Source organism: Sciurus vulgaris, assembly GCF_902686455.1.
Source record: "Sciurus vulgaris genome assembly, chromosome: 5".
Taxonomy (NCBI): Eukaryota; Metazoa; Chordata; class Mammalia; order Rodentia; family Sciuridae; genus Sciurus; species Sciurus vulgaris.
The window spans coordinates 170,626,426-170,760,959 of record NC_136465.1 but is presented as its reverse complement, the minus strand read 5'-3'; the positions used below and the strand labels follow the sequence as shown (position 1 = coordinate 170,760,959).

General features: G+C 61.3%; 5 protein-coding genes and 1 long non-coding RNA gene across 12 annotated transcripts in view; 5 read left to right on the top strand and 1 right to left on the bottom strand.

Moving 5' to 3' along the window:
- CYTH4 (cytohesin 4) overlaps positions 1-14,536 on the bottom strand; it is an 18,492-nt gene extending 3,956 nt beyond the window's left edge. Inside the window, exons 1-10 of one of the 6 annotated variants that reach the window (XM_079141692.1) lie at positions 13,382-13,403; positions 11,758-11,799; positions 10,272-10,354; positions 8,700-8,764; positions 8,317-8,383; positions 7,050-7,168; positions 5,945-6,025; positions 4,827-4,939; positions 3,633-3,838; positions 205-316 (exon numbers count right to left, since the gene is read on the bottom strand). In XM_079141692.1, the coding sequence (XP_078997818.1) occupies positions 205-316; positions 3,633-3,838; positions 4,827-4,939; positions 5,945-6,025; positions 7,050-7,168; positions 8,317-8,383; positions 8,700-8,764; positions 10,272-10,354; positions 11,758-11,799; positions 13,382-13,388 (895 nt within the window). In that variant the 5' untranslated portion in view covers positions 13,389-13,403. Of the gene's footprint in view, positions 1-204; positions 317-3,632; positions 3,839-4,826; positions 4,940-5,944; positions 6,026-7,049; positions 7,169-8,316; positions 8,384-8,699; positions 8,765-10,271; positions 10,355-11,757; positions 11,843-12,284; positions 12,461-13,381; positions 13,404-13,854; positions 14,425-14,469 lie in introns of those variants that run through there. The other 5 variants (XM_079141690.1, XM_079141691.1, XM_079141689.1 and 2 more) reach the window with 5 other exon arrangements.
- A 31,670-nt stretch (positions 14,537-46,206) lies between these two features.
- RAC2 (Rac family small GTPase 2) lies at positions 46,207-112,541 on the top strand. Of its 2 annotated transcripts, none has more exons than XM_079141683.1 (7): positions 46,207-46,381; positions 48,239-48,310; positions 54,805-54,922; positions 55,286-55,348; positions 55,624-55,783; positions 57,991-58,146; positions 112,523-112,541. In XM_079141683.1, exons 1-6 carry the CDS (start codon positions 46,347-46,349, stop codon positions 58,119-58,121), a joined length of 579 nt encoding a protein of 192 aa, XP_078997809.1. In that variant the 5' UTR covers positions 46,207-46,346; the 3' UTR covers positions 58,122-58,146; positions 112,523-112,541. The 2 variants fall into 2 exon arrangements, with proteins under 2 accessions (XP_078997809.1, XP_078997808.1); XM_079141682.1 differs by lacking the exon at positions 112,523-112,541 and adding an exon at positions 58,324-58,998 and having other exon boundaries at positions 46,209-46,381; positions 57,991-58,122.
- SSTR3 (somatostatin receptor 3) lies at positions 68,359-73,819 on the top strand. Its single transcript, XM_079142900.1, is given in 5 exon segments — positions 68,359-68,855; positions 69,029-69,187; positions 69,851-69,996; positions 72,420-73,614; positions 73,617-73,819. Coding segments are annotated over 2 exon segments (1,251 nt in total). The 5' UTR covers positions 68,359-68,855; positions 69,029-69,187; positions 69,851-69,996; positions 72,420-72,452; the 3' UTR covers positions 73,706-73,819.
- LOC306662794 lies at positions 77,905-80,273 on the top strand. Its single transcript, XR_013764252.1, has 3 exons — positions 77,905-78,014; positions 78,273-78,388; positions 80,152-80,273. It is a non-coding gene; the product is annotated as an uncharacterized lncRNA (long non-coding RNA).
- Positions 82,112-87,725, top strand: C1QTNF6 (C1q and TNF related 6). The gene is made up of 3 exons (XM_079142899.1): positions 82,112-82,288; positions 84,496-84,748; positions 86,044-87,725. The coding sequence occupies exons 2-3, from the start codon at positions 84,502-84,504 to the stop codon at positions 86,589-86,591; spliced, it is 795 nt and encodes a 264-aa protein (XP_078999025.1). The 5' UTR covers positions 82,112-82,288; positions 84,496-84,501; the 3' UTR covers positions 86,592-87,725.
- On the top strand, positions 112,109-128,262 carry IL2RB (interleukin 2 receptor subunit beta). The gene is given in 13 exon segments (XM_079141620.1): positions 112,109-112,226; positions 112,257-112,277; positions 117,395-117,511; positions 117,852-117,966; positions 118,660-118,705; positions 118,707-118,739; positions 119,573-119,678; positions 120,421-120,434; positions 120,436-120,570; positions 121,331-121,496; positions 121,821-121,941; positions 123,522-123,606; positions 125,471-128,262. Coding segments are annotated over 11 exon segments (1,659 nt in total). The 5' UTR covers positions 112,109-112,226; positions 112,257-112,277; positions 117,395-117,426; the 3' UTR covers positions 126,224-128,262.
- The last annotated feature ends 6,272 nt before the right edge of the window (positions 128,263-134,534 follow it).

The window sequence follows — 134,534 nt, the reverse complement described above, 5'->3', positions numbered from 1 at the left end:
GTGGATGGGTAGATGGGTGGGTGGATGGATGGATGGATGGGTGGATGGAAGGATGGGTGGATGGGGCAGACAGACTGCCAGGCTGGGGGTCAGGAGACCCTGGGCCAAGCTGCCCCCGCCCCCGAGGCTGCATGTGAATGTGTGTGTGTGCACATCGTCAGCCCTGGGGCCACACGTCAGGGCATGGACCTCCTGGCCTCTCACCCAGCTTAAGCAGCCAGCCCTCGCGGTCGGGGTTGAAGAAGGTGTGGGTGAGGTCGCCTCCGTCATCCTCAGGAATGGAGAAGGGCTCCCTCTTGATGCTGTCAAAGAGGTTCTGCGGAGGCAAGGAAGACCTGGTTGAGTCCACCAAGTCCCGTGCCTGGGTCTGGTCCATGTGACCTCAGCAGGCCACTCCCCTCCCAGGTCCTCTCTTGGTGGCTCATCCCGCCCTTAGGCCCTTGTGGGCAAAACCCCTCCGGGGCCCCAGGCCCATTGTGCCACCCTTCTGCCCTGGGCCTGGCCTTGCCCATGTCCTGGTTGGGTCTGTTCAGTGCTACTGTGAGCAAGTGGGGGTCAGGGCCTCGTGGACGTGTGCACACACACACTCTGCACAGTGGCCGGAGCAGGGCCTCCTGGGGCCACGCCATGGTGCACAGGCCCCTCTTCTGCTCAGGTGCTGTGGTGGAACCTTCCAGATGCACTCTGGGCTGGCAGTAGGGGAGCGCCAGGTGGCAGGCCTGTCTCCTGGCAGCCCTGTCCGGCAGGCGCTGACCCGGGGGATCCAGAAGGCAGACATCGGTCCTCGGTGGAGGGCTTCCTGGCAGGAAGAGCTCTGGAATCTGAGCGGAGCCACCTTGTCCGCAGTGAGGCCCTGGTCACTGGAGGCGAGCAGGGCGGGACCCTGGGCGGGCGGTGCTGCTGCTCCTCCGTCCTGGGTTTTCGATCTCCAGCCCTGAGGCCTTGGGTTCCAGCTGCAGCCTGCCTCAGTCCCAAGTGCTTGGAAAGCACATTCCGAACGGTCAGTTTCTGCCTATCAAAGCCAGACAGGATGTTGGCTAAGATGGTTAAGCCACTTCCTTTGTTGCCTCCAGAGCGCTGTTGATGGTTTCCTCGAGATTATAAATGGAAAATTTCACAAGTCTTGTCCGATTCTCCCAAAGTTTTTAGAGATGGTGCTGGTTGGCTGTTTGCTCGGAGGTCCAGAGTGGGGCGCCAGCCGGAAACAGGCTTGCCTGGTCCTAATGGGGGCGGGCTTGGGCACGTCCTCCGGCACATGCGTGAGGTCCCTGGGTTCAGCCTGGCGGGGACGGTTTCTCTTGGGGGAGCCCCTGCCCCCAGCCCCAGCCTCCCCCAGGACTCCCAGGTGGCGCTGGCCGGGGGGCCAGGGGACTGCTGCAGAAGGCCCCCGGCAGAGCTGTCAGCACAGCAGGTACTCGAGAGACTGAGGTGGGGGCACAGAGGGCCTCAGGCTGCACAAAACCACAGGGCCGGCAGCCTCTGCAGCCGCGGCTGATCAGCTCGCACATCCACCCACAAGAAAGCAGCTTGCTTCGCCCACGGTTCCTGCGCCTTGTAAACAACAGCTCCCCTGTCAGAAAACACCCTCCTCCATTGTCCCTCAGCACAGGGCCCAGCCACCCGCCCAGCTGCATGGACCTGCAGAAACACAACGTCCCATCCGGGGGCTCTGTTGGGCCTTGTCTGCCAGCCCCCCTGCCTGGGGAATCACCTCTCCTCACCTGGTGGCTCGGAGGGTTGGCAACCCACCCCGGGCTCCAGGAGGGCGGATGACTCACGTCTGGCTGATGGGGGCCTGCTGGCCCTGCTACCAGCCGCAGTGACGGGTTCAGGGAGGGTCGTGCCACCCAGGCTGGTGGACAAGCCTTAGTTCTGGACTTGAGTTTCAACAGAGAAGAGACAGGGACGCCAAGCAAGTCGGAGGCTCAGCGCTGCCCGGGCCATCTCTGGCACAACTTGGGCACAGTTAAGAGGAGAGCCACGGAGGAGGAGTGGTAAGGAACGGAGCCCCCAGCGGGAGCACCAATGTCACTGAGCGCCAGGATCTAGCCACGTCTGAAGCCAACAGTCCGAAGGCAAATTGATCCCTGATCTTCTTAGTGACATGAATTGAGATGTCCCCCGCCAAGAGGTAACTAGCTGCTGGCAGCCCAGCCAACCCTCTGTCCCCAGATTTTGCTTTTGCTCCTGCAGAGGGAAGCACTCTAGAGTCTGACCTGGGCTTGAATTGGGACTCCTCAGTAGCCATAAGACCTTGGGCCAGCTGCCTCTCTGGTGCCCAGTGTCCTTGGCTGACCAGTGGGGATTTGAGAACTCAATGAGACCAGGATGTGCTGAACACTGTGCTGAGCTCATGGTCCGCTCTGTGCCGAGCCCTGGACAAGGACCCGGGGGTCAAGGGTTGCCTACAGCAGGGGACACACAGAACTGGGAGACCCTTTGCCCGCCCAGCCTCAGTTTCCCCACCTGTTCCTGGGCCTCTCACGGTCCCATTCCTGCATCCCATCTCCCTTCCCTGGCAACTCTCAGGAGCATGGTGACCCTCCAGGTACCTGCTGGGTGCCAGACTCAGTGCTCCTCAGACAAGGCCGTGAGCCAGTCCTCAGCCCTCGGAGGGAAGCTGAGGTGGCAGGGGCGGGGCAGAGGGGGTCGGTCCCGAGCCACCAGACCCTGCCCCTTCTCCCTGAGCATCCCCTTTTAGGTCACATGTGTGTGTAAACTTAACTTCACACACTGAGTCACTTGGAAGTATTCCACGTCCCTTGGAAGGCCATACAGGATGCACGTTGCGGGTGAAGCAAACCTGAAGTGGCTTAAAGCCGAGTCCTTGGTTTCAAGCAGGGGAAACCAGGCCCCGAGAGGCGAGAAGACCCCCATCCGCGAGGCCACCGCGAAGGCACAGCCAGGCCTGCGCGCTCTGACCAGGCCCAGGGAAGCTTCCGGGTCGGTCGGCCAACCCCGGCACCCAGGCGCTCGAACGCCTCCCGGGCCACCCTAACGCTGCAGGCTGGCGCTCAGAGGGTCCAGTGCTGCCTGGTGACCTGCCAGAAGGACTGTGTGGGGCCTCAGGCGGCCTGCCCGTGCGCTCGGATTCAGTGCTGTCCCCGTCCTGGGCTGGTCACTATGAGCATGCTGCCAGGTAGGCCGTAGTGCGTGCCTGGCACAGGCTCTGCCCTGGCATCTTAAAAAGGTTCCTACTTGCCGGGTTCTGGGACCCAGGCCTTAGGACCCCCTGCCTGGGGAGGAGGAGAGGCTTAGACCCGTGAGTCATCACCCAAGGCCACCCTGTGGGCAGACGGGGACCCTGGGCCCAGCAGAGCTCTTCCAGCCAGCGCTCAGGTCCTCGCTCTCTGTCATGGTCCTCCGTGACAAGCTTTCTCCTCTGGGGACAAAGGTGGCCGAGGGGCTCGTGCCAGCTGGGAGGGGAGCGGTGCTGGCTCCAGCCCGGGGCTGCCAGGCCTCTCCCTGGGCTGGCTCTGCGCCTCTCCCTCCCGAGTTCGTGAGCCTGGGCCCGTGTTTCTGAGGAGGCCGCGGTCCACCCTGGACGCTCGGGCCTGCCACCCGTCCTGCCTCAGCGGCCACCTGGCTGCCCTCCCATTCCAGAGCCCGCGCGGCAGCCCCGCCTCGCTCACCCGCAGCTGCTCCTCGGGCAGGTCGCTGCCGTCGTTGACGCCCCGGGTCATGGACACGAAGCGCTCGAAGGGAGGCCTGTCCCGGACGCTGGGGTTGTGCAGGCCCGTGTTGAGCATGATGATGGAGAAGGAGAGGACGTAGCAGGCGTCTGCGGGCGGTGGGCAGGCACCGGGCTGGCCTGGTCGCTCCGGCCTCCGCCCTGACCCTGCGAGGGCCGCTCTGAGCCCGCTGCCCCTGGCATGGCAGCTGAGGCCTGGCTGGCCTCCCCCGGCCTCCCGGCCTCCCGATGCACACCATCACCCGCCTCCTCCTTTCCTCCCACGGAAACCCTCCCCTCTGGTCTCCAGCCCCACCTCCTCCTGCTGCCCACACGTCCCCTGCCTGCTGGGACACTTATTGTTGGCAGGACGTTTGGGGCTCGTCACATGCTGCTCAGTGACCTTGCTGCCCTCCTGGGGCTCCTGGGTCATGTGCTTTATCCCTGTGCTGGAGGCGGGCGGCTGGGGCTTTGGGGCCGCGCTTGCTACTCTGGTTCTTTTGTAGACTGTTCGGGCCGCGGGTCCAGAGCCAGGGAAGCCCGGACAGTTGTCCTTGGGAAGATCCCAACCCCTGACCTTCGGCTTCTCCACTGACTCCAGGAGATCCATCTTAAGTAGCTCCGTGTTCTAGCCTGACTCTGACGGCACTGCCGGTCTAACCTTCCCACGCTGCCCTGCCACGCAGGGGCTGTGACCCCTCCATTTCACAGGTGAGGAAACTGAGGCACAAGGAGGTTAAGTTACAAGCCCAAGCTTACAAAATGACGAACCAACGGGACCGTGATTCACATCTGGCGCTTTGAAAGCTTCCTTCCCATAACCTCCTGGAGAACTCCTGTCCATCCTACAGAACCCCACTCAGACCTGACCATCCCTGCGAAGCCATCCTGGACAGGCCACTGACTCCCCGACTCCCGCCTGCAGACGGGTGATGTTGCTGCTTAGCACCTGTGCCTTCTCTCCCTGCCACCTGTCCCCTGGGCTGTGTCCTGAGGAGCACCCAGCAGGGGTCCTGGCCTGGGGCTGGGGCTCAGCAAGGCTCCTGAAGGGTCTGGGTGCTGGGGAAAGACTGGGGGAGGGCGGCTCAGTGCCGCCGGCAGATCTGGGCCCGGCAGCATTGGAGGGGCCCAGGGCCTCGGGTACTCCCCTTCGCACCTGTGGACTGGAAGACCCCGGGATTACAGAGGCAGTACCGGGCGGCGAAGGCCTCCATCATCCTGTCGATCTTCTGGGCCTCGCCGGGCAGCCGGAAGCTCCAGAGGAACTGCCTGGGCGAGCAAGAGGCCGTGGGCAGAGGGGGGGCTTTCCAGGGACCGGCGAGCCTGCGCCTCCTGCAGGCCTCGGCTACTCATGGGGTAGGTAGTGAGGGACTCTAGGCCCACCGGCAGGTGCAGGAGGGACTCTCGTGCGCACCAAGCAGGCGGGAGGAAGGCCTGTGCCCTCAGAATGCGGGACGGGCCAGACTTCGCTCAGCCCATGCGGCCTCAGCACCGGCCTGGCCCAGTCTGTGCCTCTAGGGCTCCCTGCTCCGGCCGCCGGGCCTGGGTGACTCTGGCACCCTGGGCAAATGCCTCCCCTGGCTGGGAACCTGTGCTTCTCCCAGCTCTGCAAGTTGGTGATTTCCAGTGTCCGCCTAGGTTCCCTGAGGGCCAGGGCCAGGCCTCCCACAGGCCCGGCACCCAGGGACTGCTCGGCAAAGCCTTGCCCAGGGCAGGCGCGAGTGAGCGAGTCTGGGCGCCTCCTAAGCCGCGGCTCTCCTCTTGGAGAGGCGTGGGAGTAGCCGCAGGCCATGCCATCTGGATGGTGAGGATTCTTCCTTGCAAACTCCTACGCGCCCCCTCTCAGGGGCCGATTTTCCAGGCCTTATGGCCGGTGGCAGCGCTTGCTAAGGACTCACTGCGGCCGCTGAGTAGCACTTTCTCCCTGGGTCCTCACAGCCCTATGAAGCTGCCTCTATTCTCCTGCTCATTTACAGATGAGGAAACGGGGCACACAGAGGTTGCTTTTCTGCGATTGGCCCCAGGTCACACAGGGCGTGAAAGGCAGAGCTGGGATCGCCACGGGCCCTCTGGCCCCAGAGTTCGCGCTCACCCCCAGGGGAGCAGAATGGCGGGTCCCCGGGCTGTGATTCCCGTGGCTGGTCAGAGTCGTGACCGCGGCAGACCTTGGTGGCAGTGGCGCTGGCCGCGAGCCGCCGTTCCAGCAGGCTGCTGGGTGGGCCTCCCTGCCCTCCCCTCCCCTCTCCTCCCCTCCCCTGCCCACCCCATGCTCACCTGAGGGCCTGGACCAGGTCGAGGTCTGCAAACTCGTGACAGTCCACAAAGGCCTGGAGGACCTGCAGGTTGACCGGGTCCCTGGGGGCGGAGGGAGCGGTGTGCACCCTGTGCTGCAGTGGCCAGGAGGGGACGGGCCCTCCTCTCCTCTGCTCAGCTGCTCTGCCTGCATCACCCTGTCCCCCTGGTCCCCTCCGGTGGGGCGCACGTCCTGGAGGCCAGCAGCACCGCCTCCCCGGAGGAAGCTCTGGCTGCGGGGCTGGCTTGGGCCGGTCAGGTCCTCCATCCCTTCCTGCCTGGATGACCTGCTCAAGGCCCCGCCGGGTTCCCTCGCCTATGCCGCGAGGACAGCCTGGCGTCCCCCAGGCCCCCCTCTTCCTGCTCCCAAGTCAGGGAGAGCCGCCCTCCTCCCCACCCGCACCCCACCTCACTCAAGGGGTGCATGTCCTCTGGGGTGCTTGGGAGAGGGGTTTGGCTGGATGGCCCGGTTCAACCCTGGTCCCCTGCCGTCCACTCCCATCCTCAGCCAGAGGGCAGTCACAGACTTCTCCTCTGCCCAGGACCCTCTACAGATCCCCATCTCCTTTCCTATTACTTCCTTCCTTCTTCTCTGGCTGCCTCTGTCTTATCAACCTGCTGCTTCTTGGGCCTGCTTCTGCCCCAGGACCTTTGCACTGGCTGATCTCTCTGCCTGGAATCTGCGCACAGCCCACGACCCCTCCTGTGAGTTTCACTCACCTTCCCTGAGAGCCTTCCTGTCCATACTACTTAAAGCTACTGCCCCAGCCAGGATCCTCAGCTCCCAGACCTCCCTTCCCTGTGTCCTCCACAGAACGCATCATTTTCTGGCGTATTTTACATGTGTTGGGGTCTGTCCCCCAGCAGACACTGAAGCCAGGGGTTTTGTCTGTGCTGTGAATCCAGGACTTCCTGGATCACTCAGGGCCTGGAACCCAGGAGGCACTGAGTGACGTTATGCTGAATGATGAAGGAAGACACCCAGCTGTAGGGGGCGCCCCCAGGCACGAGCGCGTGGGGCTTTCCTGGGGTCACTCACTGTCCCCGGCCTGCACACACCGGCACGCCCGAGGCCCTGCCCCCTTACCTCTCCCCCAGGTAGGTGCCCACGGCCGTCTTGCTGAGGCCCTCGCCCTTGTACAGGAACTGGGCGATGTCCTGGGGGTCGGAGGTCAGCAGCTTGTGCTCCGTGAGGTACTGGATGCCCTGGGGACAGGCGAGGCCCTGTGCAGCCTGGCGACAGGGCAGGCAGACGGCCGCACCGTGGTGCTGGCAGGGCCTGCTCTGGGGGCTTGTCCCCCTGACGGGACTTGCCTTGGGCAGCGGTGTGCGCCCCAGCCACTGAGGCGTACCAAGAGCCAGGGTCCCCGCAGCGAGCCAGGTTCCTGCCGCGGCTCCAGGGTCCCCTCTGTCCCATGTTCGCTGGTGACCTGCCTCAGCGCGACTCTGAATCCACACTAAGTTTCAGAGGCTCCGCCCTCCATCCCCCAAAACTCATGTTATTTAAAAAGTAACCTGTGGCCATTGTGAAAAAGTTAGGGATAAACAGCCATCACAGGGGAAGGACGCCGCCCAAGTACCCCACGGGAGGTGGACGCTGCCTATCTGTCCGTCCGTCTGCAGCCCTAAGTCCTGCTTTCCTCGTGCGACATCACAAGGCCTCTCCTTCCTCACGACCCAGCACTGGGAGCCTGTCACCCTGGTCCAGGCGTGCCAGGGGTTGTCTCTGGATTGCCGGGGGACCCCTGAGGCCTCCTCCTGGACAGGAGGCTGCTGGAGGTGGGCCGCAGGCAGGGTGCTGGGAACCCGGGGGGACAGGGGGTTGGAGTGTGTGTTCGCGGAGGATGGAGGCGGGGCCTGGGGTCCACGGGGAGACTCAGTCACAGCAGTGAGCTTCCCAGGCTCCAGGATGGCGCCCCCTGCTGGCCGTCCGTGCCCACCCCCAGGTGTCAGTGCCCGGCTTCCTTTGGTCTCCGTCTCCATCCTGTCCCCGCTGGAATGGGACCCAGCATCCACCCAGCAGGGCCAGGGTGGGCAGGGGCTGCTCTGAGGCCAGGTCGAGCCTCAGTGACCCGGGTGACAGAGGGTGAGACCGTGGGATGGGCTGTCCCCAAGCCCAGCCCTGAGAAGGCGTCGGGGCTGAGCCCGGGTCCGAGGGCCCCTCTGTCCAGGGGCTGCCGCAGAGGAGGATCAGCCCAGAGCAGGACAGGGCCTGCCCAGTGGCCCTGCCTGGCCCCCAAGGGCTGCCAGGGTGAATGGAGCCTCCAGCCACAGCTGGCCACGGGGCACTGGAAAAGGAGCGGGGACTCAGTTCCTCCTCTGAGAAGGGTCAGTGGGGTGGGGGACCCGCCTACCTTCGTGGGGTCCATGTTGAACTTCTTGCGCCCCAGGCAGAGCTGCTTCTCCTTCTGGGCCACCCGGCTGTGGAGCGAGGCTGTTAGTGTGGCTGTCCCGGACACCGCGGGACCCCCACTCCCCAGACCCCCCCTCCCAGGGCCCCTCCACCCCCCCAGGGCCTCCTCGCCCCTCTCAGGGCCCCCTCCACCCTCCCAGGGACCCCTCCACCCTCCCAGGCCCCCCCCCCAGGGCCTGCCTCGGGGGCCAGTGCTCCTCCAGGACCTTGGGCCCAGGTCCTCCTCCCCAGGGCTGCCAGGCCAGACTCCCCTGAGGGCAGCCTGGGTGGCTGGAGGGAGCCGGGTCCCTGCGGTTGAGCAGAGCGCGGCGGGCACCGCCTCACCTCTCCTCCGCGCTCTCGAAGCAGTCTATCTGGGCAAACACGTCTGCGATCTCCTCCTTGAGCTTCTGCGGGCAGGACAGTGGGCGTTGGCGCCTGAGGCCAGGCCTGTAGGGCTGGACCCCCCGCAGCAAGCTTCCTGGCCTTCACCTCGCCCCGTCTGCCATCCTCCCGACACACACCCTCTCTGCTTTCCTCCCACAAAGCCACACTTGCTCCCTCTGCCTGCACCCCCAACAGCTCTTGTCTGGGGTGGGAGGCCCCCAAGCCCACCCCTGCCCAGCCCGATTTCCAGCCTTGCCACGTCGCTGCTCTGCAGCTGTGGCCACCCCTGCCCTCCAGCCAGGGCAGCACCCAGCCCTCCCAGCTCAAGCCCCTCCATGGCTCCCTGCTGCCTCCTGAGCCCCTGCCTGGTGCCCAGGGCCCGGGCTCCCTGGCTGCCCTCCCTTTGCTCTGGCATTTGCCCTAGACTAAGTGCCCACCCTGTGCTAGCTGCTACGGGCACCTCTGGGGGCCCCGAGTGGCAGAGGAGAACCTCTAGCCTGCCCCACCGGCCACCTCAGCGGGGCAGATGGGGAGGTGGCCTCTGGTCCCGCTCCTCCTGCTGGGCAACAGCATGAGCACAGGCAAGTCCCCTGAGAAGCATGCACCCACCCCTCCAAGACCTGTGGGGTCCTGGGGGTGGGGACGTCCCCTGGGATTAGTCCTGGGACTTAGGGCCAGCGTAGGGTCTGGGGGCCTGAGTCCAGCAGCTCCTGTCCATGTGATCTCAGCTGGACCCGAGTGGCTTTCCCATAAACAAAGGGGGATTCACGCACTGCGTTAATTGAGCACTTATACACTCTGACTCTCGAGCTGGGCTACGGAGATGGGCAAGGCGGCCTGGGGTCACAGGATAGTGGGTTTGGGATCGTGGGTGGTCCCGAGACCCTGAAGTGCCTGGCAAGTGTTATCAGAGCAGTGGTGCAGAAAGCGCCTGGCATGTGGTGGGTGCCCACGAGATGCCAGCTGAGTGATGGTTTTGTGAACTTTGAGTACACGTGTGGGGTGGGCACTGTGGCCGTCTCCAGGGTGGTCAGGGCAGCTGGGGAGGAGGTAGAGGGAGATGGGAGGGGGAGAAGAAGCCGAGAGGGACGCAGGGAAGAGCCTGGGGCAGCTGGAAGTGCCGTACAAAGGCCCAAAGGCGGGTCTGGGCAGCAGAGCCCGGGTGCTGAAGGCTGCTGAGGACCCCATGAGCGACCGTCTGAGGAACAGCCTGGTGGCCTGACAAGCGCAGGGCCCATCGTGGGTGCTCCTCTGGGGAGGGGCGAGGTCTGAGGGCCCCTGGGCTGAGATTAGAGCCCCCCTGGGATGCAGGCGGGTGCTCCTGCGTGGCTCCCGCCCTACCCCCATCGCCTGGGCCTGGCCCCTGCCCCTGGGTGGTCCTGGGACTCTGCTGTCCCCCCACCCCCGGCTGGGCTCTCTGGTCAGCTGGGTCAGGATCCAGCAGGAGGGGTGGGAGGTGTGTGCTCGCGGGCGTGTGGCCGAGGGCTCAGGTGCAGGCGCGTGCTCCTGAGGCGCGTGCTCCCGGCACACCTGGATGTCCTCCATCAGCTGTTCCCGGTGCCATCTGATCCTCTGCAGCTCCTCCGCCTCCCCGCTGCTCAGCTCCGCTGCGTCTGCAGAGAGAGGACCAGATGTGCCCCCACCTCCCTGCAGGGCCTTCCCTGGGCGCTGTCCAGAGGGCCCTCCTGGCCGGCCCTGGGGCTCTTCCACCCTGGACAGAGGCTCCGGCGTCTCCTCGCTGTGACTCTCCTCCCCTTCCCTGTGGCTCAGCCCCTGGAAGTTCAAACACTTTGTTCTTTTGCAAAAGGAGCATCTAGAACCCGGAGGTCAGGACTCAAAAGCCTACGCCAGGGCAGGGCCACCTGGGCTGCCCCTGCTGGCCCAGACCCGGCCGCGTGTCTGCTTCTGCATCTGCACCGACAGAAAGCAGCTTTCCACTTTCCTGCCGTTGGCCAGAGTGCAGCCACATGGCCACACCAGCAGCAAGGGAGGCTGGGAAATGCGCCCTCGGTGGGGCGGCCCTGATGTCACTGTGATGCAAAGGGGAGGACTGGAGTTGGGGGACAGTTTACGGTCCCTGCTCTAGATCCTGAGGCTCAGAGAGCTGAGGTGGCCCGGCCCGGGTCCCCGAGGGACAGACTGCTGCCCCAGGCTGGGACTCGGGTTGGGCCGCCTGTGCTCGCTAGTCTTCACCCGGATGTGACCCAAATGAGCCCCAGTGCTGGCAGGTCCCTGAGGCGCCACGACCATCCCCACCACGCTCTCTGTCGGGATCTCCCCGGACTCCCTGTCACTTAGGGAGAAAAGTCCTCACCCTGGCCCGGGGGCTCCGTACGGTCCCCAGTTCCTCCAGTTGGGCTTCCTGTCTAGCCTGCTGGCCCTCTCCACCCGCAAGTGTCCACACTTGGTCCTGCCTCCCGCTCCTGCCCCGGTGGCTCCTCCTCTCTGGGATGCCTTCCTCCTAGTCCCATCCTTAGAAAGTGCCTGGTCACATTTCTCAAAGGCCCTCCAAGGACAGGCGTGAACTCAGAGAACACGTGAACTCTCCGCACCCACTGCCTTGACCGAGCAGCCATCTTGGACTCTCCACAGGGAGCCGAGCAAGAAGGAGACTGAAGCCACCGTGTGGAGCAGAGTGGCCACACGCACTGTGGCCAGAGGACACTACGTTTTGAGAAAGCTTCAGTTGCTGTTATTCGGGTCTTTGTCACAGCAGCTAAACCTGAGCCTGACTAACCAGCACCCTCCCCTGTGACACGTGAGCACAGTGCTCACCTGAGGGTGGCCCAACACCCACAGATATCCCACACATAGGACGGCCCAGCTCCGCTCAGTGGCCCCGCTGTCCTCCTGGAGCAAGCCATCCATCCCCCTGCTGTGAGCCTGCCGATGGCTCACAGCCAGGCCCCCGGGAACTAGCCAGCTCAGCCCAGGGATGTGCCCGCCGGGCGGCCCCCGCACTCGAAGCCCCGCCCCGCCCTCGTTTCTGGACTTGACCCCATTTTCAGGCCCTCACCTATTGCCTGACGGAGCACCTGGGTACCCGGGAAGACGCGTCCTGCAACATCGCGGCAAAGCCACGTGGTGACAACTTCCTGGTTCTTTGTAGAAAACACCTGTCACCATGTGCCCCATGCAGGGGGGAGACGGGATCTCCAGATATTGAGGATTGTTGGCCACGGGACCCAGGTTGACAGGGGAACTTGGGACGGAAGCGTCATCTGGGCCCCATCAGAGTGGGGCCCACAGAGGCCAGATCGTGAGCAGGGCTCTGGCTGGGTCCAGCCTGCCAGGGTCCCCTTGGTTCACGGCCACCTTCCTGGGCTACAGTCGTGGAATTGGAGTGGATGAACTTGGTGCTTGACCCCACAATGGACTGTGGGCCAGGTCATCGTGGGAGGTTCACGGAGCTGACCCCCCAGCTAAGAGTGAGTACAATGTGACATCGTGCCCTGCAGGGTAGGGCTGGGTGGGGATCCACGTCCCCAGGGTGACCCTGAGGATCACACCCCTAGTGGGCCGCAGCAGACCCCAGCAACTAACCGAGGAAGACGTCTGCACTGCCAGGCCAGACATGGGCTCTTGTCTGCAGCCCCTGGACAGGGCTTGGATTCCGCCTGGCAGGTACGTTCCTGTCCTCTCTGGGGACCGAGGATTGGGAACCGGGCGGCACAGACTCACCACCGGGATCAGACCGACTCCTGCCCTGCTCAGAGCTGAGTCTGAGGGATCTGGGAGTCCCAGGGCTTGGGAGTGCCGGTTGCGTCCCTGGAGCTCTGGGGGCCCCGCCCCTGTGACCGTGGGCCGTGAGCAGAGGCCGTGGGAGGCGTCCCAAGACGGCAGGCGGGAGGCCAGCAAAGCGCGTAGACAGCACCTGGCCACCCACTGCTGGGTGGACGGGGCTCGAGGGGAGGACAGGCAGCTTTCAGGGGCAGACGGTCACCAGGACAAAGGAAGCCTGGGCGTGGGGACTCAGGAGCCCAGGTGAGTGCTGGGGGTGCCGTGTGGGGTTTCCACGCAGGACATTCTCTGTCCCCAAACCTCCACGCGGGACAGGCACAAAAGCACCACCCGACACAGTGACTCAGCCGGGGCCTGGGCCAGCCTCCGCCAGGCCACCCCTGTGGGGACATGGGGTGTGTGAACCAAGGAACCCCGACGCCCCTGGAGGCTCCAGGACCCGCCCCCCAGAACCCCCAGCACTGTCACCCTGCAGGTCTAACCACTGAGCTGACCCTCAGCCACGTTCCTTAGAAGACCGAGCAGCAATGAGGTGGCCAGCGGTGCCACTGGACCCTCTGCAAAGGCCAGCCACCCCGACCGGATCCACCAGCGACCTGGTCCCATCCACGGGTGCCATTCTGCCTGCAGAGCCTTGGGCAGCACCACGTCCAAGCGCTGACAGAGGACACTGTGTGGCGTCCCCGTGGAGCGCAAGGGGCCCTCTGTAGTAAAGGCAGCATGGGGGGCCTGAGGCCCTGCGACCTGCGTCCTCACACGCATCGCCACCGGAAGGCGCGGTCCGGATAGACGGCTGTGGAGGTGCAGCAGGGTCCTGCTGGGTCGGGTACCGCCCACCCAGGCCAGGACGCCACACAGGGCGGTCTCCACTGCACCAGGGCAGGAGGGAACCCGCTCACCCGCCATACCTCCTGGTTACCTGCCGGGAGCTTTAGGTTGTCCCTGCATCTCTGGAGGCCTGGAGGTCCTGTTCCCAGGGGTCGGCAGGCACAAACACGGGTCTCCGCCATGCCAGCGGCCCCGTGCACAGTGCCCCTTGGTCCTCGCCAGCATCCCCGTACACAGTGCTCCTCGGGCCACACCAGCGGCCCCGTGCACAGTGCCACTCAGTCCTCGTGACTCTATAGTAGGGATTCTTCAGTTTAAGGCACGGAGGCTCAGAAAGGTGACGTGACCTGCTTGGGTCACACAGCCAGGGAGTGGCAGCCGGGATCTGAGTCCCAGGTCACTGACGCCCAGGGCTCTGCTCAGGGCAGTGGGTTCTCAGGGACACGCAGGCACGGAGGGTGTGAGGGCGTCCGCATGAGAGGGGCGTGGCGGATGGACGCTTCCCAGGCTGGGCGGCTCCGGCTGACCCCTCCCAGGCTCTCACCTCGGCTCCTGGGCCAGGATTCACGTCCTCGGTTCCAGCTGCTCCTGAGCTTCAAGCCCACCCCCCCTGCACACTGGCCGTTGCTCTTGTACCCAAAACTGAACTCCTGGCCTCCCCGCCTGGGCTCCTCCAGGTCCCGAGTGCTGTTCGGAGCCCCGCTTGCTCCCAGGAGCCCTGGACGCATCTCCCGCCTGTCCTGCCCGTCCTCCTTCCATGTCCACCTCCCCTGCTGCGTCTCCTCAGGCTGCCTGCCGGGCTCCCAGGCCTCCCTGTGTCCCTCTGCTGTGCACCCAGTGTCCATGACGTCCCTGAGGACGGAGGCCCTAGCCTTCCTGGCTCTGCTGGGTCCTCGCCAGGCCCTCTGCAGCGGGGCCTCCCCGGACAGCGCTCGGGCCTCCTCCCCGCTGCCTGTGCTCTCCTGTCCACACGCTGTTCCCTGTGCCGGACGCCTCCTCCTCTCTGCCACCAGCTCCTGCCCACTCTCTAGTCTCCTCCCAGGTGTCCTCCTGTGCCCTGCTGGGCACCGTCCCCTCTCCCCCTTCTCATTCCCCCCTGTACTTCTCATGAGCGAGTCATGCCCTTGGTTAAGGAAAGGTGCGCTCGCTGAGCACCTACTGTGTGCTGGGCCCTGCGTGCCGCCTGCCGTCCATCCGCTATCTTCCTGCATCAGCACTGCGACTCTGGGAGGAGGTTTCTGGTCTCACCATACAGGGGAGGCGCCCGGGGCTCAGAGAGGTAAAGTGAGCCGCCCAAGGCAACACAGCTGGAAGGGGCAGGACTGGGACTCACACCCAGGCTGTCTGGGGCTCCAGGGCCACAGCTCTGTGTTCGCTGTCCAGGCATCTCCATGCGAATCACCAGAAGCCCACGAGACGCCCACCCCTGTGTTCTGAGCCGAACACCGACCATGGCCCCATGTGTGACGAGGACGCTGAGGCTGAGTGACACCTACAGGGACATCTCCCTGCTGCCGCGTCAGCGTGGTGGAGCTGGGGACACCGAGTCCTGTCCCAGCAGGCGGCAACCAGCTGAGTGCCTGACCCCCGGGGCCCTGCCTGGTGGCCCCTGGCTCTGCCCGGGGCACCAGGGCCTGCGACCCGTCACCTGCCTGTTACAGGTGGAGCTTCCTCCCCACCCCAGCAAGGGAGACGAGGACACTGCCCAAGAGCGGCCACCTCCTGTGACCCTGAGGCTGGTGGCAGTCTCCCCACGGTGTGGCTGGAGGTAGATGCGTTAGTGATGTGCATATCACAGGGCCCCAGTCCCGCTGGGCTTCCCGCGCCCCCCCTGAGTGGCCGCTACGCCGCCTGCGCCCTGGGGCCAGCTGTGTGCCGCGCCTGCCCGCTCCCTCTCCCCCCTCCCCCTGGGCCTTCCTCTTTCCCTCTGTATTTTTAGAAATCTCCGTGCCTGCAGCCCTGCTTCCAGGACGGCTGGACCCACTTCCCCTTTCCCGGGAGGAGAGGCCGTCCTGGCCCAGGCAGGAGGCCTGGCGGGTGTCTCGCCCGTGCCCACACGGGTCCAGCGGGTGGGCTCTCTGCAGCACCGTGGGTCTCTGGTCAGCTCGGGTACAGCCCCGGGGACCTTGGCTACCATGCCGTCCATGACAACCCACAGGAGCCCAGAGGCCGGCCAGGGCGGGAAGTGGAATCCACCTGCCTGCCTGGGACGCCCCGTCCATCCCCCTCCGCAGGTCAGGCCACACCACGAGACGACGCCGGCCAACTGGGACCCAGGCAGGTGGCGAGGTGACTCCCTGGCCCCCCACCTCTCCAGGAAGCCTTCCCAGGGACACAGTCGCCTCCGGGCTCCAAGTCTGTGTCCACCTGGGCGTCTGGCTCAGAAACCCCCACATCTGCCTCCCCTGTTTCCACCACCCGAGACCCCACAGCAGCTCCCCAGAGGAGGCCCGGGGTGGGGACACTGCTGTCCCCAGCACCCCTGCACCCAGGACTGTTTATAGAACGGATGAAAGAAAAGCAGCCCACCCGCGAGAGCCCAGTCTCCTAACAGCCTGGACCCTCCCACCCTGTCCTCCCCAGGGCCCCCCAGGCAAGGCTCGGCCTGCCTCCCGCCACCCCATCCGCCCTCCGCAGCGCCCAGGCCAGCGGGTGCCTCTCGCCTCTGGTGCTTGCTCCGGTGCTCAGGGTGGACATGACCTTGAGCAAGCCAGGCCACCTCCACAAGGTGTCCTTATCTGCATCCTGGGGACAACCATCCCTGTGACCTCAGAGTGTTAGGACCCAAAAGTAATGACGCTGTGCAGCATGGGCAACGTGGGCTCACAGCTGACCCTCCAAGTCTGACAGTGACCTTGAGTCCAGCCCTGCTCCTCCCGGCTCTCCTCTCGCCCTCCAGTTGTCCCCTAAGCTGTGGTCACAGCCTGCACAGGATGGGAGCCGGTGGGCCCCCAAAGCCCACAGGAGCAGTGGAGGCAGGAGGAGGCAGGGAGCCCAGGGGGCAGAGGAGGTGCCGGCCTCCGCCAGGTCCGACCTCCGCCTCCTGGAGGCTGTCTCCTCCTGGCCTCTGTCGCTGAGAGGATGGGTCTGCGGACGCGCAGCCCAGAGCCCAGGCCTCACCTGGGTGCCGCCGTGGGGTCGGCCGCTCCCACCGGGTTTCATTTGCAGCACAGGCGCTGCAGCTGGAGGTCAGGTCGCCCGCACCCGGGTGCCGGACGCGCCTGCGGCAGTGCCGGGCTCCAGGCGGGCCTCGGAGACGCTGGGCGCAGCACTCGGCCCGTTCCTCAGTGCCAGCCCTGAACCTTGGCCGGGGCCCTTCTGCAGCCCGGAAGGTTCTTTCCCCTGGAGCCCGCAGGCCGCGCCCCTCCCCTGGTCTCTGCCCCAGCAGCGTCCCTCTTGGGGCCCGTCCCCTCTCCCCTCTTCCTCATCCTGCTGTGCCGCTCGCCCTCTGGGTGCCACCAAGGGCCACAGGCCACCATGTTCCATTTGTCATCTGCGTCCCTGAAGCTGAAGCCCAGGGCAGGGACGGGGCTGCCCTGCTCGCGATGCCCGCCCAGCCCCTGGTGGACCCTCAGTGAGCCCAGAAGGCCTGTGCGTTTCCCACGGTGTGACGGCCGTCACTGCTGCCCCCGTCCCGCGGCGGAGGGCGCGGAGCCCCAGTGCTGCCGGTCCCTACCTGGGCCGCACAGCTCCATCCCGAAGCCCGGGGAGGGGCCTGCTCCCTGTGCTCACGGCCGCAGGCAGGCGCTCAGCTCGAGGGCCCAGGGCCGGCAGGATGTGTTACCTGGCCCCTCCCTGCGGCCGCCCCGCCCTGTGTGGGGAGGAAGTGGCGGGTCTGTGCAGGCGCCTGACGCAGCAGCACTTCCTAAAATCAGTTTCTGGCAGCAGGGCCTTTGCATCTGGGGTGTGAGTAGGGAAGGGACAGCAGGAAGTAGAGAGGGGAGGGGACAAAGAGGCCAGACTCCCCGGGGTGCACACTGACCGCCAGGACAGGACCTTCTCCCCAGCACAGTCCTGGCCGAGCCCCGTTAGGTTCCGCTCACGAAGCTCCCACTCCAGAAAAGACACGCTAATTCAGTACCAGGAAGGGCTTTTTGCTTCCTTCAGAGACATGTTTGGTTTTTTCCTGTCCAGTTTCCCCTTTCCCTCAGGCTGCTAGGAAGCTCACATCAAATCTGCTGTTCTGTGAGAGTGTATGGACTTCCGGCCGCTTGACTCCCAGCTCTGCCCCTCGGGACCCGTGTGAGCTCCGGCTAGTCTTGCTGAGCTGGATGAGGGGACCGAGCATGCTCACCTCAGGGGTGTGAAAGAGATGGCCGGAGGCGTGCGTGTGGGATGCCTGGATGTAGTTGTTGCTCCAGAAACACTTGCTCCCTTTGGCTTTAATTTTCTCCTTTGGTTAAAATTCACAATTTTATTGCTTGTGCCTTTTCTGGCAGGTTGATTGAGGTCCTTTATGGAAAAAGGTGTGTTGTCAAGAAATGTCTGTCCACAGAGGCTCGTCCGTGCCCCGTGGCCCCTGCTGGTCAGTTCATCCGTTTCTCCATCCCGTGGAGGCCTGTGGGGGCCAGGCCACTTTTGTGTCCCAGCATCTGATAAAACGTGGGGGAGAGCGGGTGCTTGGGGTGGGAGGGACGTTCCGAGAAGGTGGAGTGGGGTCGGAGCAGCCACGAGGCCACCCTGGGCACCAGGCTGCTGCTGCTGCTTGGTCAAGGGGCGGGCGCTGCCTCTCCTCCGGGGAATCTGAGCTGGCCTTCGGTTTTCTCTCCAGGTGGAGACCGGCCCAGCGTCCAAGTGCCACCTGGTTGTGGCCCTGTGAGGGGGGCCACTGAGCCAAGCCACCCTAACTTGCCCACCCACAGAATCGTGAGAAACAATAAACCCATGTCTCAGACTTTATTTCTAACTGACACGTCAGCGTGCATGTTCACGGAGCGTGTGAGATTCGAATCCTTGATCCAGCGCACGGAGATCACGGCAGAACAATGGGCACATCCCGCACCTCAACGTTCACCTCTTCTTTGCGCTGGGAGCTTTGAGGAGCCTCCCTACTTGCTGAGAGTTTTGCTGTTTAAGTCACCAGTGGGCGGGGTGTTTTGTTACACAGCAAAGGCTCACTGATACAAAGGAGGTCCCAAGAGAGAACCGAGGCTCAGGTCCGGGGCGGGCGTGACCGAGATGGAGGCCGAGTGGGTGGCCGTTCAGGCCCAGAAGCCGGGCTGTCAGCTCCCAGCCAGGCGAACCCCAGGCCTCGAACTGCATTCCTCCCGGGTTCTGCACAACTCGAGGTCATTTTTCGGGAAAACTGTTGAAATGATCTCCCTGGTAAACTAGGTTTTTCTCAGGACATTTGAGGCTGAGGCACCAGTGGCCATTTCAAAAGGAGAAACAGAGGAAGGTGCATCCCCAGAAGGACAGAGCCGCTGACGGCTGTCCCGGCGAGGCGGCCCCTGGAGTATCTACTGGCCACTCCCTAGTGGACAAGGGCTCACTGGCGCGGCCTGCTTGTGTAAACAGCAGGGCTCGTGCTGGACACCAGCTCTGCTCCTGCCTTCCTGGGATTGCTTGGAGGCTCGGCCTGGTTTGCTCAGGCTCCCCAGGCAGCTTGGGGACTGGCCCTGTGAACTTTCACTGTCCCAGATCACAGCCGTGAGTGCGACCGAATGCGCAGGAGTCCTTCTCACGAAGTCCGCAGCCCGGGATGGTCTCGGGGACCCCGATGCCCCTGGCTGACCCAGTGGACGTGCCACTTCTGCTCTGTCTGGAGGGCCGGTCAGTGTCCAGGTAGCATCACAATCTCACTCCTGAGACTCACTTGGACGCCTCCTCTGAGAAGCCCCCCAGGCTGCGCCTCCGCCCCGCTGCCCCCGTGACTCTGGTCAAGTTGAACAGCTGGTGTGGCTGGTCTCGGAGCCAGGACGCCGTGGGCAGCTGAGTTTGCAGACTCAACACAAGGAGCCCTGGGGACTGGATTCAAACCCGAGTCAGCACCAGCTCACTGGGCGATCGTCCTTCTTTCCCTTTGAGTCTTTTTTAAATCATCTGTGAAATTGAGGCATTCATTTTCAGGTTGCTTACCTGAAACAAAACCCAAGTAATAATGGGTTCAAAAAATCAGAGGTTTATTTTTCTCTTATGAGGAAAAATCGTGAGGGTCATGGACCCAGGTTCCATCTAACTTTCTTCTTTTATTTTCAATTCTCACCATGGCCCAAAGTGGCTGCCTGATCTCCAGCTGTTATGCCTAAATTCCAGGCAGGAAGGGTCTCCTTTAAAGCCTTTCTCTCCAGAGGTCAGTCATCTGTCCTAAAAGGAGGCTGTTTCCCATCTGCGTAGTAGGCTGAAGGTTCACAATCGCTTTTGGGATAACCCATGGCAATTTCCAAACAGGGAGTTGGAAAGTCCCAAAACAGCCACCACCGCCAAGTAAAGGCCAGGCACCATGCTAAGCGTCCATCATCTCACTTAATCCCTCCACAAACCAACGAGGTATGTTACTACAACCCCTGCATTGTAATTGTGGAGAAGGAATTCAGAGAGGTTAAGTCACCTGCTCAAGGCCACACAGTGTGGAAGAGGCAAAGCTCAGACTCCAGCCCTGAGCTGTCTGGCTTCCGATCTCCACTCTGAACTAGTAGAGGTGTCACTTTGAACATTTAGGAAGAAGTTCATGGCCTGCCCGCCTCTCCACCTGCTCATCCCCAAGGGTGAGAGTCCAGCACTGACTTGAATCACAGCAAAACCTCACGGTGACACTTCCTGTGTGTCCCAAGGCTCAGAATTCCTCACCCTGAATGCAGCTGCTCCAGGGCGAGGGGGGTGCTTAGGGCGTCTAATGCAAGGACCCAGGGGACAGGTGGGGAAACCAAGGCTGGGGGGGCACACTGCCCCCTGGGCTCAGGCTCCGCTGAAGCCGTCCATGGCTTCAGCAGGGGATCAAGTCCCCACCCCAGTGGGCACGTGGTTTGCAGGTGGCCCGGGGAGGCAGCAGGCAGTGGGCAGAGGCGGCATGGTCTCTGAAGTCCCGCCCTCCGTCGTTTTCTTATTTCTTCTCAAGGACTTGGAGCTGGAGGCAGCCTCGGGGAGGCCAGCAGGGTGGCGCCTCCCTGCATCTTGGGACTGCTGGGGGTCTGGCCTGCCAGACCCAGTGTGGGTGGTGCCAGGGCACAGGAGCCTCCAGGCGGCCGATCCCCCGTCACTCCTCCGCGTCTGGCCCTTAGACGTGCGGGAACCGCAGCTCAGGCCGCCGGGGAGCGTGGGAACGCCGTACCAGCCTCGCTTAGGACGTACCTTCCCTTCTAGGTATGGCCTCTGCGGAGAGGCTCCTCCCGGCCCAGGCGCCCAGCACCGGAAGGGACGTCTGCCCGCTGGCCAGGGAACCGCCAAGAAGGACGCCGGGTGGTGGGTCAGCGCGTCACCGAGGGAACAATGATGCCGCTGACTCGGCATCTGCCTCGGTTTCAGTGAATGTAACTCAGGCCGTTTATGCCAGAGCTTATTGGCGCTGTCCTGAGCTGAGCTTGGCGTCGGGACTCTAGGTTCCAGAGGCTCAAATGTCCTGTTTATTCTTTCTCTCCGCTCCAGGCTTACATCAGGTCACCCTGGGCTTTAGGGTAGTGCCTTCCTCCGGCACCCGCGGAAAAAAAAACAAGAAAACCTAGCGGGAAGGCTGTGATGGGCAGGCCTGGGTCCCATGCCCATCCCTGGGGCCATCCTTACCCATGATTGGCAGACCTGGGTCACGTGCCTATCCCTGGGGCCATCCTTACACCATGATTGGCAGACCTGGGTCATGTGCCCATCCCTGGGGCCATCCTTACGCCATGATTGGCAGGTCTGGGTCACTTGCCCAGGTCCAGGTCCAGAAGGGAGGCGAGAGGGAATGTCCAGCCTCATCAGAACCACAAGGACATTTCTTTCTCAAAAATAGATCATATCTTAGGCCACGGTATTGACAAGTGCAAAAAAATCGAAATAATTTTTTTGCAGCTCATAATGGAATGAACTAGAAATCAACAGAGAGAGAAAGGACAGAAACTGCAGGAACACGTGGAGTTGGACCATCCACTCATGAACCATCCGTGGGTCACTGATGATGAAGGGGAAAACCAAGCAATTCCTCGAACCAGAAGAAGAAAATGGGAACACGACTTGGCAGACTCTGTGAGGCACGAGGGGAAGTTTGAAGTTAGGGGTTCCTGGGCGCAAAACCAGATAAACACCTACGAGGTCTCTCAAGGTCTCAGAAAAACAAGAACAAACTGAACCCCAAACAGTAGGAGGAGAGAAGTAGTAAAGATCAGAGCTGAATGAAATAGAAACCCAAAGCTCGTAAAACCGAAGTCGGTTCTCTGAAGAGATTAGATTGGCAAACCCTGAGGGAAACAAAAAAACGAGAGAAGACCAAAATTAATAAAACCAGAAAGGAAAAAGAGACTGTTACATCAGATACACCAGAAATCCAGAGGATCACTGAGGACGATTTTGAACGTTTAGATTCCAGCACATTGGAAAATCTAGAAGAAATGGAAAAATCTCTAGACACAAATGATCTACCAAGATTAAACCAAAAGGGCATTAAACCTGAACAGCTTGTTGACAAGCAGTGAGACCAAAGCAGTAATAAAAAAAAAAAAAAAAAAAAAAGTCTACCATTGAGAAGCCCAGGGCCAGGTGGATTCGCTGCAGAATTCTAGCAGATCTCGAAAGAAGTGACACGCTCGCTCCTCCTCGCACCATTGCGTAGCACAGAGAGGGCGGGGAACAGCTCCAATCTGCGAAGCCAGTATCACCCTGACACCAAAGCCCAATAAGGAAAAGGAAATTACAGGCGATTTCCGTGATGAACAGTTATGGCTTGAATGTGAGGTGTCTGTCCCTCAGAAGCTCACAGGTAAGACAGCCAAGGAATGACGGGTTGGGAGAGTCTCGACCATCAGCGAGTGAATCCCCTGACAGGGACTAGCTGAGCGGTAGCTGGAGTGGTGGGTGTGCCTGGAGGTGGGCACGGGGGCGTGGCTTCAGGTATGTGTTTGTATCTGGCGAGTGGAGTCTCTGCCTCCTGATCACCCTGTGAGCTGCCTCCCTCTGCCACACTCTTCCACCATGATGTCCTGCCTCACCTCAAACGCCAAGGGATGGAGCCGGCCTTCTGTGGACTAAGACTCTGAAACCGTGAGCTTTCTAATAAACTTTCCCTCCTGTATAAATGTGCTGGTTAAATCCTTTACTCATGGCAGTGTAAAAGCTGGCTAAAACATGATCACAGACTCAAAAGTTCTTAATAAAATACTTCAAAACATAAAGAAAGACCACACACCATGATCAAGTTGGTTTCATGCCAGGGATCCACAGTTGGCTCAACACCTGCAAATCAATAAATGAAATACACCACATCGATAGACACGAGGATAAAAACCACATGGTCATCTCAATAGATGCAGAAGAATCTTTGATAAAATTCAACATTGCTTCATGATAAAAGCTCCAAAGGAAGGATCTCACCTTGGCGTAATATAAACTGTAACAAAAAACCCCATAGCCGACATTATACTGAACGGGGGAAAACTGAAAGTATTTCCTTTAAAATCAGGAATGAGACAAGGCTGTCCACGCCCACCACTTGTATTCAGTAGAGTACCTGAAAGTTTAGCCAGAGCAATTAGATAAGAAAAGGAAATAAAAGGGATATAAATAAGAAAATAAGAAGCCAAATTATCCCTTTCTGCAGATGATATGCTCCTATAGTTAGAAGACCCTAAGATCCTTGTATAAAGATCCTTTACACAAATTCAGCAAAGTAGCAGGATATAAAACCAACATACAAGAATGGATAGCTTTTCTACACACTGATAACAAACCTGCTGAGAAAGAAATCAGGAAAACAATTTCATTCACCATAGCTTTAAAAAAATACCCAGGAAGAAACCTTACCAAGGAGGTGAGAGACTTCTACAATGAAAATTACAGAACATTATAAAAAGGAATTGAAGAAGACTCTAGAAGATGGAAAGAACTCCCATGTTCATGGATGGGCAAAATTAACATTGCTCAAATGCCATGTTACTGAAGGCAACCTGTGTTGGGACTAATGACACGTTAACTAACTCAGGCTGACTCCTTACTCCCCGGCGAGTGAGCAAGATCAAGGCTCAAGGGCGGTTTCAAAGGCTGGTGAGGATAAACCGGCCACCGTCAGGACTGGTTAACAACAGTTCCTGAACGTGATCAGCTCGTGCTTGCCATATAGCCCTATGGGACTCTCGCCTGCTGAACCCCCCTGCCTTGCTGACCTTTAAGCTGATTGGTTCCCGCCTAGCCCCCACCCTACATAGAAGCTGTGTGACCTCCTCAATGAACGAGTTCCTGCTGTGACGGGTCTCCCTCACGCGTCTGATTGTCCTCCGCAGGGGCTGGGAGCAGGCGGTCAGTCAGCCCTACCTATCCCGGTCTGGCCTTGTTGAGAAGTGTCCCCTTCCCTTGTCGCTGGTCGAGAAGAGCAAGGGGGCTTAAGACCCCGACAAACCTGTAGATTAAAGGCAATTCCCATCAAAACACCAACAGCATTCTTCACTGAACTCAAACAACAACACAAAGAGGCCTAAATTCGCATGGAAGCAAAAAAGACCCCGAGTAGTCAAAGCAATCCTGAGCAAGAAGAGCGAAGCTGGAGGCTTCACAGTGCCTGATCGCAGAACATTCTAGAGAGTTGGAGCAACGGGGGCAGCTAGGCTCAGAAACAGACACGAGGCCAGTGGAATGGAATCAGGAAGAGACACAGACTCACGCTCCGCTTCTCCACAAAGGTGCCCAAAGCATGTTGGAGCAAAGAGCCTCTCAGCAAGCCCTGTGGAAAACCGGGCAGCCAGGAATTGTATGAAAAACATTTGACTCTCTTCAGCTCAAAGCTGCATGGAATCTAAAAAGAACTAAAAAAAAAACTCTACACCAAGAATACAAATAACCCAGTCAACAAATGGGCTAACGATATGAACAGACACTTCACAGAAGAAGATGTACAAGCAATCAACAAACATATGAAAAAATGTTCACCATCTCTAGTAATAAGAGAAATGCAAATCAAAACTACACTAAGATTCCATCTCACCCCAATTAGAATGGCGATTATCAAGAACACAAGCAACAATAGGTGTTGGAGAGGATGTGGGGAAAAAGGTACACTCATACATTGATGGTGGGGCTGCAAATTAGTGCAGCCACTCTGGAAAGCAGTGTGGAGATTCCTCAGAAAGCTTGGAATGGAACCACCATTTGACCCAGCTATCCCACTCCTCGGTCTATACCCAAAGGACTTAAAATCAGCATACTACAGAGATACAGCCACATCAATGTTTATAGCTGCTCAATTCACTATAGCCAGACTGTGGAACCTAGATACCCTTCAATTGATGAATGGATAAAGAAACTGTGGTATATATATACAATGGAATATTACTCTACCATGAAGAATGATAAAATTATGGCATTTGCAGGCAAATGGATGAAATTGGAGAATATCATGCTAAGTGAGATAAGCCAATCTCAAAAAACTAAAGGACGAATGATCTCGCTGATAAGCGGATGAGGACATATAAGGGGGGGTAGGAGGGGTTAGCGTTAGGGTTAGGGTTAGGTTTAGGGTTAGGGATAAGGAGGGTGGTAAGAATGGAGGAAGGAAGGACTGTATAGAGGGAAAAGAGGGGTGGGATGGGTGGGGGGAAGGGAAAAAAATAACAGAATGAATCAAACAACATTGCCCTGTGTAAATTTATAATTTTTAATTAAAATTAAAAAAAACTGCGTGGAGAGTCCATCTCACTTTAGTCAGAATGGTTAGCATCAATAATGCAGAAAATAAGAAGTGCTGGTGAGGATGTGGGGGAAAAGGGCCCTGCACACTGTTGGTGGGCATGTAAATTGCAGAGCCACCATGGAGATCAGCATGGAGGTTCCTCAAAAAGCTACCACTAGACCCACCGTGTGGTCCAGCTGCACCACTCCTCGTACCTACCCAAGGAATTAAAGTCTGTACACTAAAGAGATCCTTGCACAATCCATAACAGCCAAGTTATGGAATTGGCCAGCCGAAGGGCACAATGGAGCCTGCACACACCGTGGAGTAGTATGCAGCCACAAAGAACTAAATCAAGTCATTTGCAGGAAAATGGATGGAAGCAGAGACCACCATGCTACACAAAATAAGTCAGACTCCGAATGACTTACTATGTTTCCATCTCGTGTGAAATTTAGGGGGAAAGGGATGACATAAAAGTAACAGGGAGACTATTAGAGAAGAGGAAGAGGACTGGGGGAGGAGGCAAGGAGAGGAAGGAAGGAGAGATAGGATCAGGGCATGTCTTAGCATGTATCAATATGCCACAGCAGAACGTTATTCTGCAAAATTAAGATGCGCTGGATGACAGGAGGAGAGGGGAGGAGGAAGAAGGAGGGCAGGAGGGGGAGGGGGAGCGGGAGGGGGAGGAGGAGTCCTCTTTCAAAGAAGGAAGCCAGGCACACCTGTAATCCCGGAGACTCGGGAACCTGGGAGGCTGAAGCAGGAAGACCATGAGCTGGAGGCTGGCCTGGGCAGCTCTGCAAGACCGTCTCGAAATAAAGAATAGAAAGGGCTGAGATGTGGCTCAGTGGTAGAGCATCCCTGGGTTCAATCCCCAGTGCCAGAAAAATTATCCACAAATAAATGAGGAAACCTGGGCGGGTGGACACGGCAGGCATCCATTCCTGCTCCTTTTTTTTTTTTTTTTAAATTCAGATGATCTTGACTATACTGATTAACAAGGAAATTACCCTCAACATAGAACCAGGATGTGTATTCACATATAACTGTGTGTGTGTGTGTCCCAGACTCTGAGCCAGGCAGCCTGGGTTCAAATCCCACCCATTTTCTCACCATGGTCTTGGGCAATAGACCTCACCTCCCAGAGCCTCGATTTCCTTCTCTGTAAAGTGGGCACAATAGCAGAGCACACCTCTTACCACTGATGAGAGGACCGCAAGGCTTAAGCGATACCAAGCATGCCTGCGTGTGCCTGGTGTGTAGTGGGGTTTCAGCAAATGTCAGCTGTGGTGGGTGCCTGGAGCAGGGGTGGCCGGGCTGAATCCCCCATGGGTCAGGCGGCAAGTGAATGAAGGAAGCAGGCTCACCTAGGGATGCAACGGGGAATGGAGGGGACTGTGGCAAGATAGGCTTGTCCCAGAAGCTGGCCCTGGTCCACAGCTCTAGCTCAGTGCCACCACCAAGGGACTGGAGAGGTTGGGCGGGTTTCTCTGTTTTACAAGGGTAGCTGGATTTGCCAACTCCTGTGTGATACCAACGACCAATTCATTTTACAGACCTGTGAGGAAGCTAGCTGAACTGGAGGCCAGCCGCGGGGGCTGGAGGGGCCTCCTGGCTGGCCCTATGCTGCGTTTGATGAGGGACACGCCACCAGGGAGCATTTGAAGTGGTCGGAACCTTCTCCATTTTTCCTATGGATTTGGATTTTTTCCAACATGGCCAAAGAGAGAGGGTGGGGCTGTGGACCGGGGCGGGAGCCTGGGACCAGGAGGTGGGAGGACAGCAGATGGAAGTCTGCGGCAGGAGGTCAGCCTGCGGGTTAACAGGGAACGGCCTTGACCTTGACCCTGCGCAGGGCGCAGCAGGCCAGAGGCCAAAGCTGGTCTACCCGCCGCAGCCTGTGGCCTGGGCCGAGCCTTTACTCTCGGCCTCCCAGTCTGCAAAGGGAAGGCCCCGGCGCCTCCTCGCCGCAGCCACGGGCCCGCTGCCCGCCGCCCTCCGCAGCCTGGGGACCCGCCCGCGCTCGCATCGCCGCGCTCCACCCAAGCGTGGGACTCGGGTGTGGAATCGCGAGCGGAGGCGAAGTTTTAGGTGACAGTCATCATTTCACACCGAGTAGCGGGCCAAGAATTCTGAGCGTAAATCCTGTGCCCAGCCGGGTGCTGGGGACGGAAAGCCCGCAGCTGCCGCCGGGCTGGCGACGAGCGGGGCGGGGAGCTCCGGCCGGAGTGCGCCTGCGGCATCGCACGCCCCAGGCGGGGGCGTTGGTCCGGGGAGGGAAAGAACTCTCTGGAAGGTCCAGCGGGAATGTGGGCGGGGGGAGGCAGCAGGAGCCGCCGGCTGCCCCCGACCTGGCTGCCGGCCTCCGCCGCCGGCCTCCCGCCCCTGCCCAGCTGCTGCCTGACTCCGCTTCCCCTTTGCAGCGCGGGCAGCCGAGTTCCTGGACCGGCCCTGCCCGGTGGACGGGAAGGGCGCTGGGACGTGGCCAGCGCCCTGCCCAGCACGTGTGGAGGGCGCCCGCCACCCTCCCCAGCTCCGCGAGCCGCGCCGTGGGCCCCAGTGCTGTGTCCTGGGCTGGGATGGACTGAGCCCCAGACCAGGCATCGCCCCTCCCTCAGGGTCACTAGCGGCTGCTGCAGTTCCGGGCGTCTCGCACTGACACGCTGGCGCCCAGCTGCGCACGCTCGTCCCATTTGGCCAGAGTGGGTCCCTGCTTCCACCAGTGCCGGTGGCACCCGCACCTGGAGGTGCCCCCGCACCTGCGGCTGCCTGCGTGTTGGAACGCCTGTCCCTCCTGGTGCGGGGCCTGGAACCCTTATTTAGAACGTGGTCCAGGTGCTTGGGACAAGAGGACAAGAGTAAGGGAAGTGTCTTCTCTCTGTGATGACCTCAGGACACACTGGGCCCCAGGCTGGGCTTCGATCTTCAGGCAGCGGCTTCTGCTGCTGTGGAGGGCACGACATCCCCCACCAGAGCCCCGCCCAGCGTGCCCTTAGGAACCCTTCCTCACCCAGACAGCTGGCTTCCCCTTTTCCAGGAAGAACTCAATTTCTTGCCATTTCCCTTTTTGCTCCAGCTGCCAGGAAGCTCAGGCACATCCCAAGCTGGGCTGCAGTGACCCGTCATTTGGTGCCTTTCCCTCCCTTCTCCTTGGTCCTGATCTTCCACTTCCATATTCCTCCGTTTTGGTGGATCTGGGAGACAGTCAGGGAGATGCAGCTTCTTGATAAATAAAGAAGCGGGGAGGGAGGAGAAGAATCTCAGGGCGCAGTGGACAGGGGAGAGCAGATGTGGTCTCGGGCACCAACCTGCTGTGGGTCCTTGGGCCGAGTGCCTCACTGATTCCTCCAACCTCCTGGCCCACCCTCCTGCATGCCCGGAAGTGCTCATTCTCAGTCACTCGACACGTCTGTGGAGTGCCCACCTCTTCTGTGACATACCAGACCATCTGAACCGTCTTAGCGGGTTTAAACGATTTTAATTTGGGGTACAGGAGCTGGACCCAGGGCCTCGAACATGCTCTTGCACCTCTCTATTTTATTTTGAGACAGGGCTGGCTCAGTTGCCCAGGCTGAACACCCACTTGCAGTCCTCCTGCCTCAGCCTCCCGGTTAACTGGGCGCGCACCCGACTTTGTTTATTTTGCTCGGGAGTCTGCAGCCCCGGCTCCACCTGGTGACAGCTGGGCTGCTGAGAGCTGAACATCTCGGGGTGGTGGCCCGCGGTCGGAGCTCGGGACACCTCTCTCTGGCTGTTTGTCTCTCTCCCTGGTCCCTGTGGCGGGGTGGCTCGGGGCAGCCAGGAGCTTCGGAAGCCGGGGTGCAGGTCCCGAGAGCCAGGTGCACCCGGTCGGCCTTTCAAGGTGAGGACCCTGGAAATGTACAGCGTCCCTCCCATGTGCTCACAGGCCATTCAGACCCAACTGATGGACATGGGCCCTGGCTCTCGGAGGAGGGGCAGGGTCACACCACGAGAAGGACCTCGGAGCCCGCAACCTTGGAAGACTCCGCCTGCCACTCAGTCTTGTGCTCAGCCATGTCCCTGCCCTGGGGACACGGGACAGCGGTGCAGGGGATGTTTGGGTTCCCCTGGGGCCTGTCATGGCCTCTTATTGCTTGAGGCTCCCGTCCCTGTGCTGACACCCCATGTCCCCAGCACTCACTGATTCACAATCCCATGAAGTGGACACCGGGTGTCCTGCTGGGCCCTCAGCTCTGTGATCCCCGTCTGGCCTCCTGTCTTCTGCAGCTGGGCAACCGGCCACTCTCGCCCTGTCTCTGGTTCCCTGCTGGATGGCCAGGAATCCGATGCTCCGAATGGTCACCAGCTCCACTGACCCCCAGGCAGCGCCGTCTTTCCTGTTGGGACAGCCCTGGTGGTCCCCAGCCTCTGGCCTTGCCCCGCCAGAGCACGGTGAGGCGCAGCGCAGAGCGATTTTCTAAGAAGTGAAAGTGATCGTGCCACTCTGCTTAAAGGCTCAGCAGGAGCTGGGGTGGCTCGGTGGCAGTGTGTTTGCCTGGCATGGGTGACACCCAGTTCCATCCTCAGCACTGCAAAATAGCAAGCCCGCAGCATAAATGAAAAAAGGGACTTGAAGAGATGCTGGGCACACGTGTCCACAGCAGCACCATTGACAGCAGGCAGAGGTGGCGGTCACTGATGCCTGAATGGATAGACCAACTGTGGTATGTGCATTCAATGGAGTATTACTCAGCCTTCAAAAGGAAGGGAATTGTGACAAGTGTTACCATGTCGTCATCCTTGGGGACATCATGTTGAGGAAAATAAGCCATTTAGGAAAGGACAAGTATTGTGTGATTCCTCCTATGTGAGGCCCTGGAGGGTCAAATCCATAGAGACAGAAAGTAGAGTCCTGGTCACCAGGGCTTGGGGGAGGGGAGAGTGGGGCGCTGGTGCTTAACAGGTGCGGTTTCTGTTTTGCAGGATGGAGAATGTTCTGGAGATGGATGGTGGGGACCGTTGCATATTGTGGGTGTTACTCTCACTGTATCACACACTTAAAACTGTTATCTGTATTTTACCACAATTAAACATAACAAAACAAAACCACGACAAGACCAAAAGTTCCAAACAAAAGCAAAAACAAATGTTGGCAGTTTCCAGTGTCCCCGGCCCATGAGCCGAGGTCCCTGGTGCCTGAGTCTGCTGCCCCTGCATTCCGCTCTTCCTCGGCTCTGGACAACTGGTCTCTTTACTGATTTGCACTCATGTGCCCCAGGGCCTTAGCACATGCTATCAACACTCTCCTCTTGCCACCTCTGCCAACTCCTACTGGTGCTTCAGCTGAATCTGTCTTGCCCTGGGCAGCCTTCCCTGACCTCTGTGCTGCAGGTCTGGGGACATTAATCAGGGCCCCAGGCCCACCACTGTAACTGCCTGCTTGGCCTTTGTTTCCACGGCTGGCCCGCCTGGTTACCGCACCTCACATGGTGTGTTTATTGAATGAACGGCTGGGACGGGTGGGGGCAGTTTGACCCAGTCAGCTCTACAGGTCCCTAACTTTGCACAGGCCACAGTGGTTAAGTCTCACCCAGCCAACAGGCAGGTGACCAGCAGGTCAGCGAGTCCTCGTCTGTCCCAGGAGCACTTGGGGTGCAGCCGCCAAGCCCTGCGGGGTCCCGCTGCTCTCAAGCTGGGGTTCTGCGTCCTCACTTGAGGCCGGTGCTCCCCAGGACACATGGCGGCTTTGCTATTCAGAGCCGGTCACCAGGAAGCGGGGCCTGGGCCAGGCTGGGCCGCGGGAGTCGTGTCCACAGAGGCGAAATGGAGAGAGGGACCAGCTGGAATGGCAGGGAGCTCCTGGCCCCGGAATCCTGCGACTCGCACCCGGAGGCCTGGGCGTCTGAGCTGCCTCCCTTGCTGGTGCAGAAGAGGAGCCTGAGGCCAGGGCGGGGCAGGCGTCCAGGCAGCACCCTGGGTTCCTGATTGGCAGGTGCCCTTCCTCCCTGTCCCTGTGCCAGGTGCTCAGGAGCCCCTGGCTGCTTCCTCCCGGCCTGGGTCGGGCATGGCCAGGCACAGCCAGCACCTGCAGGGGCACCAGGGCTCCCGACGGCCTCCTGGCCTCGCGGGGTCTGTGAAGGACGCAGAGGGCAGGGAGTGCGGGGCTCGGCCGTGTGCTGGTGGGCGCAGTCCCCTCCTGAGAAAGGGACACCCCTCCGTTCCCTGGACAGCAAGGCCCTCCAAGGCCCCAGGCTGGGGGGTCCAGCGCTCCTGCTCCTCCCGGGCCTGTCTCCTTACCGTGACCACCAGAATGACCACGACTGATCCCATGAGGGACGTGTCTTTGTTCTGGTTCAACAAGGGGCCTCTTATCACGTTTTGAGGGGGTTGATGAGGGAGGAAGAAGAACCACCCAAACCCATGAAGGCCGTGGGCAGGCAGCCCTGGCTGGGCCACCAGGGGGGCCGAGGCCTGGACCCAGTCCTCCTCCCGGCCCCGGGGCTCCCCCGAGCTCGCCCAGCTCACCAGCGCCCCCCGTGGTGGCTGAGGGGATGGCACTCAGCCGCAGCTCTGGGGCTCCCCCTCACCCAGGCTCCGGGCTGGGCTCCAGCAGGGAAGGGCGCTGGGCTGGGCGTGTAGCCACTGCCTCTTCCTGTCCCCCTCCACGGTCTCCCTGCTGACTGGCCCTTGCTGGCCTCAGGGTGTGAGTGGGGCTGAGCCTCAGAGAACTTCTGTAAGTCACCCAGGGCCACACAGCCAGGTCACGTGGGGGGCTGGGAGCCAGGAACCAAGGCTCAGAAACAATGCCAAGGACCTGGTTGGGCTACAGGCAGGCAGCCTGCTCAGGAAGCTGTTCCTGTTGATGACCAGGGACACTGTGGCTCAGACTCCAGGGGCAGCAGAAGACCAGGGGTGTAGTGGACGTTGGCGAGAGGTGACTCGGTGGTGACCAAGCCTCAGGAACACCGAGGGTGAACAGGAGCGGCACCCAGGATGGCCGAGGTCCCCACCAGGGAGACGGAGGGTGCAGCAGGGTCCTACAGACCCGGGGCTAAGTTCAGCGGAGGGCAGATTATATCCGACTGCAGAGTCCCTGCTGCGCTCTCCGCTGTGCAGGCTGGGACCCACCCTTAGCCAGCCGGCCATTTCCACCAGCTGTGGGGACACGTCCTCCTGGGTCCCAGGTGCCCACGTTGTGAGATGCTCAAGTCACATGAGAGGCCACAGGCACTGCGGACGCAGCCCCCTTCAGCTCTCAGCTACGAAAATGAGCCCCCTGGATGCTCCAGCCCTGCTGAGCCCCGGACGTGAGTAGCTCAGCCGGCACCACAGGGAGCAGAAAACCACCCAGCTGAGCCTGGTCAACACCTGGGGCCACCTGGGAAGGAGGAGGCTGTTCAAAGCCACTGGATTTCAGGGTGGTTTTCCAGCAGCCCTGCATGCGCGATGCAGTGGAAATGAGTCTCCTTGCGTTTGATCTTCTTGGAAGAAACTGAGAGGCATCCAGGGGGCTGAGTCGATCAGGCAGGTGAATTTAAAGATCTGGAAGTCCACGGCCAGATCAATATGAAGTGTATTTGGACACCATCAACATGCATGACCAGTCATGGGCTGGATGAGCTTGTTCATGGAGTGTTGGCTGAGTTTGGATCCCTGGGGAGGCTTGTGTTATGACGTCTACACTCAAAGAAGGGTCCAGAAACTGGGTAGGGTGACAACAGCCTGTAACTTCAGCTGCTCAGGGGGCTGAGGCAGGAGGAACACAAGTTCAAAGCCAGCCTCAGCAATTTATTGAGCCCTAAGCAACTTAGTGAGACCCTGTCTTAAAATAAAAAGTAAAAAAGGGTTGGGGATGAGACTTGGTGGTAAAGCACCTCTGGATTCAATCCTCAGTACAAACAAACAAACGAACAAACAAATGAAGGAAGAAAAGAAAAGAAAAAGGATCCAGGGGTGAGGCTGAAGTCAGAGGCAGGAGGACCAGATGACAAACTGTCAGGAAAGACAAGGGAGGAGGATTTAGTGGCATCTATACTTTGTGTGATTCAGTATTCTTATTTCACTCAGGTGGTGTCTGCCTTCTTTTGGGGACCCTGCGCTTCCACTGTTCTGAGCATGATTGATGAGGTGCTGACCCCGACCTCACCTCCAGGAAGCAGGATAGGGCAAGGATTCATAGAAGCTGTGCTGATTGGTTCAGGAGGGGTCATGTGACTCCAGCAGGGCCAATGAGATTCAATCCTGGGACTTTTGCTGGAATAAGGGGCGGGGTGATTGGGGGGAAATCACTCTTTTTCAACTGAGAGGTTGGTGCAGACCTGGAGTTGCCACCAGGAGGAGCCCAAGCATTATGCCACACGGTGCAGAGGAAAGTGAGTGTGGAGGTGGCACGCAGCAGTGAGGGGCCTGATGACATCACAGAGCTTCTGGATCCACACGCGCCTGAAGCCTGCACGCTGGATTACGTGAGCCAGGGAATGCTCAGGTATTCAAAACTGTCTCACTCAACGCCTACCCCAGGTCCTCTCCCACGCCCCACCTTCCACCAGAGGCCAAACAGCTGCCATTATTTCCCATCCTCCTTTGCAGCCAAGGATGCCATGGGACCTTTACGGCCAATGATGAGGTCCCCGAGGAGGACAGGCCTTCCGAATGGAAGGAAACCCTCTTGGAGATGCAGCGCTCGTGTCCCCTCCCAGGGCCCCTCCCCTTTCCTGCTGTGTGGGGGAGGGGCTGGGGGTGTCGCCATCTTGCAGCTCCAAGGTGACCAGCATGGGACACAGGACAGGTGCTGACCGGGTGGCACCAGAACCGGAAGGAGCAGGGAGCCAGGTGGGGTTGCTGGCTGCTCCTCCTGTCACCTTCCTCAGCGGGGCTGCTCACCTGCCACTCCTGGTACCTGCGGCGGAGGGTAGGCACGGCGCCAGGCAGAGGAGGCCCACCAGGGCCCGGGGCATCCGAAGGGGGCAGCCCTCCCTCCCATCCTGCCCACCGCTGCTCCCCCTCCTTCCCGCAGGCCGGCCACCCACAGTGGCCTCAGCAGTGGCGGCCCTGGGTCAGGTCTGGGCTCTTCTGGGCGTCATGCCTGAGCCACCCCGGAGGCCCCGCAGCGCGTCCTACGGTTTTGCGAGCACCCGATTCCCACGGGAATCTCGTTCCGCTAGAGACACCTGGGTGGTGGGTTCTAGTTCCTGCACCAAAACACTGCTGAGGAAAGATCCAGAAGCAGCTTTAGGTTTGGCGTCTGGACGTCACCGGGGATGAGGGCATTTCCGAGGGGAGGTGGTGAGGGACGGTCACCCTCTGGAGCCCCACTGTACTCATCTTTTGGGGCCGCGGTAGACTGGGTGCCTCACACAGGAGGAGTGCAGTGTTCACTGTTCTGGAGGCTGGAGTTCAAGGCCGAGCCGTCAGCAGGGCCGAGTCTTCTGAGGCGCCTCAGCGTGGTGTGCAGCAGCCATCGCGCGGCTTGCCTTCTGCTGGAGTGTCCCCATCTGCTCATCGGGACATGGCCAGATTGAGCTAGAGCCCTCACCTCTCCAGAGGGCCTGGGCCTCGAGTCACTGGGCTGGGATGGGGAGGGGTGGAGGGGTGGGAGGGGCTGAGACACAGCCTGGCCCGGGTGTCTTGGGACCCTGAGGTTGCTCCTCAGAGGGGTGGATCCTTTAAGAGGCGGGGTGGGGGCTTGGTGGGAGGTCTTGGGTCTTGCTGGGCTGCTGCCCTTGGAAGAGGTTCAGGGACCCTGAGCGCCCGCAGTTACAGAGAGCCAGCCTGAGCCCGTGGGGTGCCACAGGCCTGTGATCCTGAGGACTCAGAAGACTGAGAATCACGAGTTCAAGGCCGTCCTCAGCAACTCAGCAAGACCGACTCAAAATGAAAATTAAAAAGGGCTGGGTGGGGGGGCTCGATGGTAGAGTGTTCCTGGGTCAATCCAGGTACCCTGGCTTCCTGTGTGGTCATGTGATTGTCCCTTCTTCCATGAGCTTCCACTATACCATCTGTCATGAGGTGATGCAGCCAGGGGACCCTCACAAGAGCTGGTGCCCTGCTCTTTGGACTTCTGGCCTTCCAAACTGTGAGTTTAAAAACCTCTTTTCTTTATAAATGCTCAGTGTCAGGTTATTTCATTATAGTAACGGAAAAGGGCTAATGCAATGGGAGAGACCATGCGAGGTGTCAGTAAACAAAGAAAAAAGTTGACGGTACTGGAGAAAGAGCAGAGCAGCCCCCCAGAGAAGCGGGGAGAGAAAAGACAAAAAGGGGAGAGTCAGGCCTGATGGTTTTGAAGCGTCTGTGGCTCGCGGTCTCCTTCCAGGGGCCACAGGCCATCTCACGCTCCCGGGCGGGGCGGCTGTCAGCAGCAGGTGATCAGCCTGCTGAGAGGCGAGGCTGCCTGTTGCAGCCCCACAGCGGGTGAGCGGAGGCGGCTGGGAACACAGCCTGCTCCCAAGCCGCGGAGTGGGAGGGGAAGGAAGCCGGGCACACTGGCCTCCTTGTCGGGTGGAGTGGGAGCGGGCGTCTCTGAAGAGAGGGCACCCCGCCGGCGAGGGTGAGAGAGCGCCCCCAGGGCTCCGCCACACCAGCTGACAGCTGGGGCCTTGCAGAGGCCCGGGCGGAGCTGGCTGTGGGGCTTGTCCATGGGGTGCCTGAGGCTGGATTCCAGGGCAGGGCCGGTGGGCCGGAGGAGGACGGCATGGGGCGCTGGGTAGCTCGTGCAGGGAGGCGGCGGGGGCAGCTGCTAAGGGAGGGGAGGGTGGACCCGGGATGTGGCCGTAAACTGGGCCAGGGGCAGGGGCCGAGGGCATGGCTGGGAGGGGGCGTGGATATGCTTCCAGATGTTTCAGACTCTGGGCAACAGGTGTGAGTGGGAAGCCTCCTGCCTCCTGCCCTGGCAGGTCCCGGTCTGGCCTGTGGAGGCTAATGTGGGAGGAAGCCCCTGGACATGCAGCTCAAGGCAGGGAAGGAGGCGCCCCCTGGAGGTGGCAGGGTTAGTATCTTCTGCCCACCAGCCAGCCTGAGGCTGCATCCTTTCCTCCTGACTGTGTAACTATAAGAAAATACCAGAGGCAGTTACTTTATAAAGAGGAAAGGTTTATTTTGACTTATTGTTCTGGAGGTTCCAGTCCAAGATCAGGTGGTCTCGTTGCTTTAGGGCTTTGATGGGGGCTGGGGTCCCACTATCCCTTCTAAGTCCAGATCTAACACCTCCCACAAGGCCTCATGTCTAAAGGTCCCACCACCTGCCCAGCAGCCAAAGCAGTTTTGAGCAGCAAGAACAAAGCCAGAGGCTCCGACCTTAAAATGCCCCACACAGCAGAGGCCTAGAAATAAGTCCCTGCATTGACAGTTAACTGATTTTCAACAATGCTGCCCATGATGCCTGACAGGGCAAGGAGGGTCTCTTCAGCAAACGATTGGCAAGACTGGGTCCCACATGCAGATGACTTTGGACCGTCACCTCTCCCGACAGACGACAGTCGGCTCAAATGGATCGCAGGCTCCCTCGAGCAGACCACTAGAGGGAAGGAGCCGGGCCAACTTTGGTCTGGGCAATGGTATTTTGGAAGCGACCCCCAAACGCAGGCAACAGAAGCAGAAAGAGCCAGGCAGGACTGCTTCTGCACAGCGAGGGGAGCCATCGGCAGAGCAGAGGTGACCTGTGGCATGGCGAAGCCAGATCTGAGGACAGGCAGTTACTGCGGAACAGGGAATAGGGTCCAGTCGGGGAATGGAGGCCATCAGAGTCTGGGAAGTTGGAGTCCGCCCCTGGGAGAGTGGCAGGTCAGTGTCTCCAGAGCCCTTTGGGTCACTGAGGTTACCTGCCTAACTGCCCCTCCCACAAGGCTGAGGCAGGGAGTTGCTAATTAATGCCCCCAGGCGCCCACCTGCCTGAACCATCCATCCGGCCCCTCCACCTGCCAATTGCTACTCACCTGTTTGCCATCTCACCAGCACCTCCTGGGCCTAGTCACGTAGGCAGGAAGGAGAGATTGATAAGTGGGGAGAGAGCAGGAGAACAAAGGAGACCCTGATCTATAAAAGATGCAGGCGCACTCACTTCTTGCGACTCTAGAACACCAGCCACAGCCCCTCCTCCGTCCCGGGAGAAGTCTGTTACCACCTTTAAATAAGCCCTGCTTCATATGCCTGCCTCTGGTGCTCTCTAACGTTCAGACTTCAACGTTTGAGGAAGCAGAACTCGGCACAGGTAATGGCGGGATCGATAGGAGGAAATACCGCAACCCCGTGGGTTAACAGCCAGAGTCTATAAGACGCTCAAACAGTTCAGTGGCAGAAAACAGCCTCCTGGGAAAGTGGGCAAGAGGTTGACTAGATGAGCGCCCGCCATGGCGCATTCCTGTTGTCCCAGAGGCTCAGGAGGCTGAGGCAGGAGGATCGCGAGTTCAAAGCCAGCCTCAGCAAAAGTGAGGCACTAAGCAACTCAGTGAGATCCTGTCTCTAAAGAAAATACAAAAAAGGCTGGGGATGTGCTCAGTGAGCCACACTTAGACAGCGTTCACCAGTTAGAATGGCGGTTATTAAGATGATGAGATGTGACAAATGTGCCGGAGGATGTGGAGGAAAGGGAGTCCAGGACACTGTTGGTGGGAATGGGAAGATAGTCTGGGGGTCTGCAATTAAAAATAGAATTCCCATGGGATCCAGCACTTCTGCTATGGAGGTTGTATCCAAAGAAAGGGAAATCAGTGTGTCAGAGAGACATCTGCCTCCCACGGCCATCACTGCACTATCCACAGTAGCCAAAATGTGGCAGTGACCTAAGTGGTCATCCACTGATGCCTGGGGTGAGAAAATGTGGTACATAGCACACTGTGGAATACTATTCAGCCTTAAAAAAGAAAGACATCCTGTCAGTTGCAATATGTGGGTGAACCTGGAAGACATTGTGTCAAGTGAAATAAGCCAGGCACAGCAAGAGGAGAACCCTGGGATTGCATATGTGGAATCCAAAGAAGAAAAGAGCGGAACTCACAGCCACAGAGTAGGTCCAGGGGCTGAATGAGGGAGGGGAGGGGACGGTTCCTTCAGACAGGATGGACAGGTGCTGGGGATCTATTGTACAGTACAGAAGCTGGACTTAGAAAAATGTATTGTGTCCTTTGAAAATTGTTAGGAGATGAGATCATCACAAAAAATAACTCTGAGGTGACGGGTCTGTTAATGAGCTTGGATTAAGCACCTTGTAGCATGTGCATATATCAAAACTTCACAGTGGACTCTGAAAATAGGTAATATTTTTGTTTGTCAATTATACCTTAATAGAGCTGTGGTAAGATAAATCCCCAGTATCATACCATTTCAATCAACCAGTCAGCACTATGTGAGTCTGTTCAGGCTGCTATAACAGAATGCCATACACAGGGTGGCTTATAGACAACAGAAATTCATTTCTCACCCTCTAGGGGCTGGAAGTCCAAGATCGGGGCGCCAGCAGAGTTAGTGTCTGGTGAGGGTGCCTGGCTAGGGAATGGCACTCTTCCCTCTGTATCTGGGCGGTCTATTCCGTTCTGAGGGCTCCGTCCACATCCTCTGACCTGATCACCTTCCTAAAACCCCTCCTCCAAATACCCTCACCTTGGGGGCCAGGCGTCAAGGTGAACTTTTGGACGTGTGAACATTCAGTTCGTAGCAAATACTCTGTGCTCAGACAACTCTACAACTCTAGCTTGGCCCCTCCTCTTGGTCCCGATTCATCTAACAGGCTTTTCAACCAAATGTCCAGGATGGAACCTCGATTCCAAGACCCTCTCCCTCACTGTCACCCCTCCGAGTTAAGGGAGACCCGCATTTGTCAAGTTGCTAGGAACGAGCCTGGTATCCTTCTTGACTCCATCGGCAAGTCGTTTAGACACTACAAAGTATTCTCAGTCCGACCACCTCTGCCACCTCAGCTCTCTGGTCCACGCCTCTCCAGGACACTGCGGGGACCCACCTGGGCTATTCCTCACGCGGCCGCCAGAGGGCGCGGCCCGGTCGAGACCTCGCGGTCTCTGCTCACGCTGGGAAGGAACAGTCTGGCTCCTGGCCACTCTTGGCCTCCGCACTTCGTCCCGGCCGCGGGAGGGGATGGCCCTGAAGGGTCCCTAGCTCTTTCCCGCCGCAGGGCCTTTGGCACTGCGGCCTCCCGCAACGCTGTCCCTTTGCGGAGCTGGAGCTCGGGCTGGTCTCCATCCAGCCTCCTCTTCCGTTGGCCGCCAGGTCTGGGATTCCTTTCATAATCTGTCATGACACCTGTCCCCACCTGGCGTTATCATCGTATTTATCGCCATCCTGTTTCTTGTCTGTCTCCAGCTGCAGCGAGAGCTCTGTCCATTACCGTGTCAGGCTACATCGCACAGGGGATGTGCCCTGGGGACCGTCCCCTGCCTCCTCCCAGGCCCTGATGAAGGTGTCACCTCCACCCCCATCACGTGGACAGGGCCGGAGGATAAAGCAGGAGCAGGGGGGTTAAGTGGCCTGGGGGTCTGGGAAGGAAGGGAGCCTTTGGAGACCAGGCGCGCAGGCCCCGTGGAAGAGCCAAAGGCAGAAACGGGGCTGGGGGAGAGGGCTGGGCAAATGCGTGGCGAGGGCAGGGGCCAGGCACGCCTCTGCGGACTTCTGCGGTGTGGCCAGAGGGTGGCGGAGAGTGCATGGGGTCCTCTGGGGACCTCCCGCCCCAACCCCGGAGCGCGGAGAGCGGGCTTGGCCAGGGAAAGGGTAAGTGGAGCTGGCTCGCCGCGCGGATAGCTCGGCCCCATCGCGGCACTTGTCGGTGGTGAGCTGGTGACGCGCCGGGAAGAGGGCGGGTTCCCAGCCGAGGCTCCCAGGTGGACAGCGCGCGGAGGCAGGGTCCAGACGTATTTAGGAGGGAGAAGCCACGGGCCCGAGGGTGCCTGGAGGTTGGTCCGACAGCAGGAGCAGTGCCAGGAACTCGGCGCTGTCCAGGGCCCGCTGCAGCACGCGCGCAGGTTGTCCTGCCCCCGGCGCGGCTGGTGATGGGGGGACGCCCCCCACCGTAGCCCTCCGGAAGAGCGTGAGACTGGACCTGCCCTCCCCGTGGAAGAATGGGACCATCCCGATCCGAGCTGTGCCCCGTCGCCAGGTGGGAAAAGTTGTAGAGGCGCCCCAGGGCTTGAGCCACCATCCCAGTGTCCGCGGGCGGGCGCGGGGACCCGTGGCTGTGGGCGAAGGCGCCCGCTCATTTCCCTGCTGTGGAAAGTCGTGCCGGAGGCCACACCCGATGGGAAGATGGGCAAAGGGCGAAAACGGTTCGGGAAGGAGGCAAGAGCCACGGCTCCGAACTCGGGGACGCGCCACCCTCTGGAACGAGGTGCAAATGAAGCCTCGGCGGGAATATTTTTGCCGACGGGAGTGTCGGAAATAGTGCTGCGGAAAACCCGGCGGGCGGGAACCGGGAAAGGAGGTTTCTGACCGCGGCGGCGGCGGCAGGACGTAGGGGCGCCGCTCCCCGAGGGCCCCGAGGCGCGCGCCCGCCCCGCAGCTCCCGACGGCCCGGCGCCCCGACGCCGCGGGCCGCGCCGCGCCTGCGCACTGCTCCGCCCGCCCTCCCTGGGAAGCGCCGCGCCGCGCAGTGGGCTGTTCGCAGACGGCAGGCTCTTCATTCAACAGCAGGGAACAGACTGCGGGACAACACGGTGCAGAACGCGGTGGGGGGTTAGAAAGGAAATAAAGTGTGTGCGTGCGTGGTCCTCCCCTGCGGGGACAGCCCTGGGGGCACAGAACAGGCAATGGAGGTGGCAGGAGGGACCCGGGATGGGCTGGAGGGCACGCTAAGTGCTTCTCTACCTTTCGAATGTACCTGCGGACACACTACCGTTTGAATGTATCATGAAAATAGTAAAATGCTGCCAAAAGGCTTTCTGAAGTTCTTAGTACGTGCTGGCTAGGTCCCAGCTTAGGGGACCGGGAGGGCTGTCCGCTGGGCTGGCAGAGGAAGTCTGCTGAGTGAGGCCCGTGGGGCGGCTGTGGTGGGGATCTCCTGTCTCCAGCAGGTGGTGAGGGGAGAGAGGTCTAGGTGGCCTTGGAGGACTGAAGGAAAAGTGGGGCCTGGGTCTTAGAGGAGGGGGAGGGAGGCTCAGCCACCCCTCAGCCAGTGAAGCTCACCCAGCTGGTGGAAAGGGCTCCTGGGACCCTGGGCAAGAGAAGCCCGGCTGTGCTTGGTGACCAAGCACGCTGGGGCATAGACCTGATCCTGGGGACAGAATCCTGGTTTTCTGGACAGGAAAGTCCCTGATGAAAAGAGGCCCACATTCTTCATGGGGAGTCTCCTGGGACAAAGTCCCCTCTCTGAGCCCTGAATTTGCCCCAGGAGAGCCTCCTGGGGGAGGGGGAGGTCACCTCCCCCACGGGAGGAGGGAGGGAGGTGAGTGGAACTGAAGTTGGGCCTGAGGAAGTCGGCCCAGGGAGCAGGGTGGGGGACAGTGACAGCCCCTGGCCAGTCAAACTGGGAGCTGACTCTAGCCACGGGGACTGCCCAGAGCTGGCCACCCCGCAACTGCCCAGTGTTTTCCTTCGTCCTAAAACTTTTTTTTTTTTTTTTTTTGGCGGTACTGGAGATTGAACCCGGGGCCTTGTGCTTTCGAGGCAAACACTCTACCAACTGAGCTATATCCCCAGCCCTCTAAAACGTTTTAAAACTCTTATTTCTACAAGAGAGCCAGCTCTGTGCTGGGCCGTGCATGTAGTAAAGACTTCACGGAAGTTGGCTGCTATTTTAATGAAAAGTTCAAGTCTTTCGGAAGATATAATTCTAAAGGTGTGTGCATCTGACGATACAGCCTGAAGGTTCATAAAGCAAAAATCAGAAAGAGCAGGATTTCTAGGAGCACAGGCAAACTCCCACCCCGGCAGCAGATCCAGCACACTGCTTTCCGGAGCTGATAGACAGAGCAGGGTAAAAACTTATTTGTAAGAGTATAAAAGATTAGAAGAGCAAGTGAACATCTTCAGTGTGTTAGACATATATGGAACACGGAATTTATGCACATTAATAACCAAAAAAACAAAAACCAACCACAAAACTCATGGTGGGTCAGGAAGCAAGTCACAACACACTTCCAAGGGCCCACTGACCAGCAGATCGCGTCCCTTAGATCGCCTGTTATCCTAGAGACTTGGGAGGCCGAGGCAGGAGAATCCTGAATTCAAAGCCACTACAGCAACTTAGCAAGGCCCTCATGTGGGGAGCCATCGACGGATAGCAGCATCAGGCCCAGCTGAGCCCGGGGATTAGGGGTCTGGTTCCCAGGAACTGGCAGCCATGAGACTGTTTGGATGGCCTGGGGGAGGTGGCCCCATACAGAGGTGGCTTGCCACTGAGGAAATGCTCATTCGCACAGCGAATGGCTTCCCTGACTCCACCCACCCTATTCCTCACAGAAGCCCCTCCTGGTCCCTCTTTACCTATGTGACTATAAATAAAGGTGAAGATGGGCTTCTCCACCTTGTTGGAGGCCAGATCTGATATGGTTCCGATCCACCACATCCCCTTGCGTTTGAAAAGATTATTGGGTTTATTGATTAGATAAGCTTATTAGTAATTAATTGATCACCAGCACCGTCATCTCTGACAGAAACTCTTCCCCTCATCCACATGGGACGTGAAAACCCCCCACACCTATTTAGAGACCTGTCTCTAAATAAAATGTTAAAAAGGGCTGGGGATGTGGCTCAGTGGTTAGGCACCCCTGGGTTCAATTCTTGGGAGAGAGAGAGAGAGAGAGAGAGAGAGAGAGAGAGAGAGAGAGAGAGAGAGAATGAGAATGTAATTAGAAGCAGTCTCTTCAAAATCAGAAAAAAAAAAAATGAACAGGACATCTGTCAATGCCAATTCCATTCAGCTCTGCAACAGAATCTAGCCAAGCCAAGGAGTTAATGTTATAAAGATCGGGAAGGAAGGGGGAAAAACGACATTTTCCACAAATGATAAGAACACCCACATGGTAGTCTTGGATTTACAATATTAGTGGCAAAATCCCTGGGTAAATTATAAGAGGGCGGGGGTATAGCGCCGTGGTAAAGCCCCTTACCCAGCACACATGAGGCCCTGGTGTGATCTCCAGCATGGGGGGGGGGGCACTTTAAAAAATTGGATTGGATTTTAATGAGCATTTACATCCAGGTTTCCATATGTGTTCAGTTCAACATGCAAAATGTGACATTTTCCTTTCAGATGGAACAAATAGAAAACCCATTTTTTTAAAGTGTTAGTTATAATGACACTGGAAGTAATAAGGTGTCAAGAAATAAATCTTTTGAAAAATGTGCATGACCTTTCTGGGGAAAGTTATGACTCTCTATGGAAAGAGAGAAAGGAGAAATCTGGCCTGGTAATGGGCAGGAAGGTTGGATGTTATAAGGATGTCATTTCTCCCTGAATTTTGCTAGAAATCAAATACAATTTTGATCTGAATCCTGACACAGATTTTTGGAACTTTGATGAGCTCATTCTAAAATTTCTGTGGAAGAGGAGGTGGTGAGTGGGGCTATAACCATTTGAAAAGGTCAGGAGAGGCTGATTTTCCCTGCTGGATATAAAGACCACCGGGTTACCTGAGGCTGCTGGGTGGACGGAAGACCAAGAGACCCAGGGCCTCCCAGTCCTGGAGAGACAGGGAGTGCACCTGTCCATAGGTGGCACTGGAACCGTGGTCATGGGGACAATTAAACCCACATCTGTCAAAAAGTCAGAACTGGTGCCCACCTCACCTAAAACCCATCCCAAGCGTAAGCCCTCCCTGTGCAGAGCAAAACTGTAAAGGCTTTCAAGGCAAACGCAGGAGGACACCTTTATGAAATTGGATCCAGTCCCAAGCAAGACTTGCTTGAAAAGCATCAGTCGTTAGGGGAGAAAATTTATTTTTGATGCCAAGTTGCACCCCAAAGTATCAAGTCTTTCAAGGCCAAGTATGGCCACAGGGCTCCTGAGCGTGAGGCAGGACTGTCTGTTGAAGAGGGAGACTCGTGTACCCTTTGGCTCTGCACCCCCAGAAACCTCTCACATCAGCCCCTGGAGCCCACAGACGTTCGCGGGAATGTTCGTAACTCAAACATTGCAAGTCACTAAGAACCATGAACAGCAGATTAGATAAAGACATTTCAATACATTCACAAACTGGAATATTCTACACTGGAAAAGATAACCAAACTCAAACACTGACCGGCAAATGCCCCAAATCCTAAGGAGGAGAGAGTTGACTGACCCCCAAATAGCCCCCGAATAAGAACTAGGATCTGTGAGGGGCAACTCAGGGAGGCGGATTTGGGCTGAAAATGAGGAAGGGTTTTCTGACAGACCAGGCTGGCCAGGGACAAAAGGGACAGCCCCAAAGGGACTGAGCTCCCTGACACTGGGGGTGTGTAAGCAGGACCAGGTGCTGCCTCATCTACCAGCGTTGCCAGGGAGGGTCGGGGCCTGTGGTTCTGTGATTCAGTGAATCTGCAAAGCAGGGTCCAAAGAAGTCGGGGCTGAAAGAAGGAGCTGACGTGCCTGGTCCCCGCCGTGGAACACGCTTCCCAGACAGGTCGGACGGGCACAGGCTGCCGCTGGGTGGTCTCAGAAGCACGCGGAGCCAGACACCGGTCGGTGCTGGGCACTGAGCCCAGGGCCTCGCCTGTGCCAGGCACGTGCCGGCCTCGGGCTGGCCCGCCCACGTTCTCTTCTTTAACTAGAGGTCTGTTCCGGATCATCGTCCATTCGCGGGGACACTGCAGGATAGTGGGGGTCCACACGGGTGGGCTCCACCGCCTCCCTGTCCGTCGCGTTATCACGTGACACAGCGCATTGGTCCCGCTAAGCAGAGGACGCGGCACCACGCCGGGGACTCGATTTCACTTGGTTTGGATGTTGCTTTCTCCACGAAGGTTCTTTTTCTGTTCCGGGGCCAGTGCAGGAAACCACGCCGACTAGGCCCGGCACCGGGTGTCCTCGAGGGCTGGGCGGGCGAGCCGCGGGGTGGGGCCCTGACTGCCTCCGGTCCCCTGCAGGCGCGGAGCACAGGCCGGCGTCTGTGGAGGGTGCGGAGCTGCCTGCCAGGTGCCCAGCGGGCCGGGCCGCTGCATTTCTCCCTGACGGCTCTGACAGCTCGGCGGGGGCTGGTGGAACCCTGGCTCCGCCTCCCAGAGGCAGCCACCCTGGGAGGGCCCTGGCCAGGGCAGGCCCCACCCTCTGCACCCCGCTGAGGAGTTCCTGGCTTGTCCCCAGGGGGGAGGCCAGGGTGGGTGGCTGGAGGCTCTCTCTCCCTCCCTGCTCTTGTCGCTTCTCCCTGGAGCGGGAAAGGTGTGGTGTGAGCGGTGGTGGTGACAGGGGGACACGCCCTCAAGCTGTGAATCTCAAGTTGTGTCCTCACCAGCCGGCCGTTCGCTCGCTCTCTTGGTGCCAGAAGTGCTTGGGGTTAGTTGGCCCAGGGTTGATTTCACGCCCGGTGGTGCTGGCGAGTCAACTGACTTCTCGGACCCTCAGTTTCTTCATCCGTGAAGTGCGTGCCTGGTCCCAGGGCCCTGGGCAGGCAGGCTGGCTCAGGCAGGGTGAGCCGCTGCTGCCCTCCAGTCACTTCTCCATCCTACGGCCCAGCCTCCCCTTCCGGCCTCATCTCCCTCCTCTCACTTGGGCCCTAGTTTGGGGGAGCCTCCCAGGAGGCCCAGGCAGCCCCCACCCTGAGGGTTCTCTCAGGGACACCACATTTCAAATGACAACTCAGTGCCACCTTAGGCTGCAGTTGTCCCAGCTTTCCCTCTCGGGGAGTCTGAAGTCCCCTCTGAGGACCCCTGTGGCCCCAGTCATTTCCCGCTTGTTTACACGGCAAGGGGTGCGCCCTGCCTTTGCCTCTAGCAATCTGTCACCAGTGCCTGGTATTCTGCCTGGCACACAGTGGGCACTCGTTAAGTGCTCATGCTTTGAACTGAGGCAGACTGAATTTTTGGAAGTCTGTTCTTGGAGAACAACTTTGGCCCGGCCCTGGGTAGGAAGCGAGTCCCAGTGGAGGGGGCACCCAGGTCCCCGGCAGGTGCCCACAGGGTGCCGGGGCTCAGCGCAGCACCTGAGGGGCCCCTGCTCCTCTCCAAGCTGCATGCCCCGCCCCTGCCGGCCGCGGGGGCAGCGGCTTGGGTAAGTTCCCCTTCCGCTTCCTCCTGCCTCCTGCTCCTGTCCTGTGGGTTGCTGTTCCTCGCACAGGGCCCCTCGCCTGCTCTGTGCCCACACCCCGGCACCTGGGGAAGCACTGCTGCCCTGAGTGGCCCCTGGCACCCCTCGGCCCGACACGATGCAGGCCATCAAGTGTGTGGTGGTGGGAGATGGGTAGGTACCTGGCTGGACTTCCTCACAGCCCCTACCCGAGACCCTCCTGCTGGTGCTCCTGGCTACGGGGTGACCCGGGGAGGCGGCTGGGAGGAGCTGCTTCCTTCCTCTCCCAGGGCCCAGTGGGAACACCCTGGGGCGGCCCAGGACATCTTCACTCCCGGCTCACCCACCCCACCCACCCCAGAAGCCCCCTGGGTGGAGGCACAGGAGGGCGGGGGGTGCCCTGGGCTTCTGGCCTGCACCTGAGGTCTGGGGGCAGGTCTCCAGGGAGCGCTTCTGTCTCCCATCCTGCAGTGCGGCCAGGCGGAGGGGAGCCCAGCCGCTGTCCCCAGGCTGACCTGGGGTCTAGGCACTAGTGGGTGAGGGCGGTATGGGGCTGTGGTCTCGGCCAGTCAGGCACTTCCTGAACCTCTCCCAGCCTCTGGGAAGAGGCGCCCGGGGCTGTGTGCGGGGTGTGTCTGCACCCAGCGTGCAGCGGGGGCATGCGCGTGGGGGTCGTGAGAAGCTGGGTGGGCAAAGAGCACAGCAGGAGGCGGAGGGCGACTCTGGGCCCCCACTGGCGACTCTGGGCCCTTCCCAGCTGTGGGAACTCAGTGACCTTGGGCTCTCCTGTCCCTGTGGCCTTCCGTTTCCTCATCTGTAGAGTGACAGGTCCCTGTCACTCACAAGCCTGCCAGTGCATGTTGAGGGCCAGCCCGCAGGTACGCCCGGGGTGGCCCTGGGTCCATTCCAGGTGTCTGAATGGCCCTGGCTTCTTGCCCAGCTCTCCACCAAGGGGCAGCCTCTGGGTCCTCCCTGGCCGATCCCAGGCCCAGCTGACCCGCTGGGACTGCATCCGCAGGCGCCTCAGCTGACTCTGAGCAGGCCCGCCAGCCGTTACCCGCCCCACCATCCCTCACTTCTGCTCTGTCTGCAGAGCAGGGCGGGCGGAAGTCAAGGGTAACGTTCAAAGGTACCTGGGTGGCAGGCCCTGGGAGGCGGCAGTGGAGAGAGGGCCAGCAGCTCCTCGGAACAGGAAGTGAGGACACCAGGCAGCCCAGGGGAAGGCCCCGCTGCCCCTTTGGCCTCTGTGCTGCTGGCTGAGCTACTTTTGCCTCCTCCTGGCCCAGCAGGGTGAGGGACAGCTCCACTAGTGAATGTCACCATTGATTTTTCTACTTCCTGTGCGCCAGCACTGGGCTTGGGCAGGCCCCTCTACTATGCTCCCTCATACCAAGTCCACGTTACAGATGGGAAAACTAAAGCTCAGAGAGGTTAAGTAATTTGCCCATGACCTCACAGGATTTGAACCCAGGTCTCTTAAAAAAAAAACTCTGTGTTTTTCCCTGCCTCATCCCATGGCAAGGGGGGAGGGACAGTGGTGGCTGTGACATTTAGCTGTGTGCTTTACGGGCTTGAGCACACTCCTGGGAGAATGGATCACCTCTCCATGAGAAGCTGAGGGGGTTTGGTGACCGCCCAAGCTTGTGCCACAGGAGGTGGGGGGCTGGGCTTTGAAGCCCGAGTGTGATGGCAGAGGCGGAGTTGGTCCCGGGCCCCTGCAGCCCTGCAGGTCTCCAGGGACCCTGTCTTGATCCCATCCCCCGTCACCCACCCCTGGGTGCACTTGGGGAAGACGGAGTCCCAGTTCTTCCCACCCCCGGGGGCCGGGACCCTGAAGTCAGTGCCTTCACAGACTCCTCGGGTGACTTGCGAGCTCTCGGGTTGACACTGACATGGGCCTTCACAGCGGGGTGGCGGAGGCCCAGAGGCCGGGGCTTGGGAGATTCGGTCTTCTTGGAGGACTTGGCAGGCACTCAGAGGTGTCCCCAGGCAGAGCCTGTGACTGTGCCCTCTCTGCTTCCTGTCTTTCAGAGCCGTGGGAAAGACCTGCCTCCTCATCAGCTACACCACCAATGCCTTCCCGGGAGAGTACATCCCCACTGTGTGAGTGACTGTGCGTCACCAAGTCCCCGCCTCAGGCCCCTCCTGGGGGACAACCCCTGGGTGCACCACGGGGTCCACAGTCTGATCGCACCAGGGCCAGTCTCTGGCTTGGCGGGCTGCCCCAGGATCCCCTGGGGAGGCAGCAACCCACACCAGGCCTGCGGGGGGCCCCGGAGGAAGAGGGCCTGGGAGGGTCAGGCGGGCGGTGGGGAGGAAGCCGGCCTCCCAGAGGAGGGGGATGGAGGGGAGGCCTGGCTGCAGCTGGAGGGGAGGGGAGCAGAGGTGGGGAAAGGCCGAGGCACGAGTCCCAGGGCCTGGACACTGCGGACCTGCAGAGTCTGTGGCTGGGGCCACTGTGCTCGAGCAGGGCAGTGCCAGCCGATTGGGCTGCTGTGCCCGAGCAGAGCAGTGCCAGCCGAATGACAGGCTCTCTGCCCTCTGCTGCTAGATGTGGAGGCAGGGCTGCCGTGTGCCCCGAGGGAGGACTGCGCAGGTGTCAGGTGTCCCTCGCTCAGGGCAGCTCAGGGCAGTCCCCAGCATGGCCTGCGAGGGCCTGGTCTCCACCAGCTGTCCCTTCCAGCTGCACAGCCCTTCCCTTTGATTCATATTCTCCACTGCTGGACAGATGTTCCCTGGTGCTCCCACCTCAGGACCTTTGCTTAAGCTCTGCTGCTGCTTCAGTGGTCCTTCCTCCCACACCCATGCACCCGAAGCCTCTAGGCCCCCCTCCAGGGCGCCCTCCTCCAGGAAGCCTTTCAGATCTACCTCACATAGGTGTCTCACTCCCAGAGGGAGTCCCTGACCTCTCCATGACAACGAGCCTGTGGCAAACGGGCAGCCCCATCTGGTTCTTCCTGGGTCTCCCTGCTGTCCCAGCACGGGCTCTCCCCCACCGCGTCACATGCACGTCACTCTACACACAATGTCTGTGTTGGAGGCTGGCCTCAGCTGAGCCTCGTGGGAGGGGCCCTGGGGGCATCCATCACAGCCGCCACCTTTTGGGGACCTACTGTGTGCTGGGTGCACAGGTTGCCACACACATAGGATCCCCTTGGTTCTCTTGGAGGTGGGTGTTATGATATCAGGATATCCATGGGGAAGTTGCGACTCATGGCCCCTAAGGGACTTGTCCCCAGAGTCACCCAGGCCTGTCTGGCTTCAGAGCCAGGGCCCTGGAGGGCCGTGCTGGGCCCTTCCTTCTTGACCTTAGTGGAGCCCTTTCAGGAGTGGGATTTGAGTCCTCCTGGGTAGGTGGAGGAGGGGCAGAAGCGAGCACAGTGCCAGGGGTCAGGATGCCTCTGAGCCCCCTTGATGTGAGAGGCTGCCCCCTTCCCGAGGGCCTCTGGCCCCGTCCCAAGCCTCCTGGCCCACTGAGGCAAGGCAGGGTGACTCCTTCCACTGATGCCTGTCCCTGGGACATGGCTTAGCCAGGAGAGGGCAGAGAACCTGGGCAAGAGCCCAGAACGTGTCCCTGCTGCTCCCTAGGTCTGGTGGGCGCCCCTCTCCACACTGTCCTTATGCGGGAAGAAGGACCGAGGACTCTTGCTACCTGGGGTTGGCTGGCAATCTCAGGCACCTCTGAGGCCAGAGGGGACCAGCTCTAAACCCAAGCAGAGGCAGGTGCAGGACAGGTAAAGCAGCTCCTGCTGGAGACTGCCGTCACCAGGAGTGTGTGCCTGCGTCCCTGTGCCTGCGTGCTGGCTGGAGGTCCCGTTGCCTCTGCCTGTCCTGGCTGGGTTGGAGGACCCACTTGCAAATGGACTCTGCAGCAGCTTCTCCCCTTCTGAGCCTGTGAGCCCCTGTGAGTCCCCCTCCGTGAGAGGCAGGGCTGAGCAGGGCAACCCGGCCTTGCCCTACACCCTCCCGGTGCAAGGGGACAGGGGCTGGGGTTGCTGAGGTCAGGCCAGGGCCTGATGCTGTGAGCAACTTAAAGTCCCTGGTGGCCCCTAGAGGACTTGGTTGTTCAGGGCGCTCAGAGGAGGTGGGCCAGGGCATCCTAGCTGTGCGGGTCCTGGTTTAATGCTCTGGTGTCCCATCTTGAACCTCTTATTTTTGTCCTCGGCGATGGGTTTTCATTTTCCACTGGGTTCTCCATGCTATCTAGGGGGTCCTGCATCCCATCCTGCCTTTGTCTTCCAACAAAGTTGCTCAGCCCTGGACAGGACCCCAGAGGGGTTCCTGCTACCACCAATGCCTGTGCGCCTGTGACAGGGAGGGTCAAAGAAGTCCCAGTGGGCACTTGGCATTGGAGGTGGGTGAAGGAGGAGAGGGTGGGTTTGGAAAAGTGGGCGGTCTGAGAGCGAGGTGTTCGCCATAAACTTGGGGAGTGCTGGGATTGGGCGAGGCTCGTGGGAAGGGCACAAGTTCCGATGAGCCCGGGGACTGAGCTCGGTTGCTGCCAGTGGTTGGGGTTAACACCCCAGGACGACCTGAGCCTGCGGCCTCGCTGCCCACACCTTCTCCAGCGGAGCGGGCTGCGCTTCCAGGTAGCCAATCAGGAGCCAGGACCGGCAGAGCTGCTCCCTGATTGGCTCTCGCCGTCCCCGCCCCCGCATCCCTCTAGAGGCGATTCCCTGCGCTGTCCTGCGGCTGAGGCCGCCGGGACGCACTGCCCAGCGGCTTCACTCCCGCCGCCCCAGCCTTGGCGCTCAGCCTGGCGATTTATATTCTGCACCTGATACTGGAGCCAGCAGGGTCCCTGAGATCTTTGCACAGATTCACAAACGGGCCCTGCCCTTCCGCCTCGGCCCCTTATCACCACGCTGGAACTGAAGCCCAGGTGTTTTTACAGGTGAAAGTTAGAGCCAGTCCTGGCCCAGAATCCCTCCGTGGGCCTTCAACTTAAAACCCAGCTCCTATCCTGTCGTTCAAAGCCCCGCACTTGAACCCCAGCCCCGCCCCGGCCTCATCCCCCACCTGCCTCCCTTCCAGCCTTCAGGTTTCCTTCTGGATTACCCAGGTCAGCCTCCCCCAGCCCCCGCACAGGGGCCGCTGACACCCGGACGGCTCCTGCCCTCCAGTTCCGGCTCAGATGCGGTCTCCGTGAGCCCCTGCCTAACTCGGCCATCCGTCCATTCCTCCCTCTGCCGGGTTTCTTCTGGCCCTCGTGATCCAACTTGCTCTCCCTGCTCAAGGACTGCTGCCCGGCTGGGGTGCTGCCCCCTGCTTCTGCTTCCAGGGCAGAGTGCTAGCTTCTAGAACAGTTGAGCCCATGGCGGGTGCCAGGGACCCAGGCAGGCGGAGCCTCTGCAGGGAGGAGCCGCGCTGTCCATTCAGGCCGGCTCCCCTGGGGATGGAGCCGTGGCTTCACCCACCATCCTCTCCTTTGAGTGGCAAGGCAAGCCCGGCCTCCCTGGGCAGCAGGGCACCAATCCTGCTGTGGCTCGTGCCCCTGCTTGGTCCATCCTCCCGCGTTCCCAGGCCACCAGCCTCCCATGCCCTGTGGTCCCTGGGTTCCTCGAATGCACCGTTGTTCATACTTGAGGGGAGGCTCGGGTGGTGTCCAGGTGACACCTGGCCGCTGACCCTTCTTTTATCTGCCCCCTCCTTCACTCCATTCTGGGGGAGATGGGGCCTGCCATCAGAGGCCAGGCCTCAGAGTCTGTGAAAACTGCCTCCATTGTCCCCGCTGTCCCCACCTCTGTCTCCAGCCATGAAACAGCAGAGAGCTCACCACTCAGGCTTTCTGAGTTGGGTAGCAGGATCTAGTCCCTCTCTGTCACCAATTAGCTGGGAGATCTTGGGCCTGTCCCTTTCTGATTGTGAGCCTCAGTTTATTCATCTGGAAAACAGGAGTGGGGTTGGCTGGGATGGTCATCAGGGTCCTCTGGTCCTGGTTGCCTGTGGACCTCATAGGTGGCGGGACCCCAGGAATTTCACATCACTGTCATATCCCTACAGCTGTCTCTCAGACTCTGGCAGCTGGTCTACTGGGAGGGGCCCGGTGGGAGGCACTTAGGGGACACCAGGAATGCTGTTGCTCAGCTCCCCAGCACCTCCCAGCTGGAGGGTTAAATGTGGTCTCTTCGGATCTTTCTCTTGGCCCCAGGAGATAGGAAAGGGTTTTGTTTTTACTGTGAAGAAAGTGAGGCACAGAGAAGTTGGGTCACTCGTCCTGAGCCACACAGCCAGGATGTGGGTTCACAAGGAACTCTGTTCCTCCCCACCTGGGCAGTGGCCCCCGGTGACTGTCCCCGCTGAACTGACATACCTGCAGAGCTTGCTCACTTATGGGCGTCACAGAGCAAGCAGGACTTGGACCCCTGCTCCCATGCTTATGAGCTGGCTGGCCTTGGAAGAGTGATGTGGGCTCTTGGGCCTCAGTTTCTTCATCTGTCTAATGGAAGCAACGGCGGGTTCTTTGGTTCTGGGTCACATGGGACTTCAAGGCCGACTGTACTAAGGCCCCTGCCTCCTCCTTGCCCCGAGTGGGTGCCAGGAGCGTTGAAGGCCCACCATCTCACCACCGCCAAGGCCTGTGCTACAGGAGGTGACCAGAGCACACAGACGCTCGTGGCTCAAGGGATATCGGGAGGTTGGGGGCACTGGCATCTCAGCTGGACCTTGGCGGGGAGGAGCTGGCATCCTGAGTTGGCCCCAGAGCTGTTTCCTTCAGAGCCAAAAGCAGAGCAGACTCTTGTTTTCCCGTGATGCTCAGCAGGGTCTCCTGACTTCCCACAGCTGTATGGGTGGCACCCAGTAGGTACGCAGCAGACCCAGTGTGTGCCAGACCCCGCGTGGCCTCAGGGTGCAGTGGGGACCCCCGGGCTCAGTGCCTGACGTGGAGGCTCAGTCCTCCCAGGAGAGCTGGTGGGAGTGGGGTGGCTGCCCAGGAGGTGAGACAGCGCTGAGGGCGAGAGGGGTCAGCTTGGTGGGGGAGGGGGGCAGCAGGGGCAAGTGGAGCGGGCCCAGGCGCCTCTCCAGGGCTGGTGGGGCGGGAGCGCCCTTCTCCAGAGGAGCCTTTGGGGTCACCCTGGAGCGTTAGGGCTTCCGCAGGTAGGCCCTGTCCTGGAGGGCTTCCCAGAGGCGGCGGCACCCCAAGGGCTTCAGCAGGGAGGTTGGTTTAATCCAGTTCTCCAGGCAAGACTGCAGAGGTGAAGCAGACCCAAGCCTGGCCTGTGGAGCCCTGGGCCTTGGAGGGGACAGAGACATAAGAAGTGCCAGCTCGTGTCAGGGCCAAGCAGAGCAGTCACCTGGGGGACGCTACCCCGCGTCTTTCAGGGCGGGGTGGGGAGTTCCCCACAGAGGAGGGAGAGTCTGGGCAGGCTTTGGAGCCAGCAGAGAAGCTGGTGTATTGGGGGTGAATTCCAGAGGAGGCCCAGAAAAGAGGCCTAGGGGGTGTGGGTGACGTGAGGACAGTGGAGGCAGGGCAGGGCCTTCTGGGAAGGTGCGCAGCACTGGCACAGGGAGACAGGCAGCGGGGGCCTTGCCCTGGGAGCAGCCTGGCCGCTGTGCACGGGGGAGAGTGGTGGAGGCCAGCCGAGCCTGAGGTCTTGGTGGGCCAGGTCAGGAGAGGAGCAGGGCCTGTGGGGTTAGGGTGGGCGATGAGGGCATCCCTGGAGGCACAGCTGTGGTACGGACTGTGAGCACTGGGTGTGGAGTCACACCAAGTGGCTTCTCTCCTGGCTTGGTCATTCATTGGCTGGGTAGCCTTGGGCAAGTTGCTATGCCTCTCTGATCTGCGTTCTCTTCTCTGGGCTGAGGAACCAGTGTCTTCCCCTAGGGTGCGCGTCTCGGAACGTGCTCTCCGAGGCCTACCCTGAGACAGGCTGAAGCCCCAGCCGGGCCCTCCCAGAGCCCCGCTCTTCCCCTCCCTGACCTTTCAGGCCCTTTGTCCTGTCTGGCTCCTGCCTGGCCATGAGGCCTGGTCAGGCTTTTCCATGGACTGGCGGGTCTCTGTGTACCCTGGGGGGCACGGGCAGCCCTCTGCCCACGGACTTCCTGCCCGCTCTGGGGAGGCCCTGCACACGGTCCCTGCTGTCCCCCAGGAGCCCCCAGGAGCCTGAGCGCCCGAGGCCAGGCTGTCACGGCCACCAGCACGTCCCATACCGGCTGCCGTCCTCCCTGCTGTCCGCTGGGCTCCCCTCACAGCTCCTGGGGCCGCTGCCCACGCGCCCCTCCCACACCCTTGCCTCTGGTTACTTCCTGAAACGCCTGAAACGCACCGACCTTCCCTCAGCCAGCAGGGGCGCCGACCCCGGCGACCTCACGGGAGGGGGTGCCGTCTTCCTGGGGAGACGTGAAGGGAATTTGTGGAAATGTGCCAAAGTCTCGCCAAAGAGCCGATGGCCGAGAAACAATCCGGAGGCCGTGTTTTCCTGCTGGTTAAATGATTTTTTAAATATAATGAATCAGTAATGACAAAGATAAAGAAGACCCAGCTGCACCATGCTGTGTGACTCCGGGTCAGGGGCCGCCCCTCTCTGGTTCTTGGCCTGAGTGGAGCGACGTGGGCTCTGGCTGGAGGCTGACCCCCGACTTACCTGCTCCCCCAGGTTTGACAACTACTCGGCCAATGTGATGGTGGACAGCAAGCCCGTGAACCTGGGTCTGTGGGACACGGCTGGCCAGGAGGATTACGACCGCCTGCGGCCCCTCTCCTACCCCCAAACGGTGTGTCCACCCCTCACGCCCTGGCCTCCGCGCCCCCTTCCCTCTGCCTGGGAGGCCCTTCAGCCCTGGGAGGCCCAGTTTGTGGAGTCTGGGGGCAGCACCGGGGACCCCCTGCTGTGCCTGAGCCCGCTCCCGTCCCGTGGCCACCGGCCCCCTTGCCAGCTCCCTGTGCAGGTCCCCCGGCCCTGGGTGGGCGGGAGGCCAGCGGGGCGCGGGCGGGTCGGTGGGATCCGGGTGCCGCACCTCCCCTTACCAGGGCGCCGGGCAGGACCCCGCCTCTGCGCCCACTGTCCGCCCTCCCCCATGGCTGCCCGGCAGGGGCCGCTGGCCCACGGCCCCCTCAGCAAGCCGCCCTCCCCACAGGACGTCTTCCTCATCTGCTTCTCCCTGGTCAGCCCGGCCTCCTATGAGAACGTCCGCGCCAAGGTGAGCTGGCCGGAGGGCCCCGGCGGGGCGGGTGCCCAGAGCCGGACTGGCAGTGTGAGGCCACCGCAGAGGCAGGGGCGTCTCCGTGCCAACCAGGGCGGGCAGGGCTAGGGCGCCACTGGGTGAGACTGGAGGGGCTCCCAGGGGGCTGGTCAGGGACCTCCACCGGACTCCACGACCTTATCCCCTCTCCTGTCCCCAACCCATGGTCCCCCGTGGGGTCCCTTCCTGGCACAACGCTGGCCTCCTGCCCTGCTGCCCCGCCCGCCTGCCAGTGGTTCCCCGAGGTGCGGCACCACTGCCCCAGCACGCCCATCATCCTGGTGGGCACCAAGCTGGACCTGCGGGATGACAAGGACACCATCGAGAAGCTCAAGGAGAAGAAGCTGGCACCCATCACCTACCCGCAGGGCCTGGCGCTGGCCAAGGAGATAGGTGCGGGCTCAAGCTCAGAGAGGGCGCTGGGTGCAGGGGTTGCCCAAGGAGCCCTGCCCTGGGGCCAGGCCGTGTGGGTCCAGCCCTGGCTGTGCTGTGTGACCTTGGGCTAATCGCTTAGTCTCTCTGTGCCCGTTTCCTCATCAAACATGGTGACAGTGATGGCTCCTGCCTCGTGGGGGGGGTGGGGAGAACCGAGTACATCGCAGGCTCCTGGCCTGCAGGGGGCGCTGCTGTGCTGGCCGATGACCACGTCCACAGGAAGTCCCTGGAAACGGGTGTGGCTGGGCAGGGATCGGGTCGTGGGCTTTGGTCACCTGGAGGACAGGCAGCCACGTCTCGCTGGTTTCTGGGGAGGCTTCCTGGGGAGGTGCCCCTCCTCTTCCCGGCCCCAGGCTCTCCGCGGCTCCTCTGCCTTCAGAGACCCCGGGCACAGGGGGACGCACCCCATGGTGGCCCAGCCCAGGGGCCACCCAGGATTCATGGGAAGGGTAGCCGGCGGGATGGGCACAGGGTCTGCATCACAGAGGGGCTGCCCGCACTGCTCCCTGGACGTCCAGGCTGCCGCCTCTGCCCCTGTCCCTTGCTGTCCCCGGGCAGGCCCGCCAGCTGGACGAGCCACTCTGGGCCTCACCACAGGGTCCTCCTGAGCCCAGGGCTGGCCTGCCCCTCCCTGCCTCTGCCCCACTCCTGCCGGAAGTGGGCGGGACTGGCCCCTCTTCACAGGAAGGGAAACCGCAGTGACCTCCCTCCTTCCTGTGCCCTGTGTGGGAACAGGGCCATCTCCCCAGGGCCTTGGCCTGCTGCTGGAGCCCTGGGCCACCTGCCCCGCCCAGCCCGCTGGGCTCCACCTTGCAGATGTCGGTGGCGCCAGCCTCCGGCCTTCTTTCTGACCCGCCTGTCCTGCCCCCAGGCTCCACTGGTCAGAGACAGAGACTCTGCGTCCCGTGTCCCCCCGGCAGAGGCTCTTTCCTTATGAGCAGAGGCCTGGGCAGCCAGTATGGCCCTGCAGGCTGGATTCTGGTCCTGGCCTCCCCACGGATTGGCCGTGTGGCCTTGGGCTGGTGGTCCCCCTCTGGGCTTCCATCTCTCCGTCTGCTTCTGGCCTGGACAGTCCCCCCAGGCCCTTTCTTCTGCATAGGAGATGATGCAGGTCCTGCCTTGGCCTCAGCCAGTCCCCGGAGCTGACCCTGGATGGGGCTGGGCAGGCCCAGGGTGGCCCAGGCCTAGGGAGGGCCCACGGGGTAGCCAGGAGGACACTGGGCCGCCCGGGGAGCAGCCCTGGGGCAGCTCTGATCCCACTGGCAGATGGACATGGCGGGCATGGATTGACTCTTAGCGGGATCAGGCCTAGCGGCCACTCGGGCAAAAAACTCTCATGGCCCCATTTCACAGAGGAAGACCCTGAGGCTGTGGATGTCCACCAGCCGGGACGTGGCAGGGCTCAGCTCTGGACCCAGGCAGTCCGCGCCTGCCACTAAGTCAGGGCCGCCTGCCACCCTGGCTGGCGCCTGCTCTGGGCAGCTCCCATCCCTGTCAGTGCCAGTGTGTCCTAGAGGCGCAGAGGCCCCGGGGTGGGCTGGCAGGTCCTGGAGGGCCCAGAGGCAGGCCCTGGCCGGTCCCTGTTCTGGAGTTGCTGAGCTGGCGGGGTGGGGTGGGGCAGGCTCCTTAGGGGTGCAGCCTGAGTGCCCAGCGCCCCTCTGGGCACAGGGGGGCAGTGCCCAGCCCCAGCCCAGCCCAGGGTGCGCTGTCTTGCAGCCACGCTGGGGACCACCACCCAGCACTGTCCTGGGAGCAAGCCCAGCTGCTCCTCCCGACCCTGGCTGCGTGGCCACGTGGAGGAGGCCACCTGCCCGGGTACGAGGGGCTCTCCAGTTCCTGCTCCCCTGGCAGGAGGCCCCAGGCTCAGGGGAGCGTCCAGCCCGTGACTTCGGGCAAGTGGCCATCCTCTGCAGGCCTCAGTCCCTCATGCGAAGGCTTGCTGGTCAGGGGCCTGACCCGGGGCTTATCTGCATGGGGCAGAGGCATGCGGGCAGCTGCCGTGTAGGTTCAAATGCACAGAGAGGCCGATGCCCTGCCCAGGGTCACACAGCTCCCAGGAGGCCCAGCTGGACTGGAGCCCACGCGGAGGACGCCAGCTTGGTTCTCAGTCGTGTGGCCTGGAAGGGGTGCCCGCGGCTCAGGCTCTGCTGCCCCGCCCTCCCCAGACTCCGTGAAGTACCTGGAGTGCTCCGCCCTCACCCAGAGGGGCCTGAAGACCGTCTTCGACGAGGCCATCCGCGCAGTCCTGTGCCCTCAGCCCACACGCCAGCAGAAGCGCCCCTGCAGCCTCCTCTAGGGTGAGACCCCAGCCCGCAGCAGGGGTGGGCGGAGGGAGGAGGAGAGCCCGGCAGGGCCGTGAGCCCAGGCACAGCACGGCTGGGTGGCCGGGGGGCAGGCTGAGCGAGGAGACCCGGGGTGGCGGGCCAAGGCCGGGAGCTGGGAGTGAGCCGCCGGCCGTGGCCGCCTGTCCGGTCTCAGCTCTGCTGTCTGCCTTCCAGGTCGCCCTGCCCTCCCTGCCAGAGGGTCCTGACCCTCCTGGGTCCCCGCCCAAAGCCCACGGCGCCCTGGCTGGCCTGTCCCCCTCCCTGTGGCGTTCCTTAGCGATGGCTGACTGTCTCCGCTGGACGGCCCTGGCCTGCTGTGTGGCCAGCAGAGGCTGCAGCCTTGTCCCCTTGCCCTGCCTTCCCAGGGACCCCGGGGCCCAGGACCCAGTTCGCTGCCCTGCCTCACAGGGCACACCCACCCCTCCCTCCAGTCCCTCTCCCGCCTGGCCCCGTGGGAACTCGAGCTGTGTGGTTCCTGGCCACCACTGTTTACCTTCGGGGACAGGGTCTCACTCTGATAGTGACAGTCCTGCCTGTCTGAAAGTTCTGAGCAAAACGTATGTCCCAGAGGTTGCTCCTCTGGGCTTAGGTCTCCTTTTTTGAGACGACATAAAACAAATCCACTTCCCTTCATCTCCATGGGGATCTCCCAAGCCAACCCAGACCCTGGGTTCAGCTGACCCCTGCGCTCCCCCAAGACTGCTCCACTGCAGGGTCCGGGCTGCATCTTCCTGGGAGAGTCTTAAAATGTTCATACTCTGCCGGTCAGGACTTCTGCTACTGCAAGTAGAAAACCCAGTTCCACCTGCTTAAGCAGAAAATAAATGTATTCATTCCAGTTTGAAACCAGCATGCCTTCAGGTGCGGCTTGATCAGGGGTCGGTGATATAACACTGGGGCTTGCTTTCCTGTACTCCTTGGCTCTGCTTGCTGCAGGCTGGCTCATTCTTAGCCATGTGACTTACAGGACTTCATCTTTTCAAATTCAAGTTCAACCAGACAGAGCAAGTGTCTATCCCAGACCAAATTCTAATGAAGGTTTACTCTAGGCCAACTTTAGCCTGAGGCAATCAATCACAGTTGTTGAAAGGATGCTGGACTCTGATTGACTGCCGTAGGGGTTCGATCCCAAATGGACCCCGCAGCTCCTGCAGGCAGTGTCTCTTCTCTGCCCAGCCTCTGGCTCCATCTGTGTGCCTGGTGGTGCTCTCGGCCCCAGGGATCCAGTGAGGCCAGAGTCCAGGCCTGCGGGGTGGACACTCCAGAGAGGCCCAGAGAGGGAGGGCCCAGCCCATCCCAGGACTTGCCCCGCTGTCCGGAGCCCGCCTCCCATGAATCCCAGGGTTCCCAGCCCCTCCGCTCCCTGGAAGCCACATTCTAGGACGGGGAAGACAGGATGGTATGTTTCCGAAGTTGCTTCTCTGAAACTGTGACACCCCTCAGGGCCCGACCCAGGACGGCTGCGGGGGACCCTGCCCAGCGGGTCTGTTTCAGAGCCCTGGGGTGCACAGAGTCTGAGGGGGCCCCTTCCAGCGTCCTGCTCTTTGCCGGGCCAGGGATACCTGGCCCCCTGGTGCCTGGCCCCTGCCCTGCTGCCCCATTGGGCTGGACTCTCTTTCCTCAGCCCTTCCTGGACTCCCAGGCCTCCGCGTGGGCTGGGTCCCTTTCTCTGCCCCTCAAACTCGCTCATGAGCTGAAAATGGGCTGGGGTGCCTCCTGTCAGTATCGGGTCCTAAACCTGCCCCAGGGAGAGACAGTCCTTGCCTTTGTGCCAACGATAATGTCGGCGAATAGATTGCTCTGCACGCTGTCGGCTGGGCCCACAGCATCTCATTTAACTCCAGAGCTCTTCCCAGACAGGCGCTGGTGGCCCCCGTGTGCACAGGAAATCATGCAAGTTCAGGAGGGCCCAAGTTAGAGCGCCACAGAGACCCCGTGCTGGTCTCTCCTGCCCTCTCCCACCACCCCGTCCCCCTTGCCAGCAGAATCCTACTTCTGTGCAGGTCAGAAATGGACCTAGCACAGGAACACTCCTTGTTTTCCCGGCTGGCTTTGCAGCTGGGTTCCAAGGTCACACAGTTCTGGCCAACAAGATGTGCGTGAAAATCAGATGGAGAGGTGGCTTCTGCAGAAGTTGGTGTTTTTTTTTTTTTCTTCCATAAAAAAAAAAAAAAATGACAGACCCAGTCTATACTGTTCTTTGGACTATGGTGGGACAACTGGAGTTGCTGCAGCCATCTTGTGAACTTGAAGCAACAAGCATGAGGTTTCAGTCCAAGCCAGTATGCTCAGAATGGAGTAGCAGAAAGACAGACGGACCCCAGGTTGGCAGCTGAACTGACGGCAGTGTCTGCTTGGTTATAGGAAAAAAGGAAAAAGAAGCCACTTATTTATGCCACTACTGGTCAGGCCTCCTGTTTTTGACAGCTTAGAGCGTCTGTAACCAAGGCCCAACTTGTATGTAGCCCAGAGCTCCGGCCCCCACGAGGTTGAGCCCCATAGTCCCTGGATGTGGAGCCAGTCCCTTGTTTCTCATTTGCAAATTGGTTGCGGATCCGGCCCCTCAGACAGCAAAGGGGACTCACGAGGGACGTCAGTGAGAGCCTTGTTGCCAGGAAGGTCAGCGGCGTGTGGGCGGGATGATGAGGTGGCTTGCCAACACCTGCCCGCCGTGCCCACCGAGCCCCAGGCCAGCGTGCGTCAGACTCGGCCCCTCGCGATGCAGCCTTGGCATGGCGGGCGAGGAGGGCGCCGGCCACACAGATGGCTCCCTCCGCCCAGAGGCTGGCGCTGGCGTGGCGGGCTCCACCTCAAAGCAAGGCTCTGCCTCCCCCAGGTTCCGCTCAGCCCAGGCGCACTGGCCTTCCCACGTGGGTGAAGTCCAGCCCCTTCTCCCCAGCTACTCCCTGTTCTGGGCCCAGCCCCCTCTCTCCTGGACAGTAGTTATGGCCTCCTGGCTGGCCTCCCTGCCTCCCCTCTTTCTGCCTCGACTCCATCCTCCTGGCCACCTGGGGTTCGCCCTCCTTTCCAAACATTATAGTGTCACTCAAGGCCACAATGAGCTCCGGCTAGCTTCCAAGGGCGTACAGGACCCGAACTGGGCCACTCATTTGGTCCTTCACCAGAGAGATGGAGACCGTGTGCCCAGGCGGGTCTGAGCGAGCGCAGCGTGGCCCTGCTCTCAGAAGCTCACGGTCAGCAGGCTGCGGGAAAATGGCCCTTCTGCTTGGATGGCCCTTGACCAGCTGAGGCCATGTGCCATGTCCAGTCTCTGTCGCTTAGTGAATGGACCCGCCCTCCGAGCAGCCCTGCTCCTTCCGGGTGCCCTGCGGTCCCTTACCTGGTCCTTCCCCAGCCGCCCCCACTGCCTGCATGTCCGCTGTCCACATGGGCCCTGCTTCCTGCCTGGTCCTGGGAGGAGCCTCCTGTCACCGTCAGCTACAGCCACGACTGCTGCGTAACGCATGGCCCACACCGGAGGCAGGAGGCAGCGAGCCTGTGTTCACAGCCACAGTGACCTGCGGGGACTGGGTGGGCAGACGGCCCGGGTCCAGGTCTCCCACCCTTAGGCCAGGGCCAGCCGGGGTGCGCTGTGTCCAGCGGGTCACGGGAGCTCAGCTCTGCTGCCCCAGCTTCTGGAAGGCCTGGGGTCAGGCTGCGAGGTCCCCAGAGCGGAGGAGGGGAGGCTGGCTGAGGCTGGTCCAAACGCTCGCGCCTCCTGCCTGGTCTCTGCCTCCGCCTCACCTTCTCGTGACTGTGCTCAGAGAGCTGGTGATCACATGCACCCAGACTGGGTTGCATCAAGTCACCCCTGATTTGCTCCTGCCGAGGCTCCTGGGGGCATTGGGGGGACCCCCGCCTTCCCATCTGCCCAGAGCCACCCACGCTACCCCCTTCCCACAGAGCCCCAGCCAGGGCTGCTTCCAGAAGGTTCACTGGGCTCTCCCCCTGGGGCCTGGGATCTGGCTGTCCCTCCTCCCAGGCCGCCCCTCTCTGTGCCTCTTGGGGACAGTCCTCCTCGCTGCCTGTGATCCAGCATGTGTGAAATGGCCCTTGTCCATGAGGGCCGACCCAGACTGTGAGCTGGTGGACGGCCGAGGCCTCCCTGTCTGGCCCCACAGCTGGACACCAAGACCCTGGGGACAGCTGGCTCCGAGGGATGCTGGGTGAACGTCATGGTCTAGACCAAGGAGGGCATGGGTGGGGGGGACGGGGCAGGGCACCGGGGCGCCAGCCACGCCGACCCTTCCGCCAAGGGGCAGCCACTGTGGGTGTGCCCACCCAGTTGAGTCCCCAGAGGACGGCAGCCCCAGCCAGCACCCTGCAGAGAAGAGCCCAGCCCAGCCACCCAGTCACCAGAGGAGGGTGTGCTTGCTGCTGAGCCATTCGGTTTGGGTGCCCAGGGATGGTGCCCAATAGTGACCCTCTGGGCTCTCGTGTCCTCGACACCCACTCTCTGGCCTCTGCCCCACCTCCTCTCCCTCCAGATCCCCCCAACACCCGACTCCAGCCAGGCCCCCTGGGAGGTGGGGGGCAGGGCAGGGCGTCTCTCGCAGGGAGCGGCCCTCAAGGAAGGCGAACTGAACAAGTACCCAGGCAGTGCCAAATCCCCGTTCAGGTCCCACAGCATGTGTCCTGCACCCCAGGCGGTGTGGGGGACCTCCAGGGGCTGGGAGGCTGGGGGAGAGACAGACCACGAATAACCCCATCTACACATCAAGAAGCGCTTTGGTACAGGAAGGAAGAGCCTGCGGCCTCAGGGGACCACGGTGGGGGTGTCTCCACCCCACCCTCTTTGAGAAACAGAAACAGAAATGCCCATCTTCACAGAAACCCAGACACCTGTAACCCAAACCACAAGACGGAGTGGCCAGTGCAGATGTGGTGGTGAATGATTTACCAGCTGAGAAGGGCAAACCTGAGCCCATGGAGATGGGGAGGAGCGGGTCTGGGGATTGAAGAGGCCAGCCAGGCCACCCGGTCTTACAGAACTCCAGGGAGGCTCGGGACTAGGGGACTGGACGCCACAGATGGAGAGGCAGAGACTGGGACCAGCGGGCCTGGCATTGTGAGCGGGCTCCCCGGGAACCACCCTGCACTCTGAGCTGGACCTTGCTTCTCCCTGACCAGGCAGGCAAGATTCAAGCAGAGCGGTCTGGCCCAGGCACCTGGCATGGACAGGGTGGGGCGAGGCACAGACTGGCCCTGGGGGATCTGGATGATTCGACTCCGTTTAGTACAGACCCACTCCTTCCCGCTCCCCTGGAGTTGGGCGTGGCCACCGGGACACTAGTCCCCCGCCTCTGACTGTGCCTGGACCTTGGGCCTGCTTTCTCGAGCTCCCAAGATAAGAGTGTGCTGCACGTGGGCCCATGGGTGCCAGGGTGGGAGAGAACCCAGGGCAGGGCTGCCAGCTGCCCTGAGGCTGCCTGTGTAGAGGACATGATGGGCAAATGCCCAGTCAGCCCATCCCGGTCATCCCATCCCAGCTGGCCTGACGGTGTGAGTGGAATAAACGTGAATCACTGTGGCCATAGGGATGTTGTGGGGTTTTGTTACGCAGCAGTGTCTGCCCGATACAGGTGGATTAGCAAATGCTAAATTCTGAACAGGATGTTTCTAGCCCGGTCCAGGGTCGCTAGCGCCCAGGAGCACACCTACGCAGCACAGGAAACCCTGGGACCCGGTCACCACAGGAAGGTCTTCCAGATGCTGGCCTCAGGCACCCATGACAAAAGACCCAGTTGTTCCCCGGATGCGCTCACCACGATGCTCCTGAGCTCCAGCCAGAGCATGCCACCTTGTCCTGAATGGAAGCAAAGGGTGACAAGCTCGAGGAGAGCTCCTGTGAACCCGCAAGGCCTGCACGACAGGGGAGAAGAGGGCTGGGAAGAAGTGGAGACGCCTCAGCCGGCAGAGGACTCTGAAGGAACTCTCGCTGCTGTCCTCCGAGACAGCATGCCGTGTCCACAGAGAGGCCAGGATGCCACAGCAAAGGAGACGACAGCACGCAAAGCTGAGCACAGGAAAAGTAAGGCTGATCCAGGGGCCCAGGAATAGGAGTTCCGGAAGGAAAGGATCAAAAACCTTCCCCAGAATTGAAGAACACAAACCTCCAAATTGAAACAGTCCCCTTTGTGCCAGAAACAATGAATGAAGCACCCAGCCAAAGCACTTTGTTATGAAATCTCAGAAATTCTGGGATAGAGCATGATTCTAGAAGCTTCCAGAATATAGAAAACTGTTATCGAAAGTTACACATGATGATTGGGAATAAGCCAGAGGCACCCACAGATGTCCTCTATCAGTTGAGCCACAGTGAGCCTCAGCCTCCACTTCTATACCCAGCTAGACTGTCAAGGGAGCATGGGAGTGAACCATCTTAAACACGCTCGCCTTCTGGGGAAGTCATGGGGCCTGTGTGTCCTCAGAACGACACTCAGCTGTCCCAGAGGAGGAGCTGGAACCCGAGAAACTGGACCCCCCGTGGGAAGAAGGTGAAGGAATCCCCGTTAGATGATGAAGGTCACATGCCCTTCTCGATTTCAAGTCCCAGCTGCCCAATGTGTGCTGGCCCAAGGGACGGCTGGTCCAGAGGAGGGCAATCCGTGGTCTCCAAGAAAAAATCCTCACTGCACTTGGGCTCTGGAAATGCCACTGTGGGGTTTTCACGAAGCCGCATCAGAGTGTGGGAATAAAATCCAAGACTTTGTTTTTAAAAGCTAAGTAAATGAAAAAAATGAGGTCATTATTAACTTCTGGCTGCACGTGAAATAATATTTACGTTGCATTAATCATGGGAACACCGAGCAGGCGTTTAACATAGAACCGTGCCTGAGAGTGGGGGAGGAATCTAAAGCCCTCGTCCACCATAACAGGAAGTCAGAACTGGGGGATCTGAGACAGAAAAACGAACAGAATGTTTAGCGAGATGGAGTTAATGGGAGAAATAGCCAGGGCTGGGGTCATCTCTGGAACAGATGGGGCAGGACCAGAGCCGTATGAGCTTGGCTATTTTTTTTTTTAAATTTTTATTTTTTTAGTTGTAGATGGACACCATACCTTTATTTCATTTACTTATTTTTATGTAGTGCTGAGAATGAACCCAGTGCCTCACACCATGCCAGGGAAGCACCTCACCACGGAGCTACAGCCCCAGCCTGAGCATGGCTACTTTTTACTGTTATAAATATTTTCAGCACAACTAGTTTCTAAAATTTACTTGCAAACAATGCTTGGATAAAATAAAAGCAAATAAAAAAAATTGCATTCTGGAGAAAAAGGAAGCCCAGAGGAGAGGAGGGATTACTGGAGAAGACTGTCTGATAGCATGTACTGTCTAAACCTGCAGGTGATGAAGAGAGAGATCGGGAGCAGCCTGTGCAAAGGCCCTGGGGTATGCATGAGGTTTAGACTGAAGAGCAGATGCATTATAGAATGAAAGGAGGGAGGAGTGGGCAGAGAGGCAGGCAGGGGCAGGTTAGATGGGGCCTCAGATCAGGGTAGGGACAGTGGATTTCATCCAGAAAACAACATGTGGCCACAGAAGAGTGACAAGGAGGTGACTGGTGTGATTTATGTTTTCAAGGAGTCATCCTCCCTGCCAGCCGGGGAGAGGGCGGAGGCGGGGGCGTGGGAGAGGCGAAGGTGGAATAATGACTGTTACCCTGTCTCCTCTTCCTTCTCAGAGTCTCTGGCAGGGAGAGAAGGGTCGAGGGGTCCCTCTTGATTTTCACGTGCCTTTAGTCCAAAAAGAAAGAAAGTGGATAGACAGAGCGGCACTGGGGAGGCGGGTGCTGAGCGTCTCCGGCAGCTTGGCCAGGGAGGCTGGGCTGGAGGAGAGGCAGGCCAGAGGCGAGGCAGAGGCCAGCCTTCCCTCCATTCAGCCCTCGCCAGAAACCCCGTGGGGTCCCGACAGTGAGGTGGGCCCGTCCCTCTGAAGGGGGACAAGTCACATGGTCTGACAGGGACGCGCTGGGGCTCAGGCTCTCCTACCCAGTGTCCCAGCCCATGTCCCGACCAGCAGGAGTTAAGTGGCGCTTTTTCTTGTCGCCCCTGGGAACCACCACAGTGTGAAGGGATTGACTCACTCTGTTGTCATGGCAACCCTGTGCTGTAGGTGTTCAAGAAGAGGGACTAAAGCTCAGAGAGGTTAAGTCACATATCTGAGGTCACACAGCCAATTAAAAGGCAAAGCTGAGATTTGACCCCCGCGGGAGCTGACAGGGATGACGAGCTGGAGAACACTCTTGATGGGGACTTCAGGGAGCTGCAGGGCTGAGCTGAGGGGACATTTTATCCTCTCTTATTTGAGAAGACAGACATCAGGCTCAGTAGTTGAGCCCCCAACCCGACCCCTGGTCAGGTCCAGCTAGCAGAGGGACGGACCAGCCTCTGTCCTGGAGACCACGGGGACGGCCCAGAGCTGGCGCTTTGGGTACTCAGAGCCAGTGCAGAGGGCAGCCGTGGCACCTGAGCCGAGTCCCCAAGGGCTGGGTGAGGCCCAGCTCGGCAGCTCTGGGACGTCCAGGGGAGGGCCTACCTCCTCCTGGGCACCAAGGACCACTTGCCTCACACGTCGGGATGGCTGCATGCAGACGGTCTCCTGAGGGGGCCGCAGCCTGGCCCCTCCTCGCTGGCCTCCTGATGGGTCTCCCTGCCTCTGCCCTGGCTCTGGACATGACTTCCCGAGTGGCTAAACGGCAGACCTTCTAGAAACGTCCATCTGGTCACAGAACTCTGCTCCCCACAGGAAGCTCCCGACTCACCCAGACTGAGATGACATCTCCCTACACAGACCACAGTCCCCATGGCGGGCGATGCCTCTGTCCTCAGACAGCCCATCCTCACTCTGGCCTCAACGGCTCCGGCCCCGTCTGCTTCTGCTCCAGATCCACACCGGGAGGGACCGGTGCTCGTCCACTGCCTGGCTCTCCAGCATGGGTCCCAGGAGGGCAGGAGTCTGGGGCAGGCACGGACCAGCAGGGAGGAGGCTGGGTTGGCCACAGAGCCTGGTGGACCACAGTGAGACCCAGGGGGGCAGAGTGGAGGGGGAGCGGGTGGGGGAGTGCCACGGAAGCCCCACCTCAACCCTGGGGACAGCTCAGAGCCACCTGTGCCTTGGACCTGCAGGAGGCTGGCCCGGAGGCAGGATTGTGCCCAGGGCAAGGTGGAGGGACAGTGTCCAGGCGGGCTCCAATGGAGGAGGGTATGCGGCTGGGCCTACTGTGTGCTGCAGCACCTCTGGAAGAATTCAGTTCCCAGTTTTCTGAGGACCTACTCTGTGCCAGCTCTGGGACCTGGTGACAAAGCATGGCCAGTCTTGGTCCCAGAGAATGGTCCACTCCAGAAAGGGGCCTGGTTGGGATCTGGCACATAGTAGGTGCTCAACAAACAGTCCTTCCCACTTCCCTCTCTTCCCTGGCTTTCCCTCCCCCGGCTCTCCTGAGGCTGGGGTGAGGTGGTGCCCAGAGAGGCCAAGGGCAGGGTCTTAGACCAGGTAATCATGGCCAGGGTCAGCCTGGCCCAGCGCCTGTTTTTGTACAGCCCACAGTGATCACCACTGGCCTTCCACCCGGTGGCAGCAGATGCTAACTCGGTACTACAGTTAAGCAAATATCACCCAAGAGCTCGATTCCTGCGCAGATTCATATTAAAACTCGTCTTCAATTATTGCTATTATATATTTAATTTTGTCGAATGAAGACAGCGGAAGTCTGTCCTCCCACTGCACACCTTCCATTCAGCCTCTTGACTCCCAGCGTCTGCACTATTCATTTTCTACCCTGTCCTTGGCTCCTGGCTCTGCCGGGGACTCTCCAGATGCTCAGGATGAGGACCCCCGCCATCCCCGGGCCAGCGCGGCTGCAGGACTGGACGCAGACCCCGCACCCGCCCCCTCGGCGCAGCGCAGACCCGCCCTGGGTCTCCCTGGGGACGCGGCTGTCGTGGGGGGCGTGTGCCACGGTGGCCTGAGGGGCGTCCTGCCCTGGCTGGCGGCGCCGCCGCTCACCTGCCTTCTCTGCAGCTGCCCGCAGGAGCAGGAGCCGAGGCCACCGTGGGTGGCGGTGGCGCGATCTCCGGGGTAACGGGTCAGCCCCCTCCGCGGCCCCCCTCCCCCCGCACCTGCTCGCCGCCCCGCCCCCGCCCCCGCGCCCCGCTGGCGCCCTCCCGTGCTGGCTTCCCGTGTCACCATCTGTGGCACCAGCCTTCCCTGCCGCTCGCCCGCCACCCCCTCGTCCTCCCTGCCCCTTCCTCGCCGTGTCCCTGCCGCCCGCCGCCTCCCTCCCGTCCTGCCGCCGCTTTCCTCCCTCAGTCACGCACCTCGCTGGCTTTGCACCCCGTCTCTCCCTCTCCACCGCCGGCCGTCCCCCTTCCTCCCTTTCCGCTGGCTCCTTGCTCTCCCCTGCTCTCCGGCTTCTTCCCGGGAAGCCTCTCCCTCGGCCCCACCCGCTGTGCCCGCAGACCCCGTCTGTGCCCCTGTCCCCAGGCTGCGTCCTGGGGTAGGGAGCTGGGGGTGACGCACCAGGCGCGGGTGGGAAGTCAGGCTGGAGACCAGATGGAAAGGCGCCTGGGCAGATGTGCGCCAGCCTAAGCCCCCCAGTAGCCTGGACGTGGGCGCCCTGCAGGGTCCCCAGCTAGGGGAGGGGGCGGTAGAATGACAGCCACCCTGGCGGCAAGGAGGGGAGCCCTCAGCTCCTGGGCAGGTAAGGAGGCTGGGCCGGGTGGGCCTGGGTGGGATGCCTGACCCGTCAACTGCCCCGGATGAGCTTGGAAGGCCAGGCTGGGGGCGCAGAGGCTGGAGCGTCCCAGGGAGCCAGGCCAGAGGGCTTCAGGGACCTCTGGCGTGGCTGCTCAGGATCTTGTGCCATGATTCCAGAGTCCTGGGGGCTCAGAGCAGCCGAGTGTCGGAGCTGGACGAAGCCAGATGCATCGTGTGGCCCGGCGTCCTGGGCTCCTGGGGCAGCTCTCCCGAGCTCCTCCGAGCTGGGCAGGGTGCTCGGTCACTTCTGCTTAATCTCTTCAACAACCCTGGGAGGTGGGTATGTGTGTCTTTGCTTAATAGGCGTAAGTGAGGTCCAGAGAGAAGGAGTGACTTGTCCAAGGTCACACGGCAATTCGGCAGGGCTTGTGGGGTGTGTTCCTGGGCAGGGGGTCAGACCCCAAGCTGAGGGTGGAAATGAATCAGCCAATGCCGACTAGTATGATCCAGTGCAGAAGCAGAAACAGCAGGGGCCTTCCGTCAGCACCAGCCAGGGCTGTCCCAGCTGTTGATTCCTCCTGGCCTGAGGCCTCTAGAGAAGCCAGCATGGCCGGGAGGTACTGATGATTTCAGAACAGATAGAACTGGGTTGGAATCCTGGTTTTCCACTCACTAGCTGGGTGACCTTGTGCAAGTTACTTAACCTCTCTGAGCCACAGCTTCCTCCTCCTTCCTGCCTCCTGGACTTCCTGAGCATTCCATGCTGCGAGTTCCAGGTCTCTGCCCAGGAACAGTGTTGCAATTGGAGCTTTGCTTGCTTCTGTCAGTGTCTACTGAGTGCCGGGTGATGCGCTAGGTGGTGAGAGGCAGCACTCGAGGGGCCGGGGCTCGGGGAAAGGGGAAGAGAGTGACAGGGTGTCTGGCATCCCCGAGGGCTGTCCTTGATTACTGTAGGGTTGGGGGCAGCTACTTACTCTCTCTGTGCTTCTCTCTCTCCAGAACAGCCCTCCGAGGAGTCTGCCCCCGGCTCTCAGGCAAGCCTGTGCCAAAGATAAACCACACAGGGAAGCCTTCCCGCCCCAGAATGAGCTAGATCACGCCCAGGACTCCAGCTCCTTCAAGAAGAGGCGGCCCTGAAATTGCAGGTCTGGCTTACCCACGTGGAAAGCTGTCATTTCCCTGCCCGCGGTGCCAGGCCTGTTAAACTTTGACAGAGGATGGGTGGAGACGAGGGTGGAGGCAGAGAGTCTTGGAGGGAGGCCAGGGGCTCCGGGAGGGGCCGCTTCATCCCTGGGGAGAGGAGGGTCTGCCTGGCGTGCACCCTCAAGGGTGTGGGCTTGTGTGTTTTGTGGATTCTTCTGTGTGCCAGGCTGCAGGGGGCTATCCTCAGACCTTCCCCCACCTGCCCGGGGCTTCCCTGAGGGCATCCGTCCCTGGAGCCTGGAAATTAGGTTTGCTGCCTCCCTGCTGCTCAGGGCTGTCGCTCCCCTCCCTCCTGCAGCCCTGGGCTGCGATTGGCCGGTGGGTCCTCTGGACAGAGGATCTGCCGCCAGCAGCGGGCAAGGAGGATGGTGACGTAGGGCACTCTGCTCCTGCAGGCCCGGGAAGCAGGACTGGAAGGTCCCAGGTCCCACAGTTCCCACCGAGATGGCTGATGCTGGCCTTCTGGAACTCTGACGTTCTCTGATTCAAGGACACTGAGCTTACAATCTAGGCGACTCAGGTGCATGGCTCTGCTCTAAGAACTGAACAGCCCAGGAGCGTAGAGGAGAGCTCTGCAGAGGCCAGGGCAGCCCGGCCAGCCTGGCCCCGAGCAGGCGCCCTCCCTCCTGGCCTGGCCTGGCCTCAGTCTGCCAGCCTGGGAAACGGGTGGGTGGTCACAGAGGTCCTCCCAGATGAGCACCTTCTTCGCTGTGTGGCTGAAGCCTGTGGCCTTGCCTTCGGTCCTCAGTGGACACACACAGGTCCCCCTCCCAGGTCCTGTGTGACAGCGCAGGCACCAGCTTTGCCTGGAGGCCACTCAGTTGGATCCAGTGATATGTGGCTGGTGGCACCATTAGAGAAGCCCCGCAGCCCACTGTCCAGACTCCCAGGCTCAGGAGGCCCATGAGGGCTTGGGGTACCCACAGTTTTGGAATCCTGTCTTGTCTCCCAGCCAGGGGCCAGCAGGGCGCTCAGAGGAGCCAGGCGGAGATGCAGCTCAGGGGTCCTAGCTGTCCCCAATGCCCAGCTGGCACTGGAGCCTGCTCCGTGCTCACCTGCCCTGAGGCGTCGGCTGGGAGTGGGGACCCGGTTCCCAGGAGCTTCACGCCTTGCGGGCGCGACGCTCACTCCGGTCCCATGGGAGGGAGTTCAGGCCCGGCTTGGGGTCCGTGCGGGAGGTGGGCAGGGGATGAGCTGGTGGCTGAGAGACGAGCTGCCTCTCAGGGTCTCTGCAGGGAAATCGAGACAGCCAGGGACGTCACCAGGGAGAAGGGGCAGAGGAGGGTCAGGCGTGCAGCCTCGGCCAGCACCACCCTGGCCAGAAGTGCTGCAGAGGCTGCCGGCCACTCTCAGCAGCCTGGCCCCTTCATGCTGAGGACCGTCCTCCAGGTCCCTCTGACTGTCTCGCCCACAGATGCGCGTGTGTGAAGGGATAGGCGGATAAGGGTCTCCATGCTTAGGGAGGTCAAAGTCGGCGGGGGAGGCTGGAAGAGCTCAGGAAGGCTGGTGCCCGCGGGGCTGGGTGCCTCTTGCTCCACTTGCAGACCTGGGAAGGCCAGTCCCCCTGCCTGCAGGCCGGGAGGGGCGAGTCCAGCTCCCACCATGCCAGCTGTAGGTCCCTGCATTGCCAGCCGGCCGGCAGGAGAAGGGGACCCGGGTGTGGGTCACCTCCCGGCAGGGCCTCCACAGTGAGCACAGCAGGCTGGCCAGGTGGTGGGCTGCTCATGGCTGACTCCCAAGGGAGGGCGGCCCCGAATCTGGCTCTTCACCCCAGTTGGAATATAATGAAGCTTCAGACGCAGACGTGGTCAGTGTGTATAAAATATATATATATATTCTTTTTTTCTTTTTTTGGTACCAGGGACTGAACCCAGGGGTGCTTGGCCACCAAGCCACCTCCCCAGCCCACTCTTTCGTGTTTTGAGGCGGGTCTCTCTAGGTTGCTGGGGCTGGCTCTGAGCTCACCATCCTCTGGGCTCGGTGAATCTCGCCTGGAGTTTTGGAGGTTCATCTCAGGACCTGGGTTCCAGGTTGAGGCCCTGAGATGTGAAGGGTGTTTTTCAGATGTGGGGACCCATTGCAGCGGGGTGTCATATGTGGAAAGGGCGAGAATTATTTTGTGAAATGACAAGATGTCATGTCCCAGGCCATGCTCCAGCTGTGGCGGATGGCAGTCACCACCCTCAGTTTCTCATCTGAGAAATGGGAACGCTCCGTCCAACCCCGCTGGGCTGGCAGAGTGAGTGAGAAGGAACCTCGGGCTCTGGGCTGGGTGCAGGAGGTCCCCAAGGCCACCGCGATGGGGGATGGCACGGAGAGCGCCATCCCCTGCTGTGACTGAGCAGTGTCCTTCCTCCCTCCACAGGCCACCAGCTGACTTTGCCGGCTTCCCTTGGCGATGGACACCCCTGGCTATCCTCCACTGGTGCATGCGACCTCGGGCCCCGGCAACGCCTCCTCGTCCTGGCTCCTGGACGTCACTCTGGGAAATGCGTCTTCGGGCCCGAGCCCTGCAGGGCTGGCAGTCAGCGGCATCCTGATCCCTCTGGTCTACTTGGTGGTGTGCGCGGTGGGTCTGCTGGGCAACTCGCTGGTCATCTACGTGGTCCTGCGGCACACGGCCAGCCCGTCGGTCACCAGCGTCTACATCCTCAACCTGGCGCTGGCCGACGAGCTCTTCATGCTGGGGCTGCCCTTCCTGGCCGCCCAGAACGCCCTGTCCTACTGGCCCTTCGGCTCGTTCATGTGCCGCCTGGTCATGGCCGTGGACGGCATCAACCAGTTCACCAGCATCTTCTGCCTCACGGTCATGAGCGTGGACCGCTACCTGGCGGTCGTGCACCCCACGCGCTCCGCCCGCTGGCGCACCGCGCCGGTGGCCCGCACGGTCAGCGCGGCCGTCTGGGTGGCCTCGGCGGTGGTGGTGCTGCCCGTGGTGGTCTTCTCGGGCGTGCCCCGGGGCATGAGCACCTGCCACATGCAGTGGCCCGAGCCGGCGGCCGCCTGGCGCGCGGGCTTCATCATCTACACGGCGGCGCTGGGCTTCTTCGGGCCGCTGCTGGTCATCTGCCTCTGCTACCTGCTCATCGTGGTCAAGGTGCGCTCGGCCGCGCGGCGCGTGCGCGCGCCCTCGTGCCAGCGGCGACGGCGCTCGGAGCGCAGGGTCACGCGCATGGTGGTGGCGGTGGTGGCGCTCTTCGTCCTCTGCTGGATGCCCTTCTACGTGCTCAACATCGTCAACGTGCTGTGGCCGCTGCCCGAGGAGCCCGCCTTCTTCGGCCTGTACTTCCTGGTGGTGGCGCTGCCCTACGCCAACAGCTGCGCCAACCCCGTGCTCTACGGCTTCCTCTCCCACCGCTTCAAGCAGGGCTTCCGCCGGGTCCTGCTGCGGCCCTCCCGCCGCGTGCGCAGCCAGGAGCCCGCGGGCCCCGAGGGGACCGAGGAGGACGAGGAGGACGAGGGAGAGGAGGGCGCGGAGGCGCAGCCCAGGGAGAGGAGAGGGAAGGAGGCGGCCGGCAGGGTCGGCCAGGCCGCGCAGCCCGGCACCAGCCGGCAGGGGCGGCGGCGCGCGAGGAGCAGCAGCTCCTCCCCCAGGAGCCCCGGCAGGGGAGAAGCGCAGCACCCCGCACCCCGCACGTCGGCTGTCTGTGAGGGTCGTGCAGGCAGGGCAGGGCCGCGGGCGTGCCCAGGGCATCCCGCCTGAGCTCAGAGGCCCCAACTCTGATCCCACTGCTGGGTGACCGTGGCAGGCCACTTTCCCTCGCTGGGCCTCGCTGAGCCTGGATGAGCTGTGTCAGACGGAGGGATCCGGGGGGCGTGGCCACGGGGTCCAGGTGCGGGAGCTGCAGCCTGCCCTCTCCCTGAGAGATGGGGCATCCCGGGGGATGAGCCAGGTCTGAACGTGCTGGGCTCACACTCAGGGATGGGGAGATGCTCGGGAGGAGACTGGAGCCCCGAACAGAAGGAGGTCGGGGTTGGTGGGGAGGGGACAGGGGAACTGCTCAGGCCCCAGGCCAGCTCTCCCCTGGCCTCACAAGCTGACAACGCGGTGACCTCCAGGCTCTGTGACTGCCGAGCATGGGAAGAGGCGGCTTTTCCAGGAAGCTAATGAAGTCTAGCTTCAGGGCGTCTTGCTGCTTGGGCCCTTTTCAGGCCCTGGGTCTAATTTTGTACCTTGTGATTTTGTATTCCTCTTCTGGGAGAGGGACCCCAAATTTCATAAGCTTGGGCCACCCAGAGCCTAGCAGGGGCCCGCCAAGTTCAGCCCCTGATCCGGAGGCAGCTGGCTTTAGGTCCTCCAGGGCTTCCCTCCAGGGGCCAGGAGCTCCAGCCTCCTCCTTGACCCACGGCCCCTCCCAGACCCACACAGACTGGCCCGGGAGGCAGAGTGTCTGGAAGCAGTGAGAGGGGACGGTCAGAGAAGAAGAGGCTGGGAGGGCAGGCAGAGGGAGGAGAGGGAGGAGAGGAGGGACAGGGCAGGAGGAGGACAGACCTGTTTTGGGACCTTGGAGCTGCCCTCCTCCCCTCTGGGCTGAGCTCAGTTGCAGCGTCTGTGGAACTGGGCTGGCCAGTGCCCAGCCTGGAGGAAAGGACACTTGGAGGGGGCGGGGGAGAGCCTGGCCCTGAACGGTATGGGCGGAGCCCCTCAGGGGCTGGATGCGGCCCTGGGAATAGAGTTGGCGCCCAGGGATGTCGGGCGGTAGGAGAACCCCTGCCCGGTGGGATGCAGGCCTCCCCACCTTCTGTGTTCCCAGGGGACCCCAGGGAGTGCCACCGTCCAAGGCTGGGTCTAGACCCCCTCCCAGAGCTGACCCTGTGGGGCCACCGTGAGGCTGGCCCCGGGAGGGTGGTTCTTCCGGCTAAGCCCTCCACCACGTGCCCCCACGGAGGGCAGGCTCCTCAGGGAAAACACAGGAACCAGGAAAGAGGAGGCCTGGCTCCTCCGCTCACCTCAGGACCCTTGATGCCTTGACCTCTCTGGGCCTCAGTTTCCCATCAGGAAACAGAGGCCATGACCCCAGCTTGCTGCCCCCTGGGGCCCAGGGCGAGAAATGAGTGAGCAGGGTGAGCAGCGGCTCTCAGCCAGCAGGGTCATGTCAGAGCACGAAGTGGGCGGGCCTCCCCCCAGGCCTGGCCAGCACCCCATTCTTTAGCAAGTGGCCTCCGTATTGGGCTTTTGGAGGAGAGAACACTGTAGGCCATGCAGAATGGCGAGAAGGCGGCCAGAGGCCAAGGGTCAGGGAGGCAGGGCTAGGCGAGGGGAAGTTCACTAACCTGGCCTCACGTGGAGGTTGGAGGCCAGACACCGGCTCTGGGGCTTGGCTGGGGGCTCCCCTGAGGAGGATCTGAGGGACTTTCCTGATGACTCTGCTCCCCAACTATCCGGGCCGGTCAGCACTGGGGCTGGGCTGCTGGTTAAGAAATCTTACTGCCTCTGCCCCTAGTACTTGTCAATAAAGACGGTGACACATGATAACAGCAGTGGCTCCGGCCACTTCGTCTGCGGGATGCTGTGTGTTCGGATGGGTGTGAGTTTGTGGGTGTCCGGGGCCCACATTTTTTTCCGTACTGGGGAATGAACCCAGGGGTGCTCTTCCACCGAGCCACACCCTCGGCCCTTTTATTTTTTATTTTGAGACAGGGTCTTGCTAAGTTGCGGAGTCTAGCCTTGAACTTGCAATCCTCCCGTCTCAGCCTGGGATTAAGGTGCGTGCTCCCATTATTTTATGAGACATGTCCTGTGCCGCCTTCCAGTTTCATGAGCGAGATCACTTCACCTCCCTGAGACTCGGTCTCTGGTCTGAGAAATGGGGATGCCACCATTCAACCTTACTAGGCTGTTACCTCAAGCTCTGGACTGGGGTGTAGGAGGTCTCCAAGGGTGTGGTGGCACAGAGACAGCCATCTTCTGTCTTGACCGAGTTGAGTCCTCCCTTCCCCAGGTCACTGCTGACTGTTGACAAGCTACCTCTTGATCATGGGCACCCTGGTTATCCACTGGTGCATGTGAGCCCAGAACCTGGGAACACAGTGTGTTCTATGCACCCTGGCTTCTTTTTGTGTGGCTTCCCAGAGTTCAGGTCCTTTGAGGGGCCTAGAAAATGTCCTTGACAGACCTTACAGATCTTGATCCAAGAGCTGCAGGTACCATTTCTTCCTATTACCCAAATAGCGAAGCTCATGGAAGAAAGCCCACTGGCCCTAACTGAGTCACACGATGATCCCTTGGGCCAATCACCAAAGACAAGGTTATAAGGGTATCATGATGGACCAGATATGGGTCCCTGTGTCTCCGCTTCCAGCCAGAGAAAGCTGAGGCGCTGTGGGGCACACCAGGATAATGGGGCAGGGGCTGGGGCAGGGACAGACTGACAATGGCAAGGGAAGGCGGGCCAGGCAGCCTCAGCGGAGTGCACTCAGGGCTCGTTGGGCGTGGCTGCCTTTGCTGGGCGTGGTCATGCGTGTGCGTCGGTGTGAAGGTCTGTGTGAGCACAGTGCAGGGGCATAGTAGGTGCTCACACATCTCAGGTGAGCGTGTCTTGGGGCGTTCCCTGTGGCAGGCGCACGTGGAGTGAGTGCAGAGGAGCTCCTGGGCCGGCGCACCACGTGGGAGCTGGCCACCTGTGGGTACCTGGAGTAAGTGCGCGAACAGGACCATTGCGTTTCCCGCCTGCAGGGGGCGCTGCGCACACCGCGACGCTAGCCTCCTTTGGAGTTCTGCCATGTGGTGGCAAATGAATTGACGCGTGGTGGGGGTGCGGAGGGGGAAGGCAGGGAGACTGAAGGAGCTCGTGTGGGCGTTTGGGCTACAATCTATGCGGGAGGGGAGCCTCGGGGGCTGCAGGCTGAGAGGCTGAGTGGGAAGGCAGGGACAACCCACCCTACCTGCGTCCTCTCTAGCCATCGAAGTTGCTCAGACTCAAGGCCTTACCTTGAACTTGTCTCTCAGAAGCGGTTGCCAGGCAACAGCCCACGGCTACCAGGCTCTGGACCAGGACTTGGTGCGTTGGCATCGGCATTACCAGTGAGCAGCTGGGAGTCACAGGACCTGTGGGGGGGGGGGGGGCACGGCCCCCAGATCTTAGGGCTCCTCCTCACTTGGAAGGGGTGATGGAGGCCACTGACCCACAGGTAGGTGAAAGCCCATAAGAAAACTCTCAAGGTGGCCAGAACCCCGAAGTGTAGTGTGCAGGGCTTTCTGGAGTTGCACAAGGCCATTGGCCACCCAGGCCTCAGGCCCTCACTGTCGCTGGCAGCCCTACTGCGAATCTTGGTGGCTCCACTCTCCTGGAAGTGAACGCCCTGAAAGTCATAGGACCCAAAGGCAGGGCACCTGGCCCTACTCTGCAGTAAACCCACGGTGTGGCCTCCAGCCATTCATATCACCTCTGTGGACAGAGTTCATTTTGTGAACAAAGGTTTTGCAGAGCACCAGCTCTGTGACGACCCTGACACTGGGCTGGGAACTGGGAGGCCACAGACACGTCTGTGCCCTCAGCACTCATGAGCAGCCACCTGTGGGTCACTACTCTCTGGGCTCAGTGGGGAAGAAGTGCAGTGTGTCCTGGGAGAGCGAAGCTGGGCTGCACTGATCAGACATTCCGGCCCGAGGCAGGGACCTTCGGGTGCCTGGGCCCTGGGGCCAAGGAGTGGGTGAGTTAAGGGAGAGAGGTAGAGGTGAGTTTCCCTTCAGGGACCGGTGGGGCCAGACCAGGCCTCCTGGGGGTTAATTCCCGTTAGGGGCTGAATTGTATCCCCCCAAATGCAGTCAAAGAAGTCCTTACCCGCAGGACCTCAGAGTGTGACCTTGTTTGGAATAGTGTTGTTGCAGATGTATGTTAAGAAGAGGTCGGACAGGAGCAAGTGGGTGGGCTCCTAATCCAGTAGGTCTGATGCCCTGAGAAAAGGAAAGATTTGGACACAGATGTGCACACAGGGAGAACGCCACGGAAGCACCAAGGTGAGCTGATGCTTCTCCAAGCCAGGGATGCCAGTGATCGCCAGCACACCACCAGAGGCCAGGACGCCTCCCCCGGGACTTCTAGCTCCAGAGGTCTGGACAACCCGTTGGTGGTGTTGAAGCCGCCAGGCTTACAGAACTTTGTTAAGGCTGCCTAGCAGATGGATACCATCCCCACCTGCCAGTTGAAGTCAGCGGTCGACTCTCCTGGCTCTCTGGAGGACCTGTTGGATCAACCCATTCCCTCCCTCATTCCAGTAACGATCAATTTCCAAAAATGGAGGGCAGAGATGGACAAAGTCTGTCTTCTGAGAGCCAAGAAGGTTCCAGCAAAGATACGAGGCAGTTCTTAAGCACATGGACAAGTGGTACAGGTGAAGAAACTGAGGCCGGGGATGGGAGGTGATGTGTACCCACGCTGTGTAGGGGAGGGACAGGGCATGGCCTCTCAGCCTTGCTTTCTGCTTTAATGGACAGGAAATGTGTCAATATTTACTCATGGGAACAGCAGGCCTTGCCACACTTGGTCAGCACGCCCAGAGCAGGCTTAATCTCTCCATATGCAAGATCACAGTTGTCTCTCTGTGGCTACATTCCTTCCACCTCCTCAAAGGACGGAGTGTCCTTCCCTGCTCTGGTCATAATCAATGGTCCCTTTTACCGGGAGAGGGAAGCAAACACAGGCCTGTTTACATGGGCAAAATGGCAAGTGGGCTCTTGGCCACACAACAAGATCTGAACCCCAGCTGCACCCCTTCTTAGCTCTAAGTGCCTCTGAGCCAGCCTCAAAATTTCTCTGTGCCTCAGTTTCCTCATTGGCAAAATGGGCTCCACAGGGCCATCTCACAGGATGGGAGGCAGAGGCTGGTTGCCTCCAACCGAGGTCAGCACTGAGCTCTTGGTCCGTCCTGCTGCGGGCGCTGCGAACCCTCAGGCACGCCCCGTTTCTCTTCGGCGCCCATTCCGCTCCGACTCAGCTCTATTCGGCCACTTTCGGATCCACTCGGTTAAGCTCGGCTCTGTTCGTTTGGAGACATCTGTGCGGGGCTGAACTCGGCTCCGTTCGTCTGTACGCGACCGGACTCGGCTCCGCTCAGGCAAGCTCCGCCTTGTTCGGCTGTGCTCGCCTCGACTCGGCTCGGCTCGGCTCGACTCCGCTCGGCGCCGGACACTCGGAGACCTCTCTCCCGCGCGGTTGCGGCTGTTTGCGCTCTACGTGTTGGGCTTCCGGGGTGCAGCCCCGGGGCGTGGGACCGAGCTGAGCGCTGGCCTTGCGCAGGCTGGTCCTTGCGGCTGGCATCCCGTCTGGCTGGGTGCCGACGGTGCCCCGAGCGTGGCCGGGTCGTGGAGATGAAGTTCCGCCAGGGTCTCTCAGTCAGTTGGGGACTCGGTGGAGCCGGCCGGGGGTTCCCCCTGCAGGAGGCCGCGGCGGAGGGGTGCTGCTGGCAAGAGGGACTTTGCCACTTTGCGGGGAGTGCTGGGGCTCGGAGGAGGAAGTGGGTGACAGGGCGCTCCAGCCAGCCCCGATTGGCCCTTCCCGTCCCCTGCCCTCTTCCGCCCGAACTGGGATGGGGCGCGTGGGGTGGGCGGCTGTCCCTGGCCGGGACGCAGTGCAGGCTGCTGCGGTGCACATCGGCTTTCCCCAGCAGGTGACGCTCGCGTTTCCCTTTGTGTAGTGATTAAATTGGCTAATGACCTTGAAGGAGTCGGATCAGTAATTTGCCTTCACGATTTACATCGCTGACCCCAGGAGTCATCAAGTGGGGAAAGGTGGGGCGGCTGGGGAGCACCGCTCCCATCCTGGGAATCTGGCCTCGGTGACAGGGGTCAGGCCTTCTGCACTGGAGTTACACTTTTACTGATGGCAGGGTGCAGAGGACATGCTAGGGACCAGAGGTTTCCACACTGGGGTGTGTGAGAGGAGAGTGGCACAGGGTTCGCCATACTCAGGATTTAGTCAGGTAGAAGCCCTGGAGGCAGCCAGTGGGCAGCCCCGCCGCCTGTCCCTGGTGCTCTGACTCTTCACTTTCTCATGCCCATCTGGCCCAGGGACACCAGGGCCAGGTATGGAAACTCCCCAAAGCCACACAGCTAGAAGGGATGGAACTAAGCCACAAGCCAGGTTTGTCTACCCCAGGGCCAGAGCTGTCTCCAAGCCACCTGCTGAGGAGACCCTCCTGGCTGGGAAGCCACAGGATGATGCCCAAGGCAGAGCTCGGCAGCATGGAGAGTGTGAGAGGAAGTCTCGAAGTCCGAGTTGGCTTTCTTGTCTTTTCTACCCCTGGCACCTGCTCTGGACCCAGGGGGCCAAGGCCCCTTCTCTGGGCATCACACGGCTGGAAACCAGTGAGGCTTGCCCTGGGCCGGCAAAGCGCTTCCCTCCGCAGACCTCAGCCTCCTCCTCTGCTAAGTGGGATGGGCAGCTTTGCCCCGCAGAGGGCTGCTGGGTGGAGAGGGCACAGGCGCCCCACCTGCGGCTCCCCATCCCCCTTCTAGGCTTTCTAAGCCAGAGGCTGGAGACAGCCCAGAGCTTCCCCACCCCCAGTTCTGCTGACTCAGCCCTTTTCCCTGGTGGCGGCAGTGTGGGGAGGGTGGCTCCCGCCCTCTGCAGCCCTGGCTCTGTGCCCTGAGAATGCTGCCTGGGGCAGAGCCCTGCAGACAGCAGGGCCAGTGTGGGCCTGACGTGGGTCCCCATGGCCATAGTCCCACCCACTGCTAGTTTCAGGGTCCCTGGTAGCCTTGAGCAGACGTTGGGGCTCCAGGTTGGTGCGTGGGTGGCTGGGTGGGTTGGTGGTGGGGAGAACAGCACAAAGCTGGAAGTCAGTGCAGCCGGGCTCCCGTCCCAGCCTGGACTCCGGTCTGCTCTGTGGCCTTGAGCCAAAGTCTTGACCTTCCTGGGCTGCAGATTCCTGCCGGTCAGATTAAAGAATTGGGTTAGATCATCTGTAAGGCTTCTTCCAGGCCCCGTGTTCTGCTGATTGTTCCCCAACAAACAGGAATGAGGCCCAGAGATGAGCCCTGGTCGAGGACACACAGCCTGGGGCTGTTCCATCCTCCTCTCTGTGCAGCTGTGAGTGTGGACTGGGCTTTAACCTGCGAAGCCCAGGTGTCAACAGTCCCCATAGTGCCCCTCCCCTGCCCATGCATGCCACCAGGGCACTCTGGCTTTTGGGAGAGCATCCTATTGGACAGGGCCTGGGTTCCTCTCCACTAGCTGTGAAAGTCACACAGACTCTGGGGCTCCAGCTCCTTCCTGAGCCTGGGTAGGACCAGTTGAACTGATAAGTAGAAACATCCTTTGCGAACCAAAGGTCCCCAGAGGGACCATGCCTGGCCAGGCAGTGGGTACTTGGTAAATGGGGACCGGAAGGTAGGAAGAGGGCAGTCTTTGCATCCGGGTCTCTAGCCCCAGGGTGCCAGAGTTAGGAGCCAGAGCTGTGGCCTTCGCCAGACTCCCCCAGCCTAACCATAAGGAATCCGATGCAGGACCTGAAGGACCCAGGGGCACACAGGCTGCTCTCCTGTGGATTTGGGGATCCTCTCTGTAGGAGGTTGGCTCTAGACTACCAGGCTGGCAGGGCCCCACTGGGACATGGGGACCAGCCTGACTACTGGTTCATCTGGGAGGCTGTGTCTGTCCAGTTGTACCAAGCTGTCCCTCGTGCCTCCTACAGATGGGCTGGAGGCTGGAGGCCTAGGACACCCAGGGTCTGAGAGGGAAGGTAATCAATAGGCCAAGTCACTGGCTAGTGCACGAGGATTTGAAGGACAGCGCCAACGCCCTCACCTCTACCTGCTCTGCTGCGGCGCAGGGGATGAGCCCTGAGGCTCCGCTGGACCCCAGGGTAGGGCTGGGGGACCCCAGTGTTACCTTCCCACCTCCCACTTAGGGACCTCTCCCCTCCTCCCCTCCCTGTCGCGGTTTCCCAGTCCACGCGTGGAGGGTCCTCGGACCCTTTCTGCTCTGACTTTTCTCCAGGCCTCTGAACCCCGCTGGACCCCACTGGACCACCAAAGAGTTAAGCGCAGGAAATCCCGGCTCCCTTCGTCTCGGCAGAATCCCGGCGGCGGGGCGGGGCGGGGGAGGGGCAGTGGGAGGCCAGCTCTGCTCCCTCCGCCCTCGCCGCCCGCCCCTCCATCCCGGCGCCCGCCCGCTCGCCCGCCTGGGGGTCTGGGCCAGCAACAAGTTATTATCGCCGACATGGGCCAAGGAGCCAGAGGCCGCCCAGAGCCCCGGGGTCCGTGAGCCGCAGTGCGAGGCCTCAGGACACAGGGTGAGTGGCCATAGGCCCCTCTGCTTCTGCCCAGGGGCCAAGGGACCCGGGGTCAGAGCCTGGGGTTCCTCTGCTCTCCGCTTGTCCCCCCACCTGGCCGGCCTGCACTCCCCTCCCGACTCCCTGCTGGCCCAGGCCAAGGGCTTCCCCAGCCGCTGCTCAGACGCCGGCAGCAGCAGCTCCGGCGCCCAGCCCACCTGGTGGTCCCCCTGCCACCCCAGCCGTAGAGGACCCGGCTTCCCGCCGAGGCAGCCCGGAGCCCTGGAGTCACCTCGATGGCTCGGCTCCCACACTCGGTCCTCGCCTGGCGGCCTCCAGCGGCCAGCAACTCTAGCTGTGGTCATTGCTGCTGCAAAGGCTGCTCTGCTTCCTGCTTCCTGCTCCCGGGGCCCCTGCCCTGCGCCTCGGAGCGTTTTGATTCCCATCAGGCCGGGCCAATAGGAAACAAAAATGTCTCCAACCCGTGCCAGCCCTCTGGAAAAAGTTGTGAACCTTCCGGCCCGCCCTGGCACGGGGAAGAGGGCTGCCGGGGCAGCGCAAGGAGGGTTCTTACACGTCTTCGACAAGCCTGGCACTCTCCCTGCATACAGTCCTGTCAAATAGCCTGGCGGGGGGGGGGGGGGTCAAGGGTCAGGAAGCCCAGAGAGGTTAAGCCAGTAGTCTTAAGTTGCACAGTGTGTAAACTACTCAGATCTCAGTTCTGACTCCAAGGGCTCAGCTGTTACCACAGGATGAGGCCACACCTAGGGCCAGAAAGAAGAAGGGAATTTTGCTCAGATCTGTAGTTTATAAATGAAGGGTGAGGACGATAATCTGAGGGGCGGGGTGTTGGGCAAGCCTGTTGAGCAGGTTCAGGAAGCGCCCCCCCCCCAGGGTGGGCAGAGAAGAGCCAGGGAAGGGTCACCTCCAGGAAGCGGGTGGCTCTGGAGACTCTCCCAGCTGCTGCCTCCCCCAGCCCCTGCCCCTTCACAACCCAGCTCCTCCCTGGGTGCTCAGCTGAGCTCCTGTGGCATTTCAGAAAGTTATCATTTTACCTCTCTGTGTATTAACCGCAGAAAAATATTTTTGAATTGTACTAAATGTTAAAGGAGAACATAGAGGAAATAAACAAAGAAGTGCCAGAAGGGTAAAAACCAGTCTGGTTTCAAAAGCCGAGTTTCTGAGTTTCTGATCCTGCGATAACAGGGTGGCGCCAGCCCCTGAGGAGGCTGCCACCACCTCAAAGGCCTGGCTTCCTGCCCACCGTCCCCAGGCCTGTCTCCCTCCACTGGTGTCCAGGCTACTTCCTGCCCTGCTCCTGGAACTCTGGACCTCTTCGTGGCCAAGGTCTCTCATCTTTTGCATTTTCCTAGGCCTGCCCCTTCATTCCAATTTACCACCTTGGCGGCTGATTGGCAGGTCCAAGATGATTGACACAACCACCATTCAATGACTTAACTGGCTCTGAGCTTTCCCTGCGGAGCTTCAGGGTAGGGGTAGTTGTGGAGGTTGCTGACTGCACATAGATGTCCCGGGCCAAGCTGCACCCCTGCGGAGTGACCTTTCCCCACCGGGGACTTCTTGCCCTCTTGTTTGTCTACCCAGAGGGTGCCTTCGGTCCCTCACATAAAGGCCCCACGAAGGCTAGGATGGCCTGCAGTCTCGCTCAGCCCGCCAGCCCCGAGTTCTCCAGGAGTTGCCAGGCGGGACCCCCGCGGTCTCTTGCCATGTGCCAGAGGAGCCTTTCTGTCCCCTTTACTGGGACCGTGGAGTTCGCAGACCCAGCCAGGCCCACCACCCCTCTTCTCCCCTGAGGAGGAGCCTGCAGGATCTGGGGAGCCGGTCCCCAGTGCCCTCTGCCTGCCTCCTGCTGCCGGGGCTGTGTAGAGGGTCCGGAGCAGGCCGAGCGGCCGATGGAGGGAGAGGAGTGCTCTCTGGTCCCCTGGTCACCGCGCACAGGCAACGCGGCATTCCCTTCCCACCCCCGCCTGGCCTGCTGGGGTCTCTCTTCAGAGGCACGTCCTCCTGTCCTGCCGTGTGTGGACAGGCGCCAGCCGGGAGACTCGGTGTCCAGGCCAGGGCGTGGCTTCTCTGCCTGGCCTCTGTCTTCTCATCCGTCCGATGGGGGCCCCGCAGGCCTCCCCAGTTGTGTGGCGGCACCCGCCCTGGGCGCCGCCCGTGGAGGTGATGAGCAAGGCGCGGTTTCTGTTCCTCCTTCCTCGTTCCAGGTCACCATGGGGACCGCTGCCCTGGGTTCCCTCTGGGCAGTACTCCTGCTCCCTCTCGTGGTGTCCCGGGTCCCTACCGAGGAGCCTACCTCCGGGGAAGCTGTGACCTCCGGCCCCTCTGGCAGCTGCCGCCGGTGCTGTGATACCGAGGACGCCCTGGTGGACGCTGCAGACGTGTCCCCGGCCTCTCCGTCCGCCCTTCCCTATGTCCTGCCTGAGGTCAGGCCCTACATTAACATCACCATCCTGAAGGGTGAGTCCCACAGGAGGCTGGGAGGGCCTGGAGGGGAGGTGGCAGAGCTGTCCCCCGTCACTCACTGTGTGTGGGCCCAGTGTGTGCCGGGGGCTGTGAGGGCAGAGGCTGGGGGACAGGAGGGCCTTCCAGGCAGGCTCAGCAGGTGCTGAGGCCCCAGGGCAGAGGCTCAACAGGCAGGGGAGGCTGGAGGAGGAGGCAGGGCCAGGTCCAGCGAGCCCAGCCTGCCAGCCTCCATGAGGACCCTGCTTCTCCCCAGGGGGCAGGCGGTTTGAGTTCAGGAACCCAATTCCACTTGGAATTCAGATGGGTCCTGCTAATGTCACATGCAAAACAAGTGGCAGGGGACAAGGGGACAAGAGTGCAAGTAGGAAGCCTGTGGGGCCACTGGGGCCAGCCAGGCGAGGGCCAGCTTCCTGCCCTCTGACGTCAGACATGAAGGAAATTCCTGGGAGCTGGGAGCGGGCCAGACCCTCGACACCCTTAGCCTCCATCTTTGCTCATACTGACCCCATGAAGGCGGAACTATCATTCCACCCACTTGGCAGATGAGGAAACCAAGTCTCCAATGGGAGAGAAGCTCTCCTGGCATCACATAGCTTCCCGGAGAGACCAGGATTTGTCCCTGAGCTCTGCACAGGGCTGCCCACTCCAGTGGCCAGCTAGCATGAGTCCCTGCCCCAGGTGTAGGTGGTGCCTGCTTGTCTTACATTAGGTGGGCCTGGAGCGAGGGCTGGGGGCCTGCCTGGGTCTTGGTGAGAGGCTGCTGGCCCCCAGGGCGGGTGGAGATGGCCCTGGTGCTCGCTGCAGTTTGCCTTGTGTGTGTCCACGGGATGGCTGTGGCCGGCTCACCAACCCGCCTGCAAGGCCTTCAAGAGCCAGACAGGAGAAGCAGACTCAGCCAGGAACCGTCCCAGGTCACACAGGGGCAGTATGGCCACTGGGGCTGCTGGACTCCTGGTTTTCGTCCAGGGAGTTTTCTTGGTTCCTTCTCTGGATCAGAAGCCAGGGCTCCCCTGCCTCATGTGCCTGCCAGCCTGGACAGTGGCAGTGGCCACAGGGTGGGGCCGGCCTCGCAGGACCTTACACTCCGTGCTGGGGAGGAGAAGCAGGCAGTGGGGAGAGACGGTCAGGTATCTTCTCTAAGGGACCTTTGGGGAGGTGACTGCTGACGGGTCGTGGGGTCTCCCTGAGTGCCGGGGGCCTCCCGCCGCCCACGCAGGGGCGGAGCCTCCCGGAGACAGTTCCTGGGCTGGCGCCCGTCCCCACTCCCTTCCTTCTTCATCTCTCTGCAGGTGACAAAGGGGACCGCGGCCCGCTGGGCACGCCAGGGAAACTGGGCAAAGAGGGTCCCCGAGGGGACCGCGGCCCGCAGGGTGCCAAGGGCGCCAAGGGGCAGGCGGGCAGCCCGGGCAGCCCGTGCGGGACGCGCTCCTCGGCCTTCTCGGTGGGCCGCAAGGCGGCGCTGCACAGCAGCGAGGGCTTCCAGCCGCTGCTCTTCGACACGGTCTTCGTCAACCCCGACGGGCACTTCGACATGGCGGCCGGGCGCTTCGTGGCGCCGCTGCGCGGCCTCTACTTCTTTAGCCTCAACGTGCACAGCTGGAACTTCAAGGAGACCTACGTGCACGTGGTGCACAACGAGGCCGCCGCCGTCATCCTGTACGCGCAGCCCAGCGACCGCAGCATCATGCAGAGCCAGAGCGTGATGCTGGCGCTGGCGCCCGGCGACCACGTCTGGGTGCGGCTCTTCAAGCGCGAGCGCGAGAACGCCGTGTACAGCGACGACGTGGACACCTACATCACCTTCAGCGGCCACCTGGTCAAGCCTGACGACGACTGAGGCCCCGCCCTCGCGCCCCGCAGCCCTGGGCACTGCGGGAAGTGGGCCTTTCCTGCCGCCACCCGGCTGGTCCCCAGTGCCTTCCGTCTCCTCTCCTTTCTGACCTAAGCCTTCCAGGACTCTTGCGCCTTGAAGCCCAGCACGTCCAAACCCGGCCCTGTGCGTGCCCGACCCCAGACCTCCTTAAGGTGCAGATTCAGACTCCCCGGGTCTGGATTTGGGCCCAGGGCTCTGCATTCCTGTCCAGCGCCTGGGCGGTGCTGCTGCTGCTGGTCTGTGGACCATATTTGAGTCATCGTGTTCCAGAACTTTCCCAGCATTCTAGTCCTTTCTGAACATTCTGCAATCTCCCTTCTAGGATGCTCCCAACATCCTCATCGCCCGGGAGCCCCCTCCCCTATGCCCTTTCCCTCTTCTCTCACCCCCTTCGCCGCCATCTCTGCAGCCACCGTGTTTATTCATTCATCAAACACCGAACACTCACTCTGCCAGGCCCAGGAAAGCCGGGGCCCTCAGAGCCAGCCCGCCCCCTACCCCTTCCCTGGTAGCCCCCAGTCCAGCCCTGGTGGGGCGGGGGCAGACGCCTGGGTGCCCAGGGCTGCCCTCGCCAGTCTGCGTCCTGGGTGTCCAGGCACCGTGGGTCCTCGTTTCCCACTGCTCTGGGGGGCACGGTGTCCCTGGGGTGGAAATGGAATCCTCTGCCCGTTCTGCACCCTCCTGCCCGTCCCCATGCTCAGAGGGACCTGGCCAGTTCAAGGGCCCAATGAGGAGAAGAGCCAGGAGTTTGGGTGCATTTGGAGGTACAGGGCCTGTGGGGAGTGATGCCAGCTTGGGGCTTCCCACACGGCTGGGGTGACCCGAGAGGACCCCTCCTCTTGTCCCTCCCTGTCCCAGGGCTCTGCCAGGGCCTTGCTCCGCCCCTCTTGCCAAAGGCATCTGAGTCTGTTTCCTCAGAACTTCCAGCTGCTGGCAGACACTCATGTCTGTCCCCAGGTGCTCTCCCACCCTTCGGGCCCTCCCGCTAGCCCAGTGTCCCTGACTCACCAGGTTTGCCAAGGTGCTAAGGCCCCGGGCGGCCCCTGCCCACACAGCCCCTGCCAGCCTGGAGTTGCGCTCGATAACTCTGGCAGCGCCTGGACCAGGATGAAAAGCAGGGCGGGGGCCTCAGCAGGTCTGGGGGCTGGGCAGGCAGTGTGCAGGTCACTTGCCACCCCCAGCCGTACTGCCATGAGAGGCCCTGGAGAGGCCAAGCAGAAGCAGGGACATCAGGCCTCTGTCCCTCTCCTTTCTCCAGGGTGTGTGGCCTGGTGGCCCCAGCCTTCCACTGCCCCTCCCCAGGTCGCCTGACCTTCTCTGAGGGAGGTCGCCTCTGCCCATTGGTGCTTCTGCAGGTTGTGGGGCAGAGGTGGCCTTGTGGGGTGGTCTCTGGTGCTCACAGCCAAGGGAGCCGTGGCCACATGGCCAGGTGACGGAGCAGGGCCTGCCATGTGCCACAAAGGCCGGTGCTATAAAACCACCCCACCCTGCTGTTCCCTGCCCTGCCTGTCCAGCGCGATTAAAGTTTGCTGAGTTCTCTGGCGGTTCCAACTGATTCTTTCTGCCCTGCGTCCCTGGCCTGCCTTGGAAGGGAAGCTGCTCCTGGTCCGGCTGCGACCTGCATCCAGGACTCCAGAGAGACTGGGGACGGCCCAAGGCCTCACTCCGTGTGCTGTCCTGCAGAGAACCGGCCCCTTTGTCACTCCCAAACCAGTGTGTTGGAGTGGTGGACCCAGGTTGGAGACTGCTGTGACCTGGGAGAGTCCCCACCCGGAGGTCAGTTCCCTCGGTATAAAATGGGCTGATGATCGTTGACCAGTGGGGGGCCACAGGATTACGTGGGTGCCATTTCCATCCTGGAACCAGCATTTATTGAGCACCAGTGGTGTGCACAGAGGCTACAGTGAAAGCCCAAGGCCTCGCTTCCTTGGAGAATATCCAAGGAGGAGTGTCCGAGCCAGTTGCTCCGGTGCCAGGCAAACCACAGCCCCTCACCTGGGACCCTGCCTTGCTATTGCTGGGTTTGGTGGCTTCTGGACACTGAGGAAGAAGCATGCTGTAAGGGACCAGCCATCCGCAGCTGCCTCAGGTCCAGCCCACAGCAGTGGGGACACAGGGCTCCATTTCCTTGGCACCTGAATGCCTTCCAGCAGTCTCTGAACGCCCCTCACTGTCAGGAGCTATAGCGGGGGACCCCGCGGTCTGCTCTGGCTGGGCTCCCCTTCTTCATAACCAGCCTAACCAGCACCCCAGCTCAGGTCCTGGGCTCCGGTGGAGAAGGTCGCCCAGGGCCAGGAGCCTTTTGCTGTGGGTGTCCCTGGGACTGGAAGTAGGCTAGGTGACCGACAGTGGACAGCAAAACTTTTGAAACTTCTTGCCAGGCACCTGCAGAAGGTTGAAGTTCCTTTGCAAACTGAAGGCAGATTCTGCAGACGGTTCCAGACCGTGTCAGTTCAGGACGCCAAGCCAGGCACCCACCCCACCTCAGCCTCCCCTCTGACTGCCCTGGCTTCCTCCAGCCGCGCTTCAGACTCAGCCTCTCGACTGGCCACTTGCTCACTGAACCTCCGACTTTGTGCCACCTGACTTGGTGGCCTCGCTCCCATGGGTGTAGAGCCACTGGTCTTGAGGTAGAGGACGCAGGCCAGGTAGAGGAGGCGCGTGGGGAGCCGACTGGCCAGAATGCTTCGCTCAACGAACAGACTTTTTGTGACTTCTATTCTGAGGGCCTGATGTCACCCACAGGACACTGTCCCCATAGAACCCTCCTTCTCCACAGCAGTCCTGCCCCTCAAGTTCATGAAAGAGAGCAATGGAACCCCCAGGCGGGGAGTTAGCAGACTCTTCACCAAAAACCAAGAAGGAAAGGGAACAGCCCGGGTAGGTGGCGGTGGAGAGGTGGAGGGGCCGACGCCAAGGGACACAGGACCGGCTCCCGGGCCATCGCACCCGGGTTTCACACCTCCTCTTAACAGGCTCCCGGTGCCTCACCCTGCCCTCCCCACACTGCCTTCCGCACACCACCAAGCACCCTCGCGGCCTGAGCTGAGGTCCACACCCTCTGGGGGCCTCCTTGGACCCTGTCTTGGTGACATCACTCTGGCACCACAAAGGGACCCTAGGCCGAAGCACTAGTGTGGCACGTTTGGCCGGATGCTGCCCGTTTCTTCCGGCCTGGCGGCGCCTCCTCTGCAGTATCCGCACTTCCAGCCTCTCCTTCCCGGCCCACAGGCCCCTGCGCCCGAGACGGGATGCGCCTTTGTTTACAAAGGCCCAGGAGAGAGGAGGCCCTGCTCCCTTTGCCAAAAACAAATCTGGCAAAGGAAAGGGTCCCAAACTCGGGCTCGTTCTCTCCTGCCCCGTCCCCTCCAGTGACTGGACTGTCCCTTCTCCGGGGAGAGCTCTGCTCTGCTCTTCCCCTGGGTGCCCGGCCGGCCCCTCGACTGGCCTTTCATTTCCTTTTGAAACAGTGCTGGGGGTGGGGTGGCCACAAACATGTGCCACCCCAAGTCTGCCCGTCTGAGAGCCCAGTGGAGAGCCGTGGCCAGCCCAGACTCACGGTGGTTCATGGGGGTGTGACTTCACTCCGTCCCGTGGTCCCCAGGCCCTGTGTTGTCCTGACTCAAACGCCAAGTCAGTCCGCGCGGTTCTGGGTTCTTCACCTCAGGCATGCTGCCTGCCGTGTTTCCGTCCTCCTCCCTCCTTCCTCCCTCCCTCCTTCCTCCCCGCCCCCACCTCTTCTGGATACTGGGATTGAGCCCAGGGACACTGTGCCACTAAGCGACATTCACAGTCCTGTTTATTTTTTATTTTGAGATGGGGTCTTGCTAAGTTGCTGTTGTCTCAGTAAGTGGCCCAGGCTGGCCTTGAACTTGTGATCCTCCTGCCTCAGCCTCCCGAGTCACTGGGATCACAGACAGGCCACCATAGCTAGCATCTGTTCGCTTTTGAATGGACTGATCCTGACACTAAAACCACCCAACACACATAGCTGGCGCCGCCCCCGGGATTTGGAGACCCCCACTGGTTTGGAAATGCCTCGGCCAAAGAGCTTAGACCTCCAGCTCTGGACAGATGCAGGCCCCGCCTCCTCAGCTGCAGCCCCTCAGGGTAAACTGACAATCATGCTCTTGAGGCTTTTGACCCAGCGTCTCTACCAACCGCTCAGATCTCCCAGTAAAAACCGAAATATCTGGGCCACATCCCAACCCCAGGGGAATGGACGGCACCCTGAGAGGAAAGGAATCTTTTGAAATTTCGGGCCCTCTTGGACCAAGAGACCACTCGGGGCTTTCCTGGTGTGGCCGGATTTCACGAAATCTGGATCCCGTCTTGGACTCGGAGCCAAACCACCGTATAAAGCCACACAAGGACCCAATTATGAGCCTTTAGACTGGACAGGGAAATACCCAGAAGCTTCTGAAAACAGCACTCGCTGCTTCCTGTCCCAGCCTTGGGGATGCAGGACTCAGACGAGCCATTTGCCCGTCTGCAGCAGAAAGACACGGTGGGCCCTGGGGTCCTCACTCAGAATCGGGTGGCATGCCTGGCCAGGGCTCTCAGTTCTAACCCATCAGAGTCCCTGCTGTGCCCGACCCCTAGGGCTGCAGCGCCACGGCGATTCTGGGGGCAGTAATGACCAACGTCTGGACACTTGTTAGAGGTCCTGCTCACCAGGCTCAGAGTGGTGTTGGGTCAGCCATAGATGACAGGGCACCCAGGGCGACGGGGGCTGCTCCGAACAGCAAGGCCCGACCAGAATCTTCAGAAGCCACTCTCCGTCCTGCCCAACCCCACGCAGGCGACTTTGCTTCCTACCCCCGGTCTTCCCACGTAGCAACTAAAGCACGCCCAGCCTCCCTGAGCAGCCATGCGAGGGAAGGAACCCCAGGACAGCGTGGCTGCCCCAGGAGGCGGCGCTGGGCGGGGGCAGGAACACTTTGCTGGGTGGTCAAAAGGGCAGCGCCCTGGAATTCAGGGACATGAACTGGCCCATAGAATGCTAGGCAGGCAGCACTTCAGGGGTTTTGGAAATGGCCCTCGTACCCCGACCCCAAATTTAGATATAAGTCCATCTTGTTCAGAAATTGAGGAGAAGCGGGAAGCCAGGCGAGGGAGAAACCAACAGAAAACGACAGCGGGTGGAGGAGGGAGGTCACAGCCGTGTGCTGCCACAGGCGCACCAGCGCCACGTTGCTCAAGGGACCCAGGCCTCATGCCGCTGGGGAAGGACGCCCTCGCCACGTGGGTCACCCAGACTCTCTGAGAGGCTGCAAAGCGTGTCCCCTTTGTCTCCATGAAAATCAGGGTGGGAGATTGACTCAACCCCACCCAATGACCAGGCGCATTCCCTGGAGAAGATTGGCAGCTGGAGTTTACCCAGAAGCCTCTGGGTCAAGGGTATACACATCGTCTAGTTTTTGCTGACCCTTTTTCTGGGTGGATAGAAGCAGATGCTGCCTGAACCAGAAAGGCCCAAGAAGTTGCCAAGTCTTCATTAAGAGTGATCGTTCTAGGTGAAGAGAGAGCCTGCAGACCGGGAGGACATCTTCGCCACACGCATCTCAGATAGAGCACTCATCTCCAGGATATATGAAGAACTCAGAAAACTTACCCAAAAATCAAACAACCCAATCAATGCATGGGCTAAGGAACTGAGAAGATGCTTCACAGAAGAAGAAAAACAATCAACCAACATATGAAAAAATGTTCATCATCTCTAGCAATTAGAGAAATGCAAATCAAAACTACTCTAGGATTCCATCTTGTGCCAGTCAGAATAGCAATTATCAAGAATACAAGCAACAATAATTGTTGGCGAGGATGTGGGGGAAAAGGTACACTCATACACTACTGGTGGGAATGCAAATTGGTGCAACCACTCTGGAAAGCAGTGTGGAGATTCCTTAGAAAACTTGGACTAGAACCACCATTTGACCCAGCTATCCCACTCCTTGGTTTATATCCAAAGGACTTAAGATCAGTGTTCTACAGTGACACAGTCACATCAATGTTTATAGCAGCTCAATTCACCATAGCTAAACTATGGAACCAACCTAGATGCCCTTCAACAGAGGAATGGGTAAAGAAAATGTGGTACATAATCACAATGGAATATTACTCAGCCTTAAAGAAGAATTAAATTTGCAGGTAAATGGATGGAACTAGAGAATATCATGCTAAGTGAAATCAGCCAATCCCCCAAAATACAAAGGCCGAATGTTTTCTCTGATAAGTGGATGCTGATCCATAGTGGGGGGAGGGAGGAGGGAAGAATGAAGGAACCTTGGATTGTGCAGAGGGGAGTGAGGGAAGGGGTGGGGCGGTGGGGCGGTGGGGACGGGAAGGACGATGGATTGAGATGGACATTATTACCCTATATACATGCATGATTACACTACTGGTGTGACTCAGCACCATGCAGTCAGAGGAAGGAGTCATGCTCCATTTGTGTGCAATGTGTCAGAATGCATCCTCCTGTCATATAGAACCAATTAGAACAAATAAAGAAATATATACTAAAAAAAAAAAAAAAAAAGAATTCATCTAGGTTTGGACTTCCTGCATCACTGATGGATGGTGAGCCTTCTTTTGTCTCCAAGGTGACACACGAGGGCTCCTAGGTTGGGATTGGCTTCTTTCTGTACTCCCTGGCATCCCCAATCCTCAGAAGTTAAAGGACTAATTCACACAGTAAAGCCACCTTGGCAAGAGTAAAGACACAGTAAAGACACCCCAGCAGCTTGAGAGCTCTGGTTGTGTCTGCTAGCTGTTAAGAATCTGCACTGTCCTCCAAGGAAGCCCTTGTGAAACGCTCTCTGGGCCTTTCTTAACCTCAGGCCACCTGCCGGTCCTCAGACACAGAGATGATTAAAAACGTAATTAACTGAGGCCAAGGACAAAGAGCCTTCATCGGAAGAGGTCAGAGTTCTCCTGGTCATGGAACTGACACCCCCGAAGAACCCCCTGGGGCTCCTGTCCTAAGACCTGGGAAGAAGACGCTCCCTCAGATCAGCCCCTTCCAGGACGGAAGGGCCCTTGGCGAGTTCCTCCTGTGCCCCAGGCAGCAGTTAGGCCACAAGGTCATGCTTCCCGGATGTGTGTCAAGGATAAAGACTGTTGCCCTCAAGTCTTTGCAGTACCAGGAACAAGGACCCGGTATCCTCTTCCTGCAAGCCTTTGGGAGACTTAAAGATCCTTTTCCAGAAAAAGGACAAAGAAAAAGAAGCTGGTCACCAAGACTTAGGCTAGTCTTAGGCCGAGTCTTGGGAGTCTTGTCTTACCCCTTTTTGTACCAGGAATCAAACCCAGGGGTACTTAACCATGGAGCCACACCCCAGCCCTTTTTTGTATTTTATTTGGAGACAGGGTCTCACTGAGTTGCTTAGGACCTTGCTAAGTTGCTGAGCCTGGATTTGAACTCTCCACCCTCCTGCCTCGGCCTCCGGAGTCGCTGGGATGACAGGTGTGCGTCATGGCGCCTGGCCCTACCTTACTATCAACGTTAATACTCTCAATTATATTTTTCTTCTTCTTTGCTCTATGGGTGCCGTGTCCCATGCTAGACCAGTGGCCCCGTGCTCGGCGCTTCTTCTTATTCACCCGAGGGCTCTCTTCAGGGATCATGGTGGACGCCACTTGTCTCGCTGATACTCTGCGGTGCGTAGTGTCAGGGTCAGTATCCCTTCCCGTGTTGGGAAGGCTGGTCCCCTGGGCTCTGGGAGAGGGCTGCTGCCTCAGCCCTGCCATGTGTAGGAATGGCTCTGGTCTTGGTGTCTTTACCTCCCGCTCCCTCTTGACCTGCAGGCTCCCCTCAACGTCAGTAAAACAACGTGTGTGTTCACGAGCCCGATGTGAATCCTTCTCCCCTTTTCCTGTGACAAACTGAACTCATCCCTTGACAGGGTCCCAAACTCTGCTAAAGATATTCACAGGGATGCCGGTGGGACTTGTGGCCAATTAATTCCACCTCTGTACTTCGGGGTCACCTTGGGGGGTGTCTCTGTCACAGGTCTTCAGACACCTGTGACGGAGCAGTGGCGGCCACAGGAGTCGCGGACCTCAAGGGCCTCAATAGGAGCCTCCTCCGAAGGCCTGGGGAAACGGCTCCCTCTCAGGAACAGAAGCCGGTTATGCACAGCCCCATTTAGTGAGGCAACGTCCACCCAGTCCTAGCAGGCTGCCCTCCCGGGGGTGGCGTCGGCTTACTCCGGAGGCGGGCCAACTTGTCACATGGCTTCTCCTTGCTGGGGACGAGGGCACCATGTGTTGGCAGTTGGAAAAACTCAGCTTGGAGTTTGGGCTGGATTCCGATGGAGGGCTACCATGTCACTGTGCTCTTGCAGGAAGTGGGTCGGCCTGCAGCAGACGGCACCAGGCGGCGGATGGAGAAGGCCAGGCCCTGCGGCACCACTGGCCTGGTGGCACGAGCCCGTGGCCCTGGCTGCTGCCCGGCTGGACACCCGTGGGTTCCGGAACCAGGTATCAAGGCGCAGTCGGGCCGGCTGGCCTCCCGTGGGTTTCCTTTGACCAACGGGGGACTAGAGGCGCTCCCCGCCTAGAGCTTCTCTCCCTGGACCCGCCCAGGAGGGAGTCCACACGATACAGCCGCGGGTGCCCCACGACTGAATCCTGAGGTCCTGATGGTGACAAATGACATTCTACAAACCATAGTGGCTCCTGACACGGCGGCCGAGGCAGGACCAAACCTGTGCCATTGCCAGTGCAGGACGCAGTTCGTGCTCCTGATAACCCCGGCCGCCCAGCTGTGCCCCCTGGTCTGCACTCACCGCTGGGTGCCCTGCTGTCCTGCCTCAATCTGGCATGGCTTGCTCTCCTCTGGTTTTCTGGAGCCTCCTGCTGGAGGAAAGCCTTCTCTTCCTTCTCTTCCTGGCTGGGGCATCGGTGCGCTGGTACTTACTGTGGCACACAAACTGCACCAGGCCCTCCAGTGCCCGCGCCCTCTTCTCCAGAGCACCGCGAGCTGATGACTCTGAGCTGCGCGTGGTGTCAACCCCGCCGCTCTGGAGGCTGAGGCAGGAGGATCAAGAGTTCAAGGCCAGCCTCAGTCACTTAGGGAGACCCTGTCTCAAAATAAAAAGTAAAACGGGGCTGGGGATGTGGCTCAGAGGTAGGGAGAATCCGAGTAACCTCCTCTCCCCGAGTCGATGACTCTGATCGACAGACCGGCCTTCCCTGGTCTCTTGGATCAGTCGGGTGGGGATTTCGAAGGAGTTTCAGAAGATGAACCTTCGACCAATGTTTTCCCTTAAGAGGAAGGGATGGCAGTCTGGGGCGGGGGAGACATAGGGGGATGACCTGAGGACAGGTGCAGGGGAGACCCAGGGTCAACGGGAGGGCGTGATTTGAAGTTCCATGCCCAGTACTGCTGAGTGTGGGGGCAGACGCAGAGGGTGGGATGGGGGAGGAGAGGGGTGTGCTGCGGGCCAGGGGCACCCTGGAACCCAGGTGAATCAGGGGATGCCATCCTGAACTTCGAAGGCGGAGAGAAGTTCCGTAGCAGGGGGGAGGGAGGCGGCCACCAGGTGGGAGGTCCGACTTGGAATCAGGGCCTGTCACTCTCAACAGACTTCTCTGACAGTGGGCAGGGGCGGGCCGGGTGTGTTGGTGCCCTTCTGTCCTGGTGCTGCCCTGGAGGGTCTGTCGTTTGACCAGAGGGCCGGAGGATGCTGGGAAACCCACTTAGCCTGTTTGGACCCACATTGTCTTCGTAACATCAGACTCAAAATCCCTCTTCTCTTACCCTCAGGACTTCTACCCCGCCCAGGTGCCCAGTCCAGAGGGAGGGACTGCGTCTCTCAGAAACAGAGCCCCTGGGCTGGCCACACCCCCCGGGCAAGCTTTGGTTTTGCTGAGATTGGGGACGAGATGCATCGGTGGGGGGGCCCCCGGAGTGCCCAGAGGACCCAGGGCCTTCCCAGAGCCTGAGGAAGGGAGCCCGGGCTGCGAGGGCAGGAGTCCCTGGCCAGGCCAGGAGATCCCGCAGCCCTCCTCCTGCCCAGCTCCAGCCGCAGGGCCCTCACGGTGGCCACAAGCTGCCACGTGGGCGCCTGGGGACCGGGAAGCAGCCAGAGGCTCCTCAGGAGCAGAACCAGATGTGGAGAGCGTTGCGGGCGGGGCCGAGCAGGGGGAGCCAGCTGGGCCACAGAGCCAGAGGAAGAAGGGATTTCCAGGACACGAGTCGAGAGCTCCGGGCTGAGCCCTGCGGCTGGGCAGCTGGCCTCGGAGGCCGGGGCTGGGCGGCCGAAGCAGGGGTGGGGTGGTCCCTGGAGGCGCGGCACACGGAGGAAGCAGGCTGGGGGCGGGTGTAGGCCCCCACGTCCCCGTGGGCGGCTGACCTTCGTCTCTGACAGCTAGTGAATCGCCACCCGGACTCAGATGGACGTGGAGTGGACTTGCTGGCGTCCACTTTCATTGAAAGCTTCCACCTGCTGGAGCAAGGAAACGTGACCGTCCAGCTGGGGTCCCTCTCATCCACATTTCCCTGCGGCTGTGGCCAAGAGCCCCTCCCTGGCCGCAGGGGGCAAGCCGATCATGGCCGCCCTTCCTCGGCCCAGTAGGGCAGTGGCCCACCAGCCTCCGGCTCTGAGTCCTGCCGAATCATGCTGGGAACCACGGAGCTTCCTGGGTCCTCGTCCCTCCCGGGCTGCCCAGGTCCTCTCTGTGAACACACGGTACCCTTGGGAGACGGTCTGGGCCTGGTTGCACTGTGGCCCTTTCTTCCCTGGGGTCTCAGCCGTTCCTGAGCTGGAGTGGCTCCCCATGAGTCTCAGAAGCTTCCCACCTGCCCACGAGGGGGACTTCTACAAGGCGGCCATATGACCATCCCTAACCCAACCCCTGGGGAGGAGACTGGGTCGATGGGAGGCAAGATTCACCCCCGAACGCCAGAGGCTGGGCTGGACTTCCAGGCAAATCAGAATCTCCCCAGGAGGCCAGGGCCCTGAGGGGCGGTGGAGACTCGAGCCGTAGTGGCGCCCACATCACCGACCCGGACCCTCCCTCCCGGCAGAGACCCCGCTCTTAGCCAGAGCGCGTGGTCGAGTCAGAGGCAGCCGAGCCACGGCCTGGGTCCAAGTTCAACAGAGCCCCAGAGGAGAGGCCGCCTGACCCCCCCGGGACCTGGCTGCTGTTGTCCAGCCTCCCAGAGGAGGACCCCTCCCGAAGTCGGCTGGGGGTCCCAAAGGCGCCTGGACCCCTCGCCCTGGTGCCGGGAGCTCTCGTGCACACCCCTCCCGCAGGCCGCACCGGGAACGGGCGGACGTCACCGTTGGCCACGTTCAGCTGGGATTCCTTCTGATTTCACGAGCCGAGGCTTTCGTTAAAACGCGCCACGCGCTCCCCGGGCGTCCAGCTGCTGATGGCCACCGGAGCCGGGGACTGGCCTCTCCCAGGTGTGAGGGCCTCAGCTGGAGTGGGCCGGGCTGCCGAGGGGGCCCCAGGGTCCTCTTTCCTGGGACCTCTGGCCTCGCCCACCCTCAAGCCCATCTCTCTGCCTCGCCCGGCCCCGTTGGCCAGGGCGGTTGATGGCTCATGGGAGCCCCAGTGACAGGGCCAGTCAGAGTCCTGCTCCTGGGACTGGGCAGGAGCCATGCGCTGCCCGCAGCAGGGAGGCAGGCACTGCAGGCGCCCAGGTCCTGGGGCCACCGGTCCCCTCCCCAGGAGGCTGACGGAGCCCGGGCCTTTCTCCCATTCCCGCAGTGCTGACTTGTGCTCACACGCAGAAGGACTCAGCCGCCAGGCTCCAGCTCCTCTGCGAGGCCGACGCCTCCATCCTGCCACCCAAACCAGGCATCTCCCGTGAAGAGGCTCTGCGAACCCAAACCCCCGGAGCAGGGGATCCCTGGAGGGCTCCCAGTCCAGGGGACCCGCATCGACCTGGGCTGCAAAAGCAGTCTGTGGGAGCAGGCGAGGCCGGCGGACGGCGCGTGGCTCTGGAAGGAGGAGGCGGGCGTCCTGGGAGGAGCCGAGGGACGAGGCAGGCGGATTCCAGAAACACCTCAACGCTTTTCTTCTTTTCGCGGTGCCGGAGACGGAACCCAGGGCCTGATGCCCGGGAGGCACGTGTTCTACCCCTGAGCTACAACCCGGCCCTCGGAAAGGACGCTGGGAACGCAGGTCGGAGGCCCCCTCCTCCTGCGCTTGTGGACTAGCGTGGGGAAGGAGGGGGCCGGGGAGCACGCAGCCCGTTTCACTCATGAATCGGAGGGCACGTTCAGGAGGCCTCCGTGTCCCTCCGCCTCCTGTTCTGCTGGCTCCTCCTTCCCTGCTCCAGGCCCATCACCAGCTCATCGGTCCACTCTGACCACCGTGTCTGACTCCCCGGATCCTCTTCTTCCTTTGCCCGTAGGCTGTGCTCCTCCTGACGTCCAGGGATGGTTGCTTAGTTCCTGTGTTTGTGGCCCGTCTCCCCCTCCTACCGGACTGTGAGCACATGGCAGCATCTTGGTTCACTGTTGTCTCTCAAGCTTTGCACATAGTAGGTACTCAGTAAACATTCGTTGAATGAAGGAGTAGGGGTCCTGGCACTGGGGAGGCTGTCTGCAATGTGTCCCCAGGCTGGCAGCAGCCGCCAGCCAGGTGCCCCTCTCCCAGCCCCAGAAAGGGGCTCCTGGACCTGCAGCGTCCCTCTGCACCTGTGGGCCCGTCCCTGTGGTTGTATTCTGTGTCGAGATATCTTCTGTGGCCTCTTCTGTAGTCGGGAGGACGTGGCAGTCACGTTGCACGGCACCCTGTGTGTGCTGCTCATGCTTCTCCAGTTACCCTGTGAGCGAGGGAGCCTTCCAATGCTTCCCATATGGAAATGGAACTCAGAGAGGTAAAGGAGCTTATCCCGGGTCACACAGCTAGGACGTGGCAGGCAAGGATGGAGACCTAGTTGTAAGGGCCTCTGGCCATTCCACAGCACCCAGCTGGTCACTTCCTCTGGAAGCAGGCCTTAGTGGTGGGCTCCAGCCCTGCCAGACATGGGCTATTTTTTTAGCCTTTGATGTGGTCCGAACTGAGCAAGCTCATTTTCTAAAGATAAAATTCATTTGTGGTCTGAACATTTATTTTTTCTGTCTTGTGAACTTATTTAGACAAAATCTCAAAAGGTTAGAATAAGATCACAGCACTCATATCCCTGGGTACAGGGCTGTTGGGACAGTTCACGCCAATGGTCACGGGTCACTACCCACAAGCTCCCTGGGTCATTGCACGTCTGTCCTCCCTGCGCACCAAGAGCAGTTTCCTTGGCTGAGCCAACTTTGAATTCCAGATGTGCTTGTAAGTCGAGTGTGGAGCTGCCAGCAGGTGCCTGGCACAGTCCTCTGGCCACCCCTCCCCCTCCCCTCCCCCGCTCCCTCCCCCCTCCTTTCCTTCCTTCCTTCCCTTCCTCCTTCTTCCATCCATCCGTTTTCCCGAGCCGCACCTGGCGTAGGGGCCAGAGAAGCTGTGGACTGCACGGACCTCACCCATGACCCTGACACCCCTGTCCAGACAGGAGGACAGACTCTGAGCAAAGGCTGCCAATGCCCGACCGGATAGAAACCAGAGCAGGGCTCGGCCCCAGGCTGTGCTGCCACAGGCAGGTAGCCTCTGGCCATTAGACGGGCTTGGGACAGTTAGGGCTAGGGGCAGGAATAGTCACCGCCACCCAGGGCTAGGGAACAGTTGCAGGAGGTGCCGGGGGCTGGACCCAGGGCCGTCTCAGGACCCAGCAGGGCCGGGAGGAGGGCGTGAACCTGTTTCTGATCTACTAAGGGGAGGGGAGGAGGTGCCGGGGTTGTTTCCTGCTCTGAATCTCAGGGTCCGGTGGAATGAGGGCTTGGGGAGTCTGGGGCCGGAGTTGCACCTGGCCCTGAGTGCACACCTGTGTGACCTAAGGCTGACAGCCACCCCTCTGAACCCAGACTCATCATCCGCACAGGGCGAGGCTGTCTCGCCTTCTCTCCCCTGGGCTGTCCTCCTGCTGTCTTCCTGAAGCCCCGGGCTGCAGTTGGCACTCCCCCTTGTTCTGGGGCGCCTGGGAGGTGGCAGGCGCGTCTCCCGCGGGCTACGGGGTTGCCTTCCGTTCACCGGCTTGGGCAGAACCCGCAGCTTAGAGGCGGGGGAGGAGCGTGCTGCCCTCTGGTGGCCACCGCTGGTCCCACTCGTCCCTGTGCCCTGCTGTGGGTGGCCTCAATGGTCTCCAGCAGCTGCTGGGCAGCTTTTGTGCCAAGTCCCCAGGCGGCATGAACTAGGTGGGCAGTCAGGGTAAAGAGGGGTGTCGGAGTAAACAGAGCGCGTCCAGCCTCACTGCCAGCCCAGGAAACGGGCTGTTTGTCACGCACGTGGCGTGCAGAGTCCCTTCTCAGGGGACCGCAGTCTGGGGACACCTGCTCTGTGCACGGCTGTGTCAACCACAGGCATCCTCCCAGGGAGAGCTCAGGTCCAAGGGGCCCTTTCCAGCCTCTCCTGTTGGCACAGCAGAGGGTCCCCCAGCAGCAGAGCGTGCCCAGGAGCCAGGACTCCTGGGGACCCTGCTGCCCAGCGCAACTCGGCGGCTGGGCTGGATCTGCACGCCCAGGCCCATCTGAAGGGGGCCCTGTGCACACAGGTGGGCCGAGAAGCTGCGGGGACACAGCACACTGGGACAGACGCGCTCCTGTTCCCAGTGCGGGGAGTCCCAGGCGGCTGGTCATACTGGGGGAGGTGATGGGCAGCAGGATGTAAGGCTCCAGCCCCACAGGCCTGCTGGCCCCTGGCTGCTTCTGTGCTCTGTCCCTGGGCCCTGGACTCTTGCCCTGGAGAGCACCTGGCTCAAAGCCCTCTCCACCAGGAAGCCCGCCTGGAAGAGGCAGCTGCCATCCTCATCTGGACACCCCATGCAGACGCCAGGTGTGATTCTCCTGCAGTCCCCCAGTGCCCACTTCCTGTCAGCACAGGTGGCCCGGCCTCCTTGAGGGCCAGGTGGATCACCATGGCGCCCAGCTTAACTGCTTAGCAAGTGCTCTGTGCTGCTGGTGGGGGTCAAAGAGATAGTGGGAAGGCCAGAGAGGGTTCTGGAAGGCCAGAAATGCACAGCCAGGCAGGGGTGCAGATGTGGCCCTTGGCCCAAGGTACCCGACATCCCAAAGGTGGTGGCCACCCAGCAGAGTGCTCTGGAGCCAGACCGCCTGGGCTCAGGTCCCAGACCTGACACGTCCCGCCTGGCCTTCAGTAAGTTCTTTGACCCCTCTGGGCCTTGGTCTCCTCATCTATACAGCAGGATCAGAATTCCCAAATGAGCTGGGCAACGACGTGGTGCAGGCCTGTGATCCCAGGGACTCTGGAGGCTGAAGCAGGAGGATCACAACTTCACGGCTAGCCTCAGCAGCTCAGTGAGACTCTGTCCCAAAATAAGAAGTAAAAAGTGCCAGGGATGCAGCTCAGTGGTAGTGCACCCCTAAATACCCTGAAAAAAAAGAATCCTGACCGAATTGTTGTCTGATTAAATGAGTGAAAACATGGCGTCTCAGATGTCTGTGTGCACGCGGGTCCCTTGGGCGTCTCCGTGAAGTGAGGGCTCTGACCCGGCAGATCTGGGTGAGGCCTGGGGTTCCGCATTCCCACAAGCCCCTGGGGCTGGGGGCAGGGATCCTGGTGCTGCTGGAGCCTGAGCCTCATGCAGCTGGGTCGGGAAGCAGCCTAAGATGCTCGGAACCGGCCAGGTGCACAGCGAGGACTGGGAAGTGCCCGGGCCGCTCTGGGGGAGGCTGTGGCTTCTAGAACATTCTGCCCTCTGATCCCTGGTGGGGCTGTGCTTTGTTTGGTGACGCTGTGGCCTCTAATGTCTTTGGGGTGGCTGTAGGTTTTGCTCTGAGACCTGATGGGGGACAGGTGTTGGGGGCAAGCCGGAGGCGAGAACAGGAAGGGGGCAGTGGTGAGAGGCGGCTCAAGGCCCCCCAGTGACCGTGCTGGTGCTGCCGTGTGCTTCACAGTCTAAACCACACAGTTCACGCTTCCACCGCCCTGCCCCTCGCTCCTGCCGCCCCTGCTTCCTGCAGGAAAGGCTCAGGTGACTTCAGCCAGGTGCCAGCGGCACTTCTGGGCTGGAACCACAGGCCTGAAGCCACTGGCCACATCCTCCCCATCAAGGTGGCCCCACTCCCTCCACTCGGTTCCCCTCTGCCACCCCCAGTGCACTGGGCGAGCAGGCCGCGGTGGGCGGATGGCAGGGCCAGCAGGGTGCAGAGGGAGCGAGGGCCGCTCTGCCCACAGGAGCTACACAGCTGAGGGGCTCCGGGTAGTTTCCAGGGTCCCACATGGTGACCGAGAAAGGCTGTGGCGTTAGGTGAGGAGGCAGGGCTGCTGGTTCTGCCCAGCCCCGTCGGGTCCTTTCTGGGAGAGCGTCTCCGGCGTCATAGGAGGGGGTCTCAGTGACCTCGGCCCGCCCCAGGGCTGGTGGCACCTGGGGCCTGCCATCCTCTGCCAGTTTCAGGGCAGGTCATGAGGTGGGGGGCCCCTGAGATCAAGGGCACAGGTCAAGCCCCGTGTGGCTGGAGGTCAGCTTACTCTTCCACTCTGGGGGCAGCCCTGACCCTGCTTGGCTTTCTCCTAAATGGGGGACTTTGGGGTGGGGGTGCCAGGGTCTGAGAGGACCCCACCTCCCTGGAGAGAGGCAAGATGCCCAGTTTGGATTCCTCCAATCAGAGGATGCCCTTCCTGGGAAGGCTTTGGAGGTCACAGATCCCAGCCTGTCCTCCCGGGCCCAGGCCTGGCCAGCGCAGGGAGGCTGGGTGCGCGAGGCCCTGCTGGCTCAGCGTGGCCAGCCCTCCTGCTTCTGAGGTGGCACATGCTTCTCTCTGGAGAGCTCCTTCCTGCACTTGGTGAGGTCTTGGGGGATCTTGGGGGGATCTTGGGGGTTCCAGCCAGGGCTTGGGGACCCTGGCGCTCCTGGTCAGCGTGACTCTGGGTGCTAGTGGGTGTCTCACAGGGTCTCTGCAGCTGATCTGGAGGCCACCCCTGAGTGCTGGACCTTCAGCGTCCTCAGGAGCCCGTGAACCTCTCCAGATCCTTCTGGTTAGTTCTGCCGGGTTCAAGTTAACCACGGCCTGTTCCTGGGACAGGACAGTGATGGCTGCTGGGATAGATATGGGCCTAGTAGGTGGTGGTCCTCATGGGACTCAGTCCCAGGCCCCAGCCTCCCGGTCTGGTGCTCGTGGCCCTGGGAGGAGCCTCTGGCCCGGGCGCGGTGAGGGGCTGAGGCGGGTGGGACGGAAGAGCACCTGGGGAGTGTCGCCTTTGGGCAGAGTGCTGGGGTGGTGGGTGTTGGTGGTTGCACTGCCAGGCAGGGTGTGAGGAGGTGACAGAAACCGGGCAGGGTGGGCGGGCGGGTCAGCCAGCTGGGCCCCCGGCCCCCCAGCACCCCGACACAGGCTGAGGACCCTGCAGAGTCAGGCAGAGCGTGAGTGGGCGGGTGCAGGCCCCAGAGGAGGGGGCTCCGTGACCAGCCTGCGCCTGACCTGGTTTGGAGCAGCCAGGTGGGCTGTGGCTGTGTGCAGGGTTCACAGCAGCATCTCCAACTCACTCCGAAAGCGAAACCAGCCGCCCACCCGCTCGGGGCCCCGCCGAGAGCGCGGCCTGCGCCTTCCTAGCCAGCCGCCAAGAGGAGCCGACGTGAGACAGCTCGGTCAGCAGCCGTCGGCCTGTGCCACGTGGTCTGCCCGGAAGACCCGGGTTTGAGTGCCAGGTCACCCCCTGCGCTTTGGGGCCGCCTACCCTGGGACGCGAGGTGCAGAGTCTATCTTGGACCCTCCCCTGCTGCCCTGGCTGAGCACCCCCAGGGCCTGCGTCACAACACCGATGTCACTCTAGGGACCTGGCATGGGGCACCTGGGGACTGGCATGCTTCTGTTTGTGCCCCTGCCTTGGTTCCTACCTCCCCATGGCCCACAAATCTGTGCCAAATACATGTGGCCCGGCCTGACAGTCACCTGTCTGGGCCAGGAATCTCAGCTGTAAGGCCACCGAAGCCCACCTGGCTGGGCTGGCTGGGAGGATTCTTCAGGGGTGCCCTGCTTCAATGCTCGCCCCACCTCTGGGGCCTCGCACCTCCCCTGCCCACAGACCCCCTCCCAGAGGCCTGGAGTGTGGCTTCTGAAGGGAGCAAGCCGGTCACGTGCTTACCCCACCCACCCGAGGGTCAGAACCTAGACCTCTGATGGGCGGGGACGGGTCACACGATCACCCGCCAAGCAGGCTTAGAACTGAGCGTTCTGGGAGTGCGCACCCTGTTGTAGGGAATGCAGTCTTAAGAGGCTAAAATCAAACCCTGAAGCCAACCAAGACTCTGAGTTGTTGATTTTGACTCACAGTCAGACATCTTGCGAGGAGGAGGACCCAGGACGAAGAGTCTGGGCTCCGAGTGGCCTGCCTGGGTTGGAACCCCAGCTCCTTGGCTCCCGAGTAGACAACTTTGGGAAAGCTTTTTCCACATCTCTGGGCCTCGGTTTCCTCTATGTGCAAAGGAAGCGCAATCATAGCTCCTACCCTTAAGATGCGAAGAGGATAAATCATACACTATGTGTCAAACTGGTATTAGGACCTGGCTCAAAACCAGTGCCGTCTAAATATGAGCTAACTTAATTACATTTCAGTTACTTAACAACAATACCTTCGTTGGTCCTGTGTGCCAAGGCTCTCGCGGTCTGTTAGAAACATGTCCTCCTGTGGGTCTCCTGTGGGTCTCAGCTGGTCCTACGTGGGAGATGAGACAGAGGCGGAATCATTTAGGAACCAAAGACCCTCAAGCCATGGATGTTTGCTGTGAGGGGCGGAAGCCAGGTGGCCTGCCTGGGCCCTGAGGGCGAGTCAGCCCTGAGAACTGCAATGAGGAGAAACGTGTGGCTTAGCCCCCACCCCCAGGTGCCGCCAGGGTCTGGCTCTGCCTTAAAGGGCCACGTCTCAGGGTGGCTTAGGGAGAGGCACCTGGGGGCCTTTACGACCCTGTCTGGCAGCTTTCTATTATTGTAGCAAACTCCAGAGATAACTTATAAAAACAAAGAGTGGACGTCGGTGCCCGGGACCGGAGCCCAGGTCCACCTCCAGCTGGCCCATTGCTCTGGGCCCGGGCAGCACAACATGGTAGGCAAAGAGACTCACGGCCAGGAAGCAGAGCAGGTGGGGAAGAGGGGGCCGGGTCCACCACTCCTTGGAGGGTTCGCCCAGCCACCCGAAGACCACCCAGGGCTCCCCTTCAAGGTTCCCCTGCTTCCCAGGAGCACCGAGCCGGGACCAAGGCCAACACAGGGGCCCTGGGACATTAGAGACCCAAACTACAGCAGCAGGAGGGACTTCACACACTTGCTTTGCAGACAGACAACTCCAGCAGCTGCTGGGGAGAGATGGGGGCTCAGGGAGACCGTCGGGGAAGGCAGGCGGGAGGTCCCATCAGCCTGAACTGAAACAGGAGAGCGCGGGAGGTGGGCAGAGCAGAACGCGGAGCAGAGGTTGTGTGGCCTGAGGATCTGTGGCCACTGGGCAGCAGGCTGGCCAGGAGACTCCTAAAGAAGGAGATGTGTCCGCCTGGCAGAGGTTTCAGAGCCCGTGTCACCTGGGGGAGTAGCTGGAAGAGACCCAGAGTCCCTGGTCAGCTGGTCCTCAGACCCGCTCTTCCCCTGGACGTGCCTCCCTGCGGAGCAGCCGGGGCTGCGGGGCCAGTGTTTTGAGTGGGAGGATCTCACATTGTTTTAAATCGCAATTTTCAGCGTCTCTTGCAAATTCAGAATTTCCTGGCAGAATCGACCCAGTGGCCCATTTTCCCGCGGGTGGATGCTCCTGTCCGCCTGGTTAGAGTCACTCTGCCCCGGCACCCGCAGACACCTTAGTGGGGGCCCCTGCCTGAACCCCCGCGGAGAGACGGGTGCCCTCACGTGGCGCTGGCCTCACTCGGGCCAAGCCCGGGCCTCCTCACCTGCCCACCGTGCCCACCTGCTCCAGGCCACACTGGAAGGTGCTCCCGGCCACCAGAACCTACTGTTCCTTCTGCTCCCCGGGGAGCTGGGTCACTGCCTCAACCCACCAGTGACCTGCCAGGCAGGCGCTGAGGTCCCCTGTCACTGCACAGGGTGCTGACTCTCCCCTGGGGTGGCCCTGAGAACAGGGCGTCTATTTTAGCTAATGGCCAATGGTCCCCAATGTCCTTGGGAAGCAGTCGGGTGGCCCTTGGAGAGCTTCTACCAACCTGCAGGCTGGAAGAGATGTTGGGAGGCTGGCCATGAGCTGGCCGGGCCCGTGTGGGGGCAGCTTCCTGCTGCAGAGCCGGCCGGGGTCGTGGCAGGCGGCCCTGCACTTCCATGCGCCCAGATCAATGGCCTGGCACCTTTGGGGGCTTCATGCCCACCCAGAACGCCCTGCAGGCTCAGCCCCTTGGCTCCGGGGAGGCCTCTCACCCCCTGAGGCGTATGTCCAGACATGGCGAAAGGCGGCCTCCTCTCTCTCGTCCCCACCTTGATCAGATCCCAAAGGTGGCAGCTCGTCGGAGTGCCAGGACGCCATAGCCAGCCGGCAGGACCTCCTGCTTCTGCAGCGCTGCGGGGCCAGGTAGCGCCCAGACCTGGCCTGAAGTGGCACTTTGCCTGCTCAGGGACTTCAGGGACTCTGCTCTCTGGGGCCGTGGTCACTGGCCCCTGGAGCCAGTTTTGGGGGCGCTGCCCCAGAGTGGGAGCTGGTTTCCCACCCCATTTTCTGCCTTCTCCCCAGTAGATGCCGCAGGCACTGGCGACAGCCATCACCGGCTCAGAGGGACATTCTTTTTTTCCTATTCTTTAATACAAACCCAAAAACAAGAAAAAGCAAGCCAGCAGAAACGGCAGAGGAACTGCTCACGGAGCCTGCCGCACCCCAGGGCCTCTTTCCTCGAGGTGACACCTAGGCTGTGTTCTGAGAAAGACCTCAGAGCAGCGAAACCTGCCAGGAGCTGCTCCTCGCCTGCCCCTTTCCCACGGGACAGCGGGACACTGGGCCCTGCCAGAGGTCCTCGCGGGTTCCCGACTGTCCCCCAGAGGGGACTCTGGCCAGGCAGAGAGGAGCCCCAGTCAGAGTCAGCCTGGCCTCAGGTCGTGTTGTGACTGTGGACAAAGCACCCCCTTCCCAGCAGCCGCCCAGGGCGTCCCACAGGCATGTCCCTTGGGGATAGTCTCGGGTTCCCGTGAAGTGATCGGAAAAGATCAGGGTGGAGGAAGGCGGCATCTGGGAGCCCTGGGGGCAGCGCCAGCCCCACAAAGGGCACCACGCTTTCTACTGAGGGCTTGGTTCTGACCTCAGCCCAGCTCGGGAGGCCTCGTGCTCCTGGGGACAGGGTCAGGCGCCCACGGGGCCACGCTGCCTTGGCCTGCGCTCCCGGAGCACGCGGCCATCAGCAGGCCTGGGCTCCTCCCGGGGCCACTGGGGCGAGCACACCCACTTGCAGACAGGCTCACATACTCACTCACACGCATGGGCCTGCACGTGCACACTCACGCTCACACACTCATGTTCACACACTCAGTCACATGCAGGGCTTGCACATGCACACTCACACTCACACGCACTCTTGCATAAGCACGCTCACACACACTGAATGTGCATGCTCACACTCACGCTCACATGCACTCTTGCATGTGCATGCTCACACTCACACACCGTCTTGCACATACACACTCACACTCACATGCACCCTTGCATGTGCACGCTCACATTGCCTCTGCAGTGGTGCACCAGCGTGTCACACTGCACGCTGTGCCCGTGGTTCTGAACCTGACGGTGTCCTGCCACGCGTCATGGGGACTGTCCTGGGTCAGGCCTTCTGGGCCTCAGCAGTTCGGACGTGGATTCTTGCTCTTTGCTGGTTCCCTTCCTTCCTGGAACGTGCACACTGTGCACCAGGTCGGGTCCCAGGGTCTGCAGGGTCTGCGTGGAGGGCAGTTCCTGCTCTTGGAACTCTCCGTGCAGGCGACATGAGATTTGGTTACTGGCCTGGGCCCCAAATCAGAGTGGCCAGATCAGGGGGCACTGTCTAAACGTGGGGAGTCGACCAGCCTGGGGAAGACGGGGTGGGAAGCGGCACCCTGCCTTGCTCTGGTTTCAGCCCTGGAAGACCCCCCTCCTGGGAGCCCCCAGCTGCAGGGGGGCAGGCTGGCCGGTCACCATGGAGGATCCTGGAAGGAGCCAGCAGTGGCTCTCCACGTGGGGTGGCCTGGCTGGCAGGGGACAGGCACTCAAGGGCTTGTGCCGTGTGGCTGTTGGGGCAGGTGCCCCCCGAGGACCCAGGAGGAGGCTGACTAGCTTTCAGGTTCGGCGCTGGGACTGGCCAGGAGGTGACGTCCGTGGTACTGTGGGTGGGATGAGGGCGGCTTGGAAGCTGGGGGAGAGGGAGAGGAAGGGGTCATCGAGGATGGCCCCCACTGGTTGGGGACTGATGGGCAGGGTGTCCCTGGTGGAGTGGGCAGAGCCCTCTGGTGGCCAGCTGCCTGCCCTTCCTCCTCCTGGCCCTGCTCTGGTCCCTCTGAGGTCCCTTTCTTTACCTTGTGCCCCAGGTTGGACCTGAGGTGCACCCTGCAGCCGTGGGCTGGGAGTCAGATGCCACATTACACGTGACACCACTCTCCTGGCCACGGACCGAGACTCGAATCTGGGCCACTGGTGAGACCTGGCCTGGGGAGGGGGCTTTCTCCAGTCAAGGACTCAGCTACCTGCTGCCTCTCGAGAAGGCGGGTCCCAGTGTCCAGGAGGGAACGGGGCACAGGACTGGAGGTGTGTGGCCTCAGCTGGGTGGGCAGCACGCCTCTTCCTGCACCGGGGAGAGGCCAGAGGGGAGGCCGGCCAGAAGCCTGGAGTCTTCATGATGGCCAAGGATGGACGGAGGCGGAGAGGGTAAAGGTGTCCCCAACCTGTTCTCCCTGCCCTGTGCCCTCTCCTTACGTATGTATGTATTTGTTAATTAGCAGGGATTGAACCCAGGGCTGCTTAACCACTGAGCCACATCCCCAGCCCATTTTATTTTCTATTTTGAGACAGGATCTCTCTAAGTAGCTTAGGGCCTCACCAAGTTGCAGAGTCTGATTTTTGAACTGGTGATCCTCCTGCCTCAGCCTCCTGAGCCCCTGGGATAACAGGCATGAGGTACCGCGTCCAGCTGTGCCCTCTATTTATAATTTCTTCCATCTTCCTTTGCAGGAGGTTGGTCACCTGACTTAGTTGTAGCCAATGGCATGTCAGAAGTAGCTAGGGAAACTTTAGGGGAGGGCCCTTGACAGACATGCCTTTCTTTCCTCCTTCCTCCACCAACCAGCTGCAGGAATGATGATGTGATGGCTGGAGCTCGAACAGCAATCTTGGTCTCTGAGGACATAGGAGAAGGACGCTGAGGGTGCCCCAGTAGCGAGTCAGACTTAGCTCGTATCCTGACAGGAGAAAGCCACCCAGCAGCCCCAGCCTGCTCGCCTCTGGACTTCTCTCATGTGAACAGAAACAAAACCCTCTCTTATTTGAGCGCAGTGTTTTCATCTCCTTGACACAGCTGAATGGAGCCCTAACTGGGACACAGCTGTAGGATGGAAGGGGGCAGGGGCAGCATGAGGGGCCTGTTGGCCCAGGTCAGCGATGGCAAGGTGGTCATGGGACCTGGCATGATCACGGATGCGGACGGGTCCAGGGCTCACCTGGGGAGGAACCCAGGGGCTGCAGCACGGATCCCCCACCTTCTCTGAGGAGGAACCTGGGAGCCAAAGCCAAAGGCCAGGGAACCGGGGGAGGGGACTTGTGGTAGACGTCAGGGCCGAGGAGGCGCCCTGGGATGGGCAAGGGGAAAAGTCACTGTCAGGAGGGGACACGGGTCAGGGGAGCCTGGTGCACAGCCCCTGTGACAGTGGGGTCCTCGCATAGGGCGGGTGCAGGGTGGCTTGGCTGGGGCTCTTCTGTGGGACAAGGTGCGGGGCAGTTTGGTGGCAGTGGGCCTCTGAAGATGGCGGAGGGGGAGGGGAGAAGCCGTGGCAGGACAAGGGTCGGCGCTGGGCGGAGGGCAGGCCCGGGAGGAGGACAGTCCAACCCCAGGGGCCCTGAGGCAGCCGTCTGGTGGCCCGGGTGGGCTCTCGGGCCTCTGGACTCTCCCTCAGGGTGCCGCAGAGAGAACCCAGTGTTCCCTGGGATGACCCGGGGTCCACCCTGGCCCCTGCCTTCTGGCATGCGCGTCCAAGCCCTGGACGCGCCGCAGGAGGGATGACTGAGCAGGACGGGGCGTCTGGGAGACCGGCTCAGACCTGGAGGCGGGCAGGCTCCGGCAGGACCAAGGCCAAGCCTGAGTCTGGACTTCAGGATGGAAACGTGCGGAGACTTCTTTTGCGCACTCGCTTGGTCTCCTCTTTTTCTAATAAAGTCACTCGTGCCATCTTGGGGCCCACCTCATGACCTCGTCTACTCCCAGTGACCTCCCAAAGGTCCCACCTAAAAATGCCATTGACGTATGAATTTGGGGTGTTTCCAGCACGTGGACTCTGGGGCACATTCACACCATAGCAGGTTTTCCTTGCAGACCTTCTATGTGGGGCCTGTGGTCCAGTCCTCTTGGTGTGCCCCGTAGGAACTGCTGTCCCTTGTCCCCTGGTCTCAAAAGCGTGGAAACCGAGGCACAGGGAGGCCAAGGCCACCTAGCTGCTGAGCAGCCTCAAACAGCACCACTCCTCCTGGGCTCTGCTGCGCGCCTCCTCCCAGCGCGGTTCTGGGGTTTGCAGGAGGGCACCTGATTCTCCTTCTAGGGTCGTCCACCTACTTCCCCTCGTCTGTGCAGGCGGAGGGTGGTGCAGTTGCCCTGCTGATATGGCCTCTCCCCTTCGCAAAGAGGCAGCGGCTTCCTACACAGGCCGCGGGAGGCAGGGCCATTAAAACAGGGAGAAAAGGGAAAGCAGGGTCCTGGGATGGAACTATGGGGTCCCTGGGGCTGGTGACACTGCACATAAACAGATGGGCATTTTCCTAAGGAGAAATCGTCACTTCTCATCATTAAAAAGAAAATCTGTCATCCGAACCACCCCTCCGCCTCCCAAAAAGAGGAAAAGAAAAGGATCAGGAACTCTGGCTTGAGAGCAAGAGGAAGTTCTAGAATGTTCCATAAGTGGCCATCGAATGGCTTGCCAAGGCCCCATCCTTAGTCACCTTAGTCTGAGTGCTTCCTGGGAGGCTGGGAACCAGGGGGGTCTCTGAGAGAGGGGCAGTCTGCAGGCTGGGGTTGGGTGGACGGCGGTGGGGACGCCACGAGGGCTGTGCTTGTGTGAGGCCGGGGGGCGTGGGTGGTGTGACCGGATGGGGCTCAGGTGGCCTGGGCCTGTGGGGAGGGGGCAGGTGGCCCCCGGGCGCGTGCACAGCGCAGCCCTGAGGCGTGTGCTCAGCGCGTGAGCGTGCCGCCCCCGGCGTGGGAGGGAGATCTTATCGCGGTGCCTGGGGACTTTCAGGCTTTCTCACCATCTCGCTCCCCGCCTCCCACCGGCCTTGCCCCTCCATCCCCTGCACAGGAAGTGGGCTGGCCCTGGGGTTTCAGTCTCTGCGGGCCCAGCAGCGCCTGCTACCTGGGCTGCCAGAGCCTGCGATGGCCACGGTCCTGGTGGCAGCGGGGACCAGAGGGAGCAGGCCAGCACGGCCCCACGTCTCTGCCAGGTGAGTCCCCTGCCCTGCCCGCTGGCACCCCAGGAGCCCTGCGTCTCCCTACCACCCCCTGCTGGCCACCCAGGCCTGGGCGGGCAGGTCCCTGGGAGACTCAGGGGTCCCCGGGGTTCTGCAGATCCTGATCTTAGGACCCCCAGGGACCTGTGGGCCCTGCTCTCGAGAAGGAGCCGGTCCCCAGCACCAGGCCACCCCTCCCTTCCGCCCTCCCGGGACGCCTGGGGCTGCTGCGGCATGAGGGGCGCCCTGGGTCCCCACCCTGGGCCTTCCCCGCAGAGGGGCGGAGACGGGGTGGGAGGCTGGCCTGGGGCCCCAGATGGTGGGACAGGCAGCCCCTCTGAGCCCAGGAAGGGCCCAGGACAGAAGCTCCTTGGGAGGCTCCTGGGTGAGGGGAGACATCCCCTCTGCCACCTGGCCATACAGCTGGGGTGCTGATAAGTCTCTGGGAGCCCCCGACCGGAGCCTGGATTTGTCCCTTACTTGGCCCAGTGACACTTGGGGTCAGTAGTGTCCCAGGCGCTGGGGCCGGGCTCTCCCCTCCCTTAGCTGAGTTTGTGGCGCCTTGGCTCGGAGCGGATCCTGAGAGGGGGCAATGCCACCTCCTAGGGTCCCCTTCTCCCCTGCGGCCGAGATCCCCCATCTGCCAGGAGGTGCTAGCGGAGTGAAATAGCCAGAGGCAAGCACTGTGTGTGTGTGTGTGTGTTCAGGTGTGTGTGTGTTCAGGTGTGTGTGTGTTCAGGTGTGTGTGTGTGTGTGTGTGCCTGTGTGTGTGTTCAGGTGTGTGTGTGTTCAGGTGTGTGTGTGTCTGTCTGTGTGTGTGTGTGTGTCTGTGTGTGTGTGTGTTCAGGTGTGTGTGTGTGCGTGTTCAGGTGTGTGTGTGCATTTGTCTGTGTGTGTGTGTTCAGGTGTGTGTGTGTGTGCCTGTGTGTGTGTTCAGGGGTGTGTGTGTCTGTGTGTGTTCAGGTGTGTGTGTGTTCAGGTGTGTGTGTGTCTGTGTGTGTGTGTTCAGGTGTGTGTGTGTGTGTTCAGGTGTGTGTGTGTCTCTGTGTGTGTGTGTTCAGGTGTGTGTGTGTGCCTGTGTGTGTGTGTTCAGGGGTGTGTGTGTGTTCAGGGGTGTGTGTGTGTCTGTGGGTCTGTGTGTGTTCAGGTGTGTCTGTGTGTGTTCAGGTATGTGTGTGTCTGTGTGTGTGTGTGTTTGTGCGTGTGCGCGTGTGCACCAGGGGTGGCCAGGGAAGACGAGGGAAGGTGGGTCTGTGGGTCCAGGCCCAGGCAGGCCGCATCCTGTCACCCAGCTCCCGCTCCTCTGTCCTGCTCCGGCAGAGCAGGGACCCTCAGGCTGCAGCCGGCTGGTTCCAGCTCCAGCTCCAGCCACCTCTCGGCTGGGCAAGAGGCGGCCTGTGCCTCGGTTTCCCCTCTGGAAAGAGGAGAGGTGCCAGAGTCCTCGCAGGGTGCTGGGGAGCCACAGCGGGAGGACGGTGACCGTGGTGGGGACAGTGCCCTCTGGCTGGAGACTGGGGACCGGCCGGGCCGCTTTGCGCATTAGCACTGGAACCCAGCCTGGGGGGTGAGCCGCACCTCAAGGTCTGCGGCAGGGACGTACCGTCAGGGGTGGCAGGGTCTCCCCGTCCCAAAGGGCAGGCCCGTGTGTGTGGGTGTGAGCTGGCCCAGGAGGGACGGGCTGGGACTCGGGTCCTGCCTGGGCTCACCCATGGGCCCCCAGGCCTCTCTGCTGCAGCCTGAGCACGTTCTCAGTCTTCCCGAGACTCGGTGTCCCCCTTGCAGAGTGGGGGTGCAGCCTCAGCCCTGGCCCCCTGGGAACAGCCAGCCTCCTGGCCTTGGCCACGCCCTCTGGGGCGCACTCCTGAGCTTTCTCCTGCCCAGCCGCAGGCCTGGGTCTGGCCCTGACCCTCCTGTGATGCAGCCCCCATCCCCGGCGTTCCTGGCCCAGATTTTTCGGGGCGTGCGGTTGCCCTGCTGGCTGGAGCTGATCTGAGCGGTGCCCTGGGCAGGATGCCAGTGCCCTGGCCCAGAGCCAGGCTGGGGACGGGGTGCGCCAGAGTCCCGGGAGGACCTCCTGGGAGCCCCTCTGTGGGGCTCTGCCCTGTTTGGGGTCGCTGTGCTTTTGTGGGTACAGAGATCATGCTAGCTCGTACTCAGGGAGCTGCTCCCGGGGACGGTGGGCTGGCTCTGACCCCGGGGCACAGGGGTCAGCATCTGGGAGCGGGGGGACAATGTGAGGGACCAGCCGTGGGTGGAGCCCAGATTGGATGCTGCTGGGTGTAAGTGACATGGGTCTTGGCTTCCTCCTGTGGGTAGTGGGGACGATGACAGCAGCCACCCCTGAGCTGTGCACAGGTGAGAGGAGTCAGTGCATGTGATGCGCTTGGCACAGGGCCTGGCGCAGAGCAGTCACATGTGTGTCCATGTGTGTACATGCATGCGTGTGTGTTCGTGTGTGCTCCCAGGCACGCGTAGTGCCTGTCACAGTGAAAGCAGAGCAGGAGGCTTCCTGTCTCCGACATGGAGACACATGGGAAGCGGGAGGGGAGGCCCTGGAGCAGGCGGGTGGCTGCCTGCGTGGGGGCGGAGATGAGCGTGGCTGGAGGGGAGACGGGAGTGGGCCAGAGCCTGAGGCTCCCTCTGTGGATGAGACCAGGCCAGGTCCCGGCTGGAAGGACACCCTGGCCTGTGGGTGGAGAGCACGGGACAGACTAGGTGCGCTGGCTGTCTTGCCCCTGGGCTTTCTGGCTGGGTGGAGTGGGGACCAAGGGGCTGGGGCCCAGGGGTGGCTAGAACACGGGAACAACCAGGTGCCATGTCTCAGACCAGACACCAGAGGGAGGAGCGCGGGGTGAGCTGACTGTGCCTGGGCCTGCGGGGACCCAGGTGGAGGCTTGTTAGGCGCTGGCCCAGAGGAGGACCCCCAGGAGGCCGGGCCAACGGGAGATCCGGGGGGGAGAGACCCTGAGAGGCACCAAGGACAAGGAGAAAGGGACAGCAGAGCCCAGCATCCTGGGGACTTGGGCCAAAGGCAGGAGGGTGGAGGGACCCAGGCCTCCCCAGCCCCCGCCCCCACCCCTCCCTGCACTTGGGTCACCAGCCCCTCACCGGGATGCGGGCAGCCCCGCCCGTTCTCCCTCTCCCCCTTGCCAGCTCCAACCTGCTCTCCTGGAAGAGGTCCCTTTCTTGTCCCCAAATGAGGGAAGGAAGCTGCAGCCACTGCCCGTGGGCTCCCACCGCGGGTCAGCGCCGGGCTTTCCTGGCTGAGTGAGAATTTGCACGTGCGGCTAGAAGGTCCCTGAGAGTCCTTTACAAAGACCTCGATGGTTGCTGGGCCTCAAGTGCAGGCGCCGGGGAGGGGCCTCCCTCCCAACCCCTGGGCAGGAGGGCGGGTGGTCTTGAGCGGAGAAGGGGCGCCCGGCTCCCGGGGGGTTGGCAGGTCTTGCAGGTGCAGGCCTTGGAAGCTGGGGACAGGAGCGTGACCTAGGCCCATGCCCCTGAAAGCACCGGCCAGGGACAGAGTTTGACAGACACTCAGGGAAACCTGGGCGTCCCCAGAGGCTGGGAAAGGGAGGTCCCCTTCCTCCCTCCCGGGCAGGCAGTGGGCCGAGGGTGCGTCCGGGTGAAGGGGGAGGGTCCCGTGCCTCCTCCTTCCAGCCACTGGGGCAGCAGAAGGGCCACCTCCTAGTATTGTGGCTGGAGTCAGGCAGCACACCGAGGGGCTTCCATGGCGCCGCCAGCCGGGGGTGACATCATCGCCACCATCTCCCCGTCCACAGCAGAGACCCTGTTTCCATCTGGCCAGCGCATGGCTGCTGCTTCAGAGCTGTGTTCTAAGATCCAGGGTAGAAGTGCCCCTGGGAAGAAGGCCGGGCCCCTGTCGCCCGGGAGCATCCTGCCAGGGTGTGACTGGGCCCTATGCCTCCCAGTGCCCCAGCTGGGCAGCTGGACCCTTGCCAGGGGGAGTTTGTCCTCCTGTCCCAGCCTGCTGGCCTCCACAGGGCCACGGTGGTGTCAGGGTCTCTCCTGGAGACCAGGGGCTGACTCCGGCTGGGCCCTCGGGAGCCGCCCGGCGAGACCCAGGAACACAGCGCTCCCTTTGCAGGACCCTGGGGAAGGACTGAGATGCACCTTCCAGAAAGATCCTCGGGGCTCCCAGCGCCACCCAGGGCAGGGAAGCCTTGCCCTCTGTGGTGTTGGAGTCGGAGCTCCTGCCTGTGCCGGGCTTCTGTCCCCAAGAACACGACCTGCTGCACCAGGTCCCGTCTCCATCCCGTCCGCGACCGGCCAAGGGCAGAGGCAGGCGGAGAGTCTCTGGAGACCCCTGGCTGGCCAGTTTCATCTCTGTCCCTTGTTGCTTCATGTGTTCATTCCAACTCTTGTGGGTGTGAGTGTGCGTGCACGCGTGTGTGTGTACAGACAGGAAAAAACGGGATGAACACGCCAGATCCTTCCTGTGTGGGATTTTGATTTCTGTCATTTCAGTTACCTATGGTCAACCATGGTCGAAAAATCCTAAATGGAAAATTCCAGAAAGAAACAATTCAGAAGCTTTAAATTGCACACAGTTCTAAGTAGCATGATAAACTCCCACGCTGTCCTCCTGTCTGTCCTGGTTCCTAAATCACCCTGTCGGGTGTTCCCATGAGGCCCACGACCTGCTGGTTGGTCACTTAGTAGCTGTCTGGGTTATGGAATCAAGAGGGGAGATGTCGTAGTGCCCTGTCCCGTGACCCTCACGTGGGCACTGTATCACCTCAGCATCCCCAGGGTGAGGACGGTGCAAGGAGCTGAGAGGGAGAGAGGGAGAGAGGGAGAGGGAGAGGGAGAGAGGGAGAGAGGGGGAGGGAGAGGGGGAGGGGGAGAGGGAGAGAGGGGGAGGGGTCATGGAACGCATTCCCCAAGGACAGAGATCTACCACCTACTATTGTCAAGGGGGACGGCAAGTGACAGGACTCAGGGAGGACCTCTCCAAGGAGGTGACCAGTGAGCAGGAATGCAAAGGAGAGGAGGCCTGTGTGGGGTGGGGCCAGCAGGAGCAAAGGCCCTGAGGCCGTGCGAGGGTGCGCCCAGGGGTGCTGTCCATCCCTCACCCTCTCCTCCTCCCCCAGGGCTCCTGCTCCAGCTCCACCCCGCGGATGTGATGGCAGCCCCTGGTCCGTCCTGGTGTCTGCCCCTCATCCTCCTCCTGCCCCTGGCTGCCCCTCTGGCATCTGCAGCGGTCAATGGTGAGGACCCTGGCATTCGGGCAGCTGTGCTTCCCTGGGGAGAAGGCCTGGGCCCTCTAGAGCCCCTTGCCAGATCCCTGCTCCTTGGCAGCAGGAGGCGGGGAGGAGGTGCAGGGCAGTGGGGACCTCCCTGCTGCAGGACCTGCCTCTCCAAGCCGCAGCAGAGGTGCTGCCCACCCCACCCTGCCTCAGCCTGCCCGCAGGACCGCCCGGGCCCGAGCCCCTCCTCCTCGTGCCAGGGTTGCCCCTCCTCCTCTGGCAGGGGCATGGTGCTGGGAGCAGGGTGGTGGCCCTGCCTGGGTCCCCCTGCAGCCAGCCGCTCACTACGGCTTGTCCCCAGACGCGCCCGAGCTGTCGTGCTTCTACAACTCCAAAGCCAACATCTCCTGTGTGTGGAGCGGGGCGGGGCGCCCGCCCGGCACCTCCTGCCACCTCCGCGCCAAGTCCAACGTGCGGTGAGTGTGGCCCCTGGCCGGTGACCAGGCCTCTGGGCTGTGGGGTCTCAGCCACAGAATCCTAACGACGGGCCCCAGGCAGCCTGTGCTGGGGCCTCAGACTGGCCACCAGCCACATAGCTCAGAGTCACGGGAGGCAGGACCAGGCGGAGGCTGAGTCAGCCAGCCAGCTGTTCGCTCCGGGGTCTGGGCGGCAGCCTCGGATGGACATTAACTGGACAGGGTGGCCTGGGGTCACTGGAATGCCCACCTGCTGTGCCAAGGCCGGACTGTGCTGTAGAGCTGGGGGGTGGGTTGTGGGGTCTCCCCAAACTTTCCAAGTACTCTGGGACGGGAGCCATACCTGGATGGAGGCTGTCCTGTGGGGATGGGGACAGGGAGCGGCTGGGGAGCCCGAGGGCTGGAGGGAGCTGGTGAGGGCATCTCTGTGGGTGCAGTCTGACCCCAGGCAGGCTTGTGGGGTGCAGGGCTGGCCGAGGTGGGTGGGGTGGGGTGGGGAGCCGGAGGGAGGAGGAGGTCAGGGAGCCGGGCCCGGTTCTGGTGGCTGCTGGTTCCAGCCATGGGGCTCTTCAGGCCAAATGAAGGACCTGGGCCCCATGGAGCTTGGGGGGTCCGGATGGACCACAGAGGGCAGGGGAAGGCGCCTGCCAGCCCCGCCCCTCCCTGCTGGCTATGGAGGCCCTTGCTTTGCAGGGACTGGAACAAGACCTGCGAGCTGTTCCCGGGGAGGCAGGCGTCTCCTGGGCTGCGACCTGGTCCTCGGACGCCCGGAGGTGAGTAGCACAGCTGCAAAGACGGGGTCCAGCTCTGAGGTCTCAGGAGGGCGGAGGGCGGGAGAGGCCTTGGGCCAGGAGCTGAGGCGGGGACCGGAGCCCAGGCCGGAGCTCAGCCTGGCAGTGAGGCCTCGCCGCTACGGTCAGGCCGCTGCCACGCGGGCTCAGCAGTCCCTGCCGAGCGGGGGAGAGCACCCAGCAACAGGACAGCCACGCGGGAACCCATCCTAGGCTGGGCACGCAGGGCGGGGGGAAGCGTTGCAGGCTGCGAGCTGGACGCCCCAGGCAGCACCTGCCACCAGCCGCATGACCCGGGCAGGTCCAGCGCTTCCCCTCCGTGAAGCGGGAGTGACAGGGCAGCGCCCTGAGGTTCTCGGGAGGCCCGAGCACCTGGGACGGGCTGTGACCGTGCGAGCTCATAGACCTCTGCAGTGAGCCGCCCCCAGCCCTGTCCCGTCCTGCTCACCAAGAAGGTCAGAGAGGTGTACTCGCTGCCCAGGGTCACACAGCCACAGAGCAGCACAGCTGGGACAGCCTGGTTCTGGGGCTGCTGGCCTGGGTTTTTCACAGTCACACTGGGCTGCCCCTTGTGGGCACATGGCTGGCTCTGTGCCAGCAGGGGCGGGCATCAGGGGTGCCCAGACCACATTTTCCAGCCGTGGTTGGCTGTGTGTATTCTGGAGGGTCAGGGGATGGGAAGATGTGGCCGCAGGGGCGCCGAGGAAAGCGTGGCCCCTGGGACTGGATGCTACGCCCACTGGGGACCTCTGCGGGGGCCTTGCTGCTGTTCCCGGGGAAGTGACCCCAGCCACCCCTGCCCTCCTTCCCTGCAGTCTCAGCCCCTGAACTCGGTGGACATCGTCAACGTCAGCGTGATGTGCTGGCAGGATGGGCGGTGGCACCTGGCCAAGACCCAGGCCTTCAAGCCCTTCGAGAACCGTGAGTGAGGCGCAGGCCGCGGGGCTGGGCACCTCCCCCGTCTCCCCGTGTCTGACCCTCAGCTTCCGCCACCCTGGCTGTACCCTCCAGCCCCTGGCCTACACCTCTGCTGTGACCAAGGCCTGTCCCCTGCCTCCACCTCGGGGACATCTCCTAGGAAGAGCTGGGGTGGAGAGAAGCAGGCGGCTCAGGCTGCAGCTGGCCTTGACCTGGTGGGATCTAACTGGCCGAGCCTGGCCCCCTCCTCTGCAGAGAGCCAGAACCCCCTGGGCACAGGGTCCGGGTGGGGGTCTCTGAGCCGTGGGGAAGCTGTGGGCGTGTAGCCAGCGCCCTGTGAAGGCCTGTCGTCTTGTGTAGTCACAGCCTCGGGCTTAGAGACCCAGGTCACATGAGCCTCAGGTCCCGTGGCGGCCAAGGCATTCCACACACTGAGGGGGCCAGGAATCCCTCCAGGAGAGCTCAGGGCAGAGAAGGGCGGCCGACGGCTAGCGGGCATTTCACCCAGGACCAGGGGCCATTCTAGGCACCCGGGCACGGAGCACATCAGAGTCCCTGCCCTCAGTGGGGCTGGGGGGCGGGGACAGAGAAGGAAGAGCCCAAGGCAGATACCAGTGTCCCAGGTGGCCGGCGGCAGAGGCCGGGAGGAGGGGGAGGCCCCGGGCTCGGGAGGGGAGGGAGGTCGGAGGCTGGTCTCCGGTCACCATCCGGAGCACCAGCAGCCCTTCCTCTCTCCTGTCTCCAGTGCGCCTCTTGGCCCCCCCACTCCCTCCGAGTCCTCTCCGTTGGGACCCACAGGTGCAACGTGACCTGGCACACCTCCCTGGTCTCCCACTACGTCGAGCCCTACCTGGAGTTTGAGGTCCGCACGCGGTCCCCGGGCCACCGCTGGGAGGTGAGGAGGCGGCCCAGGCCACGCCCCGTGCCTCCCTGGCCTGGCCATGTCCACTGCCCGGCTGTCCTCCAGCACAGTGAGGTCCTTCAGCCCTGGCAGGGCGGCGGCTGAGTGTGCCCGCACCCCGGCACCCCGTGCACCCCGCGCAGCTTCAGAGGCAGCGCAGTGGCTCTCCGCGCTCCAGAGCGTCCTGTCCACGGGGCCGCGGCCCCTATGCACTTGACCCCGCTCAGCACTTGTTTACTGAGCACCTACTGGGTGCTGCAGGCTGGGGAGCGCCCACTCTCTGGAACATCCCCTGGGAGGGCGGAATGCAGATGGGGACGTCGATGGGCAAGGGCGACTGGGGAAGCACAGGGGCAGGCATCGAGGGACTGGGGGGCCCGAGACCCTGCCACTCAAAGGCAGGACACAGCCCTGGGTCTGGGGGACAGGAAGGAGAACAAGAGGCGTGGGAGGCGCGTGTGGGCGCCTGTGGAGATGCCCCTTCCTCATGGAGCTGAGACCCCAGCAGAGGGACCCAGTGACCTCAGGGGAGACACTGAGGAGCATGTGGCTAGTGTGGGGCCTTCGGGGAGTCGGTGCCCCTGGGACTTGGGGCCCCAGCAGCTGGGCGGTCGGGAAGCCATTGGGAAGATCGGGGAGGGAGGCGGCCGGTCAAGGAGGGTGCTGCTTGGCTCAGCCTCCTGGCCTCGCCGTGGGCGGGGACATGGGCAGGGGACCCCTCCAGGCTCACTGCCCTGTCCCTGCCCCTGCCCAGGAGGCCCCCCTGCTGAGCCTCAAGCAGCCGCAGCAATGGATCTGCCTGGAGACGCTCGCCCCCGACACCCAGTATGAGCTGCAGGTGCGGGTCCGGCCCCAGCGCGGTGACCACACGGTGTGGAGCCCCTGGAGCCAGCCCCTGGCCTTCAGGACGAGGCCCGCAGGTAGGGGCAGCGGGCTGCGGGTGCGGCTGGGAGCAGCGGGCCTGGGCGCCGAGCTCAGTCCCATCCACCTGTTAGCGCCCCCGGGTGCGGCTGCGGGCTCACCAAGGGGAAGGGAGGCCACGGCCTGCGGGGCCTGCGGGCGGGCTGGGACCCTGTGGCGCTCGGCCACCGTCACTCCTGGAAAGCGCGAGCCAGACCCACGGGCCCAGGGGCACCACGTCCGGCTTCCTGGCGGGCCTTCGGCAGGTCCCGGCCCCCAGCCCAGGCTGCCTGGTGGTCGCCGGTGCTCTCCAGCCGCCCTCCCGCTTCTCTCCCACCTGGCAGCCCCTGGGAAGGACACCCTGCCGCTGCCCTGGCTCAGCCACGCCGTCCTGGGCCTCGGGGCAGTCGCGGGCTTCGTGGTCTCCGTCTACTTCCTGGCCCACTGCCGCTACCTCGGGCCCTGGTAAGAAGGTCCCCGTTCCCTCGCGCTCTCGCCCGGCACGCTGCCCTGGCCAGGCTGGCCCTGCCCTGGGCCCACCGCACCTGCTCCCCAGAGCCGGCCGACCACGCCTGGCTGTTCCCTGAGACTGGGCCCAAGGAGGGGCGGGGAGGCCGCGGCCGCCAGGAGCGCCCTGAGCCCGGCGCTGGGTCCTGCGGTCCTGCGGTGCCCTGGGGTCACTCATCCGTGCAGTCTGTGCCCTGACCCACTCTGTGCTGGGAGCATGCTGCAGGCCCGGGTCCCAGCCCACAGAGCAGTCAGGGAGGAAGGGACAGTGACACACCAGGACAGCCATGACGGAGCAGGTGACAGGGAGAGGGACCTTGGCTGGGGGCTGGTGTCCCGGAGAAGCTGATAATGTCCTTGGAATCTGAAGGAGGAGCTTCCCAGGTGGGGCGGAGGGGACAGGAGCCCAGCAGGCAGAGACGGCAGGTGCCAAGGCCCCGGGGTAGGAAGAAGGGAGGGACTCCAGGAACATGGGGCCAGGAGGCCTGCGCAGCCAGGACCCAGATGGAAGCTGGCCTTGAACCTGGACGTGGGCAGCATTGTTCTCTGGGGTCCTCAAGACCCCAGCAAGGATGTGACCCGGCACTGTGCCTGGTGGCCTGGGTTTTGCAAAAGCAAGATGGGACCAGCGTTGTTAGCTGTGGTTCTCGCTGCTGTGTGGAAGGCACCCTGGCAGAGGGCAGGGCAGTGAGGAGGTGACCCGAGGTCAGCCCTGGTCCTGCTGAAAGGAGAGACAGCGCTTCACTGTGTGCAGAACGTGTCCATTGGCATCGCCTCTCAATTCTCCACCAACCCCGGGAAGGCAGTGAGTCAGCGGCTGCCACTGCACTTTAGCCAGTGCAAGGATGGCCCAGAGAAGTCAGCCTACCTGTCCAAGGTCACACAGCCAGTTAGTAGTGAGGCTGGGGCGAAGCCCAACTCTCCTGATGCAGGCCCTGTGTGGGGGCTCTGACATCCTCATCCCTTTGGTCCATTCCTGCGTCATGCTCCAACACTCTTCAGAGACTTTCCACTGAGCACACCCCGACAGTCCAGGCCCTCTGCCAGCCATTTGGAACATTCATGCAAATCAGAAAACAGCACCCTCTTCTCCAGGGAGATGCATACAGATCTCTGGCAAAGCTTGGGAAGCAACATGGCTGGAATTCAGCCCCCACTCACTGTCCGAGCCATCCACCAAAGCCAGATGCCCTCAGACAGTGCACAACCTGTACCACCACCCATGGCAGCCCTGACTAGGAAGCCTCCCTCCTACTTCCCTTCTCATGCCTCGCTCCGCTCAGGCCGCCTCCACCCTGACCACTCTGGCTTGTGTGGTCTCTGCCACCCCGTGTCCTCTTGAGTGGTGCTCTGCTCCATGGAGTGGGTGGTAACATGGCACACTTGGTTTGTGTCTGTCTCCTCGTCCGCATGTCAGCGCCTGGAGATCAGGGACCTTCTCTGGTGGCCATTCCTGTGCCTTGCCCTCAAGCCGTGGGCTGCTGGCAGGGACACTGCGTCCCCTTCCCGTCCTCACCCTCCTCCTCTCCCTGGTTCAGGCTGAAGAAGGTTCTGAAGTGTCGCATCCCAGACCCCTCAGAGTTCTTCTCCCAGCTGAGCTCCCAGCACGGAGGAGACCTGCAGGTAGGAGCGGAGGCGCCGGCTGCCCCGGGGCAGTGGGGTAGGGAGGTGGCACAGCGGTAGTGGGTTTGCCAAAGTGAGAGGAGACAGTGCCCCGAGTGCAGCCCCGCACAGGTGCAGACCCCCGTCCCCATCTGTCCCCCCCGTGCTGCCAGGCTTTTAATCCCGGCTCCAGCACCTCCTGGCTCTGTGACCTTGGGCATGTTGTAGAACCTCTCTGTGCCACAGTTTCCTTGCCTAGGAAGTGGGGAGAAAACAGGGTTGTGTGTACCGCCTGTGAACACGGCCTGCTGCCAGCCGCCCCGACCCTGGGCAGCCTCTGTTACTTCTCACAGACATTAGTAAGTCCCCAGTCACCCGAGTCATAAAACATTTCTTTGAAAAGGCGGGGCCGAGTGGGGACGCTCGAGCTTCACCTGTGGCCTGTCCTCTGCCTCCCCAGCTCCCGGCTGCTTCAGGAGCCCAGGGGCTGGGAGGGGCTGCTGCTCCCAATGGTGGGTCCCCAGCTCAGGAGGTCAGGGGTGGTGAGGGCCAGGAGGGCCAGGCTGACCCGCCGTCACGAGCGGCCGTGTGTTGTCCTCTCGGACTGACCAGGGCCCCTGAATCCTGGACGCTCCCAGGCTGCCTTACCACCAAGGCTGGAGGCAGTGTGGGGGAACCTGGCTCTGCAGCTCTTCCCTCGCTCTTAAGGCCGCCAGAATCTCATCAATGGCAGCCGGGCAAGTCCCACTGGCCGTGCCAGGGACAACAGCAGAGGGCTGTCCCAGCACGCCCCACGCCTCGTCAGCTGGAGTCCGGAGTCCAAGGGCCGAGGACGTGCTGAGCGGCGAGGCGGCTCTCCTTCCTGGAGGGGGAGGCCAGGAGGGCATCCCTGGGGCAGGGACTCCCCTAGGAGGCCCAGGACCAGAGAGGCCTGCCTCAGCAGCTGGGGAGGAGCTGCGCCCAGGTCTAGGGTCGCTGCGGGGCAGAGCTCAGCCCTCTCTGCTGCTCCGTCATTCCATCTGAAAGAGCAGGTTCTGGGCCCATCGGGCCCTGTCCTGGGCAGGGCAGACCGCCGGTGCCTGTGCTTACTGGGCCGCAGCCCTGCTGTGGAGGGCGCCCAGGTCCGAGGGCTGTTGGATCCTCTGACTCACCCACGGAGGCCCTGGCTTCACGCCTGAGGGCCTACCGTCCCCTGACCTCTGTAGCCTGCACTCCACCCGTGCCCAGGTTCTCCTCCTCCATTTTCTCACTTGACATCTCTTTGTTGACCTAACAGATAGCAGTGAGGGAGTCAGGAGGAGGTGGCTAACCACTGTGGAAACAGGCTCAGAGAGGTGTAGTGGCCTGCCTGGGGTCACACAGCCAGGCAGTGCCAGGATTGGGGCTGGAACCTGGGCCTCCCCACCCTGTGTCAGGGCTGTGTGGGCTCCTGAGCAGCTCAGACCTGCTGATGGGCACTCGAGTCTGTCAGGGAGGGTGAGGGGCTGCGGGGCACTGGGAGGGAGAAGAAAATTGGGGGCATGCCGTCCCCCACCAAAGACGTTTCCACAAGGACGTTTCCTGGGTTCCAGCTCTGTCCCAGCTGGCCTGCGATGGGACCAGGCCCTTCTGCCATTATGCTGGGGGACTGGTTGACTCAGACACTCGGGCCTGGTCCAACTGGGCACTCAGCATCCTGTTCTCCACTGGGTCCCCACACTTAGCTGGATACAAGCAGGCGCTCAAAGAACGGTCACACCGAGCGGTGCAAGTCCCCTGGGCCCTTGGGAACCAGGCCTGTGCAGAGCCCTGGCAGGGCTTCCTGAGAGGCAGGGGGGACAGGCGGTGGAGGTGGTGGCCACGGGGTCTGCGAGGCTCACCCCTGCGCTGGCCTTCCTCCCGGCAGAAGTGGCTCTCCTCGCCCCTACCCTCGTCCTCCTTCAACACCGGTGGCCCCGCGCCCGAGATCTCTCCGCTGGAAGTGCTGGACAGGGACGCCAAGGCCGCTCAGTTGCTCCTGCTGCAGCAGGACAAGGCGACCTCGCCCTCGCCCAGCGGCCGTTCGCAGACCAGCTGCTTCACCAACCAGGGCTACTTCTTCTTCCACCTCCCGGACGCCCTGGAGATCGAGGCCTGTCAGGTGTACTTCACCTTCGACCCCTGCGCGGAGGAGGAGCCCGAAGAGGGCGGGCCCGGTGTGCCCGCGGGGTCGCCCTCGCCGCCCCTGCCGCCCGCGACAGGGGACGATGACGCCTACTGCACCTTCCCGCCCGGGGATGACCTGCTGCTCTTCTCACCCAGCCTCCTTGGAGGCCCGAGCTCCCCTAACACTGCCCTTGGGAGCTGCGAGGCCAGCAAAGAGAGGCTGCCCCCCTCCCTGCTGGAGGGAGTCCCCCAAGACTGGGGCCCCCAGCCCCTGGGACCTCCTGCCCCAGCAGCCCCCCACCTGGTGGGTTCCCAGTCCTCCCTGGAGCTAGTCCTGGGAGAGGTTGGGAGGGAGGGCCCTGCCCCCAACCCTGGACCAGGAGCCAGCCTGCAGCTGGCCAGGCCCCCTGGGCAAGGTGAGGTCAGGGCCCCTACCTCTTGCCTGGCCCTGAACACTGATGCCTACCTGTCCCTCCAAGAACTCCAGGATCAGGACCCAGCTCACCTGGTGTAGTCAGACGGCCAGTGGTGGAGGACAGCCAGCCACTGCGCCAGGCCTGATGGAGGGGGCCGTTCTGTCCAACCCACTGCTGAGGACACTTGGTGCTCAGCTGCCCCACCCAGCCACACACACTCAATTGCTGCTCCCTGGTCCCACCGCCTGAGCCAGGATCTGGGCCAGCCTCCCCTCCTCCTCTTTAACCACGGAGTTGTGAGCTGATTCTGAAGCACTGCTTCTCCGCCATCCTGCAGGGGTTTGTCCCCAGGGCTCTCTAGGGGTCTTCAGCCCAACCTCTTCAATGGGCCTCCAGCCGCAGTCCTGCCCCTCCGACCCTCCTCCACAGGACAACTTGAGTGTGCTTCCCAAATTCAAATATAGCCGGGTTCCTCCCCTGCTCAAAACCCTGCCATTGCTCCCCATTGCCCAGCACCAGTTCTTGGCCTGTGCTTTTCCCTCCAGCATCATATCAGGACATTCCATACTGGACCCTCACCACGGTCCTACTGAGCCACTGGAGCTCCTTAGTGCCTCCCAAAGTTTGTGGCCTCTGCCTCAATCCTTCACGTGCCAGTTCTGCCCCCTGGGAGGAAAACACTGCCTGCCTGAATGTGCCCGAATTTCCAGATTCCATGCTGCAAGGACACTCTTAGGAACAGGAGGTGGCTGGAAAAGAGGGCCCTGTACACTATTCTTGGGCTCTTTCCTGATCCCAGAATGCTTGCTGACTGCATCCTAAATCTGTGGCCCAAGTATGGACAACGGGCCCTGCACAGTGGATGCGGCTGGATCTTTCCACAGTGGCCTCATAGACTCGCAAGGGAGGCTGCTGGAAGGCAAACCCTGACGCTGCCCCGGGGCACAGCGCCTGGGCCCCTCCCACCCCGCGCTCAGGCTGAGGGTCCTGCTCTGCAGACTAGCTGTCCTCCAGAGGGACAGCTCCTGGAAAGCGGGACCTCAGTGCCTTTCACTGCACTTGACACAGTACCTCGCACTCCACCGCACTCCCTGGATGAACTGATGAAGGCTGGGCTGCCGGCACGGCGGCCGAACGCGCCCCAGCAAGAGGCACAGCCAACCCCTCCCACACAACGGGTCCCTTCCTTCCCAGTGCTCCTGCCACACCTCTGCTTCTCTGCCCTCTGCCCTGGGCACCGGTCACACCATAGTGATCACAGCCTCGCACTTCCAGAGGGCAGAACCAAAACCGAGATTCCAGCTGGCTGAGCCTAGCGCAGAGCCTGCACTTATAGGTCCTGCTCGCAGCTGATTGGGTACCTGAATACAAGCGCGCCTGTAGGTTGAAGCTCTGTCCAATCAGAGAGACTCGGCCTGATCTAGCCAATCAGATGATGTCTCAGTCTGAAGTCGGGGAAGAGCGGCGGCCTCTGGGAGCAGGTGCTTATGAATGAGGCTCCCAGGAACCCGGAGGGAGGAGTGGAACCACGTGAGCAGAGGGCAGCGAGATCCTGACACAGAAACTCTTAACTGCCCAGGGCACTCCTGACCATCCGTCAGGATTTCTGTTTCTTTAAGCTCCCCTGTCTTGAGGCTGCGTGAGTCCTGGGTCTTCACCGTGGAAAGGGCTTAATCAACCCCATATCATTTCTCACCTCCTGCCATAAGATGCTGTGTGTCCTGGGCTGCCGGGTTCCTCGGTCCTGGCCTGGTCGCACCTGAGCTCCGCATTCGCACTCTGTTGTGTGTCCTGGGGAAAAATTGCAAACCTCTCTGCATTCAATTTCCTTATGCCCAGAATGGAAACAGCATTGGTCACTCCATCACCCCCCCGCGGCTTTGCAGAGTCCTTGGGAAGTTCTCTTTCTCAAGTCCTGGCCATTCGTGAATTTCTCTCTCTCTTAATGACTTCACTGTGTCTTTACTCTTTTCATAATATGTTTTCTTTAAACCATTTCAGGATTTTTGTTCGAATCCATTTATTTAAAGAAAATACTGCTTCTGTAAATGGGAAAAACGGGGTTTACTGTAAATAAAAGGTAATCGTAAAAAGTAAAAACAATAAAACAAAATAGTATTTAAATCCTTTGTCTGATGGAAATCTGTTGTCTTACTTAGTTCAGCCTAGAAGGGGAGAACTCGATGAAGACCAAATGGAATCTTCCTGCTTGAGTGGAAGCAAAAGGGTCATAAAGGGAAAATCTCTTTCAGTAGCAGGAGTCGGGTTTCTTATTCTACGTCCAGGCTCCATCTAGCATCCCTCATCTCCATACTGCACAGGTCTTCGTTTAGGGAAAGATTGCACTTGATGATTGATAGCTTTATGTCTATCTATGTTTGTGTGTGTCTGTGTGCTCCCCTCCCCCACATCTATTTCAGTGCCCTGAAAAAATAAAGATAGAAATGTAGATCAGGTCCAGGTTGAGGACGGTCATTCATAAAACTCTACTCATGGCAGACATTGCTAGTGGATCACAGATCTCTTTCCAACAGAGCCTGGATGCAGCTTTAGCTCCTGCAGTGGCATGCTAGAGGCAACTTCCTGTGGATCAGAGCTGGCCCCTGCTGACATCTGTGAATTCCATAATCTCTTAGGTACCTTCCACAAAAGGAGGTCTTATTTTTCCCGTCTCCTGTTTCCCAGGCAGGGAGAGCTATGGACTGAGGCCACGGAGACAGGGAAGCTGAGAGGTGTCTGAGCAGGCAAGCCAGGGAGGCCAGCTGTCTCCACTGAGTCTGATGAAAGACCTGAGCTGGCAGTGAGTCCAGAAAGGAGCCACCCTACACCAGGTGGTGACAGAGTGACAGGCCTCAGCCACCATGTGTCACTTCCAGTGGGGATTACAGCATGGACCTTGGGAAGAAGGGACAGGCGGAGGCAGCTGGCAGGGGTGGGAGCCACGAGGGAGAGACAGGTCCCCCGGGTTAGATTGTGGGAGAAAAGCTGGCACCAGCTGGGGACCAGGCGCAGGCAGGGGAGGCAGGAGGCAGCCGGGCAGATGGGGGGGCGGTAAGAGAACAGAGGAGGGGCGGGGGCTTCCAGTCGCTCGCAATTCCTTTCTGTGGGGCTGGATTGGTCCCTTCGCCTCGCGAGCCCCCACCTCTGCTCTTCCTCTACCTCGAAGCTCCAGCTAAGCAGCTTTGAGTGTGCACGATTCCCAGGCGAATTATGGTCCATTTTCCCAAGAACATCGAAGGTCTAGGTCTGGGTGAAGAGTCCCCCTGCCTCTCTCACTGTTCACGTCCCAACTAACTGGCAAGAGAGAACCGGACCCAAACCCCAAATGACCAAGAGGCATGTTGCAAAGGGGCGAGGGCACCCAGATTCATTTTCCAGACACTGTTCCAGGCTCTTCCCAAACACCCCTCATCACCTGCAAATGTCGTGGAGAGGCAGGGTTTTCTTCCCATTCTATGGATGAGGAAACTGAGGCTCAGGGAGGTTAAGAAGGAGAACTGATGGTGGATAGAGCCAAGATTCACACTGAGGTGCATCTGGCTGCACAGCTTTTGGCCCTTGGCAAACAACCTGCCTGAGAGATGATGCCAATGGCAAACAACCAGGAGAACCCCATTCTCCTCTTCGGCAGCCAACTCAGCAAACAAGAGGCTGAGGAAGAGGAACAGCTCAGCTCGTCTGTGGGACAGACAGGGCTGGGTGCCACTACCTCCCACCTGGCCCCTGCTTAGCCTCCTCCCTGGCCTCCTGTGCCCACTGCCTGCCCTTCCCATCTTTCCATGCTGGGCCCTGCCAGTGTGGTCTTGCTAAGGCCACACCTGGCCATGCCATACCCTGCTTAGCCTGCGGTGACCCCCTGTTGTTCTGGCCCCTTCATGCTGTGGTCCCCAACTTGGGGGTCCCAGCTTGCCCCCCTCTGCCCTAGTGCCTCCATGTTCCAATTGGTAGCCTGGGCAGTCAGCCTGGATGATCTCTAACTGCTCTCCTAGGCCTGGTAGCTGTGAGTCCAGGTGCCACACACCTGGTGTGTGTGATGGTGTGAGCCTGGGACTCGGTGTTCCACTTCCAGATTGGAAGCCAGGTTTCGGGGACGGCAGGGGCCACGAGTGACTCAGGCTTGGTGCCGGTAGATTCCTGGGTCTGAATCATTGGCACCCACACAATCCACCCAGACTCCTACCCACCCCTCGGGACCCCACGTGAACACCCCTACTTCTGGAGGCTCTCTGATACATACGCCCCACGTGGGCCGAGTGGGTCTCCTGCTCCACCTCCTGAGCCACCTCTGTTCTGAGCAGCCATGAGCTGTGGCCAGACCCGGGCAGATTCAGGGGCATAGGCGTGATGGCGGCAGCTCTGTGGCAGAGGCGGCCTGGGTCAGGCTGCATTGAGCCATGCCAGGCGCAAGCAGGCTCTGCAGACCCCTCTGCCCAGGGACGGAGGGCAGGGTGCAGGCAGGGCCTGGGCAGAGGCGCTCGGCCGGGCTCCGAATTTCAGAAATGGGTGGTTGATGCTGGTGCTTGGCAGGACCTGGGTGGAGGGATTCTCAGACACCATTTGGCACTGGGGGTTTTACCATCAGTCAGAGGGAGGGGGGCCAGCTGTGGGGTCAGGGATCTGCGAGGGCCACAGGGGTTACTGTCCTCTCAGGCTCCTTTTTAGAGCTGCATGGATCAATCACCTCCATGCGGGTAACTCGCTTGACCCTTACAGCAGTGCCCCAGGGAAGTCCTCTTCCCGGGCTCTGAGTGGTCCAGTGACTTGCCTGAGGCCACACAGCCAGAAGGTGGGCGGTGGAGCAGGGATTCCTACCCACAATCCCGAGCGCTCACAGGGGCCCAGGTCCTTTTAGCTTTTAAAGCACATGCGAGTCTGATGTCTGATGGGAGTGACAGAGGTTCTGAGTCCTGTCTCACAGTGAAGAACAGGAGGCCCCGAGAGGGTGTTGCCGCGTCCCAGGCCACACACTGAGTTTGGCTGGGGGGTGAGCCAATTCCACCAAGATCACTACCACCTGGCCCCATGACGGCCCTGGGACATCCCCTGGCTGACTGGTTCACAGACATTTTCCACCCCCAAGGGTGTGACAAGCACCTGCTACTTTGTCACGGGTGGTGGGGACAGGAAGTCAGGAAGCCCTGAGCGGTGCAGAGGTGCACGGTGAGTGTTGGGACGCAGGCGTCGGTTCCAGAAGCCAGGACGCAGAGGGAGGAACAGCAGCGAGGACCCTGCGTCCTCCACTGCTCGGCACACCTGGCTGGCCGGGCCCTGGCCGCTGCCCTGTCCACGGTCCTCAGCCTCCTGTGGGGAGGGAGTGACTGAGGGCACCGCCCAGCAAGCAAGTGGACAGTCACAAATCCCCCTCCGCTGGGTGACAGCAAACCAACAGGGCTCCTTTAGGACACGACTTTCTGAGCAAATTGTGTCCCTTGGACATTTTTAAAAACCCATTGTGTCGTGAGAATTTATTTTTGGACAGCACACTGGGAAGCAGGTCACTTGAGTTCTAGTCCTAACCCACGCAGCCTTTGCTGTGTGACCTTAGGCAGGCCCCACCCTCTCTGGAGGTCAGGCTGTGTTACGCAGGCAGTTTCCATTCTGTGTCCCCTACGAGGTTTGGGGAAAGCACCTCTCAAACCTCTATTCCCCTGACCACACAGCCTGGAGGGCGACCGGGTGGCGCCTTCAGACAGTCCAGAGCCAGGGACCCAGGGCTGGAAACCGGGCAGCGTCCAGAGTGGTGGCAGGGGATGGAGGAGGGACAGAGACAGGAGAGGAATGGGACTGGTTAATCGTGTGGTCAACTCATAAGGTCTGGAGGCCCAGAGCACCCTGGGGTCCTTGCCCCCTGTGCAGACAGAGAAGATGTGCCACTGAGGTGGCCTCCTGTCCAGGCCTCCGTCCTGACCGTTCCTCAAAGTAACCCCAGAGCACCCCGAGGTCATGCCACGGCCCCTGCCCTCCCTCTCCAGGACTGAGCCAGGACAGGGCGGGACCAAGTGTCTGCCCCGGGCCGCCCTCCGCCTGCTCCAGGCTCCTGTGCTTAGGAATGTGCCTTGCTGGTTGTAGTGGCCCCGGGCCCCGCCCTACGGGGACTCCGGTTAGAGGCTCCACACCTGTGTGACAAATGAGCAAGTCAGGAGCTGGACAGAGGTGACAGAGGTGGCCTCAGGGGACTCTGGGGAAAGGTGCGTCCAGTAAATGGCTCGTTTCCCTTCCTGGTGGGAGCAGAGTGTCTCCCTCCCACGCCCCTGCCGGTCCCACCTGCCTTTCTGTGGGAGGGTTGCCGGGTGGCGGAGACAACAGGCTTCAGAAGTGACTGAGACTCAGGGTCCCATGGGACCTTTGGGGCACTCGCCCATAGCACCAAAGGCCACCTGCCCACCCCCCCCGTTAGTGGGCCCAACCGTCTCCTCCTGAAGTGCCCTGAAGTCCTGACCCTCCGCCACCAGTGTGGCCTCATTTGGAAATAGCGTCTTTGCAAATGTGCGCAGGTTAAGGTGGGGTAGCCCTGGACTGGGGGGCCCCTGGGGCAACGTGACGGGGGTGGGAGTTGGACAGGGAGATGCTGCCACCCAGGGGTCAGCTGCTTGGTCAGAGCCACCGGGAGCTGGGAAGGGAGAAGGGACTGCTGATGCTTCAGCCTCACCTCCTGGCCTCGCTGATGCTTCAGCCTCACCTCCTGGCCTCGCAAGTGTGAGAAAATGGATTCCTGCTGTTCGGAGCCCCGCAGCTGGTGGCTGATAGCTCCGGCCGCCGGCAGCTCCGGGGACAATTCTGCACCCACCCATGGGCCGAGGACACGGCAGGTCAGCTTCGCCCCCTAGAACCTCATTCTCCTCTTCTGCTAAGTGGAGACACGGATCCCCTCCCACACCTGGAGGCTCTGTCTGTGCAGCGGTCTCAGGGTGTCATCCGAGGAGGTGACAGCACTCCTTCCTTCACTCGACCACTGAGGGTTCCTCCCATGTGCCAGGTGCTGTCCTAGCCTGGGGCCCAGCAGAGACAAGGCCTTTGTCCCCTGGGGCTCACAGCGGAACGGATTGCTGAGAGAACGGCTGCCCAGTGACCCCAGGCAGTAAGTGTGGTGACCGGGCAGCTGCACCTCTGGCTAGGTCGGGGGAGTTCTTGTTCCTGCGGCCTCCGGCGCCTGAGCTGCCCCGTCCCGCTCCCTGGCAGACCCCATGGCTGTTCCCTCCTTGGTGGTCCAGTGTGCGCCCACTGTGCACAGGGCTCCAGGAAGAAGTGGGGACCCAGGAGCCGCGTGCAGGGCACGCTTGCGAAGGCTGCAGGGACACAGCGCCCGGCTGGGGGCCTGGCCAACCTCGGCTGGACCTCCAGTCCTGGGCCGGTGCTCCCCCTGCGGCTTGAGCGAGCTCCCGGTCCAACCTCCCCAGCGCCGTGGCTCCTTGGCTGTGGGGCTGCTTGAGCTGCTTCCGTCTCTGCACAGCATCCTGTGCGCAGCATTTGGAGTCCGAACTCCCCTTTCCAATAGAACACACGTCCTGGGGATCAGAAGCCCACCTTACATCTTCCGCCCTCAACCACCAGCTTTGTCACCCCCCTCCTAAGGCCACCAGGTGGCAGCCTGGGAGGTGCATCTGGCTGGATCACTAGCCAGTGGAGGGACTGGGATTTCTGCCAGGTCATCTGGCTCCCCAATCCCCGGCTGCATCTGTCACCTGAGGGTGGCGGTAATCCGGTAGAGGTCTGTCTCTGTCCCGCTAGGCAGGCTTGCTATATCCCCTGCTGGCCACCAAACCGCACTGGCCAGGCCTCCAAGCGGCTTCCCTGGCCCTCCAGACAAGGGGGCCGTGGAGGCCGAGGGCCGGCATTGTTGTGAAGCACAGTTCCCAGCGAGCAGCAAGGCCTTCACCTCTGCTGAGTGCCAGCACGTCCCTGCGGCGGGGACAGCTGTCTACCTGGACCCGTGCAGCCCTTGCTGGCAGAGGCCAGCCCTGTGGCAGGCAGGCTGCCCAGCCCTCGGGAGCAGGGACCCTGGTGCCCCCCCAGGCATTTGCTGCCTTCCCGGAGCCTGGCGCCCCCAGGTTGGGCTGATCGGTGGCTGGGTGGCCACCAGGTGCAGAGGACGGTGATTGTGCAAGAGCTGCTCTCCAGGCCGCCCGGCTGCCAGCCTGCCGGGTTTAGGGCCCTGGGCCACTTGACCTTCCAGAGGACAGGGTGGACACACAGGCGGGACTCAGGGGCCTTTGTCCCAACACACACGTGCCCGCTCTCGTCCCTGCACAGGTCCCTTGGGAAGGTTGAGGGGACCAGGCCTGGGGAGCGAGCCGGCAGGGAGGAGGCAGAATCGACAGACAGTTGGGACAGTGGGGTGTGGTTGCCGGCCCTGGTCACAGGTCAGGGTCAGGCCCAGGGGTGGCAGGGCTTGCACAGGCTGAGGGACAG

Coding starts and splice junctions, on each gene's coding strand:
- RAC2 (XM_079141683.1), top strand. CDS start 46,347: ATGCAGGCCATCAAGTGTGTGGTGGTGGGAGATGG. Junction 48,311..54,804: donor GGAGAGTACATCCCCACTGT/GTGAGTGACTGT, acceptor CTGCTCCCCCAG/GTTTGACAACTACTCGGCCA. Junction 55,784..57,990: donor GGCGCTGGCCAAGGAGATAG/GTGCGGGCTCAA, acceptor CGCCCTCCCCAG/ACTCCGTGAAGTACCTGGAG.
- C1QTNF6 (XM_079142899.1), top strand. CDS start 84,502: ATGGGGACCGCTGCCCTGGGTTCCCTCTGGGCAGTACTCCTGCTCCCT. Junction 84,749..86,043: donor TAACATCACCATCCTGAAGG/GTGAGTCCCACA, acceptor ATCTCTCTGCAG/GTGACAAAGGGGACCGCGGC.